Raw genomic sequence first — 144,179 nt, forward strand, 5'->3', positions numbered from 1 at the left:
GTGTGTCAGCTAGTGAATGTATGTGTCTGTTAGTGAGTGTGTATGTCTGTTAGCTAGTGTATGTGCGTCTGTCAGTGAATGTGTGTGTGTGTATTTAGAAGGCTGGGAAGGGGGGTAGCGGGGGGTGTGACATGAGGGGGGGGGGGGCATCTGAGTTTTGGCATGGCTAGGGCAGCACAAAACCAGGATACACCACTGCCATGATGCACACTGCACATTACTGTGAGTGTTGTTGCTGTGGAGCTCTGTGATAGAATGCTGCTAAATACTACATATTACTGTGAATTTCATTGATGTAGAGCTGTTATTAAAGGTATTCACCAACTGGTTTGTTTTCCTGGCACTAGAGGATCCTGGAGTGCCCCCCTTCCTCCCGCCCCCCATACCACATTGCTGAAGGGGTTAAAACCCATTCAGACACTTACCTGATTCAAGCACTGATGTCCTATGGCCGTGCGCATTAGACCTCCCCTAGGAAAGCAATATTCATTGCTTTCCTATGGGGATTCCTGCGATGCTGGAGGTCCTCATGCATAGCCAAAAGTCATCTAAGAAGCTGGAAGTCCCTCTAGTGGCTGTATGTTAGACAGACACTAGAGAAGGACTTAAAAGACTATTTTCACACGCTTATTCCCCATCCAGACTGTCCAGCGGCCCAGAGGAACTCTGATTCTAGCAAATAACTTGCAGAGGCACAGTGAGCTTGACTGGGAGCAACCCACAAACCTCCTGGAACTCCGGATTGGATTGCAGAGTTGCAGCAATCTGGTTAAAGTACATCAAAGTTGTTCTCAGTCCCAAGACCACCAAACAGAGTGCTATTTGGAGAGGTGATAGAGGAAGTGGTAAGGCATAAAACGACTCCATGGACTTAAGGGAGCTGAATGTACTGACTGAGAGCTCAGTCATTGAAAGTGACATTGACTTTCTACCCAACTCTATGGAACTATGCATTGGATTAGAGGATATTCACAGCATGGTCAAAACTCATTATCTAGACTATTCAGGGTAAGCACCTCCGACTGAACATTTGCCTAGGGGTGAGTTTTCCAGAGGTGGGATTAGTTTGGGGAATCAGGCACCCAAACATCTGTTTTCATGCTGTATTACTGTTTGGTGCCAAGGTGTCAGGCCGTCAATAATGTTAACTTGTCAGGTACCAACACCCAGGCACCAGATATTGTGAAAAGTCTTTGTTCTACTGGTGACCTCCTTTTGGAAACCCAGGTAGAAAAAGGTGACAGTTACTCCAATAAAATACACTTGTTTTACCCTTACATTAAGCCTTGGCAAATGACTAGGAATAAGATATATTCACTCAGGAGCTATTCAGAGGAATAGGGAACCCTTGGCGGTGATGGTCCCCTCTACCCGCAGCAAGGAAGGAGTGATTAAACCAGCAGATGAAGATGTCTCATCTCATAATAGGTTGAAGAGAACTCTGAAGTACTTACTGGAAATATAGGGAAAAATTGCAAGTAATAAGTCCAAAATGACAATGGTGGCAGAGACAATGGTTCCTCAAAGGAAATGGAACACTATAAGGATATAAAGACATGGTTGGCACTGTTCAGGCAAATCCCTCGCAGTAAATTGTGCTGAAAGCAATAGTGGACATGGATGCCACCGCACAAGCCAGTAGGGATTTCCAACTGCTGTTGGCAAACTGCAGTGATCCGGGACAACCTTGGGCGGTGAACCCAGACCCCTACCTGGAGAAACGCAATGCGCAAGCATGGAGGCTTAGTGCTGGAGATTCAGGGAACTTGCAAAATGTAAAGGGACCCATTCACCAAGGGGGCTGCCGACTACACAGAGCAGCCATGCATTGGGTCAACGGCTGCCAATCAACAACTGTAGAGCATATAGTCCAACTTATGCGACTGAAGCAATTTAAATGCGGTTACCCAGAGTAAAGTGGGTATGGGACTGATGACCACTCACCCTCCTAGAAGGTGTTAGGTTGTTGGATGAGTACCCTGATGTAAAAAATCTTGACCCCCAACATCCCAGAAGAACCCAACAGCTGGAGAAAATTACAACAGGGCAGGTACTACCTCTTCAGGTAACTTGGCGCACCGCTCCCAAACCTCCAGCCCCAACAGCCAAGACAGCTCCCCGGTGTTTCCACTATAAACAAGTGAGGTACATGAGGAACAACTGTCTCCTGGAGCCACCCATAACATCTGGAACCAATCCGGCACCCTGACTCCCACAGCAGTTGCCTACTGTATAGAGACTTCTACCAACCCTGGGCTACGAGAATGCTGACCTTGGTCCAAGGAAATCTTGGGGACACTCCACAAAATGGACCCTGTCCAAGCAGGGGTAACCAACAATCGCCAACAGCACAGGACAAGTGCCATGTTGGTATGGCCAAGGGGCAAAACTTAGGGCACCAGGTAGGGTGTGGGAAGTAGCATCTGGAGCAAGCCAAGATCGAGGTCAAGATGAATTGGCCAAGCCCTTGTACCAAGACACAGTCATGACTTTCTTGATGACAGCTGTTTACTACTGATGATTTGTACCTGACTCTAGTGCTAAACCTCTGATGGACTTGACTAGAAAGAACCTCCCCAGACAGATCCTGTGGTCTGCCGAGTGCAGGAAGGCTTTCCAGTCACTGAAAAATGCCATGGTCAATGCCCCTGTCCTGGTCGCCCCAGATGCTAACAAGCGTTTCATTGTCCACCTAGATGCCTCAATGTTTGGAATGGGAGCAGCTCTAAGCCAGGTCAGGGAGGATGGAGGAGAACTCCCTGTAGTCTACATCAGCAGGAAGCTCTTGCAGAGTGAAGGGACCCACGCTGCTGTGGAGAATGAGAGCCTGGCCCTGGTCTGGGCACTGAAGAAGCTAACCCCCTATTTTTATAGTAATTAATTTACCCTTATTAACAAACACAACCCATTGGTATAGTAAAACCTGGTCACAGGAGACAATGCGTGGCTGCTGTGGTGGAGTTTGGCCTTGCATCTGTATGAATTTACCATTGACTATCGACCCGTTAAGCAACATGGGAACGCTAACATGTTGTCCTGGCAGATCAAACTAGTTCCCTATGAATCCAAACCAGGACATCCCCAAGTTGACTCGCAAGGGTCAAGCTGTGTCTGCCAGAGAAGGATACAAGGAAGGAGCTTTGTGACAGACCATGAGGTCACCCTTGACTCCAAGCCACAACCATCACCCAAAAATAATATTTTCACATACTTTATTCCCCCTCCAGACTGTTCCTCCCAGCTCAACGCTCCTATTCAGTGATCCAGAGGATAACAAGATCAGAACAAGATAATAGGTTTTGATTAATATCTGAATTCAACAAACAAATGTATCAATAATTAAAGGATTAATACCCTAAGAATTGATGCATATTTGCAATCAGAACTGCAGACACAGATTTTTTTTTTTTTTAATTCTTTATTTTTGTTGTGCTTTGGGTAACATAACAAATAAGCTCTTGGTGCCCCAATAGCAATCCTCGAGCACATTTTCAGGCAAAACAATAGGGACATTAGGATTATCAGCACACATTTTGTAAACGAGATATTAGTAATGATTAGGACATGGTATTGGCAAATGTAGGTCGCAATAAACAGCGGTGTGGGTACAAGAGGTTAAGACACATGACTGAACTAGGCTATAGGCATGTACAATTTTTCGTTATTGTGTCGGTCTTATGAGGCCTATGCACTTTAATTTATGCGTTGTAGGCAGGTTAAACTAATTGTCTAGGCATAGAATCTAAGACATTAACATACATCTACATGAACATAGTAAAAGGTGATATGTCTAGGGTTTCAGTAGGTTGGTTAAACGGATATAACAAATCTAAGTATATCAAATAAAGAGTACTGTTAGACTATGAAGGTATGATGCTAAACAGTAGCTTGAATCTGAGAGAGTCCTATCAATGCAATGCATAACGATAAGCATATCTGTGCGTCAATATCTTAAAACTGAAAAAAGGTAAAATTAGAGAGTACTGTGAGTCCACAAACCAGTCCCCTTCAACCCATGCCGGTTCTTGGCATGCCGGACTTCGGTGTCAGCCCGTGGGTGATTGCTGTCAGGTACGGTGTGGTGGCTCCTGGGCATCTCCGCTGATTAGGTCTGTGCTGGTAGCTGCCTGTACCGACCTGGGAGACTGGGGACTTCTCGTTCGCAGCGTGAGCCGGGATGTTGACTCTATCGCTGTAGGCCTTGCGCTTGCCGGTCGTCCGTGGTCTCACTGATGTGGGTCGCACGCCTGGTTGCTGTTTCGTCTGCGTGGAGCCGCGTCGTTTCGGAGGCGGGAGTCCCCTTCTGCCCCGGGGTTGCATGAGGGCTGGTGCTTGTAGGCCACGAGCCTGGAGACCATTGTGGGCCAGGTTCAACCCTTTCGGGATGGTGCGAGGAATCATGGCAGGTCGCTTGGGGCTTCGCTTAGCTGTTCCCCGCTTGTGTGGCCGGCACCTCAGGGGCTTGCCCCTTGTTGCTCTCAGCCCGGGAGGGCTTAAAACGTGGGGATCGGACTCTTGGGTTGTGGTGTTGCCCTGAAGCGGACCCTCACTCACCCGACTGCCGTCGGCTCCGAACGTAGCAGAGGAAATTCTGCGTGGCACTTCAGTCCCTAAGCGTGCCTCTAGCTTAGCCCAGAAGCGTTCAAAAATAAGCGTAATGGAGTCACTTGCTTGTTCCCAGGTGTGCATCGCTTCTGGTTGTGTTTGTAGCTTGTCTGATGTTGATGGCTGATAATGCGCCGCCATCTTGGGTGTTCCCGTCACCGCGTGTCTTTTAGAGGTGTTTGTGCCTGTTGCTTGGTGCTGGGTTCGGGACACTCCGTCCGGCGGGGACCGGGATATCCCCCACCGGTCCATAGGGGGGGGGGGGGTGCACGATTTGCACTCGCTTGTTGCGGTCCGCATCAGGTTGGAAGGCGGCCGTCCTTCCCCCGTGCGTCCGCTAGGCCTCATTCTATTGCCGCGGTTCCCGGTCAGGATTGGTGCCGAGTCTGATATTGGCGCGTTCCAGAGTGCCTCCTCTAGCCGATAGGCTGATTTGTGGAGGTGTCTCAGCGTTTTTCCTCGGGTTATCCGTCGAGTTTGGGCCATCACGGCAGGAGCTCTGGTACAGTCCAGACACAGATTTTAAATACACACAGAAGGGATAAATTATTTATATATGTAGACATGTGTGATAAAAGTGTAACTATAACTACATACATGCATAATATTTATTAGGTAGGAAAAAATGTATATACATATAAAAAAAAATAAAAAATATGAGAACTCAGAGTGGACAAAAGCTTAGAAAAACTCAGTAGTTTGCCACTCTGCAAAACCCTGTTCAGGCCTCAAAATAGGTTTTGCTCACTTGTGCCGTTACAGAGAGAAGATATTCCGTAGCATATTATACCACCCGTCCAGAACCAAAATGCCAGCAAGTTCTCTCTGCACAAGAAATACAGCAGTGGTTATGGTACTGCTGTCTTCTATTCCTTCCTCAATAGCTGAGCATAAGTGATTATAACTGCAGTAGGAGGTAGAGGAATAGTGTAGATGAATGCAGCTTCCAAGATGATTCTCCCCAGCAAATAGAATATTCTCTAAACATGAGCCTAGACTTCATGAAGGGTGTAACAGGAATCAAGTTTATTGATGACACACTGGCTTTTATGAGAAATCCTCCTGCAAGAGGATCTCCCACAGCAAACAGAGACAATAACCAATCACCATACAGATTTACAGTAATACCCGCCCTCTCTCTGCCTGGGAGATATTGAGATAAGTTAAGGAATAAATAAATTATCTCCAGGCAGAGGGCACACAATTTTCCCAAAATTTAGAACACCCCTTTCCACACAAGGAATCCCCTGATAGCCCCGATCTGGGGGACCAACATATCCAAATTCCACCAAGATCGGTTCAGGGTTTTTTAAAAAGTATGGAAGTCACAAGTTACCGACCACACACGAGGCTCCTGCCCAAAACAGTTCCACGAATTCAGCGTGTGCGGTCGGTCAATTCAGAAAAAGGCATAAAACGAATAAAAGTCCCGAATGGATCCTCCTGGCTCATAGGAGCGATTGCTCCCCTTGTCCGTATGAACAAAACTACCGAATGGCGCTCTCCTGGCTGTTCGGCAACTAAAGGAAGCAGGCGTTCGGTAGTTTCAGCGGTGGTTCGGGAGGTCGAGTGTCCGGTTTTAGTTCCAGACACTCAATAAATCAATTATCTCCAGGCAGAGGGCACACAATTTTCCCAAAATTTAGAACACCCCTTTCCACACAAGGTATCCCCTGATAGCCCCGATCTGGGGGACCAACATATCCAAATTCCACCAAGATCGGTTCAGGGTTTTTTAAAAAGTATGGAAGTCACAAGTTACCGACCACACTCGAGGCTCCTGCCCAAAACAGTTCCACGAATTCAGCGTGTGCGGTCGGTCAATTCAAAAAAAGGCATAAAACGAACAAAAGTCCCGAATGGATCCTCCTGGCTCATAGGAGCGATTGCTCCCCTTGTCCGTATGAACAAAACTACCGAATGGTGCTCTCCTGGCTGTTCGGCAACTAAAGGAAGCAGGCGTTCGGTAGTTTCAGCGGTGGTTCGGGAGGTCGAGTGTCCGGTTTTAGTTCCAGACACTCAACGACCAAGTCCCGCTGCCTCCTTTTGTGAAAACAAGATGGCCGCCGTTTTCTGTTCCACGTGGCATTCGGCTATACGAACAGCGGCCGCCCAGAGAGCGCTTAACAGATGGTTCTTTTGAAGTTAATGAGCCAGGAGGGTGGTCGGTGTTTGGTAGTTTTAAACTACCGAACCAATAGATTCAACATGCACAAAATACTGCAGAAAAAGCCGGAACATAGGAGAAAATACCAAACTAAGTCTATTTTCTTCACAACATTTTATACTATAAAGATTATTTCAAGATTAATATAATGATTATACTTTAAAATGTATATACTTCTAGCTTAATTAGTCAAACTATACAGTATCAACCCCCCATTCTTATTTGTCTGAGGAGAAATGTTGTGATCTGAACTTTGAGCCTTCACCATGAGATGGAGGCCCCTCTCTTTATTTAAGTTAGTACATACTAGACCAGGGGTAGGCAACCTTTTAGCAGCACTGTGCCGATATAGGATTGTGATGTCCCGTAGCGCGCCGATCCTCAGGCCCGTTGCTACCAGGCAAGCTAACCAAGCAATTGCTTGGGGCCCAGAGCTGGCCTGGGCCCCCAAGCAGGGCCGCCATTTCTATAAGGATGCAGCCGCCTGAGCGCTCTATAGAGAGCCTCAGGCGGCTGCAGCACTGCCTCTCTCGTCATCTCCCCTTCCCTGTAGCGTGGCCGAGCTCCTCTTCCTCCTGTCAGTCCGGCTGGGTACCACGCGGTACAGGAGATTTAGTTTCCTGTTCCCGGCCGGACTGACAGGAAGTGCACCCTGAGCTCGGCCACGCTACAGGGAAGGGGAGGTGAGAAGAACATAGGGAGGGAGGGAGGGAGGGGTGGGGGAGTAAAAAGAACATAGGCAGGGGAGTAAGAAGGACACAGGGGGAGGGGAATAAGAAGGACACAGGGGGAGGGGAATAAGGACACAGGGGGAGGGGAGTAAGAAGGACACAGGGGGAGGGGAGTAAGAAGGACACAGGGGGAGGGGAGTAAGAAGGACACAGGGGGAGGGGAGTAAGAAGGACACAGGGGGAGGGGAGTAAGAAGGACACAGGGGGAGGGGAGTAAGAAGGACACAGGGGGAGGGGAGTAAGAAGGACACAGGGGGAGGGGAGTAAGAAGGACACAGGGGGAGGGGAGTAAGAAGGACACAGGGGGAGGGGAGTAAGAAGGACACAGGGGGAGGGGAATAAGAAGGACACAGGGGGAGGGGACTAAGAAGGACACAGGGGGAGGGGAATAAGAAGGACTTAGGGAGGGGAGAGAGTAGTTAGAAGGACTTAGGGAGGGGAGAGAGTAGTTAGAAGGACTTAGGGAGGGGAGAGAGTAGTAAGAAGGACTTAGGCAGGGGAGAGAGTAGTAAGAAGGACTTAGGGAGGGGAGAGAGTAGTAAGAAGGACTTAGGGAGGGGAGAGAGTAGTAAGAAGAACATGGGGAGTAGTAAGAAGAACACGGAGGGGGAGGAGTAAGAAGAACACGGAGGGGGGAGGTGAGGAGAAGGGGAGATTAGGAGAGAACACGGAGGGGGGAGGTGAGGAGAAGGGGAGATTAGGAGAAAACAGGGAGGGGGATGGTGAGGAGAAGGGGAGATTAGGAGAACACAGGGAGGGGGTGAGGAGAACACAGGGAGGGGGTGAGGAGAACACAGGGAGTGGGGGTGAGGAGAAGGGGAGATGAGGAGAACACAGGGAGTGGGGGTGAGGAGAAGGGGAGATGAGGAGAACACAGGGAGTGGGGGTGAGGAGAAGGGGAGATGAGGAGAACACAGGGAGTGGGGGTGAGGAGAAGGGGAGATGAGGAGAACACAGGGAGTGGGGGTGAGGAGAAGGGGAGATGAGGAGAACACAGGGAGTGGGGGTGAGGAGAAGGGGAGATGAGGAGAACACAGGGAGTGGGGGTGAGGAGAAGGGGAGATGAGGAGAACACAGGGAGTGGGGGTGAGGAGAAGGGGAGATGAGGAGAACACAGGGAGTGGGGGTGAGGATAACACAGGGAGTGGGGGTGAGGAGAACACAGGGAGTGGGGGTGAGGAGAACACAGGGAAGTTTTATGCACATTATATGCAACAGCAGTATTTGCACTGTAAACCTTTTTTATTTATATAAAGTGTGGGTGAACTTAAACTGTATGGCTATGCTGTGATTCTTGTAGGCTTTGTGTGCGGGGGGGGGGGGGGGGGGCACCATGACCATTTTGCTTGGGGCCCCCAAATTCCTTCAAACGGCCCTGCCGATCCTATTTTTTTAAATTGAGGTGTGTGTGCTGCCGTATTCTGCTTGTGTTATTTTTACTGTAATTGCTTTGTATCGTTGTATTTGTGCGTATATGAGCTATTATATTGTATATGTTCATTAGTAGTTTATGGTATCGTGTATGATACATATGAATGTGGGCTGTGTATGAGGGCTGCTTGTGGAATTGTGTGTGGATGGATAAGTCACGTTGTGTCTTTGGTAGTGTGTGGCTGTTTGGGGTTTTGCACGTGAGAGGCTGCATGTGGGATTGTGTGCATGTATGTAGATTGTTAGTGGTGTTGCGTTTGTGGGGATTATGTGTATGTTTGTGTGTGGGCTGTTCATATTATTTGTATGAGGTGAGGCTTATTCTGCAGGTCTGTGTATATCTAGCAGTGTGAGTGGCTTCCCTGGGTTCCAGTGGGGACCAGCCTGGGCAGGTACAGGTCAAGGACAGGAGCTGCAACAGCAGCTGCAGGCTGCTCTACTACAGTGTGGATTCCCATTCACAAGTGCTGGGATCACTTCCTCTAAGTGCTGCAATGCATAAATTGAGGATTGTCCTTCACCACCTCTTTGTATTAGCAGATATCTGAAGTTTCACTGAGACTCCTGATAGGCCAGACCCTGTTTGGCTCTAGCAGCCTTGAGTGCCGTGGAAAGACACCTCGAGTGCCGTGCATGGCACTAGTGCCGTAGGTTGCCTACCCCTGTACTAGACTTTTACAGCTCAGCAGAATCCCCTAAATCTATTGCTCTGCTGTCTAAGTTAAAACAAGTTATGTCGTAAGTTACATAAGGCATTTGGTTGTAAATGAACAACTTGCTATTTCAGCTTTCCTCAATATATACAAAACAAAACATACCATTGTCCACTAGTTGGTTTTAAACAGCTACAAAATGGCTGTGATACTGTATTTCTTAATTGTGACTTGCAGTGTGTGAAGTAGAATAATGTTAATATTTTCTTGGCATAATATGTCTGACAATATGAGCATTGTCTACAGAGACTCATGTGGACTCCTGGTGGATAAAGCATCAGGAGCTGAAGATTGAAGATGGAGGTGCCTGCAGGAGACAGCATCAGATAAGTATAACTTACCTCCACTGGACCCCCAGGCCACTGAACCAGAAGCAGCGATGTGACCATCAGGGGTCTGTACAAATTATGTAAAGTGACCAGAAGGTGACAGTGCCTCTTTAAAGGACCACTATAGTGCCAGGGAAACATATTAGTTTTCCTGGCACTATAGTGCCCTGAGGGTGTCCCCACCATCAGGGTCCCCCTCCCGTCGGGCTCTGGAGAGAGGAAGGGATTAAAATCTTACCTTTCTCCAGCGCCGGGCGGGGAGCTTTCCTCCTCCTCTCCTTCTTCCTTGCGACGTCATCGTCTGAAAGCGCATGCGCGGCAGGAGCCGCGCGCGCATTCAGCCGGTCTCATAGGAAAGCATTATCAATGCTTTCCTATGGACGCTGGCGTCTTCTCACTGTGAAAATCACAGTGAGAAGCACGCAAGCGCTTCTAGCGGCTGTCAATGAACAGCCACTGGAGGCTCTAGAGGCTGGATTAACCCTCAGTATAAACATAGCAGTTTCTCTGAAACTGCTATGTTTATAAAAAAAAAAAAAAAAAGGGTTAATCCTAGATGGACCAGGCACCCAGACCACTTCATTAAGCTGAAGTGGTCTGGGTGCCTATAGTGGTCCTTTAACCAGGAGACTTATCATGCAAATGAAGTCAAGATGGCTGCATTCAGAAGGTGACAGTTCACCTTTAATTTTTAGCCAATTTTATTAAAGAAAGTGACATTTTATTAACTGGAAGTCATGGTTAGAAAGTTGTGCATGTTCACACACTATGTTGTGAATAGTTGGCATTGGACCAAGGAATTTTACATTTTGGGGCAAATGAACGTTATTGGAAAAATTCTTCAACTCAGCCGCGTGTCTTCGGCTATTTTAAATTTGTGATGTCCCAATGAATATGTGATAATTTATGGTTCCGTGAATACTGTCTGGGGCTCTACCTCCGCATCACTATGACATTGATCACAATAATTCCCATTCCTTGGTGTATCCAACGATAATCCCGCAGAACCGTCTGGGTTTCAAACTGCTCTAAGAATCAGGTGGATTTGTAAAGACGGTTTTTAAAAAGAAACGACACATGAAAGGAAGCATAACAGCAGCCATGAAATCCATTCGATTCATTTATCGTTTCTATAAAAAGGAGAGAAATCTTCTAAAGAAAAATGGCTCAGGCATTTCCCATAAAAAGCTCAAGTCTGGTCGTTTTAATATAGAGAAATGCAAGAATCCTGGATTGTGTTGATGAAAACAAACATGGAATAGTGATATTTTATCCTATGACAGGGTTCTCAAGAGCAAACAGACGTCAAAGTCTGAGAGTTGATGCCATCGCTCTATACGCACTTCCTAACTAAGATGAGAGTTCTTGCCCTCCAAGATCCCAGGACTAAACATCTGTGGGATGTTTAAATCACTTGCATTAAAGCAAAACTCCCACAAACGACATGTAATATTTATTTGATGTTTATTATTTTACTGTTCCTGTAAGACACACTTGTCCCATTCTTATCATGCAGTTTACTGCAGATCTGTCGTGGTGGCATGAGTGACTCTCCGCACTTGGCCATATACATCAAAAATAAAAACCAAAGAAAAAAGGTTTCCTGCGCACGGTCCCAAATCCCTATTCATATTTAAATAACTGGAGATTTTTAGTATTACTCCAATGGCCATTAAAGTGTAAGCTCACCTATCATGTCAAGGCAAAACCTCTCAGGTGAGTCCTACACTAACAATTCACCTTGCTGTTTTCAGATATAAGGTAAAACCTCACAGGTGAGTCCTACACTAACAATACACCTTGCTGCTCTCAGCTATAAGGTAAAACCTCTAATGAGACAGAGAGGGGTATTTTTCTAAACCCCTACACATTTATTAACCCTTAATAGGGAACACATGGGGTGAGAGCAGCACTCTAACATGGCTGTGTAACACAATGGTATTATAGCAATTGCTGCTACCCAGGAGTAGTGGGAGTTTGAGCGCAGGACCTAATTTTGTATGTTTGTATCGAGATCAACAGAAAGAAATCACAGGAGGCCATCACATACGCGTACACCACTGGTAGTAAAATCCAGATGGCTATAATAGCTCTGTTCTTGGCCAATAACAAATGCTCCATTAGCAGTTTCATGAAATGCGTTGGACACAATATTGATATTCCATTGTATAAATGTATCCACTGAATAGATGGGTGATGGGGAGGATAGCCTTAAGGCCAGTAGAACACGCAGTGTGATAAATTCCTGTGACTTAGATTCGGCCAACAAACCTGACTGCATCACACACACTCAAAAAGAGCACACAAACAACCTAGGTCAATAAGTAATCATATGGAGAAGAAGGTGACATTTTTTGGCACCTGTGTACTTTACGAATAGCAGCTGGAAATTCCCAACCCAGAGACTCTTCTTTCTGGTGGTACAGTGGATGTGAAAAAGGAAATGCAGTGATGCATCGCATGGAGATAGTAGTTCTCAAATTTGAAGCAATATAAGGAGTATAGGAAACGGACGTACTATAGTGTAGTCACTGTAGTATATTTATGAATAGCTGAAAATGATAAATAAAACAAAATGCACTTACAATTTTCTGTAGCTAAATCTCAGCTCCAGATATGTGCGCCTGGACAGTACAATCCCCGTCTGCGGATATGTTGGAGATCTCTGTTCGTGATTAAGGCGTCTTCAGCAATAGTAAAGGTGTTCCTTCTTCAAAGTGCAACCTTTGTCAGGGTACCTGAAGCCTCTACCTCTGAGAGAGGTAGAGACTTAGAAGTTTATCCGTCCGGACGGCATGTCTCCTCGGTCCCTCGCGGTTCACCCGGTCTTGCAAACGCCGGCCGCGAGGGAGTCACTTCCTTTTATAGCAGGAGGACCGGAGGTCGACGTCATGACGCCAACCCGGAACGCCCTGTCACTCAAATCTCTGGAAACGAATCAGGACTCGCCGGAGGCGTGTCTTCTCTCCCTAACCAGGATACTTAACAGTGGCTCTCTCATTTACTCATTGCCCTGTCGTGGTTCTAGTCTGCCTAGTCACACAGTGCTCTGTTATTCTCTTGCCTTTTGGTTCTGACCCGGCTTTGGTATTTACTCTCCTGTCTTTCTGTTATCCTTGACCCGGCTTGTCTCTCGCTTACCTGTCTTCTCGTTCCCTCGACCTCGGCTTGTCTCTGACCATTCTATCGTACTTTTACGTTAAGTCCGGCCATTCTAAGGACCGGTATACGTATCTGCTACTCTTTGTACTCGGCGTGTTGGATCCCTGACCCGATCCTGACATTACGACAGGGCCATGGATCCTGCAGGTACAAATTGTCAGCTTGGTTCTCCTGATCCTAGGTTTGACGCCATGGATCATAGGATGGATCAGATGGCTCTAGCACTACAGGCGCTGCTATCACGTCCTATTAATCCACCCGAGGAGATGCGTAATACGTCTGCTTCTTCTGTGGGTTCAGGGCTAGAGGTAGCTACTGTAGGTGCTTCTTCCCGAGTTACCCCACCTGTACGTTATGCTGGTTCTCCTGAGAGGTGTCGTGGGTTTTTGAACCAGATCAGTATCCATTTCGAGCTACAGCCCCGTTCCTACCCTACTGATAGGGCAAAAGTGGGATTTATTATTACCTTACTCATTGAGAAAGCTCTGAGATGGGCTAATCCGTTGTGGGAGAATGATAATCCATTAGTCTATAACTATAATGCCTTTGTAGCTGCTTTTAAAAGAACTTTTGATCCCCCTGGCAGGAGGGTCAATGCAGCCAGATTACTGTTGCGCCTTAGACAAGACAACCAAACACTTGTGGATTACGCACTAGAGTTCAGGTCTTTGGCGGCAGAGGTAAAATGGAATGAACAGGCCTATATAGACGTATTTTTAAATGGATTATCCGATGTAATACTTGATGAGGTAGCGACAAGAGAGCTTCCCGAGAACCTGGAAGACTTAATTTCCTTTATCTCTCGTATTGACGAACGTCTAAGGGAGAGGCAGAATACTCGAGATAGAACTGGTAGATCTTCCTTTAGACTAGCACCATCATTTCAAATTTCTGAAACCAAAACTCCACAGGTTTCAGAACCTATGCAGTTAGGCCTTACTCGTCTGTCAGAGGAGGAGAGACAGTACAGGAGAAAGGAGGGACTGTGTATGTATTGTGGAGCCAGAGGTCATGTACGTTTGAGCTGTCCCAGTCGTCCGGGAAACGCTCGCACCTAAGTTTCTCTAGAGGACAGACCTTGGGTGTTTCGATTTTGTCCTCTACTCATAACTACAAAGAACATAGACTCCTATTACCGGTCTCTTTAACTTGGGAGAAGGGAACCTTAGAGACTATGGCATTGATAGACTCCGGCGCTGCTGAGAGTTTTATCGACCAAAAGTTTCTCACCAAACACACTATCCCATCCCAGTTAAGGAAGACACCCTTGGCTGTTGAGGCCATTGATGGTAGACCTTTAGTTGAGCCTGTGATTTTCCGGGAGACCACACCTCTTAACTTAACTACTGGTATTCTACACAAGGAGGAAATATCCCTACTACTCATTTCATCTCCTTCTGTCCCCATAGTCCTGGGATACTCCTGGCTTAAGAGACATAACCCCGTTATAGATTGGAGATCAGGGGAAATAGTTTCGTGGGGTCAGGATTGTCAAGAGAATTGTTTAAAGAAAGTGTCACCTCTCTGTAGTGTCAACGCACTTAATAACGCTACCGACTCTACCAAAGTACAGATACCGTCCTTGTATCAAGATTTAAAGGCAGTATTTGACAAAGGAAAGGCTGATACCTTACCACCACATAGGCCTTTTGATTGCAAAATTAATTTACTTTCTGGTACTATGCCCCCCAGGGGTCATGTATATCCTTTGTCTACGAATGAGAACCTAGTTCTAGAGGAGTATATTCGTGAAAACCTAGACAAGGGGTTCATTAGAAGATCCTCCTCTCCTGCTGGGGCTGGATTTTTTTTTGTTAAAAAGAAGGATGGTTCTTTAAGACCCTGCATTGACTACCGAGGTCTTAACAAGATAACCATTAGAAATGTATATCCGATTCCCTTGATCACCGAGCTTTTTGATCGATTGAAAAGTTCTAAGATTTTCACTAAGTTAGACCTTAGAGGTGCTTATAATTTGGTGAGAATTCACGACGGAGACGAGTGGAAAACTGCATTCAATACTCGATATGGGCACTATGAGTATACTGTAATGCCTTTTGGTCTCTGCAATGCCCCGGCGGTATTTCAGGACCTTATTAATGAGGTTCTTAGGGAGTTTCAGGATGACTGTGTGATTGTATACCTTGATGATATACTTATACATTCCAGGGATATTGAAACTCACCACGGACAAGTCAGAAGGGTTTTACACAAACTTCTTCAGCATGGCTTATACTGCAAATTAGAGAAATGCAGCTTTGACCAATCCCAAACTACCTTTCTTGGTTACGTGATTTCTGGAGAGGGGTTTGAAATGGATCCGGAGAAGCTCCAATCCATATTAGATTGGCCTTTACCTAAGGGTCTCAAGGCTATCCAGAGATTTATTGGTTTCTCCAATTACTACAGACGTTTCATTAAGGGATACTCCTCTATCATTGCTCCCATCACCAATATGACCAAACAAGGGGCTGATACTAAGAATTGGTCTACTGAAGCACTTCTGGCTTTTAAGACACTCAAGGAGCTGTTTGCTTCCGCACCAATTTTAGTTCACCCTGATACTACACTACCTTTCCTACTCGAAGTTGACGCTTCTGAGACAGGTATAGGTGCCGTTCTGTCCCAAAGGTTGGGTGTAGATAAACCATTACATCCTTGTGGATACTTTTCCAAAAAATTGTCAGGTACTGAAAGCAGATATGACATTGGTGACAGGGAACTCCTAGCGGTTATAATGGCCTTAAAGGAGTGGAGACATTTATTGGAGGGTACTTTGCATCCTGTTACTATTTTGACAGATCATAAAAACTTATCCTATATTGGAGAGGCTAAACGACTATCATCTAGACAGGCTCGTTGGTCCATATTCCTCACTCACTTCAACTACGTACTCACATATAGGCCAGGTTCTAAGAATTCTAAAGCCGATGCCTTGTCTCGCCAATATGAACCTGCTGCCATATCTGAGCCGGTTTTGTCCTCTATAGTACCCAAGTGTAACATTATCGCTAACACTACTCTCAAAGTCCACTCTCCGCTACTTGAGCAGATAAGGAGCTTGCAGCATCTGGCACCTAGACTGACTCCTGCTTCCAGACATTTCGTTCCTCCTGAACTCCAACTGGAGCTCTTACGGTGTCTTCACGAGAGTAAGGTGGCTGGTCATCCGGGTGTTCGCAAGACGTATTCTTTGATCTCCAAAGATTTCTGGTGGCCTTCGTTACGGAAGGATATTAAGGATTTTATCGGGGTTTGTGAGGTCTGTACTAAAACTAAACTACCGCATTCGCTTCCTTGTGGTCTTCTACAACCTCTGGAAATTCCTGACAAACCTTGGTCCTGTGTGGCAATGGACTTTATTGTGGATTTGCCTGTTTCTAAAAAACACACTGTTATCCTCACCGTGGTCGATAGGTTTACCAAGATGGCACATTTCGTACCTTTGCCTAAACTTCCGACTTCTCCTGAATTGGCGGAGATATTTGCTAAAGAGATTTTTCGCTTGCATGGGATTCCTTCGGAGATCAATTCTGATAGAGGCTCCCAATTTGTTTCACGTTTTTGGAGATCATTCTGTTCTCAATTAGGCATCAAATTGAATTTTTCTTCCGCCTATCATCCTCAGTCTAACGGAGCTGCCGAACGAACCAACCAGAAGATTGAGCAATACTTACGTTGTTTTGTTTCCGAACACCAGGACGATTGGGTCGGTTTGATTCCTTGGGCGGAGTTTGCGCACAACAATCTCGTTTGTGACTCTACGCATTCAAGCCCCTTCTTCATGAACTATGGCTTTCATCCTTCTATTCTTCCCTCGGTTTCTCCTTCCCAAGGAGTGCCGTCGGTTGATGTCCATGTGGCCAATTTGAGGAAGTTGTGGGATCAGACTCGACAGATTCTTCTACACAATTCTATGCTGGTTAAGAAACATGCTGACAAACGTAGAAGGGCGGCTCCGAATTTCGTTCCAGGCGATAGAGTTTGGTTGAGTACTAGGAATATTCGCCTTAAAGTTCCTTCCATGAAATTCGCTCCTCGTTATATTGGTCCCTACAGGATCTTGACTCGAATTAACCCAGTGGCGTATCGTCTAGCTCTCCCAGCTACTTTACGCATCCCGAACTCCTTTCACGTGTCATTGCTGAAACCTCTAATCTGTAACAGATTCTCCTCCACAATCGCCCCTCCGCGCCCTGTTCAGGTGGAGGGTCAGGAGGAGTATGAGGTTAACTCCATTATTGATTCTCGTGTCTCCCGGGGGAGAGTACAATATTTGGTTGACTGGAAGGGTTATGGTCCTGAGGAGAGGAGTTGGGTACCACAAGAGGATGTTCATGCTCCTCGCCTTCGCAGGGCATTTCACTCCCGCTTTCCATCTCGCCCCGGCTCCTTCCGCCCGGTGGGCGTATCTGAGAGGGGGGGTACTGTCAGGGTACCTGAAGCCTCTACCTCTGAGAGAGGTAGAGACTTAGAAGTTTATCCGTCCGGACGGCATGTCTCCTCGGTCCCTCGCGGTTCACCCGGTCTTGCAAACGCCGGCCGCGAGGGAGTCACTTCCTTTTATAGCAGGAGGACCGGAGGTCGACGTCATGACGCCAACCCGGAACGCCCTGTCACTCAAATCTCTGGAAACGAATCAGGACTCGCCGGAGGCGTGTCTTCTCTCCCTAACCAGGATACTTAACAGTGGCTCTCTCATTTACTCATTGCCCTGTCGTGGTTCTAGTCTGCCTAGTCACACAGTGCTCTGTTATTCTCTTGCCTTTTGGTTCTGACCCGGCTTTGGTATTTACTCTCCTGTCTTTCTGTTATCCTTGACCCGGCTTGTCTCTCGCTTACCTGTCTTCTCGTTCCCTCGACCTCGGCTTGTCTCTGACCATTCTATCGTACTTTTACGTTAAGTCCGGCCATTCTAAGGACCGGTATACGTATCTGCTACTCTTTGTTCTCGGCGTGTTGGATCCCTGACCCGATCCTGACAACCTTACAGCAATCGAATGTCCTCAGTATATAGGAAACAAATAAAAAGGGATATAGTGCTCTCTGTATGTTGTATAAAAATAAAATAGATAAAAGGAGGTATACTCACAAGCGGAGAGCAAATATCGGTATTGCTCAGTCTGAATGGGTGTAGGTGGTAAAATTCCCACCTAGGATATCACTGGGCGAGTCCTCTAGGTTAATAATTTTTTCGAAAATAGGTCAAATGATTCCAAATAGAGTACAATAACTAGCTTTATTTGGAAATAAAAAATAAAATCAGATATAGTATAAAATACTTTGTAAAGACACTGACGCATTTCACCTACAGTAAGGATTTCTAAAAGTGTTCGGAACATTGAGATTTAAGTCATTGTTTAGACAAGATCCATGTTATAGGCAGGACCTCCAGAGTCACCTTGTTTTTATACAAACCCATCACGTCTTCATACTAATGGTAGTATATGAAAAGTGTTGCCTTGCATTATGTAAAATTCTTATGGTGGTTAAAGATGTTATGTCTCTGCTGTAGCATATTAATTCTATATACTATAACAGCAGTTTTATTGAGCTGCCCCTCAATATGTATATGTAATGTATATGCAAAAACATGCTGGATCTGGTAAAAAAAAAAAAAAAATGTAACTGTGTTCTTAAAGTCATATACAGGCAGCCACAGGAAAAAAAAAAAAAATTAAAAACAAAAACCAACAACAATTATTTTCATGATAGGTTGCATTGGTGCAACATTTTAATCGATTTAAAATAGAAAATAAAAAAATATGATTTTATTTAGATTGATCCGCTGCTAAGTAGTTTAAGAGAAAATCCAAACACATAACAGATAAAGCATTTTATCTTGCGTGTTTTACACCCCGCCTCCTATAGAATGTAAGCTCGTTTGAGCAGGGTCCTCTTCAACCTATCATTCCTGTAAGTTTTCTTGTAATTGTCCTATTTATAGTTAAATAACCTCTTTCATAATATTGTAAAGCACTACGGAATCTGTTGGCGCTATATAAATGGCGATAATAATAATAATAATGTGTAAAGAGTGTGTCTTTTTTTTTTCTTATTACAAAAGTGCAGATTTCAATAGAAATTGACACTTTTTATAAATGAATCTTATTCCACCCCACCGGCTGTCAATCAGACAACCGATCCTGTTACTTCCTGGTTTGTTTAGCCAAATGGAGATAAACACAGTATCTGTTACTGGACAACCACCTAACGTATGGGCCTGCAGTAATAATAGCATACTCGATCTGCAGCTATTACAATCCAAGATTTCATACCCTCCTCCAAGAAAACAAATTATACCCTTTTTCTTTAGGGGTATATACTACATATTTGAATACACCTTTGGTTTCCATGGTGACTGCTCAACTTTTAGACCATTGCCCAAAATATGAAACTTGATACAAAAGCTTCAGATTATTGTAAAAATAATCAGCAATATGGAGCTCCTATAAAAGAGGGAATATTAGGATAGAAAATAGGGAAAGAAAGATTTGGCTCCAAAATAGAGACTACCCCTCCTAAACAGGGACACTTGGTTGGTATGATGAAATCATGTGATGAGATATCTTTCACCTAACATTTACTGCAGGAGGTGGGGGACTGCCGGGCAGGATGTTGGGTCGTTGTATATACAGTTGTAATCAAAATTATTGAAAATCAGGTTTATTGTCAAAATGTACAGACTTTCAGCTGTTTGTAATGAACAAATCAATCAAAAGCAATTGAAATAGTTTAACACAACGAATGCTTTGAATGCTTTCCCCAAATTCCACTGAAAATAAAACTTATAATAACTTCTCCAGTCTCGATGTTAATTTTGATTACTACTGTACTCTAATTTTTAATAAACAACGAATTGTACCTATTGCTGGCCATGTGTGCTTCATATATCAAGATATGTTTAGTAAGAAGCACAATGACTCGTATATCTATATATATTTCACTGATAAACATATCATCGCCGGTGTAAGCACACACCTGTATCAATTTTCCTTTAATATACTCACCTGTATCAATTTTCCTTTAATATACTCACCTGTATCAATTTTCCTTTAATATACTCACCAGTATCAATTTTCCTTTAATATACACACCTGTATCAATTTTCCTTTAATATACTCACCTGTATCAATTTTCCTTTAATATACACACCTGTATCAATTTTCCTTTAATATACTCACCTGTATCAATTTTCCTTTAATATACTCACCTGTATCAATTTTCCTTTAATATACTCACCTGTATCAATTTTCCTTTAATATACTCACCAGTATCAATTTTCCTTTAATATACTCACCTGTATCAATTTTCCTTTAATATACTCACCTGTATCAATTTTCCTTTAATATACACACCTGTATCAATTTTCCTTTAATATACTCACCTGTATCAATTTTCCTTTAATATACACACCTGTATCACGGTGATGTCTAACCTCTCTGTAACTGTATAAGTTTGAGAGTTTGTTTACCGTGATGCTCAGCAGTTTGCAAACACATGCGGATTTAGCGAATAATCCCCAATATATCTGTAAACAAACAGAGGACTAAAAAGAATATGAAAGTATAAACCGGACTTTCAATTAACATTCAGGATATGATAGCCAATTCTATTCACGTTATTAATTGTTATGTTTATTATAGAATATTACATGCTTGGTAAAAGACTCCCTCTGTATTGCGTATTATCCCTTTGAATACTCAAATCTGGGTAAATTCATGCAGTTGTTTTCAAATATAGGCCTTGATTTATTGTTTCTGGGTAAGCTTTTCAAATGATTTAATATTATTACATTTAATATTATTTTTTAAAAAAATTAAAACTTAAAAAAAAAAATAGATTACTATGTCACAAAAATACCAACATATTAAAATATTCCTCAAAATATTAAATCAATGTCAAAGTTCATCTAAAAATTTAAAAAAAAACATTTCCAAAAATAATAAATCGAGACCATTAGGTAATATTAAAGTATTCATATAAAAGCTACAGAGAGTGGAAGAACACATCCCCCATCATTCCCCCCCCTCCCCCCCCCCCCCCCCCCCTCAAAAAAAGAGAGGAAAATTAGACATTCTGCCTTGAGGGAGTTTTCGCATATATTTTTCCACAATCACTTGTAGAATCAGAATTTTTTGTGAAGCACAAATGAGATGGACTAGCCTAGATCCCGAACAACCCACGTCATTCCCACACACCAATACTGCAGTGGTGCCTCTAATCTAGTAATAAACTGGAGGGATTTAGTCCGTTCTTCACACGGGTGAGGGTAACATAAGTGTAGAGGACCTGGGCTGTTCATATGGTGTATGATTGCATGAAATGAAATGGCTTTTCTATACACATACTTAACATGTTTATATACAATTTTTAATGTAGCATTATAATATTAAAATAATCTATAATTATAGGTGTTATGAGTACGGCAATACGACGCACACTCCAGAGGGTAGATTATATAGATTTTACTTAGCTTGAAACATTAACAATTACATAATGCTTAGTTTGGTTTAGATGATTCACAAGAGGCACGTTTTTAAAAAAAAAAAAAAGCAGTGTAACCCCCTATCCCTTTTACTTTTTGTACCCTACCCACCTTGAACATTTTTCAATAAACAACGAATTAGGGGGAAAAAGACGTGTAAGTTCTCTGTACATTACACCATTAGAAAGAAAATCAGGAAATCACATGTAAATTCTTTTTACGTCCGTAGTCCTATTCTATACGGATAATAGGAACACACCTTAACAGGTAGGTACCATGCTAACAGGTATACATACAGACAGCATGTGACAGGTCCCAGGGGCGACAGACATGCTTTGATTGATATAATGATCGCTTCATTACATCATTACCTGTCACCCATATCGCTATATTCATACCAATGGGTGGGATCAGTAAAGCATATACCTCGCAATTGCTGTTGCTACAAAGACTGCAGAGTCCATTGCTAATGCTAGAGAGACTGTAACGTTTACTTGCTGGGCCATTTTAGTAGTATCTAGAAATGACTGGGTTCATGTAGCTCGGTTATAAGTAGAACAAGAACTCATGCCCTGATATTAGCTCTAAGGTGGGGCAATGCATATAGGTAGGTGATTTCTGGGGCTGTCTGTAGGTTGCTGTAAAGTCCTGCTTTGAAGTAGTGATGGTTGGGGAGAGCGCTTTGTTTTTGAAGTATTGTATATTGCACGTGGGTCCTAATTGTGGACTGTTGTGGTTTACAGGAGGATTCTGTTTATAAAGCAGTTTAGGTTAAAAGGGATACTATAGTCACCAGCACAACTTTATCTTAATGAAGCAGTTTTGGTGTAGCAGTTTTTGCTCAGTTTTCTGCTATGTAGGAGTTAAATCACTTTTGTTTCTGTTTATGCAGCCCTAGTGACACCTCTCTTGGCTGTGACTGACACAGCCTGCATTAATACAAAAAGGTCTAATTTTCTACGAGATGTTATAACACAGTGTGTTTACTTTAGATGTTTTTATCTCCTGCTCTGTAAATTGAACTTTATTCACACACAGGAAGCTCTTGCAGCCCTAGCAGACTATAAACAGAGTAAGAGATATTTCTAAATTACCAATTAAGGAAGTCTAAATATTAGATCTCACTTTATAGGAAGTGTTTAGGAAGGCTGTGTAAGTTACATGCAGGGGGGTGTGACTAGGGCTGTATAAACAAAGGGATAGAATTACTAAATGGCAAAGAATGAATCTTATTCTGGAGATATGCAGGTTAAAGGAGGGGTGTGTTCTGGCACAGAGCAGGTCACAGGGTTGTGCTCTGGAGCCGAGTACTTACTGGAAGGTCTTGTTATTAAATCACTGTAGGTTATTAGAGTGTCTCTTTCTGGAGCACTGTGATTATCAGTGGGATCCTGTTCTAGATTAGTGCAGTGTACATGGGGGTTCCCTTCCTGGAACTGTGTACTTGTTAGTGCCATCCTATTGCGGAGTAGGGTAGGTTACAGGTGGGCCCTGTTTTGGAGCAGTGTAATGGACCCGTGCAGGGTTCTGGAGGAACCTGATCCAGAGCAGTTTGTGGGAGGTAAACTCTTTTTACAAGAGGGTTTATAGAATAAATTGTTGAAGAATAGGAACCTGAATGGTGTTCGACCACAGCTATCAGCAGGGTAACCCTCATTAACCCCTCACATACCACCACAGAGCAACCTCAATGCAATAAAACTGTACTTTATCCACATTAACCCTTCCCTCCCCTGGAAACATGTTCTGTGCCACCTGTGCAGGTGTCCGGTGAATGTATCCAGTGAATATGCAGTGTATGTTACTATATGTCTGTGTCCAGTGAATGTATCCAGGTAATAACTACTGAATGTTTCTTTCTGACTTTGTCCAGTGAATATGCAGAATGTGTATCCAGTGAATATGTAGTGAATGTATCCAGTGAATATGCAGAATGTGTATCCAGTGAATATGCAGAATGTGTATCCAGTGAATATGCAGAATGTGTATCCAGTGAATATGTAGTGAATGTATCCAGTGAATATGCAGAATGTGTATCCAGTGAATATGTAGAATGTGTATCCAGTGAATATGTAGTGAATGTATCCAGTGAATATGCAGAATGTGCATCCAGTGAATATGTAGTGAATGTATCCAGTGAATATGTAGAATGTGTATCCAGTGAATATGCAGTATGGGTATCCAGTGAATATGTAGTGAATGTATCCAGTGAATATGCAGAATGTGTATCCAGTGAATATGTAGTGAATGTATCCAGTGAATATGCAGTATGGGTATCCAGTGAATATGCAGAATGTGTATCCAGTGAATATGTAGTGAATGCTTCTATATGACTGCATCAAGTGAATATGCAGTGTGCCTTTTTGTATGAATGTATCCAGTGAATATGCAGTGTATGTTTCTATATGTCTGTGTCCAGTGAATATAATGGACCAGTGCAGGGTTCTGGAAGAACCTGATCCAGAGCAGTTTGTGGGAGGTAAACCCTTCTCTCCCCTGGAAACATGTTTCCAGGGAATATCTAGTGAATGTTTCTTTCTGACTTTGTCCAGTGAGTATGCAGTGTGTGTATCCAGTGAATACGCAGTGCATGCTTCTATATGACTGAATCCAGTGAATATGTAGTGACTGTATCCAATGATTGTTTACAGTGAAAATGCAGTGAATGTATCTAGTGAACATGCAGTGACTATTTCTATATGAATGTATCCAGTGACCATGCAATGAATGCATGCAGAGATTATGCAGTGACTGGTTCTATAATGAATGTATCCAATGACTATGCAGTGTATCTATGCGGTGACTGGTTCTATAATGAATGTATTCAATGACTATGCAGTGTATCTATGCAGTGACTGGTTCTATAATGAATGTATCCAGTGACTATGCAGTGTATCTATGCGGTGACTGGTTCTATAATGAATGTATTCAATGACTATGCAGTGTATCTATGCAGTGACTGGTTCTATAATGAATGTATTCAATGACTATGCAGTGTATCTATGCAGTGACTGGTTCTATAATGAATATATCCAATGACTATGCAGTGTATCTATGCTGTGACTGGTTCTATAATGAATGTATCCAATGACTATGCAGTGTATCTATGCAGTGACTGGTTCTATAATGAATGTATCCAATGACTATGCAGTGTATCTATGCAGTGACTGGTTCTATAATGAATATATCCAATGACTTTGCAGTGTATCTATGCTGTGACTGGTTCTATAATGAATGTTTCCAGTGACTATGCAGTGTATCTATGCAGTGACTGGTTCTATAATGAATGTATCCAATGACTATGCAGTGTATCTATGCGGTGACTGGTTCTATAATGAATGTATCCAGTGACTATGCAGTGTATCTATGCAGTGACTGGTTCTATAATGAATGTATCCAGTGACTATGCAGTGTATCTATGTGGTGACTGGTTCTACAATGAATGTATCCAATGACTATGCAGTGTATCTATGCGGTGACTGGTTCTATAATGAATGTATCCAGTGACTATGCAGTGTATTTATGCGGTGACTGGTTCTATAATGAATGTATCCAGTGACTATGCAGTGTATCTATGCTGTCACTGGTTCTATAATGAATGTATCCAGTGACTATGCAGTGTATCTATGCGGTGACTGGTTCTATAATGAATGTATCCACTGACTATGCAGTGTATCTATGCGGTGACTGGTTCTATAATGAATGTATCCAATGACTATGCAGTGTATCTATGCTGTGACTGGTTCTATAATGAATGTATCCAGTGACTATGCAGTGTATCTATGCGGTGACTGGTTCTATAATGAATGTATCCAATGACTATGCAGTGTATCTATGCAGTGACTGGTTCTATAATGAATGTATCCAGTGACTATGCAGTGTATCTATGCAGTGACTGGTTCTATAATGAATGTATCCAATGACTATGCAGTGTATCTATGCTGTGACTGGTTCTATAATGAATGTATCCAATGACTATGCAGTGTATCTATGCAGTGACTGGTTCTATAATGAATGTATCCAGTGACTATGCAGTGTATCTATGCGGTGACTGGTTCTATAATGAATGTATCCAATGACTATGCAGTGTATCTATGCGGTGACTGGTTCTATAATGAATGTATTCAGTGACTATGCAGTGTATCTATGCAGTGACTGGTTCTATAATGAATGTATCCAGTGACTATGCAGTGTATCTATGTGGTGACTGGTTCTATAATGAATGTATCCAGTGACTATGCAGTGTATCTATGCGGTGACTGGTTCTATAATGAATATATTCAATGACTATGCAGTGTATCTATGCGGTGACTGGTTCTAAAATGAATGTATCCAATGACTATGCAGTGTATCTATGCGGTGACTGGTTCTATAATGAATGTATTCAATGACTATGCAGTGTATCTATGCAGTGACTGGTTCTATAATGAATGTATCCAGTGACTATGCAGTGTATCTATGTGGTGACTGGTTCTATAATGAATGTATCCAGTGACTATGCAGTGTATCTATGCGGTGACTGGTTCTATAATGAATGTATCCAATGACTATGCAGTGTATCTATGCGGTGACTGGTTCTATAATGAATGTATCCAATGACTATGCAGTGTATCTATGCAGTGACTGGTTCTATAATGAATATATCCAATGACTATGCAGTGTATCTATGCTGTGACTGGTTCTATAATGAATGTATCCAATGACTATGCAGTGTATCTATGCAGTGACTGGTTCTATAATGAATGTATCCAGTGACTATGCAGTGTATCTATGCAGTGACTGGTTCTATAATGAATGTATTCCATGACTATGCAGTGTATCTATGCTGTGACTGGTTCTATAATGAATGTATCCAATGACTATGCAGTGTATCTATGCTGTGACTGGTTCTATAATGAATGTATCCAATGACTATGCAGTGTATCTATGCGGTGACTGGTTCTATAATGAATGTATCCAGTGACTATGCAGTGTATCTATGCGGTGACTGGTTCTATAATGAATGTATCCAATGACTATGCAGTGTATCTATGCGGTGACTGGTTCTATAATGAATGTATCCAATGACTATGCAGTGTATCTATGCGGTGACTGGTTCTATAATGAATGTATCCAATGACTATGCAGTGTATCTATGCAGTGACTGGTTCTATAATGAATGTATCCAATGACTATGCATTGTATATATGCGGTGACTGGTTCTATAATGAATGTATCCAGTTACTATGCAGTGTATCTATGCGGTGACTGGTTCTATAATGAATGTATCCAGTGACTATGCAGTGACTGGTTCTATAATGAATGTATCCAATGACCATGCAGTGAATGTATCTAGTGACCATGCAGTGAATGCATCCAGTAACCATGCAGTGAATGTATCCAATGACCATGCAGTGGATGTATCCAGTAACCATGCAGTGAATGCATCCAGTAACCATGCAGTGAATGTATCTAGTGACCATGCAGTGAATGCATCTAGTGACCATGCAGTGAATGTATCCAGTGACCATGCAGTGAATGCATCCAGTAACCATTCAGTGAATGCATCTAGTGACCATGCAGTGAATGCATCCAGTAACCACGCAGTGAATGTATCCAGTGACCATGCAATGAGTGCATCCAGTAACCATGCAGTGAATTTATCCAGTGACCATGCAGTGAATTCATCCAGTGACCATGCAGTGAATGTATCCAGTGACCATGCAGTGAATGTATCCAGTGGCCATGCAGTGAATGTATCCAGTGACCATGCAGTGAATGCTTCCAGTGACCATGCAGTGAATGCATCCAGTGACTATGCAGTGAACGTATCTAGTGACCATGCAGTGAATGCATCCAGTGACAATGCAGTGAATGTATTCAGTGACCATATGTGTGATGCTGGACTCCTGTCTCGGTATTAAACAAGCCTATCTGTCGAATCAGAGTCTCCCCTCCCATTGTCTGAGCAGCACAGTCAGTTAATGCAGATTCCCAGCCCAGCTCTCTGCATCCATCCCCTCCCTCCCTGCCTGTGTCTCTGCTCCCCTCTGGATCATTCATGTGATTCTCCCTCCCTCCTGATCAGGGCTCTGCGGTGCTGGCTGTGTTTTGGGGAAGAAGGAAGGATCCTGAGACAGAGACCCCCAGACCCCAGAACTGGACAAGGGAAGCTGCAGCCGGCAGGTAAGTGTCCTTACTGTCTGTCTAATAACTGCATGCTGCATGACTCACTTCACAGGTTACATTAGCATATGGACCCCCCCCCCCCATATAAACCCCCATATTCCCCCCCTGTAGACCCCCCACCCCATGTGAGGGGGGACTCTGCAATCTTGCAGTGTGTCTCAGTGCCCTGTTGCTATGATGTGTGAGTTGGTGCAGAGCGATGTGTGACTGCAGTGAGGGTGAGCTGCTCTCCAGCCCTGGTACCCAGCAGCACCTCTTACCTGCTAAATGCTCTGCAGCCCTAGTAACCAGCAGCACCTGTTACCTGCTAAATGCTCTGCAGCCCTAGTAACCAGCAGCACCTGTTACCTGCTAAATGCTCTGCAGCCCTGGTACACAGCAGCACCTGTTACCTGCTAAATGCTCTGCAGCATTAGTACCCAACAGCACATGTTACCTGATAAATGATCTGCAGCCCTGGTACCCAGCAGCACCTGTTACCTACTAAATGCTCTGCAGCCCTAGTATCCAGCAGCACCTGTTGCCTACTAAATGCTCTGCAGCCCTGGTACCCAGCAGCACCGGTTACCTACTAAATGCTCTGCAGCCCTGGTACCCAGCAGCACCGGTTACCTACTAAATGCTCTGCAGCCCTAGTGCCAGCAGCACCTGTTACCTACTAAATGCTCTGCAGCCCTGGTACCCAGCAGCACCTGTTACCTACTAAATGCTCTGCAGCCCTGGTACCCAGCAGCACCTGTTACCTACTAAATTCTCTGCAGTCCTAGTATCCAGCAGCACCTGTTACCTACTAAATTCTCTGCAGCCCTGGTACCAATCAGCACCTGTTACAAGCTAAATGCTCTGCAACCCTGGTACCCAGCAGAACCTGTTACCTGCTAAATGCTCTTCAGCTGTAATACATAACAGCACCTGTTACTTGTTCTGCTCTGCACTTTGCTATCAAGCACCATGTTGCCTGCTCCCTCTCATGCTCTGCAGCCCTAATACGTAGCAGAGCCTGCTCCCTGCGCTGCAGCATTCAAACCTAACAGAGCCTGCTCCCTGCTCTGCACCTCTCATACCTAGCAGAGCCTTTTCCCTGCTCTGCCGCTCTCATACCTAGCAGAGCCTATTCCCTGCTCTGCCGCTCTCATATACCTAGCAGAGTCTGCTCCCTGCTCTGCACCTCTCATACCTAGCAGAGCCAGCTCTGTTTTGCAGCTCTCATACCTAGCAGAGCCTGCTCCCTGCTCTGCAGCTCTCCAACCTAGCAGAGCCTGCTCTCTGTTCTGCAGCTCTCAAACATAGCAGAGCCTGCCCCCTGCTCTTCAGCTCTCAAGCCTAGCAGAGCCTGCTCCCTGCTCTGCAGTATTAATGTCCCCCAGTTACAGTGCTGTGCTCTGCAGTGCAGGGTCCTAGCAGAGCCTATTACCTTTCCTGCTGTGCAGTGCGTGCAGAGCGCTGTCTGTGGTGCTGAATGTGGGCCGTGGCATGCCGACTCTCTAGGGAGCGCTGTATATAGGAATGTAGGCTGATATCACTGTGAGACCTGTGTTATGTGATATGACACCATGTCTGATAGTTACACAGTGATTACATGTTGCATTCACCCTGACACTATGTGTCTCTCACCACCTGCCAGTGGGTACAGACTGAACCAACTCCCATCACTCTCATAACACATCTAGCTGGGTGTCAGCTAATCCACACTGTTCATGGTAAATAATAATGGGCATTGGGTATTATCTAATAATCACATATCAGGCCTGTATGTTCCTGCCAGTCTAATCCAGGATACCAAATGGGGGGGAAAGTGTTGCTTTAATATTGAAGGCCTTCTTACTGTGTGATTTGGGGACAGCTAAACTAAACATTAATTCCCAGAAGAAACCATGTATATCTGAACAATTTTCCTAAACTATTATCTTATTAACCAGGCAGTAATCATCAGAGAGAGAGAGAGACAGTGTGCTTATATACCACACATAAATAACAGCAATTAACTGCATTGAATACATAGTGTATATACAAGAATATTATGATATAGAGTTCAGAATGAATAACTAACTGTTACCCAGATACCATGCGCCCATGTGTGTAAAGTATCACAGCTTTATTGTCCATTTGAGTGTTTACTGTGTGTATAATGTGAACATTGTTTATATCACATGTGGGGTGGTAGATAAAGCATTGTCATTGTGTGTATAATATGAATGTATAATATGTTACAGTGCTTATATTACATGTGAACTCAAGGAAAAAAGTGTTACCAGTCACTGTATATATGATGTGTTATAGTGTATATATCACACGTGGAGTGATGGATGAAGCATTGTTTACTGTCTATGTAATATGAGTGTATAATATGTTATAGTGTATATATCACACGTGGAGTGATGGATGAAGTATTGTTTACTGTCTATGTAATATGAGTGTATAATATGTTATAGTGTATATATCACACGTGGAGTGATGGATGAAGCATTGTTTACTGTCTATGTAATATGAGTGTATAATATGTTATAGTATTTATATCACACGTGGAGTGATGAGTGAAGCATTGTTTACTGTCTATGTAATATTAGTGTATAATATGTTATAGTATTTATATCACACGTGGAGTGATGGATGAAGCATTGTTTACTGTGTATGTAATATGAGTGTATAATATGTTATAGTATTTATATCACACGTGGAGTGATGAGTGAAGCATTGTTTACTGTCTATGTAATATTAGTGTATAATATGTTATAGTATTTATATCACACGTGGAGTGATGGATGAAGCATTGTTTACTGTCTATGTAATATTAGTGTATAATATGTTATAGTATTTATATCACACGTGGAGTGATGGATGAAGCATTGTTTACTGTGTATGTAATATGAGTGTATAATATGTTATAGTGTATATATCACACGTGTAGTGATGGATGAAGCATTGTTTACTGTGTATGTAATATGAGTGTATAATATGTTATAGTGTATATATCACACGTGGAGTGATGGATGAAGCATTGTTTACTGTGTATGTAATATGAGTGTATAATATGTTATAGTGTATATATCACACGTGGAGTGATGGATGAAGTATTGTTTACTGTCTATGTAATATCAGTGTATAATATGTTATAGTGTATATATCACATGCGGAGTGATGGATGAAGCCTTGTTTACTGTCTATGTAATATCAGTGTATAATATGTTATAGTGTATATATCACACGTGGAGTGATGGATGAAGCATTGTTTACTGTGTATGTAATATGAGTGTATAATATGTTATAGTGTATATATCACACGCAGAGTGATGGATGAAGCCTTGTTTACTGTCTATGTAATATCAGTGTATAATATGTTATAGTGTATATATCACACGTGGAGTGATGGATGAAGCATTGTTTACTGTGTATGTAATATGAGTGTATAATATGTTATAGTGTATATATCACACGTGGAGTGATGGATGAAGCATTGTTTACTGTCTATGTAATATGAGTGTATAATATGTTATAGTGTATATATCACACGTGGAGTGATGGATGAAGTATTGTTTACTGTCTATGTAATATGAGTGTATAATATGTTATAGTGTATATATCACACGTGGAGTGATGGATGAAGCATTGTTTACTGTCTATGTAATATTAGTGTATAATATGTTATAGTATTTATATCACACGTGGAGTGATGAGTGAAGCATTGTTTACTGTCTATGTAATATTAGTGTATAATATGTTATAGTATTTATATCACACGTGGAGTGATGGATGAAGCATTGTTTACTGTGTATGTAATATGAGTGTATAATATGTTATAGTATTTATATCACACGTGGAGTGATGAGTGAAGCATTGTTTACTGTCTATGTAATATTAGTGTATAATATGTTATAGTATTTATATCACACGTGGAGTGATGGATGAAGCATTGTTTACTGTCTATGTAATATTAGTGTATAATATGTTATAGTATTTATATCACACGTGGAGTGATGGATGAAGCATTGTTTACTGTGTATGTAATATGAGTGTATAATATGTTATAGTGTATATATCACACGTGTAGTGATGGATGAAGCATTGTTTACTGTGTATGTAATATGAGTGTATAATATGTTATAGTGTATATATCACACGTGGAGTGATGGATGAAGCATTGTTTACTGTGTATGTAATATGAGTGTATAATATGTTATAGTGTATATATCACACGTGGAGTGATGGATGAAGTATTGTTTACTGTCTATGTAATATCAGTGTATAATATGTTATAGTGTATATATCACATGCGGAGTGATGGATGAAGCCTTGTTTACTGTCTATGTAATATCAGTGTATAATATGTTATAGTGTATATATCACACGTGGAGTGATGGATGAAGCATTGTTTACTGTGTATGTAATATGAGTGTATAATATGTTATAGTGTATATATCACACGCAGAGTGATGGATGAAGCCTTGTTTACTGTCTATGTAATATCAGTGTATAATATGTTATAGTGTATATATCACACGTGGAGTGATGGATGAAGCATTGTTTACTGTGTATGTAATATGAGTGTATAATATGTTATAGTGTATATATCACACGTGGAGTGATGGATGAAGTATTGTTTACTGTCTATGTAATATGAGTGTATAATATGTTATAGTGTATATATCACACACAGAGTGATGGATGAAGCCTTGTTTACTGTCTATGTAATATCAGTGTATAATATGTTATAGTATTTATATCACACGTGGAGTGATGAGTGAAGCATTGTTTACTGTGTATGTAATATGAGTGTATAATATGTTATAGTGTATATATCACACGTGGAGTGATGGATGAAGCATTGTTTACTGTCTATGTAATATGAGTGTATAATATGTTATAGTGTATATATCACACGTGGAGTGATGGATGAAGTATTGTTTACTGTCTATGTAATATGAGTGTATAATATGTTATAGTGTATATATCACACGTGGAGTGATGGATGAAGCATTGTTTACTGTCGTGGTAATATTAGTGTATAATATGTTATAGTATTTATATCACACGTGGAGTGATGGGTGAAGTATTGTTTACTGTCTATGTAATATGAGTGTATAATATGTTATAGTGTATATATTACTCGTGGAGTGATGGATGAAGCATTGTTTACTGTGTATGTAATATGAGTGTATAATATGTTATAGTGTATATATCACACGTGGAGTGATGGATGAAGCATTGTTTACTGTCTATGTAATATGAGTGTATAATATGTTATAGTGTATATATCACACGTGGAGTGATGGATGAAGTATTGTTTACTGTCTATGTAATATGAGTGTATAATATGTTATAGTGTATATATCACACGTGGAGTGATGGATGAAGCATTGTTTACTGTCGTGGTAATATTAGTGTATAATATGTTATAGTATTTATATCACACGTGGAGTGATGGGTGAAGTATTGTTTACTGTCTATGTAATATGAGTGTATAATATGTTATAGTGTATATATCACACGTGGAGTGATGGATGAAGTATTGTTTACTGTCTATGTAATATTAGTGTATAATATGTTATAGTATTTATATCACACGTGGAGTGATGGGTGAAGTATTGTTTACTGTCTATGTAATATGAGTGTATAATATGTTATAGTATTTATATCACACGTGGAGTGATGAGTGAAGCATTGTTTACTGTTTATGTAATATGAGTGTATAATATGTTATAGTGTATATATCACACGTGGAGTGATGGATGAAGCCTTGTTTACTGTCTATGTAATATGAGTGTATAATATGTTATAGTATTTATATCACACGTGGAGTGATGGGTGAAGTATTGTTTACTGTCTATGTAATATGAGTGTATAATATGTTATAGTGTATATATTACTCGTGGAGTGATGGGTGATGCTTTGTTTATATTTTATATAATGCATGTTACAGTGTATATCACATGTGAAGCTCACATATTATATACTTTACATGTACAATGACATATTACTCAATGCTGCTTACTGCTCAGTGTTTTGTTTATTATGGACATATTACAAGATATTACAGTGTAAATATTACATGAACATTTAGGCAATCTAGGGGCCAGGTTTCATGGGTTTCCTGATCACATGGACCTCCTAACTGTTATCTAACCAATATCATCCCTCATTGATCGGACAGACCTCCTGATCACATGGACCTCCTAACTGTTATCTAACCAATATCATCCCTCATTGATCGGACAGACCTCCTGATCACAGGGATTTCCTAACTGTTATCTAACCAATACCATCCCTCATTGATCGGATAGACCTCCTGATCACAGGGATCTCCTAACTGTTATCTAACCAATAACATCCCTCATTGATCAGACAGACCTCCTGATCACTGGGATTTCCTAACTGTTATCTAACCAATATCATCCCTTATTGATCAGACAGACCTCCTGATCACAGGGATCTCCTAACTGTTATCTAACCAATATCATCCCTCATTGATCGGACAGACCTCCTGATCACATGGACCTCCTAACTTTTATCTAACCAATATCATCCCTCATTGATCGGACAGACCTCCTGATCACATGGACCTCCTAACTGTTATCTAACCAATATCATCCCTCATTGATCAGACAGACCTCCTGATCACAGGGATTTCCTAACTGTTATCTAACCAATACCATCCCTCATTGATCGGATAGACCTCCTGATCACAGGGATCTCCTAACTGTTATCTAACCAATAACATCCCTCATTGATCAGACAGACCTCCTGATCACTGGGATTTCCTAACTGTTATCTAACCAATATCATCCCTCATTGATCGGACAGACCTCCTGATCACATGGACCTCCTAGCTGTTATCTAACCAATATCATCCCTCATTGATCGGACAGACCTCCTGATCACATGGACCTCCTAACTGTTATCTAACCAATATCATCCCTCATTGATAGGACAGACCTCCTGATCACATGGACCTCCTAACTGTTATCTAACCAATATCATCCCTCATTGATCGGATAGACCTCCTGATCACAGGGATTTCCTAACTGTTATCTAACCAATACCATCCCTCATTGATCGGATAGACCTCCTGATCACAGGGATCTCCTAACTGTTATCTAACCAATAACATCCCTCATTGATCAGACAGACCTCCTGATCACTGGGATTTCCTAACTGTTATCTAACCAATATCATCCCTTATTGATCAGACAGACCTCCTGATCACAGGGATCTCCTAACTGTTATCTAACCAATATCATCCCTCATTGATCGGACAGACCTCCTGATCACATGGACCTCCTAACTTTTATCTAACCAATATCATCCCTCATTGATCGGACAGACCTCCTGATCACATGGACCTCCTAACTGTTATCTAACCAATATCATCCCTCATTGATCAGACAGACCTCCTGATCACAGGGATTTCCTAACTGTTATCTAACCAATACCATCCCTCATTGATCGGATAGACCTCCTGATCACAGGGATCTCCTAACTGTTATCTAACCAATAACATCCCTCATTGATCAGACAGACCTCCTGATCACTGGGATTTCCTAACTGTTATCTAACCAATATCATCCCTTATTGATCAGACAGACCTCCTGATCACAGGGATCTCCTAACTGTTATCTAACCAATATCATCCCTCACTGATCGGACAGACCTCCTGATCAAAGGGATCTCCAAACTTTTATCTAACCAATATCATCCCTCATTGATCGGACAGACCTCCTGATCACAGGGATCTCCTAACTGTTATCTAACCAATATCATCCCTCATTGATCAGACAGACCTCCTGATCACAGGGATCTCCTAACTGTTATCTAACCAATATCATCCCTCATTGATCCGACAGACCTCCTGATCACAGGGATCTCCTAACTGTTATCTAACCAATATCATCCCTCATTGATCCGACAGACCTCCTGATCACAGGGATCTCCTAACTATTATCCAACCAATATCATCCTTCATTTATCAGACAGACCTCCTGATCACAGGGATCTCCTAACTGTTATCTAACCATGTGGCGAAACAAGGCTGGGCCGAGAATTCCGGCTGGCGAAAGAGAGGAAGTATGCTCAGCAGCAGGAGCGTTACAGCAGCCGAGTAGAGGCTTCATCCGAGGAGGTTAGCCGTCTTTCCCTGAGGCGGCGGGAGGAACCCGAAGTGGGGGTCCTCATAGACTGGTCCTGTGAAGAACCACAACAGGCAGGTAGAGATGGGACCAAGATCTCTCCACCGGGATGCTGGGCAGCCGGCCCAGATCCCCAGCAGCAGCCAGAGTTGCCAGGTGGCCCTTACTCACAAATGTTGAGGGGCCTCACGGATTGGTCCTGGGAAGACCCACAGATGGCAGGTGGAGGTGGGACTGCGGTCTCTCTACCGGCCCTACAGGGATGCTGGGCAGTTGGCCCAGATCCCCAGCGGCAGTGTGCGTTACAGGGAGCTGAAGGTGCCATCCTTCCTCCCCAGCGGCAGAATATTTTCCCGGGAGGGGAGAGTCTCGTTCCCTCTCCCCAGCGGCAGCCCAGCTCACCAAGGGGAGACAGTAAGCCCCTCACCAGCGCAGATGGGACCGTGGTCTCTGCGCCCAAGTTACAGGGAGCTGAAGGGGCCGTCCTTGCTCCACAGCGGCAGTCTACGGTTAAGGGAGAGGAGTTTGTTACCCCCTCTCCCCAGCGGCAGCTTAGCCCACCAAGGGGAGACACTAAGTTCCCCACTGGCGCAGATGGAACCAGGGTCTCTGCGCCCAAGCTACAAGGAGTACGGACAGTCGGTCCTGCTTCCCAGCGGCAGCCTAGCCCACCAAGGGGAGATGTTAAGCCCCACAACGGTGTAGATGGGACCGTAGTCTCTGCATCTGCACCACCGGGGATAGGGACAGTCTGTCCTGTGTCCCAACAGCAAGCCAAGGTATTGGAAGGGGAGGCAATCGGTTTTCCCCTCCAGCAGAGAGAGCGTCAGGGAGAGGAGCCTGTTACCCCCTCTCCCCAGCGGCAGCTTACAGTGCAGAGAGAGGAACTTGTTGCACCCTCTCTCCAGCAGCAGCCTAACACACCAAGGGGAGACAGTAAGCCCCACACCAGCGCAGATGGGACCGTGGTCTCTGCGCCCAAGTTACAGGGAGCTGAAGGAGCCGTCCTCCCTCCCCAGCGGCAGTGTGATTTGTTGGGAATTGGGAGCCCGGTCTCCATTCCCCAGCGGCAGAGTATCCAGCAGGGAATAGAGAGCCCAGCCCCCTTTCCCCCACAGCAGGACTCTGTGCTGGGAGGAGAGACAGTCGGTCTCCCTCCGCAGAGACGGGAAGTATGCATGGGAGAGGAGATTGTTACCACCTCATTGATCAGACAGACCTCCTGATCATAGGGATCTCCTAACTGTTATCTAACCAATATCATCCCTCATTGATCAGACAGACCTCCTGATCACAGGGATCTCCTAACTATTATCCAACCAATATCATCCTTCATTTATCAGACAGACCTCCTGATCACAGGGATCTCCTAACTGTTATCTAACCAATATCATCCTTCATTGATCAGACAGACCACCTGATCACAGGGATCTCCTAACTGTTATCCAACCAATATCATCCCTCATTGATCAGACAGACCTCCTGATCACAGGGATCTCCTAACTGTTATCCAACCAATATCATCCATCATTGATCAGACAGACCTCCTGATCACATAGGCCTCCAAACTGGTATCCAACCAATATCATTCTATATTGATCAAAAAGACCTCCTGATCACAGGGATCTCCTAACTGTTATCCAACCAATAACATCCCTCATTGATCAGACAGACCTCCTGTTCACATGAACCTCCTAACTGGTATCTAACCAACATCATTCTATATTGATCAAATGACCTCCTGTTCACATGGACTTACTAACTAGTATGTAACCAATATCATCCCCTATTGATTAAATGGACTTCCTAACTGGTATCCAACCAATAATATTCCCTATTGATCAGACCGACCTCCTGATCACATGGCTCTCCTAACTGGTATCTAACCAATATCATCCCCTCATTGATCAGACAGACCTCCTGATCACATGGACCTCCTAACTGTTATCCAACCAATATCATCCCCTCATTGATCAGACTGACCTCCTGATCACAGGGACCTCCTAACTGGTATCTAACCAATATCACCCTCTATTGATCAGACCAACCTCCTGATGACATGGACCTCCTAAATGGTATCTAACCAATATTATTCCCTATTGCTCAGACTGACTTGCTGATCACATGGACCTCCTAACTAGTATCTAACCAATATTATTCCCTATTGATCGGACTGACCTCCTGATCACATGGACTTCCTAACTGGTATCCAACCAATATCATCCCCTCATTGATCAGACTGACCTCCTGATCACAGGGACCTCCTAACTGGTATCTAACCAATATTACCCTCTATTGATCAGACCGACCTCCTAAATGGTATCTAACCAATATTATTCCCTATTGTTCAGACTGACTTGCTGATCACATGGACCTCCTAACTGGTATCTAACCAATATTATTCCCAATTGATCGGACTGACTTCCTGATCACATGGACTTCCTAACTGGTATCCAGCCAATATCACCCTCTATTGATCAGACTGACCTCCTGATCACATAGACCTCCTAACTTGTATCTAACCAATATCACCAGAATGACTGGATGAACCAAACTAAGTTGGCTTGATTAGCTGTGAAATTGCTTAATTTTCAATTACGGTTTGTGGGAAATATAGTAATCTTACATAGTTACATTTTAATCTAGGTTGAAAAAAGACTAAAGTCCATCAAGTTAAACCTTAATATAAATAACCTCTAAATGTCCTTCAGATTGCCCAAATTCAGGATCAGACTTTGTTCCAAATTCTGAAATTTATCAAACTCTCCTCCTTTAAAAAGTGGAACAAAAACCACAAACAGTGCGATTCTTACTGTCAAGGTTATTACCCAAATATTGTAGTGAATTGAACTTTGAATTTGAAATACAAGCGAGTGCTATTCTAGCTACAGAGTGACAATTTTAGCCTAAGCGTTGTTATTCATATTCTTTCTTGCTGTAATTCGAGTTTAATTAATAATTTTGTGTAACACATGTTATTATAAATGGATCACGTGTCGCCTGAACGATGAAGTCTTGCCCAGCACCATATTTAATGTGTATAATGCATGCTATGGTCTATTTATTGCATGCTATGCTGTATAAATAGTGCATGCTACGGTGTATAAATATTACATGCTATGGTATATATATATATATATATATATATATATATATATATATATCATGCTACAGTGTATATATTACATGTTATGATGTGTATATTACATGCTATAGTGTATAGAGTGCGCTAAGCACTTTGTGGAAACGGCACTGACCAAAGTATCCAATGATCTACTTGCTGCAAAATCTCGTGGTCACTACTCTACTCTATCCTAATTCTCCTTGACATGTCTGCGGCTTTTGACACTGTTGATCATCAACAGCTTCTTCTCATCCTCCGCAATATCGGTCTACAAGACATTGCTCTCTCCTGGTGCTCCTCCTACCTCTCCCAGTGCTCTTTCAGTGTTTCTTTCTCTGGCTCTGCTTCTTCTCCCCAACTCCTCTCTGTTGGTGTTCCCCAAGGTCCCCTACTGTTCTCCATCTATACTGCCTCCCTTGGTAAACTCATTAGCTCCTTTGGCTTCCAATATCATTTCTATGCAGATGACACGCAAATCTACCTGTCCTCACCTAATTTCTCCCCGTCCCTCTTGACTAGTGTCTCTGACTGCCTCTCTGCTATTTCTAACTGGATGGCTGCCCACTTCCTTAAACTAAACTTGACCAAAACTGAAATTCTGGTCTTTCCTCCCTCAAGTGTTGTTACTCCTGTGTCTGTCTCCCTCCAAGTCAACGGTGCTACCATCAGCTCCACCACGCAGGCTCGCTGCCTAGGTGTTCTCTTTGACTCCGACCTCTCCTTCAAGCCTCATGTTCAATCTATCGCCAAATCGCCTGTCATTTCCATCTCAAAAACATTGCACGCATCCGCTCCTACTTAACGCCTGATGTGACCAAGGTGCTGGTCCATTCCACTGTCCCTTCTCGCCTTGACTACTGTAATCTATTCTCAGTGGTCTTATGTGCTCCCAACTTGCCCTGTTACAGTCCATAATGAATGCGGCAGCGAGGCTCATCTTCCTGTCCGCCCGCACTTCCCATGCCTCACCCTTCTGTCACTCCCTACATTGGCTTCCTATAAAATATAGATCTCAATTTAAAATTCCGGTTCTTGCTTTCAAATAGCTACATAATGCTGCTCCCACCTATCTATCCTCCCTTATACACAAGTATGTCCCGTCTAGGCCCTTACGATCTGCTGAAGACTTACGTCTTTCTTCTGTCCGTACTCCCACCTCTGATGCTCGCCTTCAAGATTTCTCGAGGGCTGCACCGTTCCTGTGGAACTCGCTTCCCTCCTCCGTTAGATGCTTACTCAGTCTCCACTCCTTCAAAAAAATCGTTAAAAACCCACTTCTTCATAAAAGCCTATCAATTAAACTGTTAATAACTCCTGACTGATTCCTCTTCTGCAACTGTCACTAGTCTAATACTATCCTTACCTTTTTGTGTCATTTTACCCCACTCCCTCTAACATGTAAGCGCATTGAGCAGGGCCCTCAACTCCTGTGTTCCTGTGTGTCCAACTTGTCTGGTTACAACTACATGTCTGTTCGTCCACCCATTGTAAAGCGCTGCAGAATTTGATGGCGCTATATAAATAACATAATAATAATAATAATATTACATGTTATGGTATATATATCATGCTACAGTGTATATATTACATGTTATGGTGTATATATTACATGTTATAGTGTATATGTTACACGAGGGATAGTGAATGAAGCCTTATTGTCAGCATGTTTAATAAGTATATATTACATAGGGACAGTTCACAGCTTGAACTATCTTGCTTTGCATGTAATGCGTCTATCTCATATATTAGTTTCCCCTTTTACGTTGCATTACTGAAATAAATTAACTTTTGCACGATATTCTAATTTTTCGAGTATCACCTGTATGTATTACATTCTGTTGGGTATATATCACTTGCTGTTGTCTATATAATACACTCTATGGTGTGTGTGTATATATAATATTATGTGGTCTATATATTACACTTTATTGTGTATATATCACATACTTTTGTAGCGGACCACGGGTAACCCGACTGGTTACCTCTGCTATTACCTTCCTTCAGCCACTCTGGAACCATCAGCACACGTGAATACTCATTCCCCCAGTAACCAGACGAAACATAGTCCTGGGAGTCAACTGAACTGAACTGTTTAATGGGACATGGTACAGCCAATTTAACCACAGAGCCCCAGCAGGGGGTCTCCATACAATTACACAAAACTTTCACCAATGGGAATACAGAACAGGTCACAGAGAAAGAACTACAAAGCTACAAAGTGATTCCTTACACTAGTTACCACCTCCCCCTGTGCCAATACACCATAACCACAAAAGGTTATCTTGGTTGGACCCCCTGTCCCTTCAGAGCAATCTCTGGTTACATCAGCACAGCCCTTTGCTGTAGTAGATAGACTTGCTGGCTCCCACATCAGGTGGTCTCTCCCAGTGCAGAATTTAACTTGATTAACACATAATCATTTCACACCTGACTATACTTTATAGTTTATAGAGCTGCTGCCCCCCCTTTGTTGACCCACAACTGTATATACAGACACACACACTGCTATATGTAGAATACAGTTACCCAATACAGCGATACCTAGATACATGGAAAACCGTAAAAAAATGGCGCTGCAAGCTTATGGCTTGCGCCAAACAAATCAGGCCATTCATCACATATCTCCCCCCATAGAAATAGACAGAGCTGTGGCCAGACCCACAATGGGCCTGCAACAAGTCTGTTGGACCCCCATGAGCCCACAGTCCAAGTCCTTGGAGGTCCAATGTGACTGGACAAGTGGGTGGGCACATATGGGCATGGTACTCAGTGACGGCGTACCATCTCAACTTTGTTGTATATATTACACTTTATGGTGTATATATCACAAGATGTGGTCTATAATATATTAAATGGTAAGCAATGAACAAAGCTTTATTGCCCAGCACTGTGTTTATTGTATATTATAGTGTACGTATCAAACGTGGAGTAATGGGCGGAGTGTTATTGTCTGGTTCCATGTTTACTGGATAGATAATATTTTATATTCTCTACATGTGTGGATTCATGGAAGAAGACTCATTATATCTCTTGTTTGTTCTGTCTGTAGATCACCTTGTGAAGTTTACCGATCGACTGTGTCTCTGTTTCAGAAATGGATTTCCCTCTGCCCGACACGCCTTTCCAGGCCGACTTCCTGCGGGAGCTGCTCATGAATTCCTCGTTACTCAACCTGAGCTCTCACTGGTTCGCCAATAGCACCGGGGACCGATTCCTTCCACTAGGCATTCAGGTCACCATCGTGGTGGTCTATCTGATCGTCTGTGTGGTGGGACTTGTTGGCAACTGTGCTGTGATGTTTGTCATCGTCAGGTAAGTCACAGTCAGAGCAGGACATGAGTCACCTCTCTTTTCAAGTTTTTTTTTTTTTCCTAATTTATTGGCAGGTGTAATTTCTAGACTTGTGCACTGTGAGAATATTCAGCTCAGCCAAACCAATGTTTCCAAAAATAAAATTTGTACACATTTTTTTTAGGGCCACCAAATTTCGGCCGAATGTCAGTTCGGCTTGGCAGAATTTTGGAAATAGGATCAGAAGAAAAAAAATATTATGTATATACTTTCACAGATCAAATGAGAAAGATTAACCAATACAGGGATAACGAGATAAAAATATAATATATATATATATATGTAGATTTTATTCACTCCCCCTCCTGTTTCCCCTATATTGATCGCTTCTAACTTGATCTGGGAATAAAATCAACACTTAGTGATTGTCCCCAAGTCATTAGTCATCTTTTTTACCATTAATCATCTGTTTATATTTTGCTGCCACGGGTGTAATTCAGAATCACAACCTCAAACTGAAGACGTTCGACTTTGCGCAGCTCGTTTGGTCCATCATTCAGGGATATTTTGGCTCAGAATATGGAAATTCAACCGATCACATTATTGCCCAAAATTTTGCCGAATTGCGGTCTGGTCCAAAACAAATCTCCAAGTCCAGTAATTTCTATGATATTATAAAACTGGTATGGAACATGGTTACCAGCAAGCCATCATAAAAACCCAACACTGGTTAAAAATAGGAGGAACCTTTCCGTGTTTGGATACAGAGTTGGTCTGTTTTGAACAGAGTGAATTAAAGGGACTTCTGACCTCTCCGGAATTTACTCCATAAAAACATTTAAAATTACCTCTAGGTGATAACCTTTTTTCAGGATAGGCTTTTTTTTCCCCCTTTTACATTTTTACTAAAGATTCAGCAAGGGACATCATAATCCAGTTCAGGCAAGGCACAGCCAGGGCACACAATGCAAATAAAGAGAAGAAATAGAAACATTGTTTAAATTCTCCTCCTCTGTATGCTCTCTCGGTGCCGACTGCCAGGTGCAAAGGGCGGGACTTATAACAATGATTGACAAGGAACTAAGATGAAGGCACCAAGTAGCAGCATAAAATTAATAATTTTCTACGTTTCATTTTATTTTTACACCTCAGAATTGCATTTTTTTTTAAATTTTTTTTTTAATATTTGAATAAGTAAACATCGTATAAAATTCTGGGAAGGTTCAATTTCCCTTTAAGAGGCTTGCCAAGGCGAATACTTTCATCTCCGGGCCCCAATTTCAAATCTAAACCTCTACAAAGACAGCTCTTAGTTAAACAAACACTCTAAACCACTTCCTGGTTCCTACTCCGAGCATTCCATATGATATGATAAGGACAGATACAGCCCCTAATATCTGATTTCAGCCATTAATCGTGGCGTACGGTTATAGTCCCAGAGGAATTTCCTTAGCTATACTTAGCTATCAAAGCTGGATGCGCACCAATTCTACTCTAATGGGATTTATATTCTGATAGATTTCAACCTTTTAGCTGATATACACGGATATGCACTATAATGTGATATGTTGGGAATTCAAAGAACGTTTCAAATTTTAGACTGAAATACATAAACTGAAAACATGGCCAGTTTGGAGAATTCTTCAAGTTCAGCTATTTTTTCAGCCTAAAAAAACAAAACAAACTGGTATAGAAAAGTAAAGCACTTTGCTATGTCATTGTTAAAGGGACACTCAATGGCCCAAATACAAAATAAATAAAAATCACTGTTTAGTAGATTTACCTCAAATGTACATGTACATGCATTTAATTATGCTTTTTTTTCATTGGAAATATATCTAAAAACAGTTTGTAATATCTACATATCTCTTGTCTGCAACCTACAAGCCATCCCTCTTCTAACCCCGCCCAGACTTTCTGTGGCTGTCCAATCACAGACTTCCCAATGCAGCTCAATGAGAAGCCTTTGCAAGGCAGGTGCTCTGGGCAATTGCTGCCTCTTAAAAGCCAGCTGCATTGAGGTAAAGAAACCAGGAAGTAACATTACCTGTTATCTGCTTGAAAGTCGAGGGGGAGTGACCGGATTAATTTATAAAAGTGTCAATTTCTATTGAAATCTGCATTATTTGCAAAATGAAGAAAAAAAGAGGGCACACTGTTCACACATAAAGCTCTCCAGCAATATAAAGTTGTTTAGGGGTTCTAGAGTGATCGTTTTGTGAATAGATCTTTCAACATGTGGGAAATGGATATTATGAAAATAATAAATTAGAACACTCTTAGCTATTGTTTTGCAGAAGGATCACTACTAAATGGTTTGTAAAGTAAAGTGAAACTGATGATATTTATTGAAAAAAAAAACCTGTCCCCACATTGTATAATTTAAATATAAAATGACATGTAATATAGTCTTGCTGTCGGCCATCTTTGGTTGGAAACTCCCTTATCAGCAAAAAACGCGCACAACGTGAAGGCCTGAGAGGGCACTATATGAGATTCTAGGTGCTTGCACATGGTGCTAGGATTCATCAACTCATACTGGCTTTTACTTACAGGCAGAGTTTCGGTCGGATAAGCAAGGCTTCTGACCAAGGAGACTTAAATATGGCATCGCATAGAGCAAACAAAAACACACGGAGACACATTGAAATGAGGCATTCGCTTGGGTTAAAATATTTGAAATTCATAAACAATTCATCTCCTAACACCTTCCAAACCTATAAATACCTGCCGCTGTCAGTTTATGTGACAGCTGTAAAAATCAAGCCGCCTGCTTTCTGATTCAAAGCTCTTGTTGTCAAGTGATGTAATGTTTGAGATTCAAAGTTGTCGTTTATATACATATATATATATCTCTGTTAAATTTTGTGAGCTTTGAAGTTGTTGTTTTAGTGAGTGAGTGAATGTGTTGGATAGTATATGTTTTATATATATAAAACCAAGAGGGCTGCACTCACCTGAACATGCATACATTGTAGGGTGCTGCTGGGGCCAAAATATACAACATACAAAATACACAATCCAGCGCACTATTTATATATAGATAGATAGATACACATATATAAACACACAGTATTTCAGACTTTGTTCTAGCCATGTCAGGCTTAAACTCAAAGGTCTACAATACCCATTAAATGTCTGAATATTCTAATCACCAAATTTGTAAACACAACTGGATTTCCCTATTCTTATGATTGTGTCAAACTCACAAAAGAATCTGAAATCCTAGGCTGAAATAGTAAAACTTCTCTAATTTTCCCATGATTCCAGGCCATTTCTGGACTAATATTAAACAGGTTTGCCTATTGATACAATTTTCAATTCAGGGGTAATATCTACCCCACCGAGCACAGAACATGACATACCGAGTACATTAATGTGTTCTCAAAATCTCCTCCAAATTTAATATGGAATCTGGCAAGTGTGGAGGAGGGGAGGCAGGCAACTATCTGGGTTATAAATCAAGGTCCTTCGTAGACTAATGCTGAGGGAGAAATGTTGGTTTGTCCAATAATTTATTTAACGACAGAAAAATTTTCGGGTTGCCTAAAATTTGGCCGGCTGTCAGTTTGACTCAGAAATCAATTCAGAATATAAATCAGAAGAACAATATAACAAGGTGTGAAAATGGGCCAATCCGTCTACTGCCAAATATATATATCATATGATATATGATCTAATATGATATAATATGATATGATATAATATGGTCTGATATGATATAATATAATATGATCTGATATGATATAATCTAATATGATCGAATATGATCTAATATAATATGGTCTGATATGATATATGATCTAATATGATATAATATGATCTCATATGATATAATCTAATATGATATGATATGATCTAATATGATCTAATATAATATGATCTCATATGATATAATCTAATATGATATGATATGATCTAATATGATCTAATATAATATGGTCTGATATGATATAATCTAATATGATATGATATGATCTGATATGATATAATCTAATATGATATAATATGATCGAATATGATCTAATATAATATGGTCTGATATGATATAATTTAATATGATCTAATATGATCTACTATAATATAGTCTGATATGATATGGTATAATATGATATGATATAATTCGGTCTGATATAATATAGTATAATCTAATATGATATGATCTAATATGATATGATCTAATCTAATCTGATATGATATAATATGGTCTGATATGATATGGTATAATATAATATGATCTAATATGATATGGTCTAATCTAATATAATATGATATGATCTAATGTGGTCTGATATGATATGGTATAATATGATATGATATAATATGATATGATATAATATGATATGGTATGATATGATCTAATATGATATGATCTAATATAATATAATTCAATATGATCTAATATGGTCTGATATGATATGGTATAATATAATATGGTATGATATAATATGGTATGATATGATATGGTATAATATAATATGATCTAATATGTCTGATATGATATGGTTTAATATAATATAATAGGATATAATATGATAATATGATATGATATAATATGATCTAATATGATATGGTATGATATGATCTAATATGATATGATCTAATCTAATCTAATATGATATGATATAATATGGTCTGATATGATATGGTATAATATAAAATGATGTAGTATGATCTAATATGATTTGATATAGTATTATATGATATGATATAATCTGATATCATATGGAATAATATGATATGATATGATATACTATGACATGATATGATATGATATAGTTTGATATGATATCATATGATATAATATGATATGATATAGTTTGATATGATATCATATGATCTAATATGATATGATATAGTATGATATGATATCATATAATATGGTCTGATATGATATGGTATAATATAATCTGATATGATATAATATAGTCTGATATGATATAGTATGATATGATCTAATATGATATGAAATAACATGATACGATATAATATGGTCTGATATGATATGGTATATAATATGATAAAATATGGTCTGATATGATATGATCTAATATGATATGATATGATATAGTATTATATGATATGATATAATCTGATCTTATATGGTATAATATAATATGATATGATGTAATATGATATGATATGGTCTGATATGATATAGTATAATATACTATGATATGATATGATAGGATATAATATGATGTAATGTGATGTAATATGATACAATATGTGTATATTTTGCAGGACTCTACATTTTCCCACAATTTGGTTCACAGATCACATGAGAACAATAATCAATAGCAGGGTAAACATGATAAGCGGTACTAATGATATATATATATATATATTAGATTTATTAAATATATAAATATAGATTGTATTTACTGCCCCTCCTGTTTCCCCTGTATTGATCACTTCTCACTTGATCTATGAGTAAAATCAACACTTAGTTCCCTAGCCATTGTAACGGACCGTTTCAGCATAAAAGGGAATAAAATCCGTTTAGGCGATAATCCCCTTTTTGAGAGACAGGCACAGCTACTGCAGAACACCATACAATCCGCTTACACTCCTGGCAGTCAGCTTACAATCCAATTCCCCCCAAGAACGAGACGACACTTCACTTTGAGGGTAAAACAGTGTAACGGATCGCCTGGCACCCCGACTTGGTACCTCCGTTAATGGATGCTCCTAGTGCTTCCTGAGGACTCCAAGCACTCTGGCAGACACCATAATCACCGAATCCAAGAAACCTTTAAATTCTCCCAAGCGTATGAATGCTGTAGACCATTGAATAGGAACCATACGAATAGGCTTGTACCCCTAGCAGTCAACTGGAACAGCATACAATAAATCCTTCCCCCAATAATGAGACGACACATCACTTTGAGGTTAAAACAGGAACTCTGGACTGGCTCATCCAGCCTGGCTTTTATTACACTTGTACACTTACAGGCCACACCCAGGGGGAGGCATAAAATCACCAATCACACATCTGGTGCAGCCCACACATTCCCTCCCCTCAGATAAACAGTTAAACCAATTATTACATACAATAAAAATACAGTTTTCACATACACACTGTAACTTTAAAACCATACATCCAATTTCAATAAAAGTTTGCATATTCAGACTCAGCATACATCAAACATAAACACTTCCAAAAATCAGCCAAATCCCTCCAGTGGATCAAAAGTTAGCTGGAAGTCCTTTATGACCGACCGCAAGCACAATTTCCTGCCCAAAACAGTTCCATAGATTTGGGCTGTGCGGTCGGTCAATTTCATGCGAAAAAATGACTAAGTCCCATTTCGAACGGGACTTAGTCTCTGGAGCTGCAAGTTCAGTATGGAAGAAGGTAAGGGTCAGCGGTGTTCGGCAGAATGTGATTTTAGTTCCACAGAATCTTTAACATACACCGCTGACCGCATTCGAATGACCAAAATGGCCGCCGCCACGTGTTCGGATGCCGAATGGCGGCCACCCAGCGCTCGGCAATTAACCTGCAGTAACCTCACAGCCTGGGAGGTAAATTGCCTGCACACTTTAGCTTCTGGGTGGTCCGCCTGTGTGGTACTTGGTTCAGTAAGCCCTATTTACTGAACCAAGTGGGGGAAAGCCAGGAACAAGTTATTTTACAGGTCTGGGGACATAGTCTTAAAGGGACATTGTTCACCAAAGTTACAAGATGTCCCCAGCCGGTTCTTAAAGGGCCATACACACCAAATAAAAGTCCATACGTTTTCAGGGGCCATAGTCTTAAAGGGTATTGTTACCCAAAGTCTCAATATGTCCCCAGACAGTTCTTAAAGGGCCAGCAGCAGTACAATAAAATACCATTCACTGTGCTTAAAGGGCCAGTAGCCGCCATATAAAGTACAATATGCCCCAAATAACCCAGGGGCCATAGTCAGTAGGTAGGAGGCTAGCAAACAGGCTTCTCCAGGGCCCAGTGGCGAGGTTGGTTTCGCCACAAACAGGAACTCTCGACTGGCTCATCCAGCCTGGCTTTTATTACACTTGTACACTTACAGGCCACACCCAGGGGGAGGCATAAAATAACCAATCACATACATGGTTCAGCCCACACATCCCCTCCCCTCAGATAACAGTAAACCCAATTATACAGTACACATTTTTAACCAAGTTCTGGATGTACACCCCTTATTCAGGGGGACAAAATATCCAAAATCAGTTCATTCAGATAAACGGTTCGGGAGATATGGGGTTCCAAAGATTTGACCGACCGCATGGGTAAGTATCCGAAAACAGTTCCATGCATTTTGGCCCTGCGGTCGGTCACAAACAAGGGAATGAAAACAGACAAATTGCCTGTGTTAGAGAGCCTGGAGAGGGTTTGAATGAATTCCCTTGTTTGTGGGGTTCTTTCTACCGAACGGCGGGCCATTCGGTAGTTTCTATACGAATTTCTGGAAGTATGGAGGTCTCAGCGGTGTTTGCCTAGTCGAGTGTCCGATTTTAGTTCCAGACACTCGACGGCAAAACACTGCTGTTCGGCAGTTTAAGATGGCCGCCGCCACGTGTTAGTTTCCCGAATGGCAGCCACCCAGAGGACAAAGAATACATTACACTGATTGCCAATTACCCATTTGCAACATTGTTGCAAACGGTAATTGGAGGCACACTTATTCCTGGGTGGTCTGGTTGTTCGGTAGTTTCACTCAATATACTGAATGGAGTGATTCTACCGAACAATCAGTGAATGCTGCATACATATAACCCAGGTTAACTGAACACATAAATGCATACATGATATTAAAGGACTAAAGGCAGTATTACTGTAATATGCTCCACAGTCTTAAAGGTACAGTATCCCAAAAGTCCCAATAGGTCCACGGATGGCCCTTAAAGGTCCAGTAGCAGTAATATAAACTATTACATGCCCAAATATAATTTTTACAGTGCAATATGTCCAGGGGCCATAGTCGCAGGGCAGGAGGCTAGCAACCAGGCCTCTCCAGTTCACAATGGCGAAGCTGGCTTCGCCACAGCCATCAATTTATCATTTGTCTTTTTTACCCATCAATCATTCCCATTATTACATCAGACACCTCATTATTACACCAGCTATCCCATTAGTTTACTTGGCACCCCATTATTACACTGGCCACCATATTATTACACCAGTCACCCCATTATTTTGCTTGACATCCCATTATTACACTGAACACCATATTATTACACCAGTCACCCCATTATTTTGCTTGACACCCCATTATTACACTGAACACCATATTATTACACCAGTCACCCCATTATTTTACTTGACACCCCATTATTACACTGGCCACCATAGTATTACACCAGTCACCCCATTATTACACTGAACACCATATTATTACACTGGCCACCATGTTATTACACCAGTCACCCCATTATTACACTGAACACCATATTATTACACTGAACACCATATTATTACACCAGTCATCCCATTATTTTACTTGGCACTTGGAGACTCTGTCTTAAATAAATTAATATTCTGAAGAATATTTACATTTTGTAATATTTTGATATATTGATATATATATATATATATATATATGTAGTTATAAATATAATTTTTTAAAATATATTTTATTATTTTGAAAAAATAATTATTAAAAAAGTCTATCCAAAAATATTAAATCCTTTAAAAAGCTTTTCCAACAATAATAAATCGAGACTAAAGTGTTTATTGGAAATAACCATTCATGAATCCTCTGCCCGTTCTCTGAAAGTTAAAATCCCCTCTCTACGTTAACCTCAACCGCTTCCACTGGAAGCAGATTCCCTGTCCCCACCACTTCTTGTTGCAGAATAGCCCTATTCCTACCCTATTAATCATGTTTCATGTGCTTTACTGTATTAGCCTCTACCACCTCTGCTGGCAGGAGTTTAATGTATCCACCTCCTTTACTATAGCTCCCCGTGCTGGGCTTAGCCATGCAAGCCTCTCATGTCGTGTAGGATGGATCCTGAGCAGTTGCCACAGAAACCTGTTTCAGTTCATATCAGCCTCCCTGGCCAGCACAGCCCTCCCTTCTTTCAGGTAGCAAGCCAGATGTGAAAGGAATACAATTGTGCTTCTATGGAAACTCACAGAATTTTAATGATTGACCCAGTGCTGTCAGGAAATGGGAGACATGCAAGTGGGCTGAGGGGAGACCTGCGACATACTCTACCCTAATGAAATCCAGCCATCGATCGAGCCTGCCACTAATCAATGTGTGCTGTGATTAATTAGCATCCTGAACCCTAAACACCTCTCATCATACACAAGGGACAGCGTAGGAGAGGGATTGGGGGACTACAGACACCCCGAATGTCGTCAATGAGCTTAGGTTGTCAGATAATACAAATTCCCACAGTTTTGGATTTATTTATAAATATATAGTTTGGATAAATCCACTGGCTCTTTTACGCCTTGTGTTTTGGTTTAGTGTGTCGTTCTTATTTTGTAACAGTCCCCAAGATATGTGACTAACTGTCTTAAATCGTCTTTCTGCCGTTTGTGCAAATCACTATTCATTCATCTATCCGGACCCGATAAATTGTATCTTCATCTTATTAACAAAACCAGAATTGTGGGAATGAACAAAACCAGAATTGTGGGAACTAACAAACAGAATTATGGGAATTAACAAAACCAGAATTGTGGGAATTAACAAAACCAGAATTGTATGGATTAACTTAACTGGAACTGTGGGAATTAACAAAACTGGAATTGTGGGAACTAACAAAAACGGAATTATGGGAATTGGCAAACTGTAGACCAAACTAGCCAATTTAGAAAAATAAATCTCCTTATCAGTGATTTTTCACACTCTGCTATTTTTTCTGCCCTAAACATTGCAATTTTTCTCTTGTTTAATGAATAGTCCCCTTGGAGAATTCCTACCGGATTTTCCTCTTCTCGTTGATAGATTTTGATGATTGTTATTGACATCAAATCCCATTATTCATTGAATCCAGAATAATTTATTCACATTGAGCTTGTTTGTACAACACAAGTTTCTTTTTCATGTATCTAATTCAGTGATTCTTAATGTTTTTTGACATGGGCCCAAATTAGACAAATTCCATTAGCGTGGTGACCCAATCATCAATCCTAAATTGAACTCAGTGACCCACAGTGTCGGCGGAGGTCTATACTGCATTGGGGAAATTAATGAAAACAGTAAACAACTTAGAGACGGCTTACTGGAGACTGAATAATAGGATCCTTCGGCTCCCACAAGTTATGACCCAAGAAAATGATATGAAGTTATGGGTCCTGAACCAAGAGTTAAGAACCAAGGCTCTAATCCACTGTATACGGCACCGATAACAAATACAGACCCAGGGTCCTCATCTTTCGGGGGAAGATTTGCTCACACATTCCTTCCTTCCACACCTTTGAAGCTTTTAGCTTCAGAAGGTAGAACGAAGGGGTAGAGGTGAGATAATTCCAGATCAGTGAATAATTATTGAGGATTTGTAACAAAACACTCAAGGTGCAGCTCTGCAAAGGAAAAACACTCCATAATTTATTTGGGGAATATCTCTGAGACGCAAATATGCAAAACAGCGAATAATATTAATGTAAAAATAAAAAACTACACAAAAAACTAAAATTCAGAATAGAGAGATGCGATGATTTGCTATAGAAGGCTGCGGTTATAGACCGTTACACCCAGTTAATGAGCCATGTTTGTACATAGTGTATTGATCTGATATGTTTTGATTTATTGATTAACATAATGGAAAAATGATCACCTTCAAGCAGCTAATGAGCTATTGGAAATGAATAAATAAGTGTGGGATCAAACTGAATGGCGGCATTGTGGACAGTTGAGACCTGTATTAGGATGTGTCTGGCCATACTTGGCCCGCCCCTTGCGCACTCCAATGATACTCTGTAATTCTTTACAGTATAATCAGCATTAGGCATATTAAATCTTAAATCCCAACATGTCACATGGACAGATGGGAAACTTACATTTGAGAGGATGGGGCTGCTGATGTGATTGGAGGCAGGATTATTGACAAACGTTAAAAATTTGTGCCCTAGTGGTAACCATCCAATTTAAAACCAGATTAAAGTATCTTATTTTCACAGACTGATTTCTAAACACATTTATTGTAGTTTTTATTGATATGAAGCCCTGTTATACATTTAGACACAGAGGGATTTGGGTCCAAAAAAGGGACTGTCCCGACTACATAGGGACACTTGGCAGGTATCCTGGATTGCATGGTCCAAGGATTTGTCTTCATTGTTTGCAGATTTCAATATATAACATAGTTTCCCTGTACTGTCTGTCAGTTAGTTAGTAGGGCAGGTGCAGCACTGACTGTTTCTAGGTTATGATAAAACATCATTTTGACAATAATTGCTGTGATAGATACATTGTTTGTTTAAAGCATTGCTTAACATTCCATTAAGAACTGGGTGATTATGAAATATTACAGACCATCATGGTGGGGCCTTTACTCTGAGAGATATTTCAACTGGCAGTAACTTTGTTAAAGGAATGACATATCATAGTAATAAGGTTAATACAAGGCGTGAGATACTAACTACACCTTCCAAGTGTCCCCATTTAGAAGGGACAGTCTCTAGTTTAGGCCTAAATCCCTCTGTCCCTCTTTTCTATCCTAATGTCTCTCTTTTCTATGAGCTCCATATTGTTGGTGTGTCTGAGTGTATAACAGAACTCCACAGCAATAATACTCCCAGTAATGTGTCTGTGTATAACAGAGCTCCACAGCAATAATCCTCCCAGTAATGTGTCTGTGTATAACAGAGCTCCACAGCAATAACACTCCCAGTAATGTGTCTGTGTATAACAGAGCTCCACAGCAATAATACTCCCAGTAATGTGTCTGAGTATATAACAGAACTCCACAGCAATAATACTCCCAGTAATGTGTCTGAGTGCATAACAGAGCTCCACAGCAATAATACTCCCAGTAATGTGTCTGAGTGTATAACAGAGCTCCACAGTAATAATACTCCCAGTAATGTGTCTGAGTGTATAACAGAGCTCCACAGTAATAATACTCCCAGTAATGTGTCTGTGTATAACAGAACTCCACAGCAATAATACTCCCAGTAATGTGTCTGTGTATAACAGAGCTCCACAGCAATAATACTCCCAGTAATGTGTCTGAGTATATAACAGAACTCCACAGCAATAATACTCCCAGTAATGTGTCTGTGTATAACAGAGCTCCACAGCAATAATACTCCCAGTAATGTGTCTGAGTGTATAACAGAGCCCCACAGCAATAATACTCCCAGTAATGTGTCTGAGTGTATAACAGAGCTCCACAGCAATAATACTCCCAGTAATGTGTCTGATTGTAAAATAGAGCTCCACAGCAACAATACTCCCAGTAATGTGTCTGCGTGCATAACAGAACTCCACAGTAATAATACTCCCAGTAATGTGTCTGAGTGTATAACAGAGCTCCACAGCAATAATACTCCCAGTAATGTGTCTGATTGTAAAATAGAGCTCCACAGCAACAATACTCCCAGTAATGTGTCTGCGTGTATAACAGAACTCCACAGTAATAATACTCCCAGTAATGTGTCTGAGTGTATAACAGAGCTCCACAGCAATACTACTCCCAGTAATGTGTCTGAGTGTATAACAGAGCTCCACAGCAATAATACTCCCAGTAATGTGTCTGAGTGTATAACAGAGCCCCACAGCAATAATACTTCCAGTAATGTGTCTGAGTGTATAACAGAGCTCCACAGCAATAATACTCCCAGTAATGTGTCTGAGTGTATAACAGAGCTCCACAGCAATAATACTCCCAGTAATGTGTCTGAGTGTATAACAGAGCTCCACAGCAATAATACTCCCAGTAATGTGTCTGAGTGTATAACAGAGCTCCACAGCAATAATACTCCCAGTAATGTGTCTGTGTATAACAGAGCTCCACAGCAATAATACTCCCAGTAATGTGACTGAGTGTATAACAGAGCTCCACAGCAATAATACTCCCAGTAATGTGTCTGAGTGTATAACAGAGCTCCACAGCAATAATACTCCCAGTAATGTCTGAATGTATAACAGAGCTCCACAGCAATAATACTCCTAGTAATGTGTCTGAGTGTATAACAGAGCTCCACAGCAATAATACTCCTAGTAATGTGTCTGAATGTATAACAGAGCTCCACAGCAATAATACTCCTAGTAATGTGTCTGAGTGTATAACAGAGCCCCACATCAATAATACTCCCAGTAATGTGTCTGAGTGTATAACAGAGCTCCACAGCAATAATACTCCCAGTAATGTGTCTGAGTGTGTAACAGAGCTCCACAGCAATAAAACTCCCAGTAATGTGTCTGAGTGTATAACAGAGCTCCACAGCAATAATACTCCCAGTAATGTGACTGAGTGTATAACAGAGCTCCACAGCAATAATACTCCCAGTAATGTGTCTGAGTGTATACAGAGCCCCACAGCAATAATACTCCCAGTAATGTGTCTGAGTGTATAACAGAGCTCCACAGCAATAATACTCCCAGTAATGTGTCTGAATGTATAACAGAGTTCCACAGCAATAATACTCCCAGTAATGTGTCTGAGTGTATAACAGAGCTCCATAGCAATAATACTCCCAGTAATGTGTCTGATTGTAAAATAGAGCTCCACAGCAACAATACTCCCAGTAATGTGTCTGCGTGTATAACAGAACTCCACAGTAATAATACTCCCAGTAATGTGTCTGAGTGTATAACAGAGCTCCACAGCAATACTACTCCCAGTAATGTGTCTGAGTGTATATCAGAGCTCCACAGCAATAATACTCCTAGTAATGTGTCTGAATGTATAACAGAGCTCCACAGCAATAATACTCCTAGTAATGTGTCTGAATGTATAACAGAGCTCCACAGCAATAATACTCCCGAGAAATGTGTCTGAGTGTATAACAGAGCCCCACAGCAATAATACTCCCGAGAAATGTGTCTGAGTGTATAACAGAGCTCCACAGCAATAATACTCCCAGTAATGTGTCTGATTGTAAAATAGAGCTCCACAGCAACAATACTCCCAGTAATGTGTCTGCGTGTACAACAGAGCTCCACAGCAATAATACTCCCAGTAATGTGTCTGAGTGTATAACAGAGCCCCACAGCAATAATACTCCCAGTAATGTGTCTGAGTGTATAACAGAGCTCCACAGCAATAATACTCCCAGTAATGTGTCTGAGTGTGTAACAGAGCTCCACAGCAATAAAACACCCAGTAATGTGTCTGAGTGTATAACAGAGCTCCACAGCAATAATACTCCCAGTAATGTGACTGAGTGTATAACAGAGCTCCACAGCAATAATACTCCCAGTAATGTGTCTGAGTGTATACAGAGCCCCACAGCAATAATACTCCCAGTAATGTGTCTGAGTGTATAACAGAGCTCCACAGCAATAATACTCCCAGTAATGTGTCTGAATGTATAACAGAGTTCCACAGCAATAATACTCCCAGTAATGTGTCTGAGTGTATAACAGAGCTCCATAGCAATAATACTCCCAGTAATGTGTCTGATTGTAAAATAGAGCTCCACAGCAACAATACTCCCAGTAATGTGTCTGCGTGTATAACAGAACTCCACAGTAATAATACTCCCAGTAATGTGTCTGAGTGTATAACAGAGCTCCACAGCAATAATACTCCCAGTAATGTGACTGAGTGTATAACAGAGCTCCACAGCAGTAATACTCCCAGTAATGTGACTGAGTGTATAACAGAGCTCCACAGCAATAATACTCCCAGTAATGTGTCTGACTGTATAACAGAGCTCCACAGCAATAATACTCCCAGTAATGTGACTGAGTGTATAACAGAGCTCCACAGCAATAATACTCCCAGTAATGTGTCTGAGTGTATAACAGAGCTCCACAGCAATAATACTCCCAGTAATGTGACTGAGTGTATAACAGAGCTCCACAGCGATAATACTCCCAGTAATGTGTCTGAGTGTATAACAGAGCTCCACAGCAATAATACTCCCAGTAATGTGACTGAGTGTATAACAGAGCTCCACAGCAATAATACTCCCAGTAATGTGTCTGAGTGTATAACAGAGCTCCACAGCAATAATACTCCCAGTAATGTGACTGAGTGTATAACAGAGCTCCACAGCGATAATACTCCCAGTAATGTGACTGAGTGTATAACAGAGCTCCACAGCAATAATACTCCCAGTAATGTGACTGAGTGTATAACAGAGCTCCACAGCAATAATACTCCCAGTAATGTGTCTGTGTGTATAACAGAGCTCCACAGCAATAATACTCCCAGTAATGTGTCTGAGTGTATAACAGAACCCCACAGTAATAATACTCCCAGTAATGTGACTGAGTGTATAACAGAGCCCTACAGCAATAATACTCCCAGTAATGTGTCTGAGTGTATAACAGAGCTCCACAGCAATAATACTCCCAGTAATGTGTCTGAGTGTATAACAGAGCCCCACAGCAATAATACTCCCAGTAATGTGTCTGAGTGTATAACAGAGCTCCACAGCAATAATACTCCCAGTAATGTGTCTGAGTGTGTAACAGAGCTCCACAGCAATAAAACTCCCAGTAATGTGTCTGAGTGTATAACAGAGCTCCACAGCAATAATACTCCCAGCAATGTGACTGAGTGTATACAGAGCCCCACAGCAATAATACTCCCAGTAATGTGTCTGAGTGTATAAAAGAGCTCCACAGCAATAATACTCCCAGTAATGTGTCTGAATGTATAACAGAGTTCCACAGCAATAATACTCCCAGTAATGTGTCTGATTGTAAAATAGAGCTCCACAGCAACAATACTCCCAGTAATGTGTCTGCGTGTATAACAGAACTCCACAGTAATAATACTCCCAGTAATGTGTCTGAGTGTATAACAGAGCTCCACAGCAATACTACTCCCAGTAATGTGTCTGAGTGTATAACAGAGCTCCACAGCAATAATACTCCTAGTAATGTGTCTGAATGTATAACAGAGCTCCACAGCAATAATACTCCTAGTAATGTGTCTGAGTGTATAACAGAGCCCCACAGCAATAATACTCCCGAGAAATGTGTCTGAGTGTATAACAGAGCTCCACAGCAATAATACTCCCAGTAATGTGTCTGATTGTAAAATAGAGCTCCACAGCAACAATACTCCCAGTAATGTGTCTGCGTGTATAACAGAGCTCCACAGCAATAATACTCCCAGTAATGTGTCTGAATGTATAACAGAGCTCCACAGCAATAATACTCCTAGTAATGTGTCTGAGTGTATAACAGAGCTCCACAGCAATAATACTCCTAGTAATGTGTCTGAATGTATAACAGAGCTCCACAGCAATAATACTCCTAGTAATGTGTCTGAGTGTATAACAGAGCTCCACAGCAATAATACTCCTAGTAATGTGTCTGAATGTATAACAGAGCTCCACAGCAATAATACTCCTAGTAATGTGTCTGAGTGTATAACAGAGCCCCACAGCAATAATACTCCTAGTAATGTGTCTGCGTGTATAACAGAACTCCACAGTAATAATACTCCCAGTAATGTGTCTGAGTGTATAACAGAGCTCCACAGCAATACTACTCCCAGTAATGTGTCTGAGTGTATAACAGAGCTCCACAGCAATAATACTCCCAGTAATGTGTCTGAGTGTATAACAGAGCCCCACAGCAATAATACTTCCAGTAATGTGTCTGAGTGTATAACAGAGCTCCACAGCAATAATACTCCCAGTAATGTGTCTGAGTGTATAACAGAGCTCCACCGCAATAATACTCCCAGTAATGTGTCTGAGTGTATAACAGAGCTCCACAGCAATATCACTCCCAGTAATGTGTCTGAGTGTGTAACAGAGCTCCACAGCAATAATACTCCCAGTAATGTGTCTGAGTGTATAACAGAGCTCCACAGCAATAATACTCCCAGTAATGTGACTGAGTGTATAACAGAGCTCCACAGCAATAATACTCCCAGTAATGTGTCTGAGTGTATACAGAGCCCCACAGCAATAATACTCCCAGTAATGTGTCTGAGTGTATAACAGAGCTCCACAGCAATAATACTCCCAGTAATGTGTCTGAATGTATAACAGAGTTCCACAGCAATAATACTCCCAGTAATGTGTCTGAGTGTATAACAGAGCTCCACAGCAATAATACTCCCAGTAATGTGTCTGATTGTAAAATAGAGCTCCACAGCAACAATACTCCCAGTAATGTGTCTGCGTGTATAACAGAACTCCACAGTAATAATACTCCCAGTAATGTGTCTGAGTGTATAACAGAGCTCCACAGCAATACTACTCCCAGTAATGTGTCTGAGTGTATAACAGAGCTCCACAGCAATAATACTCCTAGTAATGTGTCTGAATGTATAACAGAGCTCCACAGCAATAATACTCCTAGTAATGTGTCTGAGTGTATAACAGAGCCCCACAGCAATAATACTCCTGAGAAATGTGTCTGAGTGTATAACAGAGCTCCACAGCAATAATACTCCCAGTAATGTGTCTGATTGTAAAATAGAGCTCCACAGCAACAATACTCCCAGTAATGTGTCTGCGTGTATAACAGAGCTCCACATCAATAATACTCCCAGTAATGTGTCTGAATGTATAACAGAGCTCCACAGCAATAATACTCCTAGTAATGTGTCTGAGTGTATAACAGAGCTCCACAGCAATAATACTCCTAGTAATGTGTCTGACTGTATAACAGAGCTCCACAGCAATAATACTCCTAGTAATGTGTCTGAGTGTATAACAGAACTCCACAGTAATAATACTCCCAGTAATGTGTCTGAGTGTATAACAGAGCTCCACAGCAATACTACTCCCAGTAATGTGTCTGAGTGTATAACAGAGCTCCACAGCAATAATACTCCTAGTAATGTGTCTGAATGTATAACAGAGCTCCACAGCAATAATACTCCTAGTAATGTGTCTGAGTGTATAACAGAGCCCCACAGCAATAATACTCCCGAGAAATGTGTCTGAGTGTATAACAGAGCCCCACAGCAATAATACTCCTGAGAAATGTGTCTGAGTGTATAACAGAGCTCCACAGCAATAATACTCCCAGTAATGTGTCTGATTGTAAAATAGAGCTCCACAGCAACAATACTCCCAGTAATGTGTCTGCGTGTATAACAGAGCTCCACATCAATAATACTCCCAGTAATGTGTCTGAATGTATAACAGAGCTCCACAGCAATAATACTCCTAGTAATGTGTCTGAGTGTATAACAGAGCTCCACAGCAATAATACTCCTAGTAATGTGTCTGACTGTATAACAGAGCTCCACAGCAATAATACTCCTAGTAATGTGTCTGAGTGTATAACAGAGCCCCACAGCAATAATACTCCTAGTAATGTGTCTGAGTGTATAACAGAGCCCCACAGCAATAATACTCCCAGTAATGTGTCTGAGTGTATAACAGAGCTCCACAGCAATAATACTCCCAGTAATGTGTCTGAGTGTATAACAGAGCCCCACAGCAATAATACTCCCAGTAATGTGTCTGAGTGTATAACCGAGCTCCACAGCAATAACACTTCCAGTAATGTGTCTGAGTGTATAACAGAGTTCCACAGCAATAATACTCCCAGTAATGTGTCTGCGTGTATAACAGAACTCCACAGTAATAATACTCCCAGTAATGTGTCTGAGTGTATAACAGAGCTCCACAGCAATACTACTCCCAGTAATGTGTCTGAGTGTATAACAGAGCTCCACAGCAATAATACTCCTAGTAATGTGTCTGAATGTATAACAGAGCTCCACAGCAATAATACTCCTAGTAATGTGTCTGAGTGTATAACAGAGCCCCACAGCAATAATACTCCCGAGAAATGTGTCTGAGTGTATAACAGAGCCCCACAGCAATAATACTCCCGAGAAATGTGTCTGAGTGTATAACAGAGCTCCACAGCAATACTACTCCCAGTAATGTGTCTGAGTGTATAACAGAGCTCCACAGCAATAATACTCCCAGTAATGTGTCTGAGTGTATAACAGAGCCCCACAGCAATAATACTTCCAGTAATGTGTCTGAGTGTATAACAGAGCTCCACAGCAATAATACTCCCAGTAATGTGTCTGAGTGTATAACAGAGCTCCACAGCAATAATACTCCCAGTAATGTGTCTGAGTGTATAACAGAGCTCCACAGCAATAATACTCCCAGTAATGTGTCTGAATGTATAACAGAGTTCCACAGCAATAATACTCCCAGTAATGTGTCTGAGTGTATAACAGAGCTCCACAGCAATAATACTCCCAGTAATGTGTCTGATTGTAAAATAGAGCTCCACAGCAACAATACTCCCAGTAATGTGTCTGCGTGTATAACAGAACTCCACAGTAATAATACTCCCAGTAATGTGTCTGAGTGTATAACAGAGCTCCACAGCAATACTACTCCCAGTAATGTGTCTGAGTGTATAACAGAGCTCCACAGCAATAATACTCCTAGTAATGTGTCTGAATGTATAACAGAGCTCCACAGCAATAATACTCCTAGTAATGTGTCTGAGTGTATAACAGAGCCCCACAGCAATAATACTCCCGAGAAATGTGTCTGAGTGTATAACAGAGCCCCACAGCAATAATACTCCTGAGAAATGTGTCTGAGTGTATAACAGAGCTCCACAGCAATAATACTCCCAGTAATGTGTCTGATTGTAAAATAGAGCTCCACAGCAACAATACTCCCAGTAATGTGTCTGCGTGTATAACAGAGCTCCACATCAATAATACTCCCAGTAATGTGTCTGAATGTATAACAGAGCTCCACAGCAATAATACTCCTAGTAATGTGTCTGAGTGTATAACAGAGCTCCACAGCAATAATACTCCTAGTAATGTGTCTGACTGTATAACAGAGCTCCACAGCAATAATACTCCTAGTAATGTGTCTGAGTGTATAACAGAGCCCCACAGCAATAATACTCCTAGTAATGTGTCTGAGTGTATAACAGAGCCCCACAGCAATAATACTCCCAGTAATGTGTCTGAGTGTATAACAGAGCTCCACAGCAATAATACTCCCAGTAATGTGTCTGAGTGTATAACAGAGCCCCACAGCAATAATACTCCCAGTAATGTGTCTGAGTGTATAACCGAGCTCCACAGCAATAACACTTCCAGTAATGTGTCTGAGTGTATAACAGAGTTCCACAGCAATAATACTCCCAGTAATGTGTCTGCGTGTATAACAGAACTCCACAGTAATAATACTCCCAGTAATGTGTCTGAGTGTATAACAGAGCTCCACAGCAATACTACTCCCAGTAATGTGTCTGAGTGTATAACAGAGCTCCACAGCAATAATACTCCTAGTAATGTGTCTGAATGTATAACAGAGCTCCACAGCAATAATACTCCTAGTAATGTGTCTGAGTGTATAACAGAGCCCCACAGCAATAATACTCCCGAGAAATGTGTCTGAGTGTATAACAGAGCCCCACAGCAATAATACTCCCGAGAAATGTGTCTGAGTGTATAACAGAGCTCCACAGCAATACTACTCCCAGTAATGTGTCTGAGTGTATAACAGAGCTCCACAGCAATAATACTCCCAGTAATGTGTCTGAGTGTATAACAGAGCCCCACAGCAATAATACTTCCAGTAATGTGTCTGAGTGTATAACAGAGCTCCACAGCAATAATACTCCCAGTAATGTGTCTGAGTGTATAACAGAGCTCCACAGCAATAATACTCCCAGTAATGTGTCTGAGTGTATAACAGAGCTCCACAGCAATAATACTCCCAGTAATGTGTCTGAGTGTGTAACAGAGCTCCACAGCAATAATACTCCCAGTAATGTGTCTGAGTGTATAACAGAGCTCCACAGCAATAATACTCCCAGTAATGTGACTGAGTGTATAACAGAGCTCCACAGCAATAATACTCCCAGTAATGTGTCTGAATGTATAACAGAGTTCCACAGCAATAATACTCCCAGTAATGTGTCTGAGTGTATAACAGAGCTCCACAGCAATAATACTCCCAGTAATGTGTCTGATTGTAAAATAGAGCTCCACAGCAACAATACTCCCAGTAATGTGTCTGCGTGTATAACAGAACTCCACAGTAATAATACTCCCAGTAATGTGTCTGAGTGTATAACAGAGCTCCACAGCAATACTACTCCCAGTAATGTGTCTGAGTGTATAACAGAGCTCCACAGCAATAATACTCCTAGTAATGTGTCTGAATGTATAACAGAGCTCCACAGCAATAATACTCCTAGTAATGTGTCTGAGTGTATAACAGAGCCCCACAGCAATAATACTCCCGAGAAATGTGTCTGAGTGTATAACAGAGCCCCACAGCAATAATACTCCTGAGAAATGTGTCTGAGTGTATAACAGAGCTCCACAGCAATAATACTCCCAGTAATGTGTCTGATTGTAAAATAGAGCTCCACAGCAACAATACTCCCAGTAATGTGTCTGCGTGTATAACAGAGCTCCACATCAATAATACTCCCAGTAATGTGTCTGAATGTATAACAGAGCTCCACAGCAATAATACTCCTAGTAATGTGTCTGAGTGTATAACAGAGCTCCACAGCAATAATACTCCTAGTAATGTGTCTGACTGTATAACAGAGCTCCACAGCAATAATACTCCTAGTAATGTGTCTGAGTGTATAACAGAGCCCCACAGCAATAATACTCCTAGTAATGTGTCTGAGTGTATAACAGAGCTCCACAGTAATAATACTCCCAGTAATGTGTCTGAGTGTATAACAGAGCTCCACAGCAATAATACTCCCAGTAATGTGTGTGTGTATAACAGAGCTCCACAGCAATAATACTCCCAGTAATGTCTGAGTGTATAACAGAGCTCCACAGCAATAATACTCCCAGTAATGTGTCTGAGTATATACCGGTAACAGAGCTCCACAGCAATAATACTCCCAGTAATGTGTCTGAGTGTATAACAGAGCTCCACAGCAATAATACTCCCAGTAATGTGTCTGAGTGTATAACAGAGCTCCACAGCAATAATACTCCCAGTAATGTGACTGAGTGTATAACAGAGCTTCACAGCAATAATACTCCCAGTAATGTGTCTGAGTGTATAACAGAGCTCCACAGCAATAATACTCCCAGTAATGTGTCTGAGGGTATAACAGAGCTCCACAGCAATAATACTCCCAGTAATGTGTCTGAGTGTATAACAGAGCTCCACAGCAATAATACTCCCAGTAATGTGACTGAGTGTATAACAGAGCTCCACAGCAATAATACTCCCAGTAATGTGTCTGAGTGTATAACAGAGCTCCACAGCAATAATACTCCCAGTAATGTGACTGAGTGTATAACAGAGCTCCACAGCAATAATACTCCCAGTAATGTGTCTGAGTGTATAACAGAACCCCACACCAATAATACTCCCAGTAATGTGTCTGAGTGTATAACAGAGCTCCACAGCAATAATACTCCCAGTAATGTGACTGAGTGTATAACAGAGCTCCACAGCAATAATACTCCCAGTAATGTGTCTGACTGTATAACAGAGCTCCACAGCAATAATACTCCCAGTAATGTGTCTGAGTGTATAACAGAACCCCACACCAATAATACTCCCAGTAATGTGTCTGAGGGTATAACAGAGCTCCACAGCAATAATACTCCCAGTAATGTGTCTGAGTGTATAACAGAGCCCCACAGCAATAATACTCCCAGTAATGTGACTGAGTGTATAACAGAGCTCCACAGCAATAATACTCCCAGTAATGTGTCTGACTGTATAACAGAGCTCCACAGCAATAATACTCCCAGTAATGTGTCTGAGTGTATAACAGAGCTCCACAGCAATAATACTCCCAGTAATGTGACTGAGTGTATAACAGAGCTCCACAGCAATAATACTCCCAGTAATGTGTCTGAGTGTATAAAAGAGCTCCACAGCAATAATACTCCCAGTAATGTGACTGAGTGTATAACAGAGCTCCACAGCAATAATACTCCCAGTAATGTGACTGAGTGTATAACAGAGCTCCACAGCAATAATACTCCCAGTAATGTGACTGAGTGTATAACAGAGCTCCACAGCAGTAATACTCCCAGTAATGTGACTGAGTGTATAACAGAGCTCCACAGCAATAATACTCCCAGTAATGTGTCTGACTGTATAACAGAGCTCCACAGCAATAATACTCCCAGTAATGTGTCTGAGTGTATAACAGAGCTCCACAGCAATAATACTCCCAGTAATGTGACTGAGTGTATAACAGAGCTCCACAGCAATAATACTCCCAGTAATGTGTCTGAGTGTATAACAGAGCTCAACAGCAATAATACTCCCAGTAATGTGACTGAGTGTATAACAGAGCTCCACAGCGATAATACTCCCAGTAATGTGTCTGAGTGTATAACAGAGCTCCACAGCAATAATACTCCCAGTAATGTGACTGAGTGTATAACAGAGCTCCACAGCAATAATACTCCCAGTAATGTGTCTGAGTGTATAACAGAGCTCCACAGCAATAATACTCCCAGTAATGTGACTGAGTGTATAACAGAGCTCCACAGCGATAATACTCCCAGTAATGTGACTGAGTGTATAACAGAGCTCCACAGCAATAATACTCCCAGTAATGTGACTGAGTGTATAACAGAGTTCCACAGCAATAATACTCCCAGTAATGTGTCTGAGTGTATAACAGAGCTCCACAGCAATAATACTCCCAGTAATGTGTCTGATTGTAAAATAGAGCTCCACAGCAACAATACTCCCAGTAATGTGTCTGCGTGTATAACAGAACTCCACAGTAATAATACTCCCAGTAATGTGTCTGAGTGTATAACAGAGCTCCACAGCAATACTACTCCCAGTAATGTGTCTGAGTGTATAACAGAGCTCCACAGCAATAATACTCCTAGTAATGTGTCTGAATGTATAACAGAGCTCCACAGCAATAATACTCCTAGTAATGTGTCTGAGTGTATAACAGAGCCCCACAGCAATAATACTCCCGAGAAATGTGTCTGAGTGTATAACAGAGCCCCACAGCAATAATACTCCTGAGAAATGTGTCTGAGTGTATAACAGAGCTCCACAGCAATAATACTCCCAGTAATGTGTCTGATTGTAAAATAGAGCTCCACAGCAACAATACTCCCAGTAATGTGTCTGCGTGTATAACAGAGCTCCACATCAATAATACTCCCAGTAATGTGTCTGAATGTATAACAGAGCTCCACAGCAATAATACTCCTAGTAATGTGTCTGAGTGTATAACAGAGCTCCACAGCAATAATACTCCTAGTAATGTGTCTGACTGTATAACAGAGCTCCACAGCAATAATACTCCTAGTAATGTGTCTGAGTGTATAACAGAGCCCCACAGCAATAATACTCCTAGTAATGTGTCTGAGTGTATAACAGAGCCCCACAGCAATAATACTCCCAGTAATGTGTCTGAGTGTATAACAGAGCTCCACAGCAATAATACTCCCAGTAATGTGTCTGAGTGTATAACAGAGCCCCACAGCAATAATACTCCCAGTAATGTGTCTGAGTGTATAACCGAGCTCCACAGCAATAACACTTCCAGTAATGTGTCTGAGTGTATAACAGAGTTCCACAGCAATAATACTCCCAGTAATGTGTCTGAGTGTATAACAGAGCTCCACAGTAATAATACTCCCAGTAATGTGTCTGAGTGTATAACAGAGCTCCACAGCAATAATACTCCCAGTAATGTGTGTGTGTATAACAGAGCTCCACAGCAATAATACTCCCAGTAATGTCTGAGTGTATAACAGAGCTCCACAGCAATAATACTCCCAGTAATGTGTCTGAGTATATACCGGTAACAGAGCTCCACAGCAATAATACTCCCAGTAATGTGTCTGAGTGTATAACAGAGCTCCACAGCACTAATACTCCCAGTAATGTGTCTGAGTGTATAACAGAGCTCCACAGCAATAATACTCCCAGTAATGTGACTGAGTGTATAACAGAGCTTCACAGCAATAATACTCCCAGTAATGTGTCTGAGTGTATAACAGAGCTCCACAGCAATAATACTCCCAGTAATGTGTCTGAGGGTATAACAGAGCTCCACAGCAATAATACTCCCAGTAATGTGTCTGAGTGTATAACAGAGCTCCACAGCAATAATACTCCCAGTAATGTGACTGAGTGTATAACAGAGCTCCACAGCAATAATACTCCCAGTAATGTGTCTGAGTGTATAACAGAGCTCCACAGCAATAATACTCCCAGTAATGTGACTGAGTGTATAACAGAGCTCCACAGCAATAATACTCCCAGTAATGTGTCTGAGTGTATAACAGAACCCCACACCAATAATACTCCCAGTAATGTGTCTGAGGGTATAACAGAGCTCCACAGCAATAATACTCCCAGTAATGTGTCTGAGTGTATAACAGAGCTCCACAGCAATAATACTCCCAGTAATGTGACTGAGTGTATAACAGAGCTCCACAGCAATAATACTCCCAGTAATGTGTCTGACTGTATAACAGAGCTCCACAGCAATAATACTCCCAGTAATGTGTCTGAGTGTATAACAGAACCCCACACCAATAATACTCCAAGTAATGTGTCTGAGGGTATAACAGAGCTCCACAGCAATAATACTCCCAGTAATGTGTCTGAGTGTATAACAGAGCCCCACAGCAATAATACTCCCAGTAATGTGACTGAGTGTATAACAGAGCTCCACAGCAATAATACTCCCAGTAATGTGTCTGACTGTATAACAGAGCTCCACAGCAATAATACTCCCAGTAATGTGTCTGAGTGTATAACAGAGCTCCACAGCAATAATACTCCCAGTAATGTGACTGAGTGTATAACAGAGCTCCACAGCAATAATACTCCCAGTAATGTGTCTGAGTGTATAAAAGAGCTCCACAGCAATAATACTCCCAGTAATGTGACTGAGTGTATAACAGAGCTCCACAGCAATAATACTCCCAGTAATGTGACTGAGTGTATAACAGAGCTCCACAGCAATAATACTCCCAGTAATGTGACTGAGTGTATAACAGAGCTCCACAGCAGTAATACTCCCAGTAATGTGACTGAGTGTATAACAGAGCTCCACAGCAATAATACTCCCAGTAATGTGTCTGACTGTATAACAGAGCTCCACAGCAATAATACTCCCAGTAATGTGTCTGAGTGTATAACAGAGCTCCACAGCAATAATACTCCCAGTAATGTGACTGAGTGTATAACAGAGCTCCACAGCAATAATACTCCCAGTAATGTGTCTGAGTGTATAACAGAGCTCCACAGCAATAATACTCCCAGTAATGTGACTGAGTGTATAACAGAGCTCCACAGCGATAATACTCCCAGTAATGTGTCTGAGTGTATAACAGAGCTCCACAGCAATAATACTCCCAGTAATGTGACTGAGTGTATAACAGAGCTCCACAGCAATAATACTCCCAGTAATGTGTCTGAGTGTATAACAGAGCTCCACAGCAATAATACTCCCAGTAATGTGACTGAGTGTATAACAGAGCTCCACAGCGATAATACTCCCAGTAATGTGACTGAGTGTATAACAGAGCTCCACAGCAATAATACTCTCAGTAATGTGACTGAGTGTATAACAGAGCTCCACAGCAATAATACTCCCAGTAATGTGTCTGTGTGTATAACAGAGCTCCACAGCAATAATACTCCCAGTAATGTGTCTGAGTGTATAACAGAACCCCACAGTAATAATACTCCCAGTAATGTGACTGAGTGTATAACAGAACCCCACAGCCATAATACTCCCAGTAATGTGTCTGAGTGTATAACAGAGCTCCACAGCCATAATACTCCCAGTAATGTGTCTGACTGTATAACAGAGCTCCACAGCAATAATACTCCCAGTAATGTGTCCGAGTGTATAACAGAGCCCCACAGCAATAATACTCCCAGTAATGTGTCTGGGTGTATAACAGAGCTCCACAGTAATAATACTCCCAGTAATGTGTCTGAGTGTATAACAGAGCTCCACAGAAATAATACTCCCAGTAATGTGTCTGAGTGTATAACAGAGCTCCACAGCAATAATACTCCCAGTAATGTGTCTGAGTGTATAACAGAGCCCCACAGCAATAATACTCCCAGTAATGTGTCTGAGTGTATAACAGAGCTCCACAGCAATAATACTCCCAGTAATGTGTCTGAGTGTATAACAGAGCTCCACAGCACTAATACTCCCAGTAATGTGTCTGAGTGTATAACAGAGCTCCACAGTAATAATACTCCCAGTAATGTGTCTGAGTGTATAACAGAGCTCCACAGTAATAATACTCCCAGTAATGTGACTGAGTGTATAACAGAGCTCCACAGCAATAATACTCCCAGTAATGTGTCTGAGTGTATAACAGAGCTCCACAGTAATAATACTCCCAGTAATGTGACTGAGTGTATAACAGAGCTCCACAGTAATAATACTCCCAGTAATGTGTCTGAGTGTAAAACAGAGCTCCACAGTAATAATACTCCCAGTAATGTGACTGAGTGTATAACAGAGCTCCACAGCAATAATACTCCCAGTAATGTGTCTGAGTGTATAACAGAGCTCCACAGTAATAATACTCCCAGTAATGTGACTGAGTGTATAACAGAGCTCCACAGTAATAATACTCCCAGTAATGTGTCTGAGTGTATAACAGAGCTCCACAGTAATAATACTCCCAGTAATGTGACTGAGTGTATAACAGAGCTCCACAGCAATAATACTCCCAGTAATGTGTCTGAGTGTATAACAGAGCTCCACAGCAATAATACTCCCAGTAATGTGACTGAGTGTATAACAGAGCTCCACAGTAATAATACTCCCAGTAATGTGTCTGAGTGTATAACAGAGCTCCACAGTAATAATACTCCCAGTAATGTGACTGAGTGTATAACAGAGCTCCACAGCAATAATACTCCCAGTAATGTGTCTGAGTGTATAACAGAGCTCCACAGTAATAATACTCCCAGTAATGTGACTGAGTGTATAACAGAGCTCCACAGTAATAATACTCCCAGTAATGTGTCTGAGTGTATAACAGAGCTCCACAGTAATAATACTCCCAGTAATGTGACTGAGTGTATAACAGAGCTCCACAGCAATAATACTCCCAGTAATGTGTCTGAGTGTATAACAGAGCTCCACAGTAATAATACTCCCAGTAATGTGACTGAGTGTATAACAGAGCTCCACAGTAATAATACTCCCAGTAATGTGTCTGAGTGTATAACAGAGCTCCACAGTAATAATACTCCCAGTAATGTGACTGAGTGTATAACAGAGCTCCACAGCAATAATACTCCCAGTAATGTGTCTGAGTGTATAACAGAGCTCCACAGTAATAATACTCCCAGTAATGTGACTGAGTGTATAACAGAGCTCCACAGTAATAATACTCCCAGTAATGTGTCTGAGTGTATAACAGAGCTCCACAGTAATAATACTCCCAGTAATGTGACTGAGTGTATAACAGAGCTCCACAGCAATAATACTCCCAGTAATGTGTCTGAGTGTATAACAGAGCTCCACAGTAATAATACTCCCAGTAATGTGACTGAGTGTATAACAGAGCTCCACAGTAATAATACTCCCAGTAATGTGTCTGAGTGTATAACAGAGCTCCACAGTAATAATACTCCCAGTAATGTGACTGAGTGTATAACAGAGCTCCACAGCAATAATACTCCCAGTAATGTGTCTGAGTGTATAACAGAGCTCCACAGTAATAATACTCCCAGTAATGTGACTGAGTGTATAACAGAGCTCCACAGTAATAATACTCCCAGTAATGTGTCTGAGTGTATAACAGAGCTCCACAGTAATAATACTCCCAGTAATGTGACTGAGTGTATAACAGAGCTCCACAGCAATAATACTCCCAGTAATGTGTCTGAGTGTATAACAGAGCTCCACAGTAATAATACTCCCAGTAATGTGACTGAGTGTATAACAGAGCTCCACAGTAATAATACTCCCAGTAATGTGTCTGAGTGTATAACAGAGCTCCACAGTAATAATACTCCCAGTAATGTGACTGAGTGTATAACAGAGCTCCACAGCAATAATACTCCCAGTAATGTGTCTGAGTGTATAACAGAGCTCCACAGCAATAATACTCCCAGTAATGTGTCTGAGTATATAACAGAGCTCCACAGTAATAATACTCCCAGTAATGTGTCTGAGTGTATAACAGAGCTCCCCAGCAATAATACTCCCAGTAATGTGACTGAGTGTATAACAGAGCTCCACAGTAATAATACTCCCAGTAATGTGTCTGAGTGTATAACAGAGCTCCACAGTAATAATACTCCCAGTAATGTGACTGAGTGTATAACAGAGCTCCACAGCAATAATACTCCCAGTAATGTGTCTGAGTGTATAACAGAGCTCCACAGTAATAATACTCCCAGTAATGTGTCTGAGTGTATAACAGAGCTCCACAGTAATAATACTCCCAGTAATGTGTCTGAGTGTATAACAGAGCTCCACATTAATAATACTCCTAGTAATGTGACTGAGTGTATAACAGAGCTCCACAGCAATAATACTCCCAGTAATGTGTCTGAGTGTATAACAGAGCTCCACAGTAATAATACTCCCAGTAATGTGACTGAGTGTATAACAGAGCTCCACAGTAATAATACTCCCAGTAATGTGTCTGAGTGTATAACAGAGCTCCACAGTAATAATACTCCCAGTAATGTGACTGAGTGTATAACAGAGCTCCACAGCAATAATACTCCCAGTAATGTGTCTGAGTGTATAACAGAGCTCCACAGTAATAATACTCCCAGTAATGTGACTGAGTGTATAACAGAGCTCCACAGTAATAATACTCCCAGTAATGTGTCTGAGTGTATAACAGAGCTCCACAGTAATAATACTCCCAGTAATGTGACTGAGTGTATAACAGAGCTCCACAGCAATAATACTCCCAGTAATGTGTCTGAGTGTATAACAGAGCTCCACAGCAATAATACTCCCAGTAATGTGTCTGAGTATATAACAGAGCTCCACAGCAATAATACTCCCAGTAATGTGTCTGAGTGTATAACAGAGCTCCACAGCAATAATACTCCCAGTAATGTGTCTGAGTGTATAACAGAGCTCCACAGCAATAATACTCCCAGTAATGTGTCTGAGTGTATAACAGAGCTCCACAGTAATAATACTCCCAGTAATGTGACTGAGTGTATAACAGAGCTCCACAGCAATAATACTCCCAGTAATGTGACTGAGTGTATAACAGAGCTCCACAGCAATAATACTCCCAGTAATGTGACTGAGTGTATAACAGAGCTCCACAGTAATAATACTCCCAGTAATGTGTCTGAGTGTATAACAGAGCTCCACAGTAATAATACTCCCAGTAATGTGACTGAGTGTATAACAGAGCTCCACAGCAATAATACCCCCAGTAATGTGTCTGAGTGTATAACAGAGCTCCACAGTAATAATACTCCCAGTAATGTGACTGAGTGTATAACAGAGCTCCACAGTAATAATACTCCCAGTAATGTGTCTGAGTGTATAACAGAGCTCCACAGTAATAATACTCCCAGTAATGTGACTGAGTGTATAACAGAGCTCCACAGCAATAATACTCCCAGTAATGTGTCTGAGTGTATAACAGAGCTCCACAGCAATAATACTCCCAGTAATGTGTCTGAGTATATAACAGAGCTCCACAGCAATAATACTCCCAGTAATGTGTCTGAGTGTATAACAGAGCTCCACAGCAATAATACTCCCAGTAATGTGTCTGAGTGTATAACAGAGCTCCACAGCAATAATACTCCCAGTAATGTGTCTGAGTGTATAACAGAGCTCCACAGTAATAATACTCCCAGTAATGTGACTGAGTGTATAACAGAGCTCCACAGCAATAATACTCCCAGTAATGTGTCTGAGTGTATAACAGAGCTCCACAGTAATAATACTCCCAGTAATGTGACTGAGTGTATAACAGAGCTCCACAGTAATAATACTCCCAGTAATGTGACTGAGTGTATAACAGAGCTCCACAGCAATAATACTCCCAGTAATGTGTCTGAGTGTATAACAGAGCTCCACAGTAATAATACTCCCAGTAATGTGACTGAGTGTATAACAGAGCTCCACAGCGATAATACTCCCAGTAATGTGTCTGAGTGTATAACAGAGCCCCACAGCAATAATACTCCCAGTAATGTGTCTGAGTGTATAACAGAGCTCCACAGTAATAATACTCCCAGTAATGTGTCTGAGTGTATAACAGAGCTCCCCAGCAATAATACTCCCAGTAATGTGACTGAGTGTATAACAGAGCTCCACAGTAATAATACTCCCAGTAATGTGTCTGAGTGTATAACAGAGCTCCACAGTAATAATACTCCCAGTAATGTGACTGAGTGTATAACAGAGCTCCACAGCAATAATACTCCCAGTAATGTGTCTGAGTGTATAACAGAGCTCCACAGTAATAATACTCCCAGTAATGTGTCTGAGTGTATAACAGAGCTCCACAGTAATAATACTCCCAGTAATGTGTCTGAGTGTATAACGGAGCTCCACAGCACTAATACTCCCAGTAATGTGTCCGAGTGTATAACAGAGTTCCACAGCAATAATACTCCCAGTAATGTGTCTGAGTGTATAACAGAGCTCCACAGCAATAATACTCCCAGTAATGTGTCTGAGTGTATAACAGAGCTCCACAGCAATAATACTCCCAGTAATGTGACTGAGTGTATAACAGAGCCCCACAGTAATAATACTCCCAGTAATGTGTCTGAGTGTATAACAGAGCTCCACAGCAATAATACTCCCAGTAATGTCTGAGTGTATAACAGAGCTCCACGGCAATAATACTCCCAGTAATGTGTCTGAGTGTATAACAGAGCTCCACAGTAATAATACTCCCAGTAATGTGTCTGAGTGTATAACAGAGCTCCCCAGCAATAATACTCCCAGTAATGTGACTGAGTGTATAACAGAGCTCCACAGTAATAATACTCCCAGTAATGTGACTGAGTGTATAACAGAGCCCCACAGTAATAATACTCCCAGTAATGTGTCTGAGTGTATAACAGAGCCCCATAGCAATAATACTCCCAGTAATGTCTGAGTGTATAACAGAGCTCCACGGCAATAATACTCCCAGTAATGTGTCTGAGTGTATAACAGAGCCCCATAGCAATAATACTCCCAGTAATGTCTGAGTGTATAACAGAGCTCCACAGCAATAATGCTCCCAGTAATGTGTCTGAGTGTATCACAGAGCCCCACAGCAATAATACTCCCAGTAATGTGACTGAGTGTATAACAGAGCTCCACGGCAATAATACTCCCAGTAATGTGTCTGAGTGTATAACAGAGCCCCATAGCAATAATACTCCCAGTAATGTCTGAGTGTATAACAGAGCTCCACAGCAATAATACTCCCAGTAATGTGTCTGAGTGTATAACAGAGCTCCACAGCAATAATACTCCCAGTAATGTGTCTGAGTGTATAACAGAGCCCCATAGCAATAATACTCCCAGTAATGTCTGAGTGTATAACAGAGCTCCACGGCACTAATACTCCCAGTAATGTGTCTGAGTGTATAACAGAGCCCCATAGCAATAATACTCCCAGTAATGTCTGAGTGTATAACAGAGCTCCACAGCAATAATGCTCCCAGTAATGTGTCTGAGTGTATCACAGAGCCCCACAGCAATAATACTCCCAGTAATGTGTCTGAGTGTATAACAGAGCTCCACAGCAATAATACTCCCAGTAATGTGTCTGAGTGTATAACAGAGCTCCACAGCAATAATATTCCCAGTAATGTGTCTGAGTGTATAACAGAGCTCCACAGCAATAATACTCTCAGTAATGTGTCTGTGTGTATAACAGAGCTCCACCGCAATAATACTCCCAGTAATGTGTCTGAGTGTATAACAGAGCTCCACAGCAATAATACTCCTAGTAATGTGTCTGAGTGTATAACAGAGCTCCACCGCAATAATACTCCCAGTAATGTGTCTGAGTGTATAACATAGCTCCACAGCAATAATACTCCCAGTAATGTGTCTGAGTGTATAACAGAGCTCCACAGCAATAATACTCCCAGTAATGTGTCTGAGTGTATAACAGAGCTCCACAGCAATAATACTCCCAGTAATGTGTCTGAGTGTATAACAGAGCTCCACAGCAATAATACTCTCAGTAATGTGTCTGTGTGTATAACAGAGCTCCACCGCAATAATACTCCCAGTAATGTGTCTGAGTGTATAACAGAGCTCCACAGCAATAATACTCCTAGTAATGTGTCTGAGTGTATAACAGAGCTCCACCGCAATAATACTCCCAGTAATGTGTCTGAGTGTATAACAGAGCTCCACAGCAATAATACTCCTAGTAATGTGTCTGAGTGTATAACAGAGCTCCACCGCAATAATACTCCCAGTAATGTGTCTGAGTGTATAACAGAGCTCCACAGCAATAATACTCCTAGTAATGTGTCTGAGTGTATAACAGAGCTCCACCGCAATAATACTCCCAGTAATGTGTCTGTGTGTATAACAGAGCTCCACCGCAATAATACTCCCAGTAATGTGTCTGAGTGTATAACAGAGCTCCACAGCAATAATACTCACAGTAATGTGTCTGAGTGTATAACAGAGCTCCACAGCAATAATACTCCCAGTAATGTGTCTGAGTGTATAACAGAGCTCCACAGCAATAATACTCCCAGTAATGTGTCTGAGTGTATAACAGAGCTCCACAGCAATAATACTCCCAGTAATGTGACTGAGTGTATAACAGAGCTCCACAGCAATAATACTCCCAGTAACGTGTCTGAGTGTATCACAGAGCTCCACAGCAATAATACTCCCAGTAACGTGTCTGAGTGTATCACAGAGCTCCACAGCAATAATACTCCCAGTAATGTGTCTGAGTGTATAACAGAGCTCCACAGCAAAAATACTCCCAGTAATGTGTCTGAGTGTATAACAGAGCTCCACAGCAATAATACTCCCAGTAATGTGTCAGTGTATAACAGAGCTCCACAGTAATAATACTCCCAGTAATGTGTCTGAGTATGTAACAGAGCCCCACAGCAATAATACTCCCAGTAATGTGTCTGAGTGTATAACAGAGCTCCACAGTAATAATACTCCCAGTAATGTGTCTGAGTGTATAACAGAGCCCCACAGCAATAATACTCCCAGTAATGTGTCTGAGTGTATAACAGAGCTCCACAGCAATAATACTCCCAGTAATGTGTCTGAGTGTATAACAGAGCTCCACAGCAAAAATACTCCCAGTAATGTGTCTGAGTGTATAACAGAGCCCCACAGCAATAATACTCCCAGTAATGTGTCTGAGTGTATAACAGAGCTCCACAGCAATAATACTCCCAGTAATGTGACTGAGTGTATAACAGAGCTCCACAGCAATAATACTCCCAGTAATGTGTCTGAGTGTATAACAGAGCTCCACAGCAATAATACTCCCAGTAATGTGTCTGAGTGTATAACAGAGCTGCACAGCAATAATACTTCCAGTAATGTCTGAGTGTATAACAGAGCTCCACAGCAGTAATACTCCCAGTAACGTGTCTGAGTGTATCACAGAGCTCCACAGCAATAATACTCCCAGTAACGTGTCTGAGTGTATCACAGAGCTCCACAGCAATAATACTCCCAGTAATGTGTCTGAGTGTATAACAGAGCTCCACAGCAAAAATACTCCCAGTAATGTGTCTGAGTGTATAACAGAGCTCCACAGCAATAATACTCCCAGTAATGTGTCAGTGTATAACAGAGCTCCACAGTAATAATACTCCCAGTAATGTGTCTGAGTATGTAACAGAGCCCCACAGCAATAATACTCCCAGTAATGTGTCAGTGTATAACAGAGCTCCACAGTAATAATACTCCCAGTAATGTGTCTGAGTGTATAACAGAGCTCCACAGCAATAATACTCCCAGTAATGTGTCTGAGTGTATAACAGAGCTCCACAGCAAAAATACTCCCAGTAATGTGTCTGAGTGTATAACAGAGCTCCACAGCAATAATACTCCCAGTAATGTGTCAGTGTATAACAGAGCTCCACAGCAATAATACTCCCAGTAATGTGTCTGAGTGTATAACAGAGCTCCACAGCAATAATACTCCCAGTAATGTGTCTGAGTGTATAACAGAGCTCCACCGCAATAATACTCCCAGTAATGTGTCAGTGTATAACAGAGCTCCACAGCAATAATACTCCCAGTAATGTGTCTGAGTGTATAACAGAGCTCCACAGCAATAATACTCCCAGTAATGTGTCTGAGTGTATAACAGAGCTCCACAGCAAAAATACTCCCAGTAATGTGTCTGAGTGTATAACAGAGCTCCACAGCAATAATACTCCCAGTAATGTGTCTGTGTATAACAGAGCTCCACAGCAATAATACTCCCAGTAATGTGTCTGAGTGTATAACAGAGCTCCACAGCAATAATACTCCCAGTAATGTGTCTGAGTGTATAACAGAGCTCCACAGTAATAATACTCCCAGTAATGTGACTGAGTGTATAACAGAGCTCCACAGCAATAATACTCCCAGTAATGTGTCTGAGTGTATAACAGAGCTCCACAGTAATAATACTCCCAGTAATGTGTCTGAGTGTATAACAGAGCTCCACAGTAATAATACTCCCAGTAATGTGTCAGTGTATAACAGAGCTCCACAGTAATAATACTCCCAGTAATGTGTCTGAGTATGTAACAGAGCCCCACAGCAATAATACTCCCAGTAATGTGTCAGTGTATAACAGAGCTCCACAGTAATAATACTCCCAGTAATGTGTCTGAGTGTATAACAGAGCTCCACAGCAATAATACTCCCAGTAATGTGTCTGAGTGTATAACAGAGCTCCACAGCAATAATACTCCCAGTAATGTGTCTGAGTGTATAACAGAGCTCCACAGCAAAAATACTCCCAGTAATGTGTCTGAGTGTATAACAGAGCTCCACAGCAATAATACTCCCAGTAATGTGTCAGTGTATAACAGAGCTCCACAGCAATAATACTCCCAGTAATGTGTCTGAGTGTATAACAGAGCTCCACAGCAATAATACTCCCAGTAATGTGTCTGAGTGTATAACAGAGCTCCACCGCAATAATACTCCCAGTAATGTGTCAGTGTATAACAGAGCTCCACAGCAATAATACTCCCAGTAATGTGTCTGAGTGTATAACAGAGCTCCACAGCAATAATACTCCCAGTAATGTGTCTGAGTGTATAACAGAGCTCCACAGCAAAAATACTCCCAGTAATGTGTCTGAGTGTATAACAGAGCTCCACAGCAATAATACTCCCAGTAATGTGTCTGTGTATAACAGAGCTCCACAGCAATAATACTCCCAGTAATGTGTCTGAGTGTATAACAGAGCTCCACAGCAATAATACTCCCAGTAATGTGTCTGAGTGTATAACAGAGCTCCACAGTAATAATACTCCCAGTAATGTGACTGAGTATATAAAAGAGCTCAGAGAATCTAAATTCACATCCCAGCTTAATATTCCGAGAAATGTTCAACAAATAGAGGGTTAGGCATTAAACTGGGAGTTTTGGAAATGTCACAAGTGGTTTGAACATTTTAGGATAAGCTAACCAATTTGGAGAGATTCCCCATCTCAGTGAATTTTCCAGATTGCTCCATTTTTTTACTTGGACAATTCTCCATAATTCCCTGTTAAGGACAAATCCTGCTAAGGATTGATTTTCCAATGTGTGCTTTGGAAGCGATACGTATCTGCACTAAAATGACCTTTTATTATAAGATGCGTTTGCTGCGGGCCCACTGTCCGTTTAATCTTGGCGGCCTCTGTAAGCACCGTGATGTTCTGGCTGATGGTTTAACGACCTGAAAATACCATTTGCTTATCATTTAGATGGCTGTTTATCAAGCAGATTGATTTTGTGCTGGTCTCAGCAGATATGGTGTCCGAATGTCAATTTTAATGACTCCCATTAGATTAAAGGGCTAGACTGCTGCTGTAGGCAGATAGATTGGACCTGTGAGCACACTGACAGGGTTAATTTTTATGTGATAACTGGCGCAAGGAGTAAGGATGCATCCATTAGATACAAAACAAATCTATCGATCTATTGGTGTAATAAGTCTGCCCTTGGCCATGCTTGGCTAGTTGCCATTCGGTAAGCTAGCCCAGAGCAAGGAAGGCTAGCTCTAATACTGTGTTAGGCTGTCAAAGGGTCTGTTGCATTTAGAATTTATTGCTTATTCAATGGATGGACACAGGGTAGTTTTTCTGCGTGATAACGCACATATCGTTCTTCCCCCAAATCAAGTGCTGAGTGCAAATGTAACTTTTTATATTCTAATCCAAAGAGAAATACCATTTACTATATTTTAATATTGCAAAATCCACGTTGGAAATGTAGGTAAATAAAACAAAACATGTTTTCTAGTTTGAATTAAATCCCACAAATGTATCTATTCATCTGCCCATTCATCCCGCAACTATATCTTTCATCTGCTGTTTAGTAAATAAATAAAACCTTGGCTGTTCGGCTCAGGCGGTGGGTTCCCTCAATACAGCGGCTGATGTTTGTGTATTACATGCTGGAATGCTGAAGGACCTTCACGGGGAAGCTGCTCGATTATCACACGGCCAACTGATGTCTCCACTATAGATAGAGCGTGTATTCTCCCATCTCATCACATTCCAATAATTCACTGACTGCCCCCGGGGGGTTCATGCATGTGAGATAGTGAGCAGTTACTGGCCCGATCTGTAGAACGCGGGACCTGCTAATGGCCAGATACCATGAATAAGCTGGCACAGCTCAGAATGATGGCTCATACGAAGCATGCATGGCTTCTTTAAATCATCTCTCATCAAGCAATGCTTTGTTTAACTCCACATTCTGTATCCACCGGCACATTGTACAAGTATTCCGAAGATGAAACATTAAGTCTCCAATAGGAGTTTTTACATATTGATTCCCGACTCAGACCCCAAACCGCTGAAACCTAAATTAGGAAAATGGAAAGTTTGATCTAAATACAATAATTCTATCCATCCATTCATCATACAATTTAGGAACAAATAAGTACACCTCAATAACAAACTAATGTCCACCTCTCATTTAATTGAATTGAGCTTTTACACGTTGAAGAGTCACTCAACTACATTCCTAGAACATCCTAACAGCAGAATCCCATTATAATCCATTATTCTTGCTGTTGATCTCTGTAAAACTGTTTAGGGCCAGGGTTTTAAGAATTAAAAAATAAAATTACCAAATTATCTTTGAAATAGAGAGAAGAGAATTGGGGGTTTATATGCTTCCCCTAGATCTTCCGTGCAGTTCTTCAGCCGATATCCCACTTCTGACACCTGCTTCCTAATATAGGGTGTACCTTGAGCTAGCATTGCTCCTATAGCTCCAGACATAATGGATTTTAGATATCAAGTTATAAAAATGGGCTATATCCTTCGGGTGGCTGTAAGGAGGCTGTGGTTCTAGAGCCACCAAAGTAGATCTCTAGGAGCCGTGGACTCACAGTAAATACTGTAAAACATAAGTAAATAAACGGATCTAACAAACCTCTGCCTCTTAAATCCTCCAATCCCAAGTGATACACACCAAGTGCTGTTTGTAAGATTACTTTATTAACTATGAGAGGAAAGCAAATAAAATGTTTCACCCAGGATTGAAACCTTTATAATTACGTTATTTGTCTTGCACTGGTTTTGAAGTATGTCGGTGGTACTCAGGAGTACTCAGTGCATCGACCTCAGAAGGATGCAGGTCTGGGGTGACACTGATAGTAATGGGACCTATATCCCAGAAGATTGAATAGATATTAATGTTATTGCTATTTTTTTTCTGTTTTAAAAAAAATATTTATATATATATATATATAATAAAAAACATTTGAAAAGAATGAGTGCAGTATGAAAGTATTCACCAGCCTTGGTACATTGGGGGCTTGTACCAGTGAATGCTGGTCCAGTGTGCATACAATTCAAAATTCATCTTCGCTGGTCGGGACCTGTGGCCTTTATTTTTACATATTGAGCAGGTAGTACTACTACTGTTATTCTAAAGAGGAGATTTCTTGGAATCCTTGACTTGTTTCTAGCCTACTTCAAACTAATCCAACTTTAACCCATTTCTAGGCGTTATCCTCCTAAAGTCCTCCCCTACTTCAGCCTTACCCCCACTACACTACATCTGGCTATGGAGTTGTACAAATGCTTAATAAGTAGACTTGTGCACTGAGGACACATTTGGTTCAGCCAAATCATTTCGGCCAAAAAAAATGTCTTTGGTACAACTGAATTCCGATGCGGTGATTTAGCTTGCAAATGATTCAGGAAAAGATATTCCAATTAAACAAAACGGAAAATAACCCTATCACTGTATGGCAAAATATATAGATAATATTTGCATTAGGCATGTGCATGGGGAAAATTTTCGGTTCGATTTGGCATTCCGAAATTCAGAATTTTCGCAATTCGGGACTTCGGCACTTCAACACTTTGGCAACTTCGGTTCTTAGGTCCCCACCTTTTAGTATTTAGGGCCCCCACCCGCCGCTCAGGGGTGGGGGCCAGGGGGGGAGGACATAAGGTCCCCCCCTTATTAGTATTTAGGGCCCCCACCCACCGCTCAGGGGTGGGGGGAGGACATTAGGTCCCCCCTATTTTACTGTAGGGCCCACACACCGCTCAGGGGTGGTGACCAGGGGGAGGACATTAGCTCCCCCCCCCTTATTAGTACTTGGGGCCCCCAGGGGGAAGACATTAGGTCCCCCCCTATTTTACTGTAGGGCCCCCACCCACTGCTCATTGGTGGGGGCCCGGGGGGAGGACATTAGATCCCCCCCTTATTAGTATTTAGGGCCCCCGGGTGGGAGCCAGGAGGGAGGACATTAGGTCCCCCCCCTTATTATAATTTAGGGCCCCCACCCGCTGTCAGGGGTGGGGACGCGGGGGGGGGCAATTGGTCCCCCCTTTAGTCTAAAAGCGCAGATGGGGGCTCGGGAAGGGGGACCTTTTTTTTTTAACAGTGAGCAGTCACAGGCGGTATAGCGAGTAGGGGCATAATTTACTAATTTTGGGCTGAAAGACCAATTTAGGTCTTTCAGCCTTTTAGTAGATAGCTCCCTAATACCGTGGGATTTAGGGAGTTATCTACTTATTCATTCCTGTCATTACATGACTGGCTAAGTAACTTACATTTTATATGAATGTATGTTACTTGATTGTTTTAAGTGTTGCAAATGCTTACAGGTGAATCCTGGCTATGTTTGTATACTTTTTATTTAAAATTGTATACAATGTAACATTCTTCTTCTTTCACTGGGTAAGTATATTAGTACTTAGGCAATACTGTGCTTCGGAACTTTGGCACTTCAGCACTTCGGAACTTCGGCACTTTGGAAATTCGGTAATTTCGGAACTTCGGGACCTCGGCAATTCGGCCATTCGGAAGTACCCGAATGTCCGAATTGCCCGAAATTCGTCAGAATTCATATTCGGACCGAAACGAATTGCACATGTCTAATTTGCATGTATATATATTTTGAAGTACAGTTATCCTCTCATTTTCGTACACTTTTAATGGAGCTAATTCTGACCGAGTAGAATGGTATTTTACTATTTAAATTCGGTCCACATTTGGCCAGTATTTGCGATTTTGACCATTTGGTTGTGCATTTTAAGTGTTCCGGTTTATTTGTTTATTATCGCTTTATTTGTTTGATTTAGTGACTGTACCCTAACCATCAACCCATTAATCAGCTCTGGTTTTTTTTTGGTGCCACGGATGGCACACAGAAACACGAAGCAAACAAACATATTTGGCCATTTTACGTTGTGTTTTTCATGATATGGCTCTTCCCAGTTACAGAATTTGGATGACTCCCTGATTGGCCAAAATTCGCACAAATTAAATAATTTGGAACTTAATGCACATGTCTATTAATTAGTTCCCTTCATGTACCCTCACTGCTAATTATCTCAATTTTCCCAGTGTCCCTTATCATACACATTTTCTAAACAATTTTATTAATTGTCTAAGGAACACGTTTGAATTTTTTTATGAATCTTGTTTTGTATGTGATTTTCTTTGGTGTGGTGTGTAGGCTGGGCCTCTATATGGTTAGAGCAGAGCGATCACTGTCTTAGATCCAGAAAGCCATTGTTCAAAACCATGTGAGGACACTTCACCAGTTAGTGTCCCTGGGCAAGATACCCAACGACATATATCTGCCTACCTCATAGATTAATATATTATAAGCTTCTTCTCCTCTGAATATCTTATTTCTATAGTTGTATGTTCTGCAAAGTATGTTGGAGCTCTATCAATGTTAATAATAATGTTCAGTGTTTGTAAGTCTTGTATCTTACCATCTTCCTGTATTATTTTAGATATACCAAGATGAAGACTGCAACAAACATCTACATTTTTAACTTGGCCCTGGCCGATGCCCTGGTACTGATCACTCTGCCATTTCAGGGCACGGATATTCTGATGGGAATCTGGCCTTTTGGAAATGTTCTGTGTAAAATTGCTATATCCATAGATTACTACAACATGTTCACCAGTACCTTCACTCTGACCATGATGAGTGTGGATCGCTACATCGCTATCTGCCATCCTGTAAAGGCGCTGGACATTCGTACTCCACACAAAGCCAAGGTGGTCAACGTCTGCATCTGGGTCCTGGCCTCCTTCATTGGGATTCCCGTCATGGTAATGGGTTCAGCTGAGATGGAGAACGATGGTCAGTAGTTTTCTTCTTTATCTTGTTCTTTGGAGAACAATGGACAATGCATGTGTTGTTGGCTTGACCAAGGCTTAGGAAATTATATTGTAACTGACTAGATAGTTGGACCTCAGGAATGCATGACTTTCTCATATCAATGCAAATACCTCCAATTATCCAAATTGGTCACCTGCCCTGGCCTGCAAGGAAATACTGAGCAATTCTGGGATCTAATTACAAGAACCTGAGAATTGAATCTGATGTATAATTGGGTATTAGAGGATCTGATCTATTCATATTTTGTTGGCTTCCTTTGCTGCCCAGTTTGTTTCCTTTAACCTTCCTTTAAAGTGTCATATATGTTTCCATTTCCAGGGAAGGAAGTTCAGGGAGAGCAACGTAAATTTGTCATGCAGTGGAATGTGTGTATAGAGTCCCCAAGGGGGCAAGTAACTCTGTGCCCATTGCCATCCCATTACAAACTATTGGTAGCCTAATATTGGCAAATCTCTGAGAACACCTGGATCTTCTTCCCTGATCCAACCTTAGTCAGATCCTAGATCCTAGTTAAGATCCGTCTTTGTTTAACAGAATAAAATTGGTCAGTGCTAGTACTATACCATCAATAACTGGTGTCACCCAGAGGTACAGATCTATTGGCTGGTAGTACTATACCATCAATAATTGGTGTCACCCAGGGGCACAGATCTATTGGCTGGTAGTACTATACCATCAATAATTGGTGTCACCCAGGGGCACAGATCTATTGGCTGGTAGTACTATACCATCAATAATTGGTGTCACCCAGGGGCACAGATCTATTGGCTGGTAGTACTATACCATCAATAATTGGTGTCACCCAGGGGCACAGATCTATTGGCTGGTAGTACTATACCATCAATAATTGGTGTCACCCAGGGGCACAGATCTATTGGCTGGTAGTACTATACCATCAATAATTGGTGTCACCCAGGGGCACAGATCTATTGGCTGGTAGTACTATACCATCAATAATTGGTGTCACCCAGGGGCACAGATCTATTGGCTGGTAGTACTATACCATCAATAATTGGTGTCACCCAGGGGCACAGATCTATTGGTTGGTAGTACTATACCATCAATAATTGGTGTCACCCAGGGGCACAGATCTATTGGCTGGTAGTACTATACCATCAATAATTGATGTAACCCAGAGGCACAGATCTATTGGCTGGTAGTACTATACCATCAATAATTGGTGTCACCCAGGGGCACAGATCTATTGGCTGGTAGTACTATACCATCAATAACTGGTGTCACCCAGAGGCACAGATCTATTGGTTGGTAGTACTATACCATCAATAATTGGTGTCACCCAGGGGCACAGATCTATTGGTTGGTAGTACTATACCATCAATTATTGGTGTCACCCAGAGGTACAGATCTATTGGTTGGTAGTACTATACCATCAATAATTGGTGTCACCCAGGGGCACAGATCTATTGGCTGGTAGTACTATACCATCAATAATTGGTGTCACCCAGAGGCACAGATCTATTGGCTGGTAGTACTATACCATCAATAATTGGTGTCACCCAGGGGCACATATCTATTGGCTGGTAGTACTATACCATCAATAATTGGTGTCACCCAGAGGCACAGATCTATTGGCTGGTAGTACTATACCATCAATAATTGGTGTCACCCAGGGGCACAGATCTATTGGCTGGTAGTACTATACCATCAATAATTGGTGTCACCCAGGGGCACAGATCTATTGGTTGGTAGTACTATACCATCAATAATTGGTGTCACCCAGGGGCACAGATCTATTGGCTGGTAGTACTATACCATCAATAATTGGTGTAACCCAGAGGCACAGATCTATTGGCTGGTAGTACTATACCATCAATAATTGGTGTCACCCAGGGGCACAGATCTATTGGCTGGTAGTACTATACCATCAATAATTGGTGTCACCCAGGGGCACAGATCTATTGGCTGGTAGTACTATACCATCAATAATTGGTGTCACCCAGGGGCACAGATCTATTGGCTGGTAGTACTATACCATCAATAATTGGTGTCACCGAGAGACAAAGATCTATTGGCTGGTAGTACTATACCATCAATAATTGGTGTAACCCAGGGGCACAGATCTATTGGCTGGTAGTACTATACCATCAATAATTGGTGTCACCCAGGGGCACAGATCTATTGGCTGGTAGTACTATACCATCAATAATTGGTGTCACCCAGGGGCACAGATCTATTGGCTGGTAGTACTATACCATCAATAATTGGTGTCACCCAGGGGCACAGATCTATTGGCTGGTAGTACTATACCATCAATAATTGGTGTCACCCAGAGGCACAGATCTATTGGTTGGCAGTCCTATACCGTCAATAAAAGGATAGTGTTCTCGTGGGGCACAAATGTCCAGCCTCCTAGTATCACACATCAGTAATTGGATAATGTGTTACTTCTAAGTGTGTGTGGTTGGAGATATTCTGGAGAGTTTTACAGAAGCTTCAACTGTCTAAGAGTTGTGCTAAGAGTTTTCCTTTTTACTGTTACAGGTAAGATTCATCTGTAGGAAAAGGTTACTGATTGCACAAGGTTTGATTTCCTGTTGGTAATTATAAGGCATTTGATTGGATTAGGTAGCTGCTTGCTATTGATTGCTGTGTAAATTAGCTATTGTTTGCTAATAAGCAGAGGCCTACCCGGGTGTTAAACATTCCTAGTGGGAGGTGATTTTAGGAGTATATAAGGGCTGTTGTCATTAGCTTGGCTAATAGAGCTTGGTTGCTTCTTCTAAGTGTTGCTTCTAAGTGTCTGTGGTTGGAGATATTCTGGAGAGTGTTGCTTCTAAGTGTGTGTGGTTGGAGATATTCTGGAGAGTGCTGCTTCTAAGTGTGTGTGGTTGGAGATATTCTGGAGAGTGCTGCTTCTAAGTGTGTGTGGTTGGAGATATTCTGGAGAGTGCTGCTTCTAAGTGTGTGTGGTTGGAGATATTCTGGAGAGTGCTGCTTCTAAGTGTGTGTGGTTGGAGATATTCTGGAGAGTGCTGCTTCTAAGTGTGTGTGGTTGGAGATATTCTGGAGATAACCTGGAGGTAATCTGAGGTATTCAGGAGGATAAATAAAAAGTTAAGATTCCTTTGATTTAAATTATTTACCTTATTGGAATGGCAGACTTAGTTCAGTGTAATAGTTGCTATGCATTTGTTTCGTGTTCCACTTTTTGGAGGTTTGGTTGTTGTCTAATCTGTAGACAGTTCTCTATCTTGCGGCAGGAGATTGTATTTCTGAAGTCTGAGATTTGTAAATTATCTGGTAAACAAACTCAGGCTGAAACTGCTGCAAAGCCACTGCCACAGAGACATACTAGGAATGGCAGATGGATCACTGTAGGATCTGCTAGATTTAGAGTTGTGGATAAAAGGCATATTGCACAGTCTGTTGCTCTACATAATTAATTTTCTGCACTTTCAGAGTGTAATGGTGTCATGGAGACAGGCACTGAGGGTTGTGGTGTTGTGCAGAGAGGCACTGAGGGTAGTGGTGTTGTGCAGAGAGGCACTGAGACTAGAGGTGTTGTGGAGAGAGGCACTGATGCTAGTGGTGTTGTGGAGAGAGGCACTGATGCTAGTGGTGTTGTGGAGAGAGGCACTGAGGCTAGTGGTGTTGTGGAGAGAGGCACTGATGCTAGTGGTGTTGTGGAGAGAGGCACTGAGGCTAGTGATGTTGTGGAGAGAGGCACTGATGCTAGTGGTGTTGTGGAGAGAGGCACTGAGGCTAGTGATGTTGTGGAGAGAGGCACTGATGCTAGTGGTGTTGTGGAGAGAGGCACTGATGCTAGTGGTGTTGTGGAGAGAGGCACTGATGCTAGTGGTGTTGTGGAGAGAGGCACTGATGCTAGTGGTGTTGTGGAGAGAGGCACTGAGGCTAGTGATGTTGTGGAGAGAGGCTTGGAGACTATGGTGAGGCCTAATAGAACGCAGTTGTTGTTGGGGGATTCCATCATAAGAGGTGTGGAGATGGACAATGGTGGTCTTGTGAGGTGTCTTCCCGGAGCTACTGCTCACAGAGACAGGAGACGTATCTGTAATATTGTTAAGCAATCAAAGCAGGAAGGGGAATTGGATGTACTTGTCCATTTAGGGACAAATGACTTGGCTTGCAATGAGGTTTCAGAGGTTAAGGAAGTTTTTAGTGTTTTTGCCAATGATATACGGCAGGTTGCTTCCACACTGTCATTCTCTGAAGTTCTGCCTGTGCATAACACTCAGAATGACAGGCGGATGCGTATTAGGGACTTTAACTTGTGGCTTGGTGAATGGTGTCGGGAGCAAGGATTTGGCTTTATTGCTCATGGTAGCTCTGTTTGGAATGGAAATAAACTGTACAAAAAAGATGGTTTGCATCTTTCTCAAAAGGGAACAAATGTTCTCAGTGAGCAGTTCAGAGGTTTTGCTAGGATGTATTTAAACTAGGAGGGGGGGCAAAAGGGTGATAAAACATCAATCCAATTGTCCCCAAAACAAGGACAGAAGGTGCCTGTAGCAAGTGTGTTAAAAAATGATAAGCTTAGAGTCATGTCTACAAATGCTCGCAGTTTAGGGAATAAGATCCATGAACTTGTGGCAATAATGGCAACTGATAGTGTAGATTTAGTCGCTGTTACTGAGACATGGTATAATGAGAAAAATGACTGGGACATAGCAATACCAGGTTACTCTATATATAGAAAAGACAGGGAAGGCAAGAAAGGGGGAGGGGTAGCCCTGTATGTGAAGGATAGCATAAAATCTAGCCTAATAAAGGTTAATGAGGCGAACATAGAGTCCGTTTGGGTTACGTTGGAATTTGGTAATCACACCGTAACTCGTGTAGGTGTGTGTAACGGAGCTCCGTGTACTCCGACCGAGTACCCTCCGTTGATGGATGCTCCTAGCGCTCTCAGAGGACTCCAAGCACTGCAGACGACACCACAACCACACCAGACTCCACAACCGCCGTAGCTTAACTGGAGCCGCGCCGTCTTCCTTCCACCCTGGATCGGTTTCTGTCCTCCAGGACCGTGTGGGGAAGACCTCTCCTCCAGGAGAGCGTATCCGGAACAAGCTCTTAAAAGAGCTAAGTGATTAAGCTCAGGGGAATATGCAGAGCATAGCAATCCCCAGTGTAATACAGCAATTCCCTCCAATAACGAGACGAGGCTACGTTTTGAAGGGTCAAGAAGAACTGAGGACTGGAACACCCAGCCTGCTTTTTATTAGGAACAGATACACACAGGACACTCCCAGGGGGAGGATGAAAACAACCAATCATACGTATGGTAACACCCCCACGTCTCCTCCCCTCAGATAACCACATAACATAATTAAAATGTCCACATTTTTACTTAAGTTCTGGATGTACCCCAAACCTGCGGTCGGTCACAGAAAAGGGAATGAAACAGACGAATTGCCTGGGTTATAGAGACTAAGGGGAATTCGCATGAATCCCCTAGTTCGTGAGTTTCTTTCTACCGAACGGCGGGCCGTTCGGTAGTTTCCCCACGAAATCCTGGAAGTCTGGAGGTCTCAGCGGTGCTTGCCTAGTCGAGTGTCCGTTTTCAGTTCCAGACACTCAACGGCAAAACACCGCTGTTCGGTAGTTTAAGATGGCCGCCGCCACGTGTTCGGCTCCCGAATGGCGGCCACCCAGAGGACACAGACCGCACTGCACGGATTGCCAATTACCCGTTTGCAACATTGTTGCAAACGGTAATTGGAGGCACACTCATTCCTGGGTGGTCTGGTTGTTCGGTAGTTTCACTCAATATAATGAATGGAGTGATTCTACCGAACAATCAGATGAATGCTGCATACAAATCACCCAGGTTAAACTTAACACATAAATACATATATAATATGAAAGGCAATATACTGAAATATGCTCCACAGTCTTAAAGGGACAGTAGTCCCAAAAGTCCCAATCTGTCCATAGATGATTTTAAAAGGGCCAGCAACAGCAATATACAGTATAACAAGCCCAAATATAAATCTTTAAATGTACCAGTTTTCCAGGGGCCATAGTCAGCGGGTAGGAGGCAGGCAAGCAGGCCTCTCCAGGACAAAGTGGCGAAGGGCACTTTGTCACAGTGTGATTTATAGGCCCCCAGGACAAATTGAAGAGTTAGATAATCTACTAGTTGAAGAAATAGCTAAAATTACAATGAAGGGGGAAGTTATCATCATGGGTGACTTTAATCTTCCTGATGTGAATTGGAAAACAAAAATAGCTACTTGTGCCAGGAGCACACATATTCTAAACTCCCTACTGGGATTGTCTCTAAAACAAGTCGTTGAGGAGCCAACTCGTAAAGAGGCCATACTAGATTTAGTGTTAACAAATGGAGATTTGGTATCCGATATTACTGTAGGTGAAAGTTTAAGATCCAGTGATCATCAATCAGTGTGGTTTAATATAAGAACAGTGACTGAGTCACACCACACAAAAACAAAAGTTTTAGACTTTAGAAAAACAGACTTTTCTAAAATTAGAATATGTGTAAAGGAGTCATTATCAGACTGGAGCAATTTAAATGGAGTCCAAAAGAAATGGGATTATTTAAAAGTTGCACTACTGAAGGCAACAGAAAATTGCATTAGGCTTGTCAGTAAAAGCAAAAAATTCTAGAAACCACTGTGGTACTCCGCAGATGTGGCCAAAATAGTAAAAAACTAAAAGTTAGCATTTAGTAATTATAAAAAAAAACAGTGTGGAAGATAGAATGACCTATAAGATTATGCAGAAAGAGGCTAAGCAAGTTATAAGAGCTTCCAAATCACACACAGAAGAGAAAATAGCACAGTCAGTAAAAAAGAGGGACAAAACTTTTTTTTAGATACATAAATGAAAAAAGAAAAGTAAAACAAGGATTAGTTAGATTAAAAACAAAAGAAGGAAGGTATGTAGATGAGTATAAAGGTCTAGCTGACTGCCTCAATTAATATTTTTGTTCGGTATTTACAGATGAAAATGAAGGAAAGGGACCTCAGTTAAGAAAAAGGATAAATGAGTCATTTATACACGTGAGTTTACAGAGGAAGAGGTTCTATTTCAACTGTCAAAATTAAAGACAAATAAGTCAATGGGACCTGATGGAATACAACCAAAGCTATTAAAAGAGCTTAGTGGTGTACTAGCAAAACCATTAACAGATTTATTTAACCAATCATTGTTAACAGGAGTAGTCCCAGAAGATTGGAAGTTAGCGAATGTTGTGCCCATTCACAAGAAAGGTAATAGGGAGGAGTCGGGCAACTATAGGCCAGTAAGCCTTACTTCAGTAGTGGGGAAAGTGATGGAAACCATGTTAAAGGATAGGATTGTTGAACATCTAAAAACACATGGATTTCAAGATCAGAGACAACATGGGTTTACTTCAGGGAGAACATGCCAAACTAATCTTATTGATTTTTTTGATTGGGTAACTAAAATTATAGATCAGGGTGGTGCAGTAGACATTGCTTACCTAGATTTCAGTAAGGCTTTTGACACTGTTGCACATAGAAGGCTTATCAATAAACTACAATCTTTGAGTTTGGATTCCAATATTGTTGAATGGGTAAGGCAGTGGCTGAGTGACAGGCAACAGAGGGTTGTAGTCAATGGAGTATATTCGAAGCTTGGGCTTGTCACCAGTGGGGTACCTCAGGGATCTGTACTTGGACCCATTCTCTTTAATATTTTTATTAGTGATATTGCAGAAGGTCTTGATGGTAAGGTGTGTCTTTTTGCGGATGATACTAAGATATGTAACAGGGTTGATGTTCCAGGAGGGATAAGCCAAATGGCAAATGATTTAGGTAAACTAGAAAAATGGTCAGAGTTGTGGCACCTGACATTTAATGTGGATAAGTGCAAGATAATGCATCTTGGACGTAAAAACCCAAGGGCAGAGTACAGCATATTTGATAGACTCCTAACCTCAACATCTGAGGAAAGGGATTTAGGGGTGATTATTTCTGATGACTTAAAGGTAGGCAGACAATGTAATAGAGCAGCAGGAAATGCTAGCATGACAGGTGTATAGTCGCCATTTGGGCAGTCGGAATCCAGGACAAACCACCCCCATAACCTAACCCAATAACACACAGACACTAAGTATTATGGGGAAATTTGTCCACAGCTTTATTAACCAATAATTATAATAATAATAATAATAATAATAATAATAATAATAATAACAATAATAAATTAACATATTAAACATGGGTCATTGCCCCCCATACTCCGCCCCCTGGCATCCTGTTCCTTCGGCTACCATACAAAAGGTAATGACCCCCATATAATAACACCTATACATGTTTATAACATATTTATCACATACACCAACATTCCAAAGTACCAACCAACCATTAACCACGGCAGGGGTATACCCGGATACCCCTGCCCCACCAGGTTCTGAGTCACCTCCAGGACTCGAAACCTCTCAACCACCGATGACCACAATCTGTTATTCCACCTCACGTTCATCCAGGGGAGCCTATTTTCTCTCCTTCGGCTCCCCGTCCCGCCACAAGCTCAGACCTTGACTCCTTAAGCTGTCTGAGCTCCGCCACCCCGAAGAAACAGAGCCATCCGGATACCATCCTGCCAACCCAAGTTGAGCAGGTCCAAACCAACCTCCGAGAGGTGAACACCATCCGAGCGGTAGTATCCTGGCAACCCTTCCTCCAGCTCAGAGTGCCTTACTACCACGCCCCCAACCTTCCGCACAAAGCTTGCCATCAAGCTATTCACCTTCTTCCTGCACCTATCCATAGCTAACGGATCCCGAGCATGCCGCCACCGGCGCCTCGGGACAATCTCCGACCAAACCAACATGACCCCCGGAAGCAGGCCCCTCAACTTATTGATGTCCTGCTTCATCCACTTCACCAGCCGCCGTTGCGGCGTAAGACCCAGGTCATTACCCCCAATATGCAAGACCAGTAAGTCTGGCGCGTATCCCGCCGCCAGCATCCCGAACAGTTTACCACAAACATCCCCCCAGCAGAAACCCCGATACCCAAACCAGCGAACTGCCAACTGGTCCCTCGGAAAACCCAGCTGCTGGCCTTGCGCTCGAGCTGCGGCCCTCCTCTCGGCCCAGAAGACAAACGAATGGCCCACGATCCATGCCTCACGCCCTGGGGGGAAAAACAAATGATGAGGGAAGTCCGACAGAGACCCCCACCCCAGCCCAAACAACACAGAGAACCGTTACAGTACAGCCAGGTACAAGTCGCTCAACCCCAACATATATACAGTTTTTTTTTTTTTTTTTTTTGCATAAAACGGTCCCCAAACTCATTATTCCAACAGACCCAATCGGACATAGGAACGGAATCTTACTGATTCCCACCTCCCGATCCGTTTCACCACCTCGTCCCCCAATCCCAACCGAGCCGCCTCCGTGGCAGCCCCAATACGGAACGAGTGTGTTCCAAATCGTTCAGCATGAAGCCCTAACTTGCCCAAGCCCAACCGAAAAACTTTCGTGAACTGAAACCGAGAGAGGGAGGATCCGTCGGCATGCACCAACAAGGAACCCCCCATCACTGGCCTCCGTGCCAGGTACTCTGCCGTAGCAGCCAACGGGCACAAAGCCGAGCCCGGCAAGGCCCCCAGTGCCACGTCCCGGCCCACACCGCGGACATCCGTTTTGGAGCTGCCCAGGTGCACCACCACCTTCCCATCCAAGACACGAACCCCCGAAAATTGCAAGCCCCCTTGCACCATCTTATTGGCGCTCACCAATTCCCCAATTCGGAATGCCCCAAAAAACGCCAAAATAAACGCCACCTTGAACAGAGAAGCCTCGAACCCATCGAAACAGATTTCAGGCAACAAACCCACCAAATCCCCCAGTAGTCGAACCGACACCGGGCGCCTGGTATCCGGCGACCTGCGTCCCTTGCGATAGCCCTTCAGGGCCTGCCTGATAATGAAGGTCTTAGTAAAGTCCTCCTTCCCATGCCATCTGAACCAAAACGCCATCGCCGCCATGGACCTGTCCACCATGGCAGGTGACGCCCTTTTTGCCAGCAACTGACAAGTGTACCACAGGAAAGCATCCCGCAGGGCCTCCCCGCTGTCCACGGCCAGCCCGTCCAGCGACCGCTCCCACAGGCCCCAAACCTTACTGTACGAGGCCCAAGTGGCCGGTGCCAGAGAAGCCTTCACAAGTCCTCCAAGCAGGATGTTCCCAGCTGCCAAATCTCGTCCGGGCAAGCCTGCCCGTCCTTCGAAGCCCCCGGCGCCACCAGCCAGAATCGGGACCACTGAAAACGAGACAGAGCATCAGCCACCTCATTCAAATAACCGGGAACATGCAGCGCGCGAAAAACAACATTCCGAGACATACACAGCAATACCAATCGCCTAAGCAGCCTAACCACCGGCCCGGAGGCCGCAGACTGACGATTCACCGCGTGAACCACCGCCATGTTATCCGAGAAAAAGACCACTTTCCGATTACGCAGCCTGTCGCCCCATAGTGCCATCGCAACCACTAACGGGAATAACTCAAGGAAAGCCAAGTTGCGCATAAGAGGGCTCGAACCCCAAGAGTCCGGCCACCTCTCCGCACACCAACAGCCACCAAAGTATGCCCCAAAACCCACACTACCCGAAGCATCCGTGAAAAGCTCAAGCTCGGCCGATGACTGGCCCTCCTGCCTGAACAACACTGTCCCATTAAAATCCCGCAAGAAGGCATCCCAAATGCCCAAATCCTCCTTCATGGCCGCCGACACCCGGATGAAATGGTGCGGAGACCGAACCCCCGCAGTAGCAGCCGACAGGCTGCGACTGAAAACCCTTCCCATCGGGATCACCCGACACGCAAAATTGAGCAGCCCAATCAAAGACTGGAGCTGCCGCAGAGTAACCTTGCGCGCCCCCGTCACAGCGGCCACCGCCCCTCGAAGCCTGTCCAGCTTATCCCGAGGCAGCCTGCATTCACCCAACCCAGAGTCAATCTCCAGACCCAGGAAACACAGACACGTGGTCGGGCCTTCAGTTTTGTCCGCCGCCAGCGGAACCCCGAAGTGGCCCGCCACCCACTCAACCGTCCGCAGCAGGCGCAGGCATTCCAAGGAATCAGCCGGCCCCACGCACAGAAAATCATCTAAATAATGTACAATAAAACGATTCCCTGCTTCCACCCGTACCACCCATTCGAGAAAAGTGCTAAATTTCTCAAAATAGGAGCACGAGATGGAACAACCCATGGGCAGGCACAAGTCCACGAAGTAGTCCCCCTCGAAGAAACACCCCAGCAGGTGATGACAGTCCCAGTGGACCGGCAGCAGCCGAAACGCGGCCTCAATATCCACCTTCGCCATCAGAGCCCCACGCCCGGCCCGCCGGACCAAATCGACCGCCCGGTCGAAAGACGCATAAGACACCGAGCACAAGTCCTTATGAATACCGTCATTCACCGACTCACCCTTCGGGTACGAGAGATGATGAATGAGCCTAAATTTACCCGGCTCCTTTTTGGGAACCACCCCGAGTGGGGAAATCCGCAGGCCTTCCAGCGGAGGCACTGTGAATGGGCCCGCCATGCGGCCTAGCCCGACTTCCTTGCCCAGCTTCTCCCTAACCACGTCCGGGAAGTCAGCCACAGACTTCAGGTTGCGCAGCCTTCCCGATCCCCCCTCCCGCTCCTGAAACGGAATGAAAAACCCCCTCTCAAAACCCGCCCGGAGCACAGCGGCATCCGCCCTGTTAACGTAGCGGCTTAGCCATGGCTCCATCGCGCTTAGCCTCACTGGGGTTAAGCCCAGGGGAAGCGGATGCTCCCCCTCCACCGGCCGCGGCCGCAGCACCGGCGCCACCGGACTTCCCTTTCTTGAAGCAGCGGTTGAGCCCATGAGCGCCTCCGCAGCCGGAGCACTCGTGCTTGAAGCGACAGGTGGTCCCCCACTTGCATTGGCCCTCATTATAGAGCCAACATAAGCCCTTTGGTAAGGCGGCCGACGAGGCGGACTGCCCCCTAGCGCCGGCCGAGTTCTGAAAGGGCTGCGCCTTTTGCGCCATCATTAACTTCATCCAGAGCGGCAGGTCCATTTGGTCCCACCGCATACCCGGGTTAGCCGCCAGCCGCTGCCTAAACTGCTCATCGTACCGCCACCACGCCAACCCTCCGTAAGTCCGATACGCTTCCCAAATACCATCCAAATAACAAAACAGCGAGGAGCATAACCCCGGCGATTTCTCGCCGAGCACGCTAGCCAGCACGCAAAAGGCCCTCAGCCAATTCCCGAAGGATTTCGGAATCTTGCGATACCGCTTCCTCTTCTCCTCCTCCTCCTTCTTCTCGTCCTTCTTATCCTCCTCCTTGAGGTCTATAAAGTCCTCCAAGGGGAGGAGGGAGAAGATCTCACAAAACTCTCCCTTCCATATCTTATCCTTCACTTCCTGCTTCAGATGGACCCCCAACGGGCCCGCAAACGACACATACGCGTGCTGTCTAGCCGCGTCGGGAATGCCCCCTGTCAACTCAGCCCTCTCGCTCCCAATCTCCCCCACGTCCTGCGGCAACACCATATCCCCGCCCGAACTAGGCCCAGTGGAGTACCCAACCCGCGAGCCCGTAGCCCCAACGCCCGGGGCCCACACCTGACCAATGCCGCTAGTGTCACCCCCCGCCCCCAATGAGTGGAGTAGTGCCTGAAGTGTGGTAATTAATGCGTTAGAGTGTAATGACCCACTGGACTCACCGGCCAAGCCCCCCGAAACCGGGACGGCGGGGGCTGCAGTGCGGATCGCCCGACATCCAGGAAGAGGAACTTCCGCTGCTGTCTCGCCGACCGGGGAGCCCACCCGGTGATCAGCCTGCGAGGAGGCGGAACGGCTCCGAGACCTAGGACAAGGAGAAGAAGTCCTGGGTAGGGTGTAACGGACATCAATACCCCTCCCGTCACGACCCCGGGAGCGCCTGCTCTGTACCGAAGCCTCCCGCTGACCTCTACCACCACGTGGCACCCTGGGACCCCTGGGGCTACGACTCCTCCCGTCTCTACCAGAAGGCCGCCCCTGCCGACCATACCTAGGGGCTGCCGCACATTCCCCTGCCGAGCTGTCCGAGGGGGAGCAGTGCCGACCCGACCTCCCCCGCGCCTCCCGGGACCCCTGCGACCTAACGGGTGATGGACTATCGCTACCACTCTCAGAATCCGGGCCCCCCCGCCCGACCACTACCGAGGATCCCGATCCCCGACCTCCTGCATTCTTCCGACTGACCGCTTCCGTAACCCCTTTTCCTGCGCCTATCCCCCCCGCCCCTTTACCCTTACCCCCCTTCTGACTAGACCCCGACAGCCCGGACCTACCCACCACCCCTACGGGGGACCCGCTGTCCGACCTGGCCACCTCTCGAGACCCCCCCTTGCCCCTGGAACTCACCCCTGTCGATCTGCGCTTACGCTTAGGGGCCCCGGGACCCTCCCCCCTTAGGACTAAGGCCTGGGCACCCCCCACTGGCCTACTCCCGCCTCTCTCCGTGGCAGAGCTCCCCTTAACAACCTTCCCGCCAAGAGGGCCCCGGCCGGAGCCCCCTGCACTTGCCTGCTGCCTCCCAGGCCGGCCATGCGGTCTCCCGGATCTGGCCTCGTCATCCTCGGTACACTCCGATGGGGGGGAAGCCCGCCCTGACCCCCCCTCCGTGGGTCTTGCAACGCCAGGGGGCCGCCCGGCCACGTCCGACCCGACAGCAGCAGCGCCCCCGTCCACGACATCCTTCTGCCTCCGAGTGCTCGTCCGAGGCTCCGTCCGCACGCGGGGAGGCAAGGCCTCGACCACGCGGCTCCCGGGCCTGCTGCCGGTCGCAACCGGAACCCCACTGCTACCGGGGACAACTTCACCGGGCCCCGTGCCCGGGCTCAGCCTCCTCGGGGGCCTCTGGGCCCTGACCGGTCTCCCGCCATCGCCGTCCCGATCCGCTGCCTCCGCCAGGGCAGGGCCGAGCTGTGCCCGTAGCCAGTCCACACCCTGATGCCGTGCAGCCGACCTGATCCCCTCCAGCAATCGCTCCACGTCGTCCATTGGTCCTGCAGAGGATACAAAGAAAATCCAACCGAGCAAAGTCCGCGCACACCGAGGTGAACACAAACTCAACCGGGTAGAGAGTTAGAATGACTCACCTAAGATGGCTGCTCATTTAAATAGCCCATCCTATTTACCCATAATCCAACCCTTGCTTACTTCCTCCTAAGCCCGCCTCCTAACCCCTGTCAAGGCCTTTTTCCGCTTAGCTGCGCTCTGGCTACATGGGGCTACAGAATGCTTGGTTGTATAGGGAGAGGTATTAGCAGTAGAAAGAGGGAAGTGCTCATGCCATTGTACAGAACACTGGTGAGACCTCACTTGGAGTACTGTACACAGTACTGGGGACCATATCTTCAAAAGGATATTGATACCTTAGAGAGAGTTCAAAGAAGGGCTACTAAACTGGTTTATGGATTGCAGGATAAAACTTACCAGGAAAGGTGAAAGGATCTTAACATGTATAGCTTGGAGGAAAGACGAGACAGGGGGGATATGATAGAAACATTTAAATACATAAAGGGAATCAACACAGTAAAGGAGGAGACCATATTTAAAAGAAGAAAAACTACAACAACAAGAGGACATAGTCTTAAATTAGAGGGACAAAGGTTTCAAAATAATATCAGGAAGTATTACTTTACTGAGAGGGTAGTGGATGCATGGAATAGCCTTCCATCTGAAGTGGTAGAGGTTAACACAGTGATGGAGTTTAAGCCTGCGTGGGATAGGCATAAGGCTATCCTAACTATAAGATAAGGCCAGGGACTAATGAAAGTATTTAGAAAACTGGGCAGACTAGATGGACCGAATGGTTCTTATCTGCCGTCACATTCTATGTTTCTAAGATACAGACCTCCTGCTATCTAGTTCTAAACCATTGATAGTTTGATTTTCCCTACATATGGTGATTACAGCAGCAGTTGGTACCAATAAACAAACTGAAGCCCATGTGTGACCACCTGGTTCCATTAGCAGGTCCACATTAAACTACATTCCCTGATTTGTATAAAAATCCCAGGAAGATTTGTATTTTCCGTTGTGTTTCTGGCAGAGACGCACAGACAGATTTGTACCATGAGTCGTGCAATGTGCTTGGTACTATATATTTATACTGAGTCCACGGTGGTGTAAAACAGAACCTGGCAATGATCAGAGAGATAAAAAAAAAAAAATTCCATATTGCAAATTGCACGATCGGATGCTGTGCCGCTCTCCCAATTAATACTGCGCTTTTGTTTATGATGCACACACACGGCCCTGGAATAAAACTGGGCATTAAGCGTGTATTACCAAGAGCAGAAATTACAGTCTATATGTCTCCGCAGTCACTGGTGCATCACGTCCCCTGAGAATTTAAAGCATTTGATTTACTACAACAAACACACATCTATAATTCATATCCTCTTTACCCCCTGCCTCTCGCTTCTTCTCCCTGCTCCCTAAAGGGGGGCTAGCGAGTGAGTACAGCAGCCACAGACAGCTTAAAACAATGGCTCTGGATATCACTCTAACTCTCATCATGCTTTGGCAGCCTCTGGCTTCCTTTACTTTGTCTGCAAGGTTAGCTCATCCAGCGTCCGATGGCATGGATGCTGCTTTATAAAAACTCAGTGAAGAATCAGTAAAACAAGGGCTGTATAGCAGGTAGCCCCCATCGTGCTTTTCCCGCCGTAACGCAATAGTTGTAGCTTTTATCTCTAGAGCGTACATTTTGGCTATGCGTGTCAATGAAAGTTGGATATGGAGAGCCACTGGTGCCTAAATTTCACTTCAGAGAGGGAGATAAAAGTGAACGACACAGACCTTTTAGGCAGCAGGAGCCAAAGACGAGCCCTTACCAGAACCAATAAGCAATCAGGTGAATATTCATATTACCATAGTATATCAAGGGTTATCCAGCAAAGGGCGAATTGCCAGCGATTCCAAGTTAACATTCCGAACTAATAACGGAAACAATACATTTTTCTAATTTGACTATTTTGGCCTAAACTTCTAAATTCACTTTGAATTCCTGACATTACAGACTTTTGTGAATAAACCTTGCCCGGCCACTGAGCACTGTCAGGAATTCTAAGTAAATTCACAGTGAATTTCAGATTCAAGGCCGAAGTAACTGAACTACTTTGGAAGCAGAAGTAACTTGGGGAATTTTTCCATTTGACTATATTAGCCGTAAATCCTAAATTCACTGTGAATTCCGTCTGACTCTCCGACAATTCTTACTTTAGTGAAATAATCCCGTCCGGGTTTTATCAAGGTTGGAGCTGGTGGGGCGGTGGCAGAAAACGACCCTAGGAATCCTGGCAGTGTTTATAGGCAAGCTGTGCACAAGGTGTAGGATGCTGGAATCGAGGAGCTGGGACTCCAGGGAAATAAGAGCTCATTAGAAAGATGTCGATAAGAAGCGCTCCTACTGCTTTGATCAACACAAAAACATGTCTGGCCAGTGGAAGTGACGCCAATAAAAGCCATTGCTCAGTGCGGCTAGTGGAAAGTTGTCCCTGCGCGGTGGTAATTACTCGAGTAGATCGTGGAATCCTGCTGCAGTAACGCATCCATCGCTGCGCGCACACATTAGCAAATCTCTCTGCTTTACTGCGTCCACAGCAACTCAAGCACTATTAAAATCCCCTCCTGGGAAACTGATTTCAGCTCCAGGGAATCTTATTAAAGACATATTTCAAAGGCTCTATAAAAACGTCAGGCGCTAGCAATCGCTCCAAGCAGCGATTTTTCCTTCAGCGAAGCTACATCAAGATTACATCTAGCTAACCTGCAGCGCAGTCCTGCTCATTTCCTGGCCTTTAAGGATGCGTCTGTGTGCGGAGAAACCTCTTGCTGATCTATGATTTATGAGATATACCTTTATTCATGGGAAGTTTTAATTAGAAATATCTGCCTTTGCATTTAACGCTTTCAGCGCAGAAGCACTGCTTGGGTGTGGGCAATTTACAGCTAAACCTACGGTGTTTTAAATGTCAATAAATAAAATATATATCATGATAATCCATGTATTTTAGAAATGGGATAACAGTCTGCGTTAAATGGAGTCCGCTGGGTTTATTCACTAAACAGCAAGAACTGGGGCATTTATTCAGAAAAGATGAAGTTGTTGTGAATTAGAAACCAAACCTTTCAAATTTAGACTAAATTAGATGGTTTAAAAAAAACAAAAAAAACAACAACCATGTCTATAATCATAGCTTGGATATTTTAGCTCAAATCGTCTGTCACTTTGCAGGATTTTCTTTTTCTTTAATTCATCCTTTTTGTCCCTGTGTTTCCCCCTTTTTTGTGTTGTGGAAATTTAAAAGATTGCTGTCAGAAAAGGAGAGAAAGGGAGGATATTAAAAGATTTTGATGACAGCGTTCATTAAGCAAGGTTTCTTGTCGGTTTCCAAGGTGATTAACCACACTTAAATGTTGAAATTCCATTTTCAGTTTATTGCAACTTGATATGTAGTAAGTAGCATAATAAAGTGTAATATTTAAAATGATACAGACCAAGTTTTGGAAGTTAATCTTAACGCACTGTTTAGTGGGTAAAGCCCTTATACTGTGGGATTGCCGATATCTGCTATTAAATTGCCTTTGTTCTGTCCTAGGGCTGCATTTCTCCCTGGTAATTACAGCCGTTCCTCCCCCATAGGCACTAAGTATCCCTAGTAATGAAGTATGTTGTGTTTTGATAGTCCTATCGTTGTATTTCATGTCATTTTATACATTTTCGTCCATGCTAACAGCATTTTACTTTTCTCCGCAGAGATTGAGTGCATGGTTCAAATGCCTGTTCCAGAACATTACTGGGATCCCGTTTTTGGCATCTGCGTTTTCCTCTTCTCTTTTGTTATTCCAGTCCTCATCATCACGATCTGCTACAGCCTTATGATCAGACGCCTGAAGAAGGTACGTGTCCTTTCTGGGTCCAAGGAGAAGGATCGCAACCTGCGCCGAATCACACGGTTGGTCTTGGTGGTGGTAGCTGTGTTTATCATTTGTTGGACCCCAATTCAGATCTTCGTGCTTGTGCAGAGCCTGGGGGCAAAGCCGGACAGTGATGTCAAGGTGTCCATCCTTCACTTCTGCATTGCCCTGGGCTACATCAACAGCAGCTTGAACCCCATTCTCTACGCCTTTCTGGATGAAAACTTCAAAGCCTGCTTCAAGAAATTCTGCTTTCCCTCGGCCTTCCGTACCGAGCTTCAAATGTCTAACAGAATGTGCAGCATTGCGAAGGATGTCGCTTATGCTTACAAGAACTCAGACAGCCCGAATAATCCCGCATGACTAGGCATGGAACTGCCCATGCTAGGGGCAGACGGGGACCAAGTGGGCTCTAATCCACAGGCAGAACTGACTCAGATAACAGCCTTGTGATTAAAATAAAGGAGGTGGGCTTAGATGCCACCTCCTCTTGGAAACTTCAATTTAATGTGGAGAATGGAAGCAAACCGTAATTTCCATTGGCCATTTACCATGGAATTCACCAACCTCCAACTGAGGCATGAAGTCCACTTTTGAAGAAATGCTCACATGGACTTCCTGGATCTCCAACTGCTATACTGAACCAGAGATAACTTCTTCAGTGGGCTGAAAGGTTGCATCTTGGATGTCGATCCCAAATTTGCCTTTCCGACCTGTCTGTCTTGCAGTGCAGGGTCTGTACAGAAATTCTAGATTTTACTAGAGACTTCTTTCAATTTGCTCTACAGGAGCTTGAAACAGACTAGGTGAATTTAAGACAGGCTCCTCTTAAAATTTGTTTAATGATGTATATTAAGCCCGTGTGTACACACACACACACATATATATATATATATACACACGGTTATTTTTCTACTTAAAAGGTCAGACTTAGCTCTTAGATAAAGATAACTTAGATAATTGACAAGCTTACCAATATTTTTGCTCACTTTTAATAGGTTCTACACAAAAAAAATCCTGCACAAACCATCTTATGGTGAAGTCAGGTAATTTGCTAATGAAATGACCCCATGAGGTGCCGAAGGTAGAAGATCTAATAATAATTAAATATCTTTAGACCCCTTTGCTAAACGAGCATGCGCCCCATAGCGTAGTGCATTAATCCATGGGACTAGAATAAAGATCTTCCAACCCAGAGAACCTTTCACAAGAAACGTTACATAAAGGTGTTTCGTCAAGCTTTACAGTCATAGTATTTTGAATTTATATATATTTTTGTTTATTTCATTTGCCCATTTTACAAACCTTTTTCTCGAGGTGGTAGAAGAAGAAGCTGATATTTATTTAGCGTGTTTCTGCTCATTTTCTTTATAATTTATAAAAAGAGTATCAGAAATCCATTTGTCCCTTTTTCATATTTCACTAAACGAAATTCCTTTATGTAACAATCTTTTTTTTTTTTTTTTTCTTCAGAAAAGCCCCCTTACTGTGGCAGTCTCACCTCATTTTGGAAGCAGTTAGCTCACCGGTATCACCTAATTTCTAAATTTAGAGAAATGGAAATAGTGTGAGCCTTGCCATTTTTAGAACTGACCCAGTGGGGGGGGGAAAGACAGTGATCCCCCTACTATTCAAATATTGCTATAATTAGATAATTAATACATAGCTTAATTTCCCCAAGAAATCCTCGTAAAGCCAGATTTTCCATTAGGATGTTCTGTAATAGGGAGTTTAAATTAAATTACAAGAGACACCCTTTCCCTCTGCAACCTTCAAAGAATGGGCTAATCCACTGATTGCCAAAGCAATGTGTACATATCATACTGAGCCGCAAAGGGTTAAAACAAACATTTCCCCCTTTGTATTTAAAGAATTTGTACATTGTTGCTTCTGAGTCCTGCCGTCCTTTTGGTGTTTTCGACCCAATCTTTGGGCAAGATGTATAAACTGGAAGCCATTACACCCGAATTTCTGTACTGCCATCAAATGAGAAAACTAGAGAGGTCTGGATTTGCTCTCTTCGTTTCCAACCTAATATCTGTGGCTGTTTGCTGGTGAAGTGACATTGAATCAGCCTTAAAACTCCTCTTTTTTTGGCACATACCATTGTGTATGGCTTTCCTATTTACAGTAACTCATGTAAAAAGAATACGAGAGTGTGTATTATATAGATATTCACAATCACCTCGATTTTCAAAGCCTCAAAGCCTTTCTTTACCATGGATCTGCAAAGCTTTGCTCCAGGAAAAGAGGCACAGAACAAATTTAAAAAACAAGTAAACAATTAAGCCAAATGCATAATGGGGTGAACTAATGAAGAGCATTCTCTAAAGACTGAAGACGTGATCGATCCATGAAAAACGCCCGAGATTGGATCCGATGTCTCATCTAAAAAACTCAATTTAATGTCTATAAAGGAAGGGGGATCAGACAGGGGTAACAGCAAGAGCTTGAATGTGCTCTTCTGACTTTCTGTAGTTTATTTATCTTGTGCCCTATCATATGCTGTAAGGAGCGCTATCTGATGTGACGCGGGAAGACCAGCCCAGACGTGCCGATATGGAAGAGATATTGAACGATAAAGTGAATGTGTCATAGGGACTGTACCTGCTTTGCGCTGCAGGCATTTAGTGTTGTGTGGGAACAAGAGATAGGAGGTTTGCGCTGAATGCTTCTGGTGACGCCATCACTATTATGAGGCATTTCAGGCCTACCAGGCCGAGGGGGGCAGTGATCTTGAAAAGAAAGTATTGACAATGTGAGCTGTCGCCATAGGAGGTGCACGTGCAAAAGTGTTTGTGTTTTTGTTTTCCAAAACCCTGTGTAAATGAATGAGTGATGACGCGTTTCGCTTAATTTGATAATGTCTGCTTATTTATAAGTGTGAATATTATAATCTCATTTCCACTAGAGTGTGAGCTGGTGAATTGTTGTGTGTGTGTGTGAGTGTGTGCTCCTGACACGCAGATTGTGTTACATGTCTATATCTGAGGAAAACTCTATAAATCTTGGGGTGATAGATGAGGGGAGGGGGTGCAGCAGACTGGACAGACTTGTCCATAAATCCAGTTATAAATCTTCGGGAGTGCCTTATTTCAAACAACGCCTACTTTGTGGTTAAACTAACTCATTTTGCTAGTGTTGATTTAAGTGTTCAGTGCTCAATGTAAAGGCTCCTGTTTGATCAGTGATTTGCACATATATGTGGTCAGCACAAGAGCTGATCGCTACATGGATCTATTTTTTGTGGCCTGCTAATGATATGTGTACAGATTCCCTGCTGCTTGTCCCAATATTCTGTGACTGTGATATGCTGCTTTATGGGCTTAAGGCTCCTGTCCTGTCCCATGTACTTTTGTGTTAAAGAAATCTGTTCTGGGCTCCCTCTGGGTCCAGAGTCTCTTAAAATCCCCGCTGTTCCTCCATATTATTCATACTGTTGAAGAATGGGTGAGATATTAGAAAATCATTCACTAAACAGCAAGTTGTGGTGAGTTATTTTTTTAATTAATATTCCTTTATTTATATTATTACTTATTTGGTGCCAACATAGTCGGTAGCACAGTACAATGGGTGATACAAGTTAATTAGCTCGCAATTTGAAGCCTTAATAAGTGATATTCAAAGGATGGGTAGTAAAAAAAAACCTAAAATGTCATCTCATCACAAATCACTGTTTAATGAACGAGCCCACAAGTGACCAAACCTCCCGTTTAAAGAAGCAAGTGCACTAGGGTCTCCTATAAAATGAAATCTCCCTTATTTTATTATTATTTTTTTTCACTGAATGCATATCTATCTTTCTGGATTTCAAAGACAGTACTAAGCTTTGATCTATGTCTTTAAAACTTAAAGAGACACTATTGTCACCAAAACAACATAATGAAGCAGTTTTGGTCTATAGACCATGCCCCTGCAGTCTCCCTGCTCAATTCTTTGCTATTTAGGAGTTAAATCCTTTTGTTTATGTAGGCCTAGTCACACCTCCCTGCATGTTACTTACACAGCCTTACTAAACACTTCCTGTAAAGTGAGATCTAATGTTTAAACTTGCTTTATTGCACAGTCTGTTTAATTTACAACAGTAAACGGTAAGGGAGCATTATAGAAACAACATGAGCATCCTGTGTGTGAGTAAAGTTAAATTTACAGAACAGAAGACAAAAACTTCTAAAGTAAGTTAACATCTGACTGAAAACTAAACCATTATCTTTTCCGTGCACACTGAATCAGTCTCATCCAGGGGAGGTGTAGCTTGTTAACTTTAATATTAATAAGTCATTATATTCCTGTTGCATACTTTGTTTTGTCTATTTGTCGTGTTATTAATGTACAGCAAGGGTGGCCAGTGACTAGCTCTCCAGCTGTTGTTGAAATACAGCTACCATAATGCTTTGCAGACTATAGACTACAAAGTTCAGCTCCAGATCTCTCTTACAAGTTCATCTTCTGGAGCCTCGCAACGTGGTGTTATACCGCGTGTTAACAGTAAGATCAAGATAATGTTGGTAAGTTGGCCTAAATGGAAGATCTGGTCACTTTGCCATCATCCAACGTATAACAACGCTGTCTGAAAAATGGGGGCACCCTTGGATATAGCGATGGGGTTATTTACTAAACTATGAATTAGAATCAATTGAAAATTTCTGAATGTAAGTTAAAATAGCCAAGTTGTAGATATGAAACAGGGAAATTCATTTTGTACATCATTAAAAGGATCTGAATCCAGCAATTAAAACAAACAGACCATTTGGTAAATAGTCAGCAGTCAATACCAGAGCAAAATAAATTAGAACAATACTAGAACAAAGTAAATAAATAAATTCTCATGTCTCTCAACCCCCATCCAGGCCTGTGAATTGCAGAATTATTTTCTGGTCGAAATGTAACAATTTGCGTTAACATTCACAACAATTCACCGTTTAGTAGATAAACTCCTATTTCAGGGGAGTCTTTTCTGTTAGTCCCAATCTTACAAGATGAGATTACAGGAACTACACACAGCCTACCTGCACTATAGAGTAGTACTGAGTATGTTCATAAATAGCCATGTTCGTAAAGCTGGATTCTTGCGCATGTAATGCCGCAGTGAGGATAACGTTTGAACTGTTGTTGCTTCATTACTGGGCACATGGATACATAAAATAATCCCTCTAATGATTGTTGTTAAAAAAGCAGGGTTGCTTTAAATGCAATTCGTCTCTGTTTTACGCATAAATTATAACCGTCACATCTGGAAATTACACCATAACTAAAACACTGCAAAAAACATCCATTTTATATGTAACGCACGGTTTCCTTGTAAATGTTATTAAAGTTTTAGCAATTTACACCACAATCCATTTCAAACCCGGCACACATTTCAATAAACGTTCTCTCTATGCTAACTCTACACCCCACCTCAGGAGAAAGACTTCTCCACTCTGGATCCTTCAGTCAAGAGAGAACAATCGCTGCTTTATAAACGGCGCTCTGATCAGAAGGCGATTTTATTGTAGAAACATCTGCTAAAAGAAGATCTCCTGGTTTATAAAAACTGCACTCAGGAGAGAAGATTAGCCGAAGATCTAACGCTCTCGAGTAGCACAGATCTGAGCAAAGCGAATCGTATATAATGTGTAATCGCTTTAGATGGGGATAATTGGTGTCAAACTTAATCAGGGAAGTTAAGATGAAACCGGATAGTCTTCCTCGGGGTGGAGTACTTGTTATTCCTCTTAGTTAATAACCATGTTTTCCTGCAGCTCGTAGTCCTGATTAGTCGAATCACCACTCTCTTGACTGATCGTTATTAGATCTACACTGCATGTGTCGTGGCTGCGCGCATACAGTCTTAAAGGAATACACCTATAATAAACTGAACAACCACTTATTTTATAGTGCGTTAGCCATTTCTCGACTTCTGGTCAAGGTTGCCGGATACTCCACGTTTTCCTAAACATTGTTATTTACGGAATAAAAAGCTAAGAGATTCGGCACGCCAGTAATTTTCTCTTTGAATTCCTTCAGTAGGGCAAATTGCAATATTAGCAACAGCTCTGTGTTGCTTCACCGTTGCGGGCTTCTACTACCTGGTTCAAAAATTAAAATGTTACTGTAACGGATCACCTGGCACCCCGACTGGGTACCTCCGTTGAAGGATGCTCCTAGCGCTTCCTGAGGACTCCAAGCACTGCAGCAGACACCACAACCACCTCAGACTCCACAACCGCCGTAGCTTAACTGGAGTCTCGCCGTCTTCCTTCCACCCTGGATCAGCTTCTGTCCTCCAGGACCGTGTGGGGAAGACCTTTCCTCCAAGGAGAGCGTAACAGGATTGTGATTAAGGCTCCAGGGAGTATGCAGAGCATAGCAATCCCCAGTGTGAATATAGCTGTCCCCTCCAATCACGAGACAAGACTACGTGTTCAGGGTCAAGAAGAACTCAGGTTTAATGATACACACTCTGCTTTTATGCAATTCTCCCATGCAAGGGAGACGCCCACAGACAATTATACATTAGCCAATCACACAATGGTTACATCCCACACATCTCCTCCCCTTAGCCTGAGAGGTAACCCAATTATTCGTACAGTTTAAAACATACTTTTCACCCAACTTTCATAACTCTAAAACTATACATCCAATATTAATAAACATATTCATTATAGTCACATATTATTAATCAGCACATTTCAAATACAAACATACCCAAAAATCATTCAAATCCGTTCAGCCGTTCGGGAGATAGGTATAAGTCACTTTTGACCGACCGCAAGCACATTTTCATGCCCAAAACAGTTCCATGGATTTGGGCTGTGCGGTCGGTCTATTTTACACTGAGAAAATGATGAGCATTCGAATCTTCGAACGGGACTTAGTCTCCAGCCGCAGTGTCGAAGTAGAAGCTATGGGTCAGCGGTGTTCGTGCAATTGGGTAGCCGAAAACAGTTCCATAGATTTGGCTGCACACACCGCTGACCGCATTCAAATAAGTTAAAATGGCCGCCGCCACGTGTTCGGTATTCGAATGGCGGCCACTTCGATGACTTCGGCACTTTGACTGCATTCAAAGTGCCAGTTTAACCCCTTAACCCCTTAAGGACACATGACATGTGTGACATGTCATGAATACCTTTTATTCCAGAAGCTTGGTCCTTAAGGGGTTAAGGACCAAACTTCTGGAATAAAAGGGAATCATGACATGTCACACACGTCATGTGTCCTTAAGGGGTTCAAAGTACAAACCCATTCTCGGGGAATTAGAGGGCCAGCAACAGCAATATAAGAATCAAGTATTCCCAAATCAGTTCTTAGAAGGGCAATACATCCCAGTCACAGGACAGGAGGCTGGCAATTAGTCCTCTCCAATGCCCAGTGGCAAATGGCAGTTTGTCACAGTTACTCTAAGTGCCATGAACACATAAGTGATTTGAAGTGGTTATGGTGCCTGGAGTCTGTATGTCCAGGGTTTTGCTGTATTAACCCCTTACCTACTGAAGCAAAGGTCCAGACTGGTCAATGTCAGTTCTGATGCCACCACACACAGAGTGCCGTCGCCAGACAGCCAATGCAGAGACACAGTGGGGGCATGGGGGAACACCATAGAAAGTGTTACTACACTTAAAACCAGTATTTTATGAGAACACTGTTTTTTTGGAGTAATCCTTTAACACACTGTAAAAATAAATGCTCTGCTAAAAAGAAATTACCATCTTGTTTTTGAGAATTAAAACAGAACGATGAATCACACAAGACTTGTGGGAGATATTTTTCCATTAACCGAAACCCATACAACTCTCACTGAACAAGTGATAACAATGTGATACATGAAGACTAATTAGCTGTGAAAGTGAACTCGTGATTGCAACTGCAAACCTGGCTCACTCATTAAGCAGAAACGTGTCAATGGTCAGAGGGCGGGCACGGACTCCTGCTCAGGTGGCACATCCAGGCATGAGATTTATTCATTCACACTTGTCAGGGTCCCAGGAGGGGGAGAGGAGAAGAGTCAAATTAGGCTTTTCCCCCCTTGTTAATTAAAGCAGAAAAGACCGCAGTCTGACTGCGAAGCAGAGACTGATTCAGGACTCCTTATTAGTGGGTAGTGATTAGTCTGCTGTACAGACACTGCTAGCTGCATCTACAGCCAGAGCATTGACGAGGATTCTAAATCATTTTCTCTATACTGAGAGCGGAGCCCGGCACATCGGCTGTGAGAAATAAAATGAGTTAAATTGAGAGAAAACAAGAACATCAAAGGCAGAGAATGTCTAGATTTATTCCCTAAACTGAGAACGGAGGAGAATCGACAAAGAACTGGAAATGTAAAGAAACATTAACGTGTCAGCAATACAAACCTGTATTATTATTATTGCAGTTTATATAGAGCCAACGGATTCTTTAGTGTCTCTGTCCCTAGTTATATAGAGGTCCCCCCCACAGAGTGACCCATAAAAATAATAAAATAAAGGTTCTTATTTATCACAGCGCTAATTAACTTTCTGCCTCCTGTGACATCATGAACCAGGCACGGACTACCCGGTGATGGTCCAATCAACTGCCCTTCATTGAGGAGCATTGGGGACCTGATGAGCATGTGCTGTGAATGCAGGCATTGAATCAGTGCTTTCCTATGGGGGCTGCACATTATGTGAGTTTTGCTTGGTAAGTGGTAGCATTCTCATTTTTGCAAAACAGCGAAGTTTTACCTTAAATTTTTACATTGACAGGAACACTGTACCCAGGTGACTTCAAGTGATCTTTCACGGCCTAAATAACTTTTTATAAATGTGTTTATTTTACCCTGAAATGGAAAACACTCTTTGAATTCTCTCCAATTTCTGTTTCTAGTGAGTAAGCACCAATATGTCGGTTTCCTAGCAGTGTCAATGTACAAACCATGCGCAAGCCTCATGACTACACCATCTATTTATGAATGGCCACGGTCACAAAGGCATCAATCAGGGCTGTAATACGTAGAGTAACGCATGCCTAAACACAGAAGAAAATACCGGGGTGTTTTGTTTTAGCTGATTAGGGGGAAGGATCTTCAGTAGTACTATTTGGCTTCAAAAACAAACAAAGAAATCAAAACAACAACAACAAAAAAACACAAAAAGCAAAGGAGCAAACAAACAAAACACATTGATCCCTACTAGTTACTGATTTTAAATTGTGCCAGAGATTGCGTGGTAATGGAGCAATAACAGTGGTTAAGGTTGTTTAGAACCCTCTGGTACTCTGCAGGTTGTAGATGTCATCATACGAAAATAGTCCACAAATTGGGGTTTTAAAGGTTTGCTATCACTAGTGGAAAGAATTCATTTCACCAATGGTTTCCTCTAAGCACTTTTTGTGAGCAATTAAGCAGCGAATTGGTGAAGAAAGACATATTTATTGCATTAGGTTACTTATTTTCCAATGTAATAGGCTGGCTGTTCATTTTTTACTGTTTCAGTGCTGGTGCAAACAAACTAAAATGCTTAGATGGAACATGGCGGTCTTGTCTGCGAGTCCGAGTTCAGTTCGATGTCTCTCTCTCTCTAATGAATTGAAAGATAATCTAATCTAAGCTTTACTTTGTAACTGTGGAATTTTAATGCATCTTAAATCAGCACTTTTTTTTACTTGTTGCAGGTGAAAAGATTGTAAGCTTTTGGTCCAAAACATGTTGGTGCCGTGACCCCACCCCACGCATGCTTGCTCAGTGGGCTGTGGGTGTGTTTGCTGCACGCTAGCCCTGCTGCAATAATTGCACTTTAGTAGAGGCCTAAAAAAGTATATTATCTGCATAAAGAATAGGAATTTTTAAATAAAGAATATCTGTATAGAGTCTGGCTGTACCTATAGGACTGAGGCTGTATGGAGTCTAACTGTACCTATAGGACTGAGAGACTGTATGGAGTCTGGCTGTACCTATAGGACTGGGAGACTGTATGGCGTCTGGCTGTACCTATAGGACTGGGAGACTGTATGGAGTCTGGCTGTACCTATAGGACTGAGAGACTGTATGGAGTCTGGCTGTACCTATAGGACTGACACTGAATGGAGTCTGGCTGTACCTATAGGACTGAGAGACTGTATGGAGTCTAACTGTACCTATAGGACTGAGAGACTGTATGGAGTCTGGCTGTACCTATAGGACTGAGACTGTATGGAGTCTAATTGTACCTATAGGACTGAGAAACTGTATGGAGTCTGGCTGTACCTATAGGGCTGATAGACTGTATGGAGTCTGGCTGTACCTATAGGACTGAGGCTGTATGGAGTCTAACTGTACCTATAGGACTGAGAGACTGTATGGAGTCTAGCTGTACCTATAGGACTGAGAGACTGTATGGAGTCTTGCTGTACCTATAGGACTTAGAGACTGTATGGAATCTGGCTGTATCTATGGGATTGAGACTGTATAGAGTTTGGCTGTACCTATAGGACTGACACTGAATGGAGTCTGGCTGTACCTATATGACTGAGACTGTATGGAGTCTGGCTGTACCTATATGACTGAGACTGTATGGAGTCTGGCTGTACCTATAGGACGGACACTGAATGGAGTCTGGCTGTACCTATAGGACTGAGACTGTATGGAGTCTGGCTGTACCTATAGGACTGAGGCTGTATGGAGTCTAACTGTACCTATAGGACTGAGAGACTGTATGGAGTCTGGCTGTACCTATAGGACTGAGGCTGTATGGAGTCTAACTGTACCTATAGGACTGGGAGACTGGAGTCTGGCTGTATCTATTAAACTGAGAGACTGTATGGAGTCTGGCTGTACCTATAGGACTGAGACTGTATGGAGTCTGGCTGTACCTATAGGACTGAGACTGTATGGAGTCTGGCTGTACCTATAGGACTGAGAGACTGTATGGAGTCTGGCTGTACCTATAGGACTGAGAGACTGTATGGAGTCTGGCTGTACCTATAGGACTGAGACTGCATGGAGTCTGGCTGTACCTATAGGACTGAGACTGTATGGAGTCTAACTGTACTTATAGGACTGAGAGACTGTATGGAGTCTAGCTGTACCTAATAGGACTGAGAGACTGTATAGAGTCTGGCTGTATCTATAGGACTGAGAGACTATATGGAGTCTGGCTGTACCTATAGGACTGAGGCTGTGTGGAGTCTAACTGTACTGGCTGTACCTATAGGACTGAGAGACTGTATGGAGTCTGGCTGTACCTATAGGACTGAGACTGTATGGAGTCTGGCTGTACCTATAGGACTGAGACTGTATGGAGTCTGGCTGTACCTATAGGACTGAGACTGTATGGAGTCTAGCTGTACCTATAGGACTGAGAGACTGTATGGAGTCTGGCTGTACCTAATAGGACTGAGAGACTGTATAGAGTCTGGCTGTATCTATGGGATTGAGACTGTATAGAGTCTGGCTGTACCTATAGGACTGAGAGACTGTATGGAGTCTGGCTGTACCTATAGGACTGAGGCTGTATGGAGTCTAACTGTACTGGCTGTACCTATAGGACTGAGAGACTGTATTGAGTCTGGCTGTACCTATAGGACTGAGGCTGTATGGAGTCTAACTGTACTGGCTGTACCTATAGGACTGAGAGACTGTATGGAGTCTGGCTGTACCTATAGGACTGAGGCTGTATGGAGTCTAACTGTACCTATAGGACTGAGAGACTGTATGGAGTCTAGCTGTACCTATAGGACTGAGAGACTGTATGGAGTCTTGCTGTACCTATAGGACTGAGAGACTGTATGGAGTCTGGCTGTATCTATGGGATTGAGACTGTATAGAGTTTGGCTGTACCTATAGGACTGACACTGAATGGAGTCTGGCTGTACCTAAATGACTGAGACTGTATGGAGTCTGGCTGTACCTATAGGACTGAGACTGTATGGAGTCTGGCTGTACCTATAGGACTGAGGCTGTATGGAGTCTAACTGTACCTATAGGACTGAGAGACTGTATGGAGTCTGGCTGTACCTATAGGACTGAGGCTGTATGGAGTCTAACTGTACCTATAGGACTGGGAGACTGGAGTCTGGCTGTATCTATTAAACTGAGAGACTGTATGGAGTCTGGCTGTACCTATAGGACTGAGACTGTATGGAGTCTGGCTGTACCTATAGGACTGAGAGACTGTATGGGGTCTGGCTGTACCTATAGGACTGAGACTGTATGGAGTCTGGCTGTACCTATAGGACTGAGACTGTATGGAGTCTAACTGTACCTATAGGACTGAGAGACTGTATGGAGTCTGGCTGTACCTAATAGGACTGAGAGACTGTATAGAGTATGGCTGTATCTATAGGACTGAGAGACTATATGGAGTCTGGCTGTACCTATAGGACTGAGGCTGTGTGGAGTCTAACTGTACTGGCTGTACCTATAGGACTGATAGACTGTATGGAGTCTGGCTGTACCTATAGGACTGAGGCTGTATGGAGTCTAACTGTACCTATAGGACTGAGAGACTGTATGGAGTCTGGCTGTACCTATAGGACTGAGACTGTATGGAGTCTGGCTGTACCTATAGGACTGAGACTGTATGGAGTCTGGCTGTACCTATAGGACTGAGAGACTGTATGGAGTCTAACTGTACCTATAGGACTGAGAGACTGTATGGAGTCTGGCTGTACCTAATAGGACTGAGAGACTGTATAGAGTCTGGCTGTATCTATGGGATTGAGACTGTATAGAGTCTGGCTGTACCTATAGGACTGAGAGACTGTATGGAGTCTGGCTGTACCTATAGGACTGAGGCTGTATGGAGTCTAACTGTACTGGCTGTACCTATAGGACTGAGAGACTGTATGGAGTCTGGCTGTACCTATAGGACTGAGGCTGTATGGAGTCTGGCTGTACCTATAGGACTGAGAGACTGTATGGAGTCTGGCTGTACCTATAGGAATGAGGCTGTATGGAGTCTAACTGTACCTATAGGACTGAGAGACTGTATGGAGTCTGGCTGTACCTATAGGACTGAGGCTGTATGGAGTCTAACTGTACCTATAGGACTGAGAGACTGTATGGAGTCTGGCTGTACCTATAGGACTGAGACTGTATGGAGTCTAACTGTACCTATAGGACTGAGACTGGATGGAGTCTGGCTGTACCTATAGGACTGAGACTGCATGGAGTCTGACTGTACCTACAGGACTGAGACTGTATGGAGCCTGGCTGTACCTATACGACTGAGACTGTATGGAGTCTGGCTGTACCTATAGGACTGAGACTGTATGGAGTCTGGCTGTACCTATAGGACTGAGACTGTATGGAGTCTGGCTGTACCTATAGGACTGAGACTGTATGGAGTCTTGCTGTACCTATAGGACTGAGACTGTATGGAGTCTGGCTGTACCTATAGGACTGAGAGACTGCATGGAGTCTGGCTGTACCTATAGGACTGAGACTGTATGGAGTCTATCTGTACCTATAGGACTGAGAGACTGTATGGAGTCTTGCTGTACCTATAGGACTGAGAGACTGTATGGAGTCTGGCTGTATCTATGGGATTGAGACTGTATAGAGTTTGGCTGTACCTATAGGACTGACACTGAATGGAGTCTGGCTGTACCTATAGGACTGAGACTGTATGGAGTCTGGCTGTACCTATAGGACTGAGACTGTATGGAGTCTGGCTGTACCTATAGGACTGAGGCTGTATGGAGTCTAACTGTACCTATAGGACTGGGAGACTGTATGGAGTCTGGCTGTATCTCTTAAACTGAGAGACTGTATGGAGTCTGGCTGTACCTATAGGACTGAGACTGTATGGAGTCTGGCTGTACCTATAGGACTGATAGACTGTATGGAGTCTGGCTGTACCTATAGGACTGAGACTGTATGGAGTCTAACTGTACCTATAGGACTGAGAGACTGTATGGAGTCTGGCTGTACCTAATAGGACTGAGAGACTGTATATAGTCTGGCTGTATCTATAGGACTGAGAGACTATATGGAGTCTGGCTGTACCTATAGGACTGAGGCTGTATGGAGTCTAACTGTACCTATATGACTGAGAGACTGTATGGAGTCTGGCTGTACCTATAGGACTGAGGCTGTATGGAGTCTAACTGTACTGGCTGTACCTATAGGACTGATAGACTGTATGGAGTCTGGCTGTACCTATAGGACTGAGGCTGTATGGAGTCTAACTGTACCTATAGGACTGAGATACTGTATGGAGTCAGGCTGTACCTATAGGACTGAGACTGTATGGAGTCTGGCTGTACCTATAGGACTGAGACTGTATGGAGGCTTGCTGTACCTATAGGACTGAGACTGTATGGAGTCTGGCTGTACTTATAGGACTGAGACTGTATGGAGTCTAACTGTACCTATAGGACTGAGATACTGTATGGAGTCTGGCTGTACCTATAGGACTGAGACTGTATGGAGTCTGGCTGTACCTATAGGACTGAGGCTGTATGGAGTCTGGCTGTACCTATAGGACTGAGACTGTATGGAGTCTGGCTGTACCTATAGGACTGAGAGACTGTATGGAGTCTGGCTGTACCTATAGGACTGAGAGACTGTATGGAGTCTGGCTGTACCTAATAGGACTGAGACTGTATGGAGTCTAACTGTACTGGCTGTACCTATAGGACTGAGAGACTGTATGGAGTCTGGCTGTACCTATAGGACTGAGGCTGTATGGAGTCTAACTGTACCTATAGGACTGAGAGACTGTATGGAGTCTGGCTGTACCTATAGGACTGAGGCTGTATGGAGTCTGGCTGTACCTATAGGACTGAGGCTGTATGGAGTCTAACTGTACCTATAGGACTGAGACTGTATGGAGCCTAACTGTACCTATAGGACTGAGAGACTGTATGGAGTCTGGCTGTACCTATAGGACTGAGACTGTATGGAGTCTAACTGTACCTATAGGACTGAGAGACTGTATGGAGTCTGGCTGTACCTATAGGACTGAGGCTGTATGGAGTCTGGCTGTACCTATAGGACTGAGGCTGTATGGAGTCTGGCTGTACCTATAGGACTGAGACTGTATGGAGCCTAACTGTACCTATAGGACTGAGAGACTGTATGGAGTCTGGCTGTACCTATAGGACTGAGACTGTATGGAGCCTAACTGTACCTATAGGACTGAGAGACTGTATGGAGTCTGGCTGTACATATAGGACTGAGAGACTGTATGGAGTCTGGCTGTACCTATAGGACTGAGATACTGTATGGAGTCTGGCTGTACCTATAGGACTGAGAGACTGTATGGAGTCTGGCTGTACCTATAGGACTGAGGCTGTATGGAGTCTAACTGTACCTATAGGACTGAGAGACTGTATGGAGTCTGGCTGTACCTATAGGACTGAGACTGTATGGAGCCTAACTGTACCTATAGGACTGAGAGACTGTATGGAGTCTGGCTGTACATATAGGACTGAGAGACTGTATGGAGTCTGGCTGTACCTATAGGACTGAGATACTGTATGGAGTCTGGCTGTACCTATAGGACTGAGAGACTGTATGGAGTCTGGCTGTACCTATAGGACTGAGAGACTGTATGGAGTCTGGCTGTACCTATAGGACTGAGGCTGTATGGAGTCTAACTGTACCTATAGGACTGAGAGACTGTATGGAGTCTGGCTGTACCTATAGGACTGAGGCTGTATTGAGTCTGGCTGTACCTATAGGACTGAGGCTGTATGGAGTCTAACTGTACCTATAGGACTGAGAGACTGTATGGAGTCTGGCTGTACCTATAGGACTGAGACTGTATGGAGCCTAACTGTACCTATAGGACTGAGAGACTGTATGGAGTCTGGCTGTACATATAGGACTGAGAGACTGTATGGAGTCTGGCTGTACCTATAGGACTGAGAGACTGTATGGAGTCTGGCTGTACCTATAGGACTGAGGCTGTATGGAGTCTGGCTGTACCTATAGGACTGAGACTGTATGGAGTCTAACTGTACCTATAGGACTGAGACTGTAAGGAGTCTGGCTGTACCTATAGGACTGAGACTGCATGGAGTCTGACTGTACCTACAGGACTGAGACTGTATGGAGCCTGGCTGTACCTATACAACTGAGACTGTATGGAGTCTGGCTGTACCTATAGGACTGCGACTGTATAGAGTCTGGCTGTACCTACAGGACTGAGAGACTGCATAGAGTATGGCTGTACCTATAGGACTGAGACTGTATGGAGTCTGACTGTCTCTATAGGACTGAGACTGTATAGCATCTGGCTGTACCTATAGGACTGAGACTGTATGGAGTCTAACTGTACCTATAGGACTGGGAGACTGTATGGAGTCTGGCTGTATCTATTAAACTGAGAGACTGTATGGAGTCTGGCTGTACCTATAGGACTGAGACTGTATGGAGTCTGGCTGTACCTATAGGACTGAGACTGTATGGAGTCTGGCTGTACCTATAGGACTGAGACTGTATGGAGTCTGGCTGTACCTATAGGACTGAGAGACTGTATGGAGTCTGGCTGTACCTAATAGGACTGAGAGACTGTATAGAGTCTGGCTGTATCTATAGGACTGAGAGACTATATGGAGTCTGGCTGTACCTATAGGACTGAGGCTGTATGGAGTCTGGCTGTACCTATAGGACTGAGTCTGTATGGAGTCTAACTGTACTGGCTGTACCTATAGGACTGATAGACTGTATGGAGTCTGGCTGTACCTATAGGACTGAGGCTGTATGGAGTCTAACTGTACCTATAGGACTGAGATACTGTATGGAGTCTGGCTGTACCTATAGGACTGAGACTGTATGGAGTCTGGCTGTACCTATAGGACTGAGACTGTATGGAGTCTTGCTGTACCTATAGGACTGAGACTGTATGGAGTCTGACTGTACCTATAGGACTGAGAGACTGTATGGAGTCTGGCTGTACCTATAGGACTGAGACTGTATGGAGTCTAACTGTACCTATAGGACTGAGAGACTGTATGGAGTCTGGATGTACCTAATAGGACTGGGAGACTGTATGGAGTCTGGCTGTATCTATTAAACTGAGAGACTGTATGGAGTCTGGCTGTACCTATAGGACTGAGACTGTATGGAGTCTGGCTGTACCTATAGGACTGAGACTGTATGGAGTCTGGCTGTACCTATAGGACTGAGAGACTGTATGGAGTCTGGCTGTACCTATAGGACTGAGACTGTATGGAGTCTGGCTGTACCTATAGGACTGAGAGACTGTATGGAGTCTGGCTGTACCTAATAGGACTGAGAGACTGTATAGAGTCTGGCTGTATCTATGGGATTGAGACTGTATGGAGTCTCGCTGTACCTATAGGACTGAGAGACTGTATGGAGTATGGCTGTACCTACAGGACTGAGGCTGTATGGAGTCTAACTGTACCTATAGGACTGAGAGACTGTATGGAGTCTGGCTGTACCTATAGGACTGAGACTGTATGGAGTCTGGCTGTACCTATAGGACTGAGACTGTATGGAGTCTAATTGTACCTATAGGACTGAGAGACTGTATGGAGTCTGGCTGTACCTATAGGACTGAGACTGTATGGAGTCTGGCTGTACCTATAGGACTGAGAGACTGTATGGAGTCTGGCTGTACCTATAGGACTGAGGCTGTATGGAGTCTAACTGTACTGGCTGTACCTATAGGACTGAGAGACTGTATGGAGTCTGGCTGTACCTATAGGACTGAGGCTGTATGGAGTCTAACTGTATCTATAGGACTGAGAGACTGTATGGAGTCTGGCTGTACCTATAGGACTGAGACTGTATGGAGTCTGGCTGTACCTATAGGACTGAGACTGTATGGAGTCTAACTGTACCTATAGGACTGAGACTGTATGGAGTCTGGCTGTACCTATAGGACCGAGACTGCATGGAGTCTGACTGTACCTACAGGACTGAGACTGTATGGAGCCTGGCTGTACCTATACGACTGAGACTGTATGGAGTCTGGCTGTACCTATAGGACTGAGACTGTATGGAGTCTGGCTGTACCTGTAGGACTGAGACTGTATGGAGTCTGGCTGTACCTATAGGACTGAGACTGTATGGAGTCTGGCTGTACCTATAGGACTGAGACTGTATGGAGTCTGGCTGTACCTATAGGACTGAGAGACTGTATGGAGTCTGGCTGTACCTATAGGACAGACTGTATGGAGTCTGGCTGTACCTATAGTACTGAGAGACTGTATGGAGTCTGGCTGTACCTATAGGACTGAGGCTGTATGGAGTCTAACTGTACTGGCTGTACCTATAGGACTGAGAGACTGTATGGAGTCTGGCTGTACCTATAGGACTGAGACTGTATGGAGTCTAACTGTACCTATAGGACTGAGACTGTATGGAGTCTGGCTGTACCTATAGGACTGAGACTGCATGGAGTCTGACTGTACCTACAGGACTGAGACTGTATGGAGCCTGGCTGTACCTATAGGACTGAGACTGTATGGAGTCTGGCTGTACCTATAGGACTGCGACTGTATAGCGTCTGGCTGTACCTATAGGACTGAGACTGTATGGAGTCTGGCTGTACCTATAGGACTGAGACTGTATGGAGTCTGACTGTACCTACAGGACTGAGAGACTGCATAGAGTCTGGCTGTACCTATAGGACTGAGACTGTATGGAGTCTGGCTGTACCTATAGGACTGAGAGACTGTATGGAGTCTGGCTGTACCTATAGGACTGAGACTGTATGGAGTCTGACTGTACCTATAGGACTGAGACTGCATGGAGTCTGACTGTACCTACAGGACTGAGACTGTATGGAGCCTGGCTGTACCTATACGACTGAGACTGTATGGAGTCTGGCTGTACCTATAGGACTGCGACTGTATAGAGTCTGGCTGTACCTACAGGACTGAGAGACTGCATAGAGTCTGGCTGTACCTATAGGACTGAGACTGTATGGAGTCTGACTGTCTCTATAGGACTGAGACTGTATAGCGTCTGGCTGTACCTATACGACTGAGACTGTATGGAGTCTGGCTGTACCTACAGGACTGAGACTGCATGGAGTCTGACTGTCTCTATAGGACTGAGACTGTATAGGGTCTGGCTGTCTCTATAGGACTGAGACTGTATGGAGTCTGACTGTCTCTATAGGACTGAGACTGTATAGGGTCTGGCTGTACCTATAGGACTGAGACTGTATGGAGTCTGACTGTCTCTATAGGACTGAGACTGTATAGCGTCTGGCTGTACCTATACGACTGAGACTGTATGGAGTCTGGCTGTACCTACAGGACTGAGACTGCATGGAGTCTGACTGTCTCTATAGGACTGGGACTGTATAGGGTCTGGCTGTCTCTATAGGACTGAGACTGTATGGAGTCTGACTGTCTCTATAGGACTGAGACTGTATAGGGTCTGGCTGTACCTATAGGACTGAGACTGTATGGAGTCTGACTGTCTCTATAGGACTGAGACTGTATAGCGTCTGGCTGTACCTATACGACTGAGACTGTATGGAGTCTGGCTGTACCTACAGGACTGAGACTGCATGGAGTCTGACTGTCTCTATAGGACTGAGACTGTATAGGGTCTGGCTGTCTCTATAGGACTGAGACTGTATGGAGTCTGACTGTCTCTATAGGACTGAGACTGTATAGGGTCTGGCTGTACCTATAGGACTGAGACTGTATGGAGTCTGACTGTCTCTATAGGACTGAGACTGTATAGCGTCTGGCTGTACCTATACGACTGAGACTGTATGGAGTCTGGCTGTACCTACAGGACTGAGACTGCATGGAGTCTGACTGTCTCTATAGGACTGAGACTGTATAGGGTCTGGCTGTCTCTATAGGACTGAGACTGTATGGAGTCTGACTGTCTCTATAGGACTGAGACTGTATAGGGTCTGGCTGTACCTATAGGACTGAGACTGTATGGAGTCTGACTGTCTCTATAGGACTGAGACTGTATAGCGTCTCTGGCTGTACCTATACGACTGAGACTGTATGGAGTCTGGCTGTACCTACAGGACTGAGACTGCATGGAGTCTGACTGTCTCTATAGGACTGAGACTGTATAGGGTCTGGCTGTCTCTATAGGACTGAGACTGTATGGAGTCTGACTGTCTCTATAGGACTGAGACTGTATAGGGTCTGGCTGTACCTATAGGACTGAGACTGTATGGAGTCTGGCTGTACCTATAGGACTATGTCAGTGATGGCAATTTAGTAAGTGAAGCTCTCTAAATAATCTGTATTGTATTTGGATGACAGTTGGTTAACCTGCACTAAATCCCAGCTCACACTGATCAATGTGTGCACCCAAGGGCTGATACTGACTGTGCAGGTTTAATGGACCTCAGTAGAGAGATCTATTATGTAGAGTTTAATTAATGGACACAATGGGAGTAGTGTTAATGGGGATAAGAAACTTCTATCCAGCCATTGGCTACAGACTACAACTCTCATAATACACAGCCACTCAGCACACAGTTCTTAGATGCTGTCTTTATATAGGGACTCCTTGGTATCCACACAGGGAATGATGAACCTTATATAGTGAGCTGTGCTGGGGACAAATCCGGTCTGGGGGCCTTACACGTCTACTAAACTGCACTTATTGTGAAAGGGTCTCCCTTCCCCTCGCTATGCAGGCACATTGTTCAGTATTCTAAGAATTCTGTGGGTCATGCTGGCAGTGCCAGTCTAGTACCCGGCTGTATCGTTTGGTATAATATGTAATAAAGATGGAATGGTTTGTGTGTATTTGTGTCGTTTCCTGGGTAACTGTGTCTGACCTTTATTCATCTTCAATGGCTCAGATTGTCTTCAATTCAGCAACAAGTAAACTGTAACGCCGCATTGTGATCAGGGTGAGGAGCGCGGGTGGTATGCTTTGCAGGGGTCTCCTCAAGTCGCCATTGTGCATCCAGTTTATTTACAGGGTCCTAGACACAAGTACTGTCTACTGGGTTACAGTCTCTGCTTCAACTAAAAGATAACATTATAACCTTGGCATCTTAGCACAGGTTGAGAGAAACTGGTGACAGAAATCTCTAATTCTCTACATTCACTCTGGGAACCTTCTCATGATTTTTAGGACAGATAGGGGCCATATTTCTCCACCCCATCCCCCATATTTGTATAATCTTATGAGCTCAATTGGCCCAGTGAGGTCTATGGCTTGTCCCATGTAATAGTACAACATTACCTATTTAGGAACTTTGAGATGGGCGACTTTAATGCAGGGGTCACATTCCAGATTCAATTTCCTATTCGTAGGAAAGCAACATTTAATATATGTTTAATAGATCATCGTATATGTAATAGGTCATGTCATATCATTAAACATGACAAAAAGAAATGTGGTAAACCACAACAAAAGTAGAGATTTATACAGAGAAACATTGTCTAATCGTGTGTGTATATATATATATATATATATATATATATGTTACAGTTAAAGTCCAGAAATCAGTTAATGTGCACATTACCTAGTTAATCTGATTAACTAGGGTGATCAGTTAAAGTGCAGAAAATTATTTTGTTTCTCAAATATTTCTCACATTACCTATTAGGCACTTGTTAAAGTGCAAAAAAATAATTCTGTCCTCCATCTCTCTGAGGGGCTCACAGCTCTGGAGGACACCATGGTGTGCACTGGCTGCTGTTTTGTTCTTGTCTGGACCACAAAGTCACATACCTCTTCAAATAGTTTGTTGCGGTCACCGGCCCGCCGAGCCTCACGGCCGTGCCCGACCGGCACAGCCACGCCGACAACACGAGCTTACCTACCTTACCGGGAACCGCTCCTTCCGTTCTTCCGGGCATCACGCCTGAATCAAACATGGCGCCGACCACGTTGTCGCGCCTAAGAGTAGCTCCGCCCCCGAAAATTATACCAACGTGTGCGTGACGTCACGACGTCAACGCACACGCACGTTTTGGGGTCAGAGGTCGCCCTCTGACCAATCATAGCCTAGAGAGGGGTATTTAAACCCCTAGCTTTCCCCATTACTTTGCCATGTCGTGGTTTCAGTTTCCTGGTTTCCTGAAAGTGCTATTCTCGTGTTTCTGATTTCCTGGTATCCTGATCCTTGGCGTTTCCCTGGTTATTCTGATCTCTGGTTTCCCTGACTTGGCTTGCTTTATCGGTATTGAGTATTTTCTGGCTTCCTTGACCTCGGCTTTCCCTTTGACCATTCTCTGTCTCTAGCGTATTAGTCCGGCCATTCTAAGGTCCGGTTTACGCTCTATCCTGTTATTTTCCTTTTCTTACCTATGTATATGTTTACATAGTTTCTGCGTGCTGGACCACATTACTAGTCGTGACATTACGACATGGCCATGGATCCTGCAGAACTATGCAAGCATATGATCGCCTGTGAGAGTAGGGTGGAGGATATGGACCACAGGTTAGACCAATTTGCCCAGGCATTTCAGACCTTGCTCCAGAGGACTACCTATTTAGAGGTCCCTCCGGTACCACCTGTGGTTCCGCCACCTGTAGTGGTTCCCGTACCACATAAACCACCGTCCATAACCTTGTCACCGCCCCCTCGCTATGGAGGTGATTCTAAGGAATTCAGAGGTTTTTTAAACCAAATTGAATACCACTTTGAGGCCTCCCCAGGTTCATTCCCAACAGATAGATCAAAAATAGGCTATCTGATGAACCAATTAACTGGAAAAGCCTTGACCTGGGCTAACCCCTTATGGGAAAGTGGTGACGCAGTAGCCCGTGATTACAGTACTTTTCTTACGGCCTTTAAGGCTACGTTTGAACCTAAAGGCAGGGAGAAGAACGCTGCCAAAGCCCTTATGAGAATCAAGCAAGGCAGTCGTTCTGTAGCCGATTATGCAATAGAGTTCAGGACATTAGCATCTGAGGTTGATTGGACCAATAGTGGTCTGGTGGCTGCTTTCTCTGAAGGTCTAGCTGAGAGTATACAAGATGAGACTGCAGCTAGAGACCTTCCGGTTAATCTTAATGAGTTTATTGCCTACATGATAGACATTGATAACCGGCTCAGAGAGAGAGAGAAAAACAAACAACGTAACAGACGTTCTAATTTGTCCATAGCTCCTCGTTTCTCTAACCCAGTGGTGAGTAGCCAAACGCCTCTTCCAGAACCTGAACCCATGCAATTGGGTAGCGCTAAACTCACTGAGGCAGAGAGACAACACAGACGTAACGAGGGGTTATGTATGTATTGTGGCAAGAAGGGACATCTAAGATCGTCATGCCCGGTTCGGCCGGAAAACTTGCACACCTAAGGCACGTACGGGGACCGACCTTAGGTGTGATGTATATGTCCCCTAAATTGACTAAGAACCGTTTCCTTGTCAAAGTAACCTTATCTTTCAAGAACACTACTGTTCTACCTTTCAAAGTTCTACTACCTTTCAAATCATATCTTCACCTACAGTTCCGATAATACTCGGTTTCCCTTGGCTCCTGAAACACAATCCACGTTTGGATTGGATTGAAGGAGAGATTGTGAGTTGGGGTGAGAGATGCAAAGGTGTTTGCTTTAAGCAAATCCCACAACCTATTGGTACCATTAATGTTCCTGTTGCACCTCCCTTGACCACACAAATTCCACCGCAGTATATGGATTTGAAAGAGGTATTTAACAAGGTCCAGTCAGAAGGGTTACCTCCTCATAGACCTTATGACTGTACCATAAACTTATTACCAGGGACTATGCCTCCCAAGGGAGGAGTCTATGCCTTGTCCCCCCAGGAAAATCTTTGTTTGGAGGAATATATGCTCTCAGAAAGGGTCATATCCGTAGGTCCTCCTCACCAGCCGGGGCTGGATTCTTCTTTGTCTCTAAAAAAGAAGGAGACCTACGCCCTTGTATTGATTATAGGGGTTTGAATAGGATTACCATAAAAAATGCCTACCCTATTCCCCTTATATCAGAGCTGTTTGACAGATAGAGGGGAGCTCGAGTCTTTACCAAGCTCGATCTCCGAAGCGCATACAATCTAGTCAGGATTAAGGACGGTCACGAATGGATGACCGCATTTAACACCAGAATGGGACATTACGAATACCTGGTTATGCCGTTTGGATTATGTAACGCTCCAGCGGTATTCCAGGATTTTATTAATGATGTCCTAAGAGAGTACCTTCACATGTTCGTTCTAGTGTACTTGGACGACATTCTCATCTATTCCCCAGACCTAGAGACACATCACGAACATGTGAGAATTGTACTGAAAACCCTGTTACAGAACGGCCTTTACTGTAAACTGGAGAAATGCCAGTTTGACCAAACGGAGATACAATTCCTTGGATACGTTATATCTCCGTCTGGTTTCCAGATGGATCCCCGTAAACTGGAGGCAGTCTTACAGTGGCCATTACCCAAGGGCCTTAAAGCCACTCAACGCTTTATAGGTTTTGCGAATTACTACCGCAAATTCATAAAGGGTTTTTCCTCCGTGATTTCCCCTATAACCAATTTAACCAAAAAAGGAGCAAATTGTACATCTTGGCCCAAAGAAGCAAGAGAGGCATTTGAACTGTTAAAATCTTTATTTTCCTCAGCACCTGTCCTGACCCATCCTGATCCAACCAAACCATTTATCCTAGAGGTGGATGCATCAGAGACAGGAGTTGGAGCCATTCTGTCTCAAAGAGAAAGTCCTGATACACCTTTACATCCTTGTGGATTTTACTCTCGCAAACTCACACCTGCAGAGAAGAATTATGACATAGGGAATAGGGAACTTTTGGCCATTGTACTTGCCCTTAAGGAATGGAGGCATCTCTTGGAAGGTTCCAAAGAGCCACTTTTGATCTTTACTGATCATAAGAATTTGGCTTATATTGGGGACGCTAAGAGACTGTCCTCTCGTCAGGCTAGATGGTCATTGTTCCTCTCCCGATTCAATTTCATAATTACGTACAGGCCTGGTACTAAAAACACCAAGGCAGATGCACTTTCTAGGCAGTTTGAGACAGATGAAGCTCCGGAACAGGTGATATATCCTATTATACCTCCTGAATGCCTCATTGCCACTACAGTTACCGAAGTGTCTTCTCCACTCTTCTGTGCCATAATAGCAGATCAAACTCAGGCACCTGTGGGAAAACCTCCGGACAAACTGTATGTGTCACCTCAGTTTCAAAAGAAGGTACTAGATTTGTTCCATGACAACCTCACAGCAGGCCATCCTGGAGTCCATAAAACCCTCTCTGCCATCTCCCGGAGGTTTTGGTGGCCTGCTCTTAGAAACGATATCAAAGAATATGTTGGGGCATGTCAAATATGTGCCGTTTCTAAAGTTCCTCCTAGATCGCCTCCTGGACTCTTACAACCACTGCCCATACCCAGTGCTCCTTGGACCCACTTAGCCATGGATTTCATTGTGGATCTACCCAGTTCAAACGGGTTTAATACAGTCCTTATGGTTATCGATAGGTTCACAAAGATGGCACATTTTGTCCCCCTTAAAAAATTACCATCTGCTCAAGATCTAGTTCAAATATTCTTGAGAGAGATCTTTCGGTTGCACGGTGTACCTAAAAGCATAGTATCTGACAGAGGTACCCAGTTTGTTTCTAGGTTTTGGCGTTCCTTTTGTAAGCAATTAGGCATTGAACTCTCCTTTTCGTCGGCGTATCACCCTCAAACTAATGGAGCAGCAGAGAGGGCAAATCAGTCTCTAGAAGCCTATTTACGTTGCTTTATAAATGCCAATCAGTCTAACTGGTGTGAGCTCTTACCCATGGCTGAGTTCGCCAGGAACAACGCCACTCATGAATCTTCTAATCATAGTCCATTCTTTGTAAATCAGGGTTATCACCCCGCGGTTTTTCCTTCTGAATTCTCAGACACGGAAATTCCTGCCTTGAACACCCGTTTGGAATCAATTCATGATACCTGGGATTCCGTCCATTCAGCTCTGCAGAAAGCTTCATTACGAGCAAAGGCCCAAGCTGACAAAAAACGGGGCGCTAATCCTGTCTATCTTCCAGGTGACAGGGTGTGGCTCTCCACAAAACATATCAAGCTTAAGGTCCCGTCCATGAAATTTGCCCCTCGGTACATAGGTCCCTTTCGAGTTACCCAACGTATTAATCCAGTGACCTATTCTTTGGCACTTCCGGCTCATATGAGAATTGCAAATACTTTCCATGTGTCTCTGCTCAAGCCCCTTACTTGCAATCGCTACACCAGGTTATCCACTCCTCCTCCGCCCTTGGTAGTGGGTGATCAAGAAGAATACTCCAAATTATCCAGAGGTGTCTTGTCCTATCTCGTTGACTGGAAGGGTTATGGTCCCGAGGAACGTTGTTGGGTTCCTGCTGACCGGGTCCATGCGCCCTGTCTTATCCGGTCATTTCACAACTGCTTTCCTCTTAAGCCGGGTCCTTCCCGCCCGGTGCGCGGTCTTCGAGTGGGGGGTACTGTTGCGGTCACCGGCCCGCCGAGCCGGGAACCGCTCCTTCCGTTCTTCCGGGCATCACGCCCGAATCAAACATGGCGCCGACCACGTGGTCGCGCCTAAGAGTAGCTCCGCCCCCGAAAATTATACCAACGTGTGCGTGACGTCACGACGTCAACGCACACGCACATTTTGGGGTCAGAGGTCGCCCTCTGACCAATCATAGCCTAGAGAGGGGTATTTAAACCCCTAGCTTTTCCCATTACTTTGCCATGTCGTGGTTTCAGTTTCCTGATTTCCTGAGAGTGCTATTTCCGTGATTCTGATTTCCTGGTATCCTGATCCTTGGCGTTTCCCCGGTTATTCTGATCTCTGGTTTCCCTGACTTGGCTTGTTTTATCGGTATTGAGTATTTTCTGGCTTCCTTGACCTCGGCTTTCCCTTTGACCATTCTCTGTCTCTAGCGTATTAGTCCGGCCATTCTAAGGTCCGGTTTACGCTCTATCCTGTTATTTTCCTTTTCTTACCTATGTATATGTTTACATAGTTTCTGCGTGCTGGACCACATTACTAGTCGTGACATAGTTATCTCGAACTGGTAAGAAACGAGGAGCCCCCACCACCACAAGAAAGCGAGCGCTTCCTGCACATTATGCAGCAACACCCTGAAGTGATCCCAGCAGATGCTCTCCACTGTTCTCAATATCATCATATATTTGAAGACTGTCGGAACCAGTGGTCCAATAGCAGACCTCTCCTTGGTCTCATTCTCCTCAATGAGAGAAGTATTTCTCGGACTTACGGAGCAGCATTGTTAGTAGCCAGCCCCCCTCTGAGAAGCAACAAGCCATGCGTCTATGCTTTGAGAATTTGATGGTGGAGGGCATTGAAAGGAACTAGCTCACAAAAAGAATCGCGGCAGGTTCACATGGAATCTTTCTGCCTTCAGATGAGAAGTGAACGACTCTGCAGAGACTGCACTGAAAGGGTGAAACAGGTTCTGCGAGGACGTTTTTGTAATAAATAATTTCCTCTTTTACCGAGGGAAAGAAACAAACATTTTGCACTTTAACTAGACGGAAGCAGTTAATGTGCACATTACCTAGGTAAAGTGCAGAAAACTCTTGATTCCGCGCTTTAACTGACCAAATCAGTTAATCTGCAGTTTAACTAGTTAATGTGCACATTAACTGATTTCTCACTGTAAGTGTAACATATATATACATACACTTGTTGGAGGTCAATAGTTAACAGTGTCTGTCTTTAGAAAACCTACAAAACCAACAGAATAAGAAAAAATAGTGCAATATGTCACATTTATTTTAAAGGATTAACCCAATAAAAGACTAACTCACACTTTTTGGAGCTACGAAGAGTTCTGCTGTATAACGCTTGGACGCTATAATCCCCATGTGTGGGCATTCAATGTAATAGGCTTCCAATGGTCATTAACCATGCAAAGGAAAACAAACAGAAAATCCAATGGCACAATATATTGATGGCAAACTCCAAATAGTGAAGAGGAACGCCGTCACGGGGTACCATGCCCACATGTACCCACTCGCTTTCCTGCTTATTGTTTCAGGTCATCATGCTGGGGATCTCCCTGTCTGTGTGGTCCCCTTGTTCGCAAATTATGTTTAGGCTTGATTGGAAGATTGTGCTTGTCACAATTATTAATCTGTGGGTAAGTATTAAAGTTTATTTTGGATATGATACTGGAACACACTGGTTTGTTTTCTTGAAAGCTAATGATCATTAACATATTAAAGAAATTAACTAATCAATTAAGTGTTACAGGCCATATGGTTGAAGTCAGTTAGTTTACATTGGAACTAGACATACAGGCTGTTCAAGTGTATAATTTCACACCTTGCAGAGCCTTTGATTAATCAAAGGATCAATCCATATGGTAAACCATCTGACCCCTTTCACATTCCTGTGCAATTTACATTACCCCTTTGGTCTGACCTCTACCAAGTGGCCAATTCATATATGCACTACTGTACATAAATTACATTAAATGGCAATATTCTATAATGCAACAATGAATTATGTACCCTTGCCGTGCCACCTCCCCCAGATCCCAGCTATTCCGTGATGTAACTTTCGTGGGGTTTTAAGATATTAAAATGTGTGTTGCACTGGCGGATCCAGAGCCTTATCTCGGGAGGGGCACTCATATATAATTTAAAGAAACAATCCAGGCACAATAACCACTACAGCTCTCTGTAGTGGTTATGGTGCCAGGATGCCGTGGTGCCCTCCCAGAGTAAATAGTCAAACCGTTTAAGAACAGTTTGACAATTTACCTGGGGTCTGCCAGGATAGGGGCTGTAGTATGGGGATAGGGCCTCTAGGTAGGTAGGTGTGTGTGTGACTGTGTGTGTGTGTGCAGTGAGAGCACTGTGTGTAGGAGGGGCATTGTGTGTTTGTGTGAGTGGTGTAGTGTGTGCATGGGAGTGCAGTGTATATATGGGGTGTAGTGGGAACACTGTGTATGGGGTGTAGTGGGGGCAGTGTGTGTATGGGGGGGTGCAGTGGGGGTAGTGTGTATGGGGGTGCAGTGGGGGTAATGTGTGGGGGTGCAGTGGGGGTAAGTGTGTGTATGGGCTGCAGTGGGGGCAAGCGTGTGTATGGGCTGCAGTGAGGGCAGTGTGTGTATGGGCTGCAGTGGGGGCAGTGTGTGTATGGGGGTGCAGTGAGGGCATGAGGGTGCAGTGGCGGCAATGTGTATATGGGGGTGCAGTGGGGGTAAGTGTGTGTATAGGGGTGCAGTGGGGCAGTGTGTGTATGGGGGTGCAATGTGTATATGTGGGTGCAGTGGGGGTAAGTGTGTGTATAGGGGTGCAGTGGGGCAGTGTGTGTATAGGGGTGCAGTGGGGGCAGTGTGTGTATGGGGGTGCAGTGGGTGTAAGTGTGTGGTGGGGCAGTGTGTGTGTAGTGGGGGAGGGGGCTAATTAAAACAGATAAGTGTTGTTTTTTTTAAATTAAAAAATATGCTTTATATCTCCCCTCCCTTCTTACCTTTGCCCAGGGAGGGGAGGATATAAAGCATATTTTTTTTTAATTTAAAAACAAAACAAATATTTGGATACTATTATAAATATTATCCCCCCTCCCTTCTTACCTTTGCCCAGGGAGGGGGGATATCCATTCTGTGAAGCCCTGGTGGTCCTCGTGGATAATCCCTGGCGGTTCTAGTGGGGGAGTGAACTCTAGCCTGCACCTCGTGGGCTAGAGTTCACTCTCGCGAGAACGGAGCGTTGCCATGGTAACCGCGGCAACGCTCCGTTCTCGCGAGTGGAGACCCGGCGGAGCTGCAAGCTAGAGCTCCCGGGTCTCCTCTCCCTCCAATGCCGGCCGCCCAGCAATGTGCCAGCGGACTGGAGAGGGAGATCTCTGATCTTCCCTCCGGTCCGTTAAGGCACCCAGCAGGATCCGCTCTCAGGGGGGGCAATTGCCCCGTTGCCCCCCCCGGATCCGCCCCTGGTGTGTTGAGCGGTGTTTTAAAATTGTATGGTTTTTTTTTTGTACCTGGGAGATAACTGAATTTGTACAGTTCCTGACTCAATTATCTCCCAGGCACAGGGGAGGAGTTTGTGTGTAATTGTATGGAGACCCCCTATTGGGGGTCTGTGTATAACTTGGCTGAACCATGTCCCATTAAACATAAGTTAAGTTGTACTCCCAGAACTGTGTGGGGAAATGGATATCTGTATAGTATGAGGGTTCCAGAGTGGCTGAGGGAAGGAATTAGCGGAGGTAACCGATCGGGTTACCCCTGGTCGGCTACAGAGGTATCCTACTTACAGTTTCCAGAGCAGGTGGTTGATTGTCATGAAATGGAGAGGACGTGAGAGGTTAGGAATTCTCTCGAGTGACAATGGCGCGTTGGCTATGGATGTTAATTCTCATTCATTCCATAAAGCTACAATAAGGAATGCATTTGATTAGTTGGGTATTGAGAACGTCAAGGCTCTGCGCCCCCCTATGGTAATCGCAGGGTTAATTCAGTGTAATGGAGGTTTGATTGGCCATTATTGAGAGAAATTACTGTGCAATCATCTCAAACAAAGACACGTTATGCTCTTTTATTAAATATGCAGGTGCAAACAGATGCATGCATTGTAAGTAAATACCCCCATTCTCTTCCACAGGACCCTGACATCCCTGACGTGCCCTCTCTGCCGCTCCCCTCCCCAAATATCTATTACGGTTTTATTTCAGTCTTGGCGTTTGCATTAATTGCTTTATTTCATATGTGAGATATAATAAAACTTAAGAGGTGCGAAAGATTAGCAAACAAACTGCAAAACTAGTCAGAATATTGCACTTGGTTAGGTAGGTCAGACCTCTCTCAGTGTCCCCCACCCTAAAAAAACACTGGGGTTTATGCACTACTTAGTGACTAGTGGTGAATCGATCTGTGCATGGTCCCGCCCCCTCAAACTGAACACAGCGATCTGTGCATTGCCCCGCCCCATCAGACTGAAGACATTGATCTGTGCATGGCCCACCCCCTCAAACTAAACACATCGATCTGTGCATGGCCCCGCCCCCTCAAACTAAACACATCGATCTATGCATGGCCCGCCCCCTCAAGCTAAACACATCGATCTGTGCATGGCCCCGCCCCCTCAAGCTGAACACATCGAACTGTGCATTCGCTCCCTCACACTTAACACATCGATCTGTGCATGGCCCTGCCCCCATAAACTGAACACATCGATCTGTGCATGGCCCCACCCCCTCAAACTGAACACAGTGATCTGTGCATGGCCCCGCCCCCTCAGACTGAACACATCGATCTGTGCATGGACCCGCCCCTCATACTGAACACAGTGATCTGTGCAGGGACCCGCCCCTCATACTGAACACAGTGATCTGTGCATGGACCCGCCCCTCATACTGAACACCGTGATCTATGCATGGCCCCGCCCCCTCATACTGAACACCGTGATCTGTGCATGGACCCGCCCCCTCATACTGAACACAGTGATCTGTGCATTGACCCGCCCCCTCATACTAAACACAGTGATTTGTGCATGGACCCGCCCCCTCAGACTAAAAACTGTGATCTGTGCATGGCCCTGCCCCCTCAGGCTGAACACAGATATCTGTACATGGCCCCGCCCCCTCAGAACAAAACCATTTGTGCATGGCCCCGCCCCCTCAAACTGAACACCGTGATCTGTGCATTGCCCCGCCTCCTCAGACTGAATACAGCAATCTGTGCATGGCCCCCTCAGACTTATCACATCGATCTGTACATGGCCCCGCCCCCATAAACTGAACACATCGATCTGTGCATGGCCCCGCCCCCTCAAACTGAACACATCGATTTGTGCATGGCCCCGCCCCCTCAAACTGAACACAGTGATCTGTGCATGGCCCGCCCCCTCAGACTGAACACATCGATCTGTGCATGGACCCGCCCCTCATACTGAACACAGTGATCTGTGCATGGCCCCACCCCCATAAACTGAACACATCGATCTGTGCATGGCCTCGCCCCCTCAAACTGAACACAGTGATCTGTGCATGGCCCCGCCCCCTCATACTGAACACCGTGATCTGTGCATGGACCCGCCCCCTCATACTGAACACCGTGATCTGTGCATGGACCCGCCCCCTCATACTGAACACAGTGATCTGTGCATGGACCCGCCCCCTCATACTAAACACAGTGATTTGTGCATGGACCCACCCCCTCAGACTAAAAACTGTGATCTGTGCATGGCCCTGCCCCCTCAGGCTGAACACAGATATCTGTACATGGCCCCGCCCCTCAGATAGAACAAAACCATTTGTGCATGGCCCCGCCCCCTCAAACTGAACACCGTGATCTGTGCATTGCCCCGCCTCCTCAGACTGAATACAGCAATCTGTGCATGGCCCCCTCAGACTTAACACATCGATCTGTGCATGGCCCGCCCTCTCAGACTGAACACCGCAATCTGTGTATGGCCCCGCCCCCTCAGACCTAACTCTGCAATCTGTGCATGGCTCCGGCCCCTGAGGTCTAACTCCCACCGCGGCGCGGCTCCTCTGGCTCCCGGCATCACTAAGCGGGGGAGCTGAGCAGGAAGATTAAAGCTCCCTCGCTGCCTACTCAGCCTGTCCGCCCCCTGCCTGTCCGCCCCCTGCCTGCCCGCCCAGCAGCCCTACTGGACAGGTAAATAATCCACTCCAGCTCTCCCAGGGAGGCTGGATGGATTTAAAAAAATAAATAAATAAATAATAATTTGTGAGTGTTGGTGGAAATGTGTGTGTGTTGGTGGAAATGTGTGTGTGTGTGTGTGTGTCTGTGAGTGAATTTGAGTATGTGTCTGTAAGTTAATGTGTGTGTGTCTGTAAGTGTGTGTGTCTAAGTGAATGTGTGTGTGTCTGTAAGTGAATGTGTTTGTGTCTGTAAGTGTGTTTGTCTATGCGAGTGAATGTGTGTGTGTGTCTGTAAGTGTGTGTGTGTCTAAGTGAATGTGTGTGTGTCTGTAAGTGAATGTGTGTGTGTCTGTAAGTGAATGTGTTTGTGTCTGTAAGTGTGTTTGTCTATGCGAGTGAATGTGTGTGTGTGTGTGTCGGTCAGTGAGTGTGTGCGTCTGTCGGTGTGTCAACAATATAACAAATTATTCTGTGTTATCAGGCGCTTAAAATAAATAGTAACAAGTGCTCTTATAATACAGCAGCTCTCACACAAAAAATAGGTACTCTCCAATCCTATCGTGATTACATGTGAAATAAACACTAATTTACATAACCAGTATGCAATAGTGGGAGTGTGTAGCGCTAAATTATATTGACTTACTCCACAAAAATCTTTAGGGGTATAGAATATATATATATATCCTCCAAAATCTTTAAGGGTATAGGAGATATATATACTGTGGAAAAAAATAGAGAAATATATAGTGCACTCTGTGCAGAAGGACGTGGTTGTACACCATATAATAGGAAGCACTCACGTGGTTCAGAGCCTATTGAGGATTGGCTCTAATCACAGCGAATACCTATTATATACAGTGCCAGCCACTGCAGGAGCCCGGCAGCAAGAACCCTTACATGCTCCACATTTATAAACAGGAAGAGAACTGGATGGAAATTACCAATTGAGAAAGCCGAACGGAATCAGCGAAACGCGTTTTGAGCTCACCTATATACTGTATGTATCATATTGATTTTAAGTGTATGTAATAATATTATTTTTATTTTCCATAAGTATATTTGGTGTATCTTCCATCCTACAAAAGAGGGAAGGAGTCATCCCAAAAAGGACTCATATGCTTATCTACTTAGAGCCAGGTTACAGGCTCTTATCCAGGTGAGAAGCAATCTTCACCTTCATATGTATGTTTGTATATTGCTGTTTTAAGGATTTCAACACCAGGGCGAATTTTTCCTGTTCTTTTTCTCTTGTTCTGAGGAATATCCTCTATCTGGAGTTGAAGGTGTGTGTCACCTAAAGGACACAAGGCAAGAGTGATTAGAGCCAATCCTCAATAGGCTCTGAACCACGTGAGTGCTTCCTATTATATGGTGTACAACCACATGCTTCTGCACAGAGTGCACTATATATTTCTCTATTTTTTCCCACAGTATATATATCTCCTATACCCTTAAAGATTTTGGAGGATATATATATATTCTATACCCCTAAAGATTATTGTGGAGTAAGTCAATATTATTTAGCGCTATACACTCCCACTATTGCATACTGGTTATGTAAATTAGTGTTTATTTCACGTCTGTCGGTGTGTGTCCAAGTAATAATGTGTGTGTGTATGTCATTGTTTTCCAGTGTATATGAGAGTGTGTGTCTGTCAGTGAGTGTATGCGTCTGTCAGTGAGTGTATGCGTCTGTCAGTGTGTGTCCAAGTAATAATGTGTGTGTGTATGTCATTGTTTTCCAGTGTATATGAGAGTGTGTGTCTGTCAGTGAGTGTATGCGTCTGTCAGTGAGTGTATGCGTCTGTCAGTGAGTGTCCAAGTAATAGTGTGTGTGTATGTCATTGTTTGTCAGTGTATATGAGAGTGTGTGTCTGTCAATGAGTGTATGTGTCTGTCAGTGAGTGTGCGTCAGTCAGTGAGTGAGTGTCTGTCTGTCAAAGTGCGGCTTTGACAGGAAGGGGTGGGAAAAATTTAAATTGGGGGGGGAGAGGGTGCCTGAGCACCATCCTGCCTAGGGCAGCACAAATCCTAATTACACCACTTTGTATGTGTGCATATACAACATTGATTATCATATTTAAACAGACACGTTTTATTTATCAGTTTGGATGGGGGATTGATGGAGAATTCTGTGCGTACTGGCGTTGGCTACATAAATGCAGAGCTCAGTAGTTATGCCGTACGTTTAATTCACTACAATTTACTGGTTAGTGAATAAACCCCCAGTCTGTAGTAAAGAAATCCTAAATACTCAATATACCTCTCTGTAGCAAGGTTGCAATGTTCAGAATACAAGATTAAAATATTAAAATATATTCTAAAATATTGTTACTTTAATTTGTAATTTAACAATTTATTAATCAACTCATGGGCTCTTACCAAGTGTCATAACTGTACAAAATGTTTTGCCAAAACAGAATTATTTCAGCACATTGCTTGAGAACACGCGCAAAGTATTAATCTAACAAAAAAGGAAAGAAAAAGGATTCCAAGCGACATTTTGTTCTGAATAATCACTATTCTGGTGTTTAATAAACACATTTTTTGTGCACACTCTAAATACACACCTCGATGCGGGTACATTAGCGCAAACGATAGGGCATAGCTAAGATATATTGTCAGTGTGTTCAGCTGGGTAAGACAGGATCTCGGTTTAACTACTGCCTGCTAGACTAATCGATTCCTGGTCCCTGGTGGGGCGTATTCATATGTGCGTCCGCGTGTTTATATGTGAGTGTACTGCAATGCAGAAACTGGAATAAAGCACTATAGGGTAATGTGTCTGCAATGGTAATGGGGAGGGTGGCGGGCGGGGGGGAGAGCAGGAGAGCGGCTGAAAATGAGATTAGGACAAAACAACTACATAGCAACTGAATAAACTGCAGAGCGGAAGATGCTTGGAGATTGGAGGAACAGGTTGCAGACCTGTAGCTGACGGGTGCAGGAATCAAAAGAGGAACGCAAGGGGAATAGGAAAATAGAGAAGTCAAAAATAGTAATTGTCAGAAAATAAATAAATGAATAACCGACATGCAATGTATGAAAATATTTGAAAAAATTTAGTTTAGTGTGTAATCATTGAAGTAACGCACCAGACATACAAACATTGAGAGTGAGTTAATTATATATGCACATTTTATATGGTTTTTGTTTCTTAAAATCAAGGTTTTTAGTGAGGAATGTACAGGAAACACGAGAAGCAGTTTTAGTGTGGAGTGGACACGCAGGTCCCCCAGTACATGTTAGTAAATCCAATCACGCAGGGTTACACAGGAGAAGGCAAGTCAGGAATCAGTATTACATGAGAATTCTGATCATGGGGAAAAATAGATCATTCAAGCATGTATGTACGTAGTGGGGAATCGCGATGCAGCATAGTAACATAAAACTATCCCAATTCACCACCCAAATAATGACAGACATGTATGGATGAAACAGGTCACAGCATTTATTATAACATATGACAAATAATGCATAACACATCCATAATTTATTTTAATATTCTTCTTTACTTGATATAAACCAAACGTAAATAACCATAACTTAGCATATAACTTAACACATAGTGTCATACAGTGTAACCCAACCGTCCTTGCCAATATACTGACCATGAGCCTATGTACCACTTCCTCTCACCTCCCCCCTCGGCATAAATTCCTTTTCCTTCCAATGCTTACCACCAGCCGACCTTTTCCTCGCTCGGTGGGCACGTCCCATACAGGTAACCTAAGGTTAACCCTTTAGAGCAGGGGAGGTTGAGACCTGAAACTTGATCACTTCATTCCACATATTAACCTAACAGTCTCAAACTTAATTGGCAAGGATATACCCCCGGCTAGCTGCGACTAAATAAACCCATGGGGCGGGGCGGGAGGGAAGCTGTTTGCTGGCCTGAATCCCAAGTGGCACTGAGGTAAGACCACCCCCAACCAAACTCACACACCACATAATCCCACCCACACATTCATACACATCCAATCACACGCATCCATCCCCACACTCATACAGGTGATACTCGAAAAATTAGAATATATTGCAAAAGTTCATTTATTTCAGTAATGCAACGTAAAAGGGGAAACTAATATATGAGATAGACGCATTACGTGCAAAGCAAGATAGTTCAAGCCGTGATTTGTCATAAGTGCGATGATTATGGCTTACAGCTCACGAAAACCACAAATCCACAAACAAAAGTAAATAAGAATATTGTGAAAAGGTGCAATATTTTAGGCTCACAGTGTCCCACTCTAATCAGCTAAGTAAGCCATAACACCTGCAAAGGGTTTCTGAGCCTTTAAATGGTCTTTCAGTCTGGTTCAGTAGGAATCACAATCATGGGGAAGACTGCTGACCTAACAGTTGGGCAGAAAACCATCACTGACACCCTCCATAAGGAGGGAAAGCCTCAAAAGGTAATTGCGAAGGAAGTTGGATGTTCCCAAAGTGCTGTATCAAAGCACATTAATAGAAAGTTATGTGGAAGGGAAAAGTGTGGAATAAAAAGGTGCACTAGCAGCAGGGATGACCGCAGCCTGGAGAGGATTGTCAGGAAAAGGCCATTCAAAAGTGTTGGGGACTTTCACAAGGAGTGGACTGAGGCTGGAGTCAGTGCATCGAGAGCCACCACACACAGACGGATCCTGGACATGGGCCTCAGATGTCGTATTCCTCTTGACAAGCCGCTCCTGAACAACAAACAACGTCAGAGGCGTCTTACCTGGGCTAAAGGAAAACAGACCTGGTCTGTTGCTCAGTGGTCCAAAGTCCTCTTTTCTGAGGAGAGCAACTCTTGTATCTCATTTCCAAACCAAGGACCCAGAGTTTGGAGGAAGAATGGAGAGGCACACACTGCAAGATGCTTGAAGTCCAGTGTGAAGTTTCCACAGTCTGTGTTGATTTGGGGAGCCATGTCATCTGCTGGTGTTGGTCCACTGTGCTTCATTAAGTCCAGGGTGAACGCAGCCATCCACCAGGAGATTTTAGAGCACTTCATGCTTCCTTCCGCAGACAAGCTTTATGGGGATGCTGACTTCATTTTCCAGCAGGACTTGGCATCTGCCCACACTGCCAAAAGCACCAAAGCCTGGTTCAATGACCGTGGGGTTACTGTGCTTGATTGGCCAGCAAACTTGCCTGACCTGAACCCCATAGAGAATCTATGGGGCATTGCCAAGAGAAAGATGAGAGACATGAGACAGAAAAATGCAGAAGAGCTGAAGGGCGCTATTGAAGCATCCTGGTCTTCCATAACACCTCAACAGTGCCACAGACTGATAGCTTCCATGCCACGCTGCATTGAGGCAGTAATTGCTGCAAAAGGGGCCCAGACAAAGTACTGAGTCCATATGCATGCTTATACATTTCAGAGGTCCGATATTGTTCTATGTACACTCCTTGTTTTAGTGATTGCATGTAATATTCTAATTTACTGAGATTGTGGATTTGGGGTTTTCATAAGCTGTATGCCATAATCATCGCACTTATGACAAATCACGGCTTGAACTATCTTGCTTTGCATGTAATGTGTCTATCTCATATTAGTTTCCCCTTTTACATTGCATTACTGAAATAAATGAACTTTTGCACGATATTCTAATTTTTCGAGTATCACCTGTACATGTGCCCTTGTCCGCTTAGCTGCGCTATCTACCCAGGGCCTGAAGTATCGATCCATACATGGTTGAAATCCACCATAACTAAGTATATAAATGAAGAAGGTAGTGGTCCCAACACTATAACAGATTCAGGGTTATCACAAAATACCAGGCAATACAACATAGTCTGCATATAAATACAACATACTAGGATAAGATATGACCATGTCCCACTTAGTCTCACGAATGTAGAATCTCCTGAAACGTGGTACAATGTCTCCCAGGCGTAGTCGGGAACAGTATCATCTAATAAGTATAGCTTCCGTCTCATCTCATGACACCCTCGCCCTTTACCTGCATTCATCCAGATATACAATTATGGCTATTACAGGAATGAGTAGTGAAAGCCAGCGGACGCAAAACGAAAAAGAAACAGTAAGTGTAACGAACCCCTTGTACTTCGTGAAGTACATTCGTTCGCAAACTCCCGAAATGCTAGAGACTTGAGTAATTATAGCCCATTCGCATAGTACGCTAGATCGTACTCTCCCGAAATCCCAGGAGACCATAGTTAAAATCAAGTGTTTCTTCGTTCGCATACCCAAACATCAGTTGAGACTTGATGAAGGGTACAACAGGAATGTTTTATTATGGCCAGGTGGCCACTTTTATGCACAGACCCCCAGCATAGAGTCTTAAGCAAAAGTATGGTAAAACACGCTCCGGAGTCTCTGTGTCTGGGAGATAATTGAGTGTACTTTGCTTAACCTAATTATCTAACAGTAACTAGAGGTACAAAATATAAAACATAAAACACCCCAAAATACATATAACATACATAAGAAACCCCTACAAGTATTATATCCCCGGATAGCTTGGATCTGAGTGCCAACATATCCAAATAGTGAACACAGTCGAATCGCCACTGGTTCCCTTGGCTCATAGGTAGCGATTGTTTGCCTTGTTCGTGCGAACAATCCTACAGGGCTCTCTTGGCTTGTCATCAAAAGGAGCAGGCATTCGTACCAAAACACTGGTGTTCGTGGGGTCGAGTGCCCGCTTTAGAGTTCCAGACACTCGACGACCAAGTACCGCTGCCTGCTTTCGGGAGACAAGATGTCCACCTTTTCTAGCGCACTTGTTGTTCGGTTATACGAACAGCTGCCACACAGAGAGAACTTTTTGTGTTTTCTTTGAAGTTAAATGTGCCAGGGGGTGGTTGGTGTTCGGTAGGCCAATCTTCTGAATGCAGGGAAAATAACTGGGACAAGGGAAATTACAAGGATTTGCCACAGTAAGGTTAACGTAAACGAGAGAGGACATAAGATTGTTGAAAGTGTGCAGCCGCACCTTAAATAGGCACCCCCCAGCAATTTCCCCCAGTCCAGCATCCCTCCGCGCCATAAACTCCATCCATTGCCTCCACCGCTCCACATGTTTCGCGCTGTTCCCTATCAAGGATACATGTCATGCCATCTGAATTTCTGCCACCATTTCCATCCACTGTTCTACTGTTGAGGCGCTACCTTGCTTCCAGAAGACAGGTATCAAGGATTTGGCTGCATTGAGAAGATGTCTCAGAATTAATTTTTTTAATGTCGCTATAGCGGCCGATGTGGAATGTAATAATGCATTCTAGAGCATCCTAGAACGAAGGGAGGTGATTCCCCCCAAAAAATCCTCCACCCTGGTTCTGATTGCTTCCCAAAACGGCACCTCGCCACTGGTTTTCGGAGGGGCCTGTTTGCCAGCCTCCTGCCCTGTGACTATGGCCCCTGTGGTGAACTTTGGGTTCAAGACTCTGGTTGTGCCTCTTAGACTTCTAACTGGAACAAATTCGAACTCCCGAACAGTCGAAGTGGCCGCCATTCGACATTCGAAAACGTGGCGGCGGCCATCTTAAGCCGCGAGTACAATGAGCGGTGTTTGGTCGTCGAGTTCATGGAACTCAAATCGGACACGCGACGGCACGAACACCGCTGAACAGTTACCTTCTATGGTACGTCGGCTATTCGAATGGGAGTCGAAAGGCGTTCATTGAGTTGACGCCCACGAACAAGGGACATATACTGACTGCATTCATGAACGGTTAAATTCGGTAATTCTAACGGTATTTTGACTATTTTAAATAGACTGGCCGCACAGCCTGATTCTCTGGAACTGTTTTGGGCATGAAACCATGCGAGCGGTCGGTCAAAAAGAGACTTCCAGAAATTTCCTGAACCCCCGCTCCGATCTGGGTGATATTTGGATATGTTGTTCATTCAGATCAGAGCTATCAGGGGATGTGTTGTGTTTTGGAGTACTTATGAGACTTTATCAAAATATGTGTTTTTTCTGCCTGGGGATAATTAAGTTAATTCAGTATCTGACCTAATTATCTCCCAGGCAGAAAGGAGGGATTGTATATTTTTAATGGGAGTGTCGTACATTTAATTAGTGTTCTGATTGGTTTGGAAGCTTTGTTGATTGAGGGAACCGCTATACCTGCTATAATCCCTGCTCTTGAGATTGCTCTTTGGAGTGTTATAATCTATTTTAAGAGAGGTCTGCCCACTGGAAGCTGGATCCAGGGTGGGGTGGAGGATGGAGAGTTCCCAGCCAAGCTGTAACGCTGGATGTGGGGACTACAGTGCTGATGGTGTCGGGTGGAGTGATTGGAGTCCTCGTGAGCACTTGGAGCATCGGTTGGCGGAGACACCCGGTCGGGGTGCCAAGAGGTCCGTCACACAGACCCACAAGATGTGTTTCACCGTTTCACCGTCCCATCTCCAGCAAAGTTTAGGCACTGTTGAGAACACCCTATGTAGTTGAACAGGTGTCCTGTACCACAGAGACAATGGTTTATAATTGGACTCCTGATATTTGGAGCTGTGTGAGCTTTTATGATTCTGGAGGAGGATTTTATCCCACTGAGGATCTGTGAAGGTCATACTAGCAATAGTCTCCCACTGCCTCCAAACGGTCTGTTATCTTCTAGATGTCCCACCAGAAGGTGTTGATATAGCGTGGACACTGCTGTGCTCAAGTAGGTTTTGCTATTGCATAAGTCTTCAAACTACGTTAGGTCATTGTCACGTATTCATCCGCTTATAAAAATGTGGTTAATGACATTTACTGTCCACATAGGAAAAGTTGTGCCGAGCAGCAACCAAATCTACAGAAGGGGTTAATGCTGAGCAGCAATTATGCAAATGGGAACCTGGTAACTGCTTTGGGGTCTACATCAGATCTAGAGGAGGGGTATTTAGGCCCAGTTCTCATCCTGCTCAGTGCCCTTGTGGTTGTCCGAGAGCGCGTTATTTATTCTGGTAATTCTGGTAATTTGACTTTGGCATTGTTTTTGACTTCCCTGTTTTCTGGCATCCCTGACTCCTGGCCTTTCCTTATCGTTGTGTCTCTTTCTGTTTCCCTTGACCTCGGCTATTCCTGACTATTCTTTGGTACATTAGTTCGGCCATTCTAAGGTCCGGTATACGTTACCTATCTGTGGCGAAACCGACCTCGCCACCGGGCATTGGAGAAGATTGATTGCCAGCCTCCTCCCCTGCGACTATGGCCCCTGGGAGACTGTACCCATTTAAACCAGCATTTGGGCATATAGAATTTTATTGGACTGTGTATGGCCCTTTAACAACCATCTGTGGGCACATTGTGACTTTGGTGAACAATGTCAATTTAAGACTATGGCCCCTGGAAGATATTGCCTGTTAAAGACTATTTTACCAGATTGGATTTTAAAAGACTCTTGCTGCCCCTTTAAAATTGTATTGGAGCAGTTCTGCAGCTTTAAATTGGCACTTCGGATGCAGCCAAAGTGCCGAAGTAGTCAAAATGGCCGCCATTCGACAAACGAACACGTGGCGGCGGCCATCTTTGTTCATTCGAACAAGGTCAGCGGTATGTGTAGCCAAATCCATGGAACTGAAATCGGCTACACATTTCAACGAACACCGCTGACCCTTACCTTCTCCTACACTCCGTTTTCAGCTGCAGAGACTAAGTCCCGTTCAGCAGTTTGAACTCACTGTTA

The 144,179-nt window shown here is 43.2% G+C and overlaps 1 protein-coding gene across 1 annotated transcript; it reads left to right on the forward strand.

The window, feature by feature from the left end:
• The first annotated feature begins 27,674 nt into the window (after positions 1-27,674).
• Positions 27,675-106,125, forward strand: OPRL1 (opioid related nociceptin receptor 1). Its single transcript, XM_063459662.1, has 4 exons — positions 27,675-27,791; positions 42,088-42,350; positions 83,776-84,131; positions 101,950-106,125. The coding sequence occupies exons 2-4, from the start codon at positions 42,133-42,135 to the stop codon at positions 102,471-102,473; spliced, it is 1,098 nt and encodes a 365-aa protein (XP_063315732.1). The 5' UTR covers positions 27,675-27,791; positions 42,088-42,132; the 3' UTR covers positions 102,474-106,125.
• The last annotated feature ends 38,054 nt before the right edge of the window (positions 106,126-144,179 follow it).

Source organism: Pelobates fuscus, chromosome 6 (assembly GCF_036172605.1).
Source record: "Pelobates fuscus isolate aPelFus1 chromosome 6, aPelFus1.pri, whole genome shotgun sequence".
NCBI classification, from domain to species: domain Eukaryota; kingdom Metazoa; phylum Chordata; class Amphibia; order Anura; family Pelobatidae; genus Pelobates; species Pelobates fuscus.

Excerpts from the sequence above, each read along its gene's own strand:
- OPRL1 (XM_063459662.1), top strand. The coding sequence starts at position 42,133 with ATGGATTTCCCTCTGCCCGACACGCCTTTCCAGGCCGACTTCCTGCGG. Across the intron at positions 42,351-83,775 it reads GTGATGTTTGTCATCGTCAG|ATATACCAAGATGAAGACTG; the intron begins GTAAGTCACAGT and ends GTATTATTTTAG. Across the intron at positions 84,132-101,949 it reads AGCTGAGATGGAGAACGATG|AGATTGAGTGCATGGTTCAA; the intron begins GTCAGTAGTTTT and ends TTTTCTCCGCAG.